Raw genomic sequence first — 138,048 nt, 5'->3', positions numbered from 1 at the left:
CCGACTGCTGTGGGAGGAGGCTTCGTAGTATCAAGAGGATGGGGTGCCCCCTGGTTCCCATGGGAGGATGTGACGGGCTTATTTGAATAATCCCACAGGTTGGCAGGAAACAGAAACACACTGCTCAAGGATAATAAGAACTCTGCCTGGTCCCTTTGATGAGAAGTGTGGTTTGGCTAGGGGACCTCATCCACAGGAGCAGAATGGGGAGGAAAATTGGAAGTTAGGCCACTCGAGACCCTCCCGGCTTCAGCAGATGTCAAGGAGAACATAACACGGGGCCTTAATCTTCGGGAGGCCTTATAGCACAGGGACACCTTTTAGTTATTTGTCTGTCTTGAAGGGTCACTTTTTCCTAATTCATGCAGAGACCCTCCCTGTGACAGCAACAGTCCAGGCTGTAAAAACTATGGGACCATTAAGGCTGACCACCTATTTTAGAGGTGAGGAAACTAAAGCCCAGAGAGGTAAAGTGACATGCTTGGAGTCACATGGTGAACCCTGGCCTGACGCCCAGTCCAGGCTCTTTCCAGAATACTAAGCTCCTCACCTTCACTTACTCCCCTCTGGGCCCCAATATTGGCAGCCCTGCCACAAAGTTATACCCTCCCCTGGAGATCCAGACCCTTTAGACAACTGCCAACTCTCCTTGGATGACTCAGGGTGAACCTCAAGCCCCAGGTAACCGAGCCCCTCTCTCACATCTGATGCACACCAACCAATCAAACACAGTTCAAGTCAAATCCCTTGTCTGCTTAAAAGCCTCTGGTGTCTCGTGATAAAAATCATACTTCCTTCGCCAGCAGGTTCCTGTGGGTCCCCAGCCTTCCTTCACATGTAATAAATTTAAGAGGATCCAAATCACACAACTATGTTCTTGGATTATCATGGAATTAAATACGAAATAAGTAACAGAGAGATATCTAGAAAATGCCTTCAAGCTAAACAACACATTTCTAAATGACCCATGGGTCAAAGAAGAAATCACAAAGAAAATTAGAAAATAGTTTGAACTGGATGAAAACAATTTTAAGTGACATAGCAAAGTCTATGGGACGAAGCTAAAGCAATGATTGGAGGAAAATTTATATCATTAAATGCCTACATTAGAAAGGAAGAAAGTCTCAAATAAAATACATCAGCTTAAGAAATTAGAACAAAAGAGTAATTTGAACCTAAAGAAGTAGAAGAGGGCCGGCCCGGTGGCTCAGGCGGTTGGAGCTCCGTGTTCCTAACCCCGAAGGCTGCTGGTTTGATTCCCATATGGGCCACTGGGCTCTCAACCACAAGGTTGCCAGCTGGTTCGATTCCCACATGGGCCAGTGGGCTCTCAACCACAAGGTTGCCAGTTCGACTCCCCGACTCCCGCAAGGGATGGTGGGCTGCACCCCCTGCAACTAACAAGGGCAACTGGACCTGGAGCTGAACTGCACCTTCCACAACTACGATTGAAAGGACAACAACTTGACTTGGAAAAAATCCTGGAAGAACACAGTGTTCCCCAATAAAGTCCTGTTCCCCTTCCCCAATAAAATCATAAAAAAAAAAAAGATTAGAAAGGAGTCTAGGATGTCCACGCTGACAAATTCTATTCAACATTGGTCCTAGTTAGTGCAATAAGGGAAGAAGAAAAAAAGAAAGACAAAACTGTCTTTATTTGCATACAACATAATTGTAGAAAATCCTAAGAAATCTACTAAAATGTTACTAGAAATAATAAATGAGTTTAGAAAGGTTGTGGGATACAAGGTCAATATACAGAAATCTATTGTATTTCTGTATGTTAGTAACAATAAGAAATTGAACAATCAGAAAGTACCACTTAACAACAGCATGGGAAAAGAGTGATACCTAGGGGTAAATTCAACAGAATAAAGGCAAGACTCATAACTGAAAAGTATAAAATATTGCTAAGAGAAATTAAAGACCTAAATAAATGGAGAGATATACCATATTCATGGATTAGAAGACTACACATATATTACCAAGATGTCAGTTCTCCACAATCAATTTATAAATTCAATGCAATCCCAGTCCAGTGCCAGCAGGTTTTTGGTATAAATTGACAAGCTTATCTTGAATTTTATATGAAAATACAAAGGACCTAGATCAGCCAAATCAATTTTGAAGAAGAAAAACAAAGTTGGACAACTTTTGTTCGATATAATAGAATCAAGAATTCAAAAATAGAGCCATACATATATGGTTAATTGATTTTCAAACAAGGTATCAAATCAATTAAGTAGGGAAAAGATAATCTTTTCAGCAAACGATGCTGGAACAATTGGATAGCCATGTGAAAGAAAAGATGGGGAAAAAAAAGGAAGGAGGGGAGAGAGAGAAGGAAGGAAGGAAGGACAGAGAAAAGAAAACCCTAACTCACACCAATACAAAAATTAACTTTAAATGTATCATAGACCTAAATGTAAAAACTAAAATTATAAAACTTTTAGGAGAAAACTTTAACAACCTTGGGTTTGGTAAAGATTACTTAAATAAGACAAAAATACAAAAGAAAATTATGTATTGAACTTTATAAAAACTAAAACCTTTTGCTTTCCAAAAGACACTGTTGCCAAAATGAAAAGGCAAGCCACAAACTTGGAGAAAATATTTGAAAATTCTGTATCTGACAAAGGACTTCTATCTAGAAAATATAAAGAACATTTACAACTCAATAATAAAAAAGACAAATTCAATTTTAAAAGCAGGCAAAAGGTTTGAACAGATGCGTCACAAAAGAAGACATATGGGTGACAGAAAAGCACATGAAAAGATGATCAACATTATTAGGAAAATACTAACTGAAATCACAACAGAATGTTGCCGCGCTCCCACGAGGGTGGCAAAAATGAAAAAGACCAAGTGTTGACAGGAACATGGTGCAACTATGGGAATGGAAAATGATACGACCACCTTGGAAAACAGTAGAGCAGGTTCTTCAAAAGTTACACCTAAGCCGACCACACCAACATCCAACACAGCCATTCTGTTTCTGTTTACCAAAAGAAATGGGAGCTGTGCCACATAAAGATTCGCACATGTGTGTTCATAGCAGCTTTATTTTCAACCCAGGAAAACTGGTAACATCCCAAATGTCAATCAACAGATGAGTGGGTAAACAAATTTTGGGATATCTATACAACTATATATAGAATTTATATAAAATTTATATAGTTATATAAAATGCTAGAAAATGCCAACTAATCTATAGCAACAGAGAGCAGGTTGTCCACAACAGAGGTTGGGGAGGGAAGGGGGGATTTCAAAGGTGTGATAGAGAATCTTTGTGGTGACGGACATGTTGGATATCTTGATTAGGGAGATAGCTTCACAGGTGTAAACATGTGTCAAACCCCATTAAGTTACACAATTAAATATGTGCAGTCAATTTTCCTCAAGACAACTGTAACCACATTTAAAAATTATAATCAAACAACACCCATGTACTTAAGAAATAGGGCCTCCCTAGTACCCGGAAGCCCCTGTGTGGGCACCCCGCCCAAGGTAACCTCTGTCTTTCATCCTCGTTTTCCTCCTAAATGGGTCTTTGACTTATACGTCCCTCACATGCTGCCTGGTAAGACCAGCGTGGAATTCATGGTCTTCTGCCACTTACTTCTTTCAACTCACTATTATGTGTTTGTGACACATCCCTGTCATTGATGATTGTGGCTGTGGTTTGTTCTTCTTCACTCCTTCATAGCAAGCCTGGAGCTATGTGTCTTTGAGGGACAGCTCCTAGCACAGTCCCCAAGGCCACCCGTGCTTGGCAGGAGGCAAGTGCAGCCCCAGGGGCAAGAGTGTGGGAGATGGGGTGGGGGTCTGAGGTCACACAAGTGGCAGGGCCGAGTCACTGGGGCCTGTGGCCATGATAAGGAATGTTGGCTGATTCCATTCTGGGTGAGAAGGGGTCGTGCAAGGTTTTGAGTGAGGGTTCATGTGATCTGACCCGGATTCTCAAAGCTGGCTGGGAGTGGAGCTGTGAGACAGCGTCAGGGGGACATTTAGGGGACTACTGCATCTGGGCAAGAGATGACTGGCTTGGCCAGGTGCCAGCCATCCCTGTGTGGAGAAGTGCTCAGAGGGAGGGTGTGAGTTGGACGAAGAGGCCCTTGGATTTGCTGAAAGGTTAGGAGTAGAAAGATGGGAAGAGCCGAGGAGACTTTGTGAGGTTTGTCTGAATGACCTCCTGGTGAGGATTTACTAAGACAAGTGACATCTTTTCCTGAAGGGAAAGTGAAGGTTTAGAACTTAAACATCTGTGGAAAGCAGGTGGGCCAAGAACCTGGTGGGGGAGGGGGCACAGTGGTCATTCAGGCCCCGCCAATGTTGCCCTGCAGTTCAAGCCCAGGGCTGCCGAATCTTCCAATTGTTTTTAAGTCAGAGGTCACAATTTTTATGTGACATCTCCAACATAGTCAACATTGGCTCAATTGTTTAAAACACAGGACTTGGGCCACACCAAATGTGTCTGGAGAAGCCAAGCCACTCTCACCTTCCAGTCGCCCAGGCCAGCAGGCCACTTGAGCACACTCTGACAGGAGCAGCTGCTTGGCCTCCAGCTACTTCCTTTACCAGGCGCCTCTGGCCAGACTTCCCCAGGCTGAGGACATCTGTGCAGCAGGTCGCAGCCTTCCCACACCCAGCCATGAGTGACCCAGCAGCCCGCTGCACTGCTTTCCTGACGCCTGGACTTCAGCATGGCCCACGCTAAAGTCTCAGCCTTCCCCCAGACCTTAGGGGGACCTATCTCTGGTCCGTGCTGAAGCCAGAAATCTAGGTGCTGTCCTTGAACCTTTCCTCTCTCACCCCACATCATCAAGTCCGGAGGCCTCCACCTCCAAAATATACCTCCCATTTATCCAGCCAGAATGTCCTCACCACGGCCACCTCCCTGATCCAAGCCATTGTCATCTCTCGCCTGGGCACCACAGGAACTCTTCACCGGTCCCTGCTCCCATCCTGTCCCCACCCTCCATATTTGAGTATACACAGCACATTCACTCACAGCAACCAGTCACTATGTATCATGTACGTTGGCTCATGTCACACCCTGCAGAAAACCCCCAGTACTTCCTACCCCACTGTGGGTTCCATCCAAAATCCTTACAAGAACCCCTGGAGCCTGTGTGACCCGGCCTCATCTCATGCCGGCTTCCTCCTTGCTCACACAGATCTGGTGTGCCCCCAGGGACTCAACACACGCTGTTCCCCTGCTGGCGCTCTGCCCTCAACACTGGCCCCCTTCCCAGCCTAGGTGGGAGGTGCCTGCTGAGTGGCCCTTCCTACCCCTCGTTACCCCACAGCCTCTTTTTTTTTTTATTAGTTTCAGGTGCACAAGACAAAGTAATACTTAGACGTTTATCATTTATATCCCTCACACTTCCCCCAGAAGTGTGAACCCCCTCCCCCAGCCACCATCCCCCTGACATCGCACACGGACATTACATTTCCACTGTCTCTGTTCCTAATGCTGTACCCCGCTTCTTATAAGTATGTACATACATATATATACATACATATATATAAAATCATAGTTGGCATTCATTATCATTCAGCTTCAGGTGCACAGCGCAGTGATCAGGCATCCACACCATCCCCGAGGTGGGCTCCCAAATGTGACACGTGTCCATCGGACACCCCACAAAATCTCCACATTATTGATTACGTTCCCCAGATTAATACCCCCTCGTCCTTTTATTTCCTTCATTACACGTGGAGACTCTGTCTCCACAAAGTCAGTGTTGTGGCCCGGTTATGCACGGCCCTCCCTCTCTTGTCCCCTCTCTATACTTTGCTTCTATCTTGTGTCCCCAGAGCTTCATTCCAGAATTCCACTCAGGGTGTCTTTTTAGTAATTGCTTGTTGGATGGATGAATGAATGAACGAATAAGAGAGGAGGCCAAAGAGAACGTTTCTTTGTTCAGTTGTGTTTCTATTCCTTTGCCTCCACCTCTGAACACTCTATCCTTCCTGAGTCCGTGGGGAACAGCCTCAAACCCCCACAGGTTAGAGTGTGGCCAAGAGTCTCCAAGGACGCCCACCTATCTAAAAATGCCCCCTTGCCTACCCCTCCTCAAGGCATAAACATTAGATCACATTACCTGCCCAGGCCCTTCCCCTCGTGGGTCCACGTTTTGTGGGTCCACGAGGCTACACGTGCCTTCACTGGGCCACCAGAGTCCTCTCCCAGGACGTTTCTAACCAATATAGGGAAAGAAAATCTGCCCCTCTCTGGGGGTGGGGCAGCAAGAATTGGCAGTTTGGGGTGCTGGCCACCATGCTCTCCTCTGTATAGAGGAAACAGGTCTGTAGCAAGAATGCAGCCAAGAGAAAAGCAGAAGCCAGGGACACAGGAAGGACGCAGCCCCAAGACCCCACGCACCCCCTCCCCAGCTCACCTAAGTTGGGCACTGTCAGTGCCAACCCAACAGGCCTGGTGATACCACACTGGGGTACTGGGTCTGGCACTGAGGGGGAGCAGGGCACCCACAGGAGCCACTCAGGTTTCCACAGGCTCAGTGGATAGCGGTGGGGGCCAGGGGGACCGCATGTCGCCTGGGTCTCTGAGGAGGTGCCTAATGGAGCCTGTGGCTTTTCCAGCTAATCATATGAGCGTATACAGTCCCAAGAGCTGAGAATGGACTTCCTCTTAGAGATACATCTGTCTTGACTTAGGAAAATGCCTTGGCCAGGCCACCTGGGGAAGGTGAGACCCTGTTTTTGCAGAAGAAACAGCAGCAAAAGACAGGACAGAAGGAGCAAACCTCTGGGGCAGGAGAAAGCAGAGGAGAGAGGGTGGGGAAGAGGCTGTCCCATGAACCCAGAGGTCGAAGGCGACGAGCAAGTAAGACTGTCTAGCTCCATCCAGGCTTGGATGTTCTCATGGCTGTGGGCAAACGCGCCCTCTGTCTCCTCCAACCTTAAGGACTTAGGCAAATGGTGCATGCGTGTGTGTGCACAAATGTGTGCATGCATGCGTGTGTGTCTGTGTAAATAAAAGTTGGAGACTGACATTTAGTTTCCAGGATATACATGCATCCAGGATAGAAACACAGAGTCACAAGCCCTGTGGCCGACAGACTCCTGTGGGACAGAGTGTTACCAGGAGCCGGGAAGCCCCACCTTCCGCCTTCTCCTCAAACCCTCCTGCATTGTGCTCAAATAGCACGGATCAGGAGTGAGCCTGAAGGACCAGTCCCCCAACACTTGCGTTACAGGTGCTCTTTCTCAAAAACTGAGCTCTTCGGGCCAACCGGATGGCTCAGATGGTTAGAGCGCAGGCTCTCAGCACCAAGATTGCTGGTTCGATTCCCGCCTGGGATGGTGGGCTGCACCCCCTGCAACTAAGACTGAACAACGGCAACTGGACTTGGAGCTGAGCGGCGCCCTCCACAACTAGATTGAAGGACAACGGCTTGGAGTTGATGGCCCCTGGAGAAACACACTGTTCCCCAATATACCCTCCCCCAAAAAAATTTTTTAAAAATGAGCTCTTCATTCAAACCACCAAGCAAACATTAGCCACATATGGAAAGGTGAATCACATTTCGACCCACATTTGCACCAGCCTCACTCCGTGGTGTACAGTTCGGTGTTTGTCCTTCAAAAGCTGCCCAATCTGACCCTGGGTCAGCGCCCCAGCTCCCATGAGCCCTTCTCAAGTCAGGCTCCAGGGGCTCCCAGGGTCTCCCACAGCGCTTGTCAAAACACGATGCTGAAAGCATTGATGCTAGGCTTTCACTGCTTGCCAGCAACGGTTCTAAGTGATCTATGTAAACTCGTTTAGTCCTCACAAGCGCTTTATAAAATCAGAACTCTTATCACCCCCATTTTACAGGAAGCCTAGGCACAGAGAGGTTGAACATCTTTCCCACGACCACACAGCTTGGACAGAGCAGGAATTCAAATCCAAACAGCCCACTCCAGAGTCTGTGTGCCTAACCCTCAGGCCACACTGTCTCTCCCTTCGGGAGAATCCTTGGGTTTGTTACAACCACTGGCTAATCTGGTCTCAGGCTGTATGCTTCTCATCCACAGAAGCAGAAAAGAAAGCTCCTGATCACCTAGTGTGTTTGCGCGCTGCCGACCAAACCCCCGCCACTGTGTTTTCCTGTGAAGTGAGAGGGATTTTGCCAGAATCCATGTCATGTCTTCCCCCAGCTTGTCCTTGCAGCCACTTAAAATTACTTCTTCTAACAATAGGCTGCAACTCACAAAATCCAAAGGAGACAGCTTTCTGTAGAGGACCAGGCGCTCCTAAGAATGCAGCTAAACCAGTATTCACCTTGTTCAGTAAAGATGCTGGGATCCTAAAGGAAAGGCCGAGAACTGTGGGGACAAGCAGCGGGGCCCAGATCCCCAGAAGAGGGGCCCTGAGGCACAGGCTCCAGGGAAATGGTGTGGGGGCAGGGGGTGGGGCAGTACTCACATTCGGCCTTGTTAAAATGTGCCAGCTGGTGGCTGCCAGCTGGAGGCAAGACCCTCACAGAGAGGGGCAAAGTTCAGCCTGCTTGAGCAGCTCGTGTTCTGACAAGCCTGTTTCCGACGGCTGGTTAACACCTCTGTGTTGAATTTTAACATGAAATATCTTTTTGACATAGCAAGGAGAGCAAAGTCCCTTTGGTGAGGGAAGGCCAGACTTGCAGGAGCCGCCAGGCACATGAAAAGGAAGGAGCCAGAGCCCAGCCGCCCAGTGCTCTCCTTGACCTACTTTGAGCAGATTTGTTCAATGGGCCAGAGGCAGCTGAGGCCAGGGGCTCCTGGGAAGCCGAAATGCACAGCAGCTGTGGGCAGGGACGCAGCAACTCACACAGGGGGCCAATTAAAGCCATGATATACTCACCCCCAAGCCTTGGCCACCTGCCCGAAATGGTGCCGAGCCAGCAGGCCGCAGCCGCCCCCTCACCACTATATGGCCTCCGCGTGGGCTGCAGGTATATGCAAGTGGCCGGGCCTCACCTGCTCCCAGGGGTCAACAGCTTTGAGACCACATTTCAACTCAGCTAAAGCCTGTGACTTCTCTGGAGTGATGCCAGGGACAGGAAGCAGGGATTCTGTTGATAAGTGCCCACTGGGTACCAGGCAGGTTCCACATACAGTGTAGCAGAGGTGGAAACAGGTGACTCTAGAAGTTAGCTTGGGGTGGGGGGAATGGCTGCTTTTCTGTCCAGGAAAACTTTTAACTGGGGCTTTTGGCTACACCAAAGTAAAGCTAGAATCTAGTCCAGAGAAAGAGGAGGCCAACTTGGCAGCCCTGGGACGTAAAGGGATCCTTGCCCTGGACACCGAGGGGCTGTGACAGACATTGATTTGGGGTGCCCTTTAAGGAGGTACTGAGCTAGGGGAAAGAGGCCCTGGGGGTCAAGGAAGACAGGACGTGAGGAAAGGGGCTGCTGATCTGAGGGAGCAGGACCCTAGTGAGAGTGAGGAGAGACCAGGTGCCTAGGCAGGGATGTCTGCCTTGCAGCTTTCAGTGGATTCCCAGCATCCCCCTTGGCTATCTGCAAGCCTTCAGCCAACCTCAGAAATTAAAAACATAGATGTGGGAGCTGCCCCAACCGGGGTTGGAGTCCTGATTCTGCCACACAGTAGCTGTGTGACCTAGATTCACCTCTCTGAGCCTCAGTTTCCACATATGTAAAAATGGGTGTAAGAATGGAATATGTCATTGGAAGGGTTGTTGGAAGGATTAATAGAGTTAATACAGGGTGAGAACGTAGGATCATGCCCAACACATAATAAAGACTCAATGATCATTAGGTATAATCATCACCATAACCATCTTTATCATCATCATCATCACCACCATCACCACCACCACCATCACCACCATCACCACCATCATCACCACCATCATCACCACCACCATCACCACCACCACCACCATCACCACCATCACCACCATCACCACCATCATCACCACCATCATCACCACCACCACCATCACCACCACCACCATCACCATCATCACCACCACCACCATCACCACCACCACCATCACCATCATCACCACCACCACCATCACCACCACCATTATCACCATCATCACCACCACCATCACCACCACCATCACCACCATCACCACCACCATCACCACCACCACCACCACCACCACCACCACCATCACCACCATCACCACCACCATCATCACCACCATCATCATCATCATCACCACCACCATCACCACCACCACCATCACCATCATCACCACCACCACCACCACCACCATCACCATCATCACCACCACCACCATCACCACCACCACCACCACCACCATCACCACCACCACCATCACCACCACCACCATCACCATCATCACCACCACCACCATCACCACCACCACCATCACCATCATCACCACCACCATCACCACCACCACCATCACCACCATCACCACCACCACCACCATCACCACCACCACCACCATCATCACCACCACCACCATCACCACCACCATCACCACCATCATCAACACCACCATCACCACCACCACCATCATCATAAGGCATTGAAGCACCCCTCCACTATTCGGTGGGGAATTCTGAGTTAAGCCTGTGGCCATATTTGGGGCATATCTGGTACTGACAAAGAGTGGGGCCACTATGTTTTTCCAGGAAGGCAGTGGCCCAGCCTTGCAGAACTGCCCAAAACCACAGTTTGGAACAAGTAACACCCAGGAGAACAGATCTTCAAAGGTCTTGAAGAAGGCGTTGGTGTTGGGGCTCTAATTATCCTTACTTTGACATTCAGGTGGCCAGAAAAGGTGAGGACCCTTAGAGAACCCTGACTTCTTGTCCTGAAAACCACATCGCTAAGGGGGAGCTACGATGCACATTTTACAGATGAGAAAATCAAGGCCCCAGGAGCCCGGCTTCGAACAGAGACCATGAAACCAGCATGGCCTTTCCCTTGCCCTGCCTGGCCCCTGGTCTGCATGCCAGATCCTGCTCTGGGCACAGTCGGGGACACGATGACTCAGACCCGGCCCTTAGGAAGGAAGGCTGCAGCCCGTTACTTGACAGAAGGAAGAGCTCCAGGCTTCTCCAGTATGGGGGGCTGTTTGGAGGTGTGCAGGGACAGGAGAGGGAGACACTTGCAGGGAGGGGTAGGTTTGGATGGTGGCAATAGCCCTCGAGCAGAAGAAAGAGCAAATAAGTTGGGGGCACAGGGCATTTCAGGAAAGAGTCAATGGTCTCTGGGACTGGGACCCAGGCCACATGAAGGAGGCAGCAAAGCGAAGACTTTGAAAATGGGCTGGAAGAGGAGGGCTGGGTGCCTCGGCCTTGTCTCTGGAGCAGTAGGGAGTCATTGGAGGCTTTGAGCAGGGGGCTGTCAGGCTCCTTCAGAGTGTCCCCCCAGGAGCACGGTCCCACCTCAAAGAATCCACACCGGAGATGAGGGACAGGAGGAGGGTGGAGGCTTGGATGCTACAGTAATTCTGTGTCCCAGGATCTGGGGACCCCAAAAGCATGAGCAAACGAAGCCGGCTATGGCTGCAGCCTCTTCCAGGCACCCGCCTGGATTCAGCCCACCCTGCTGGCCGCCCAGGGACTTGGCTGAGTCACTGACAGTAGGCGCTCCTGCCGGCCTTTCTCCTGCCTGGCCTGGGACCAGAGGCAGCTGCTGTCACCACAGGACATTGGGGGTTGGGAGAAATCATGATCCGGCCAGAGAGAGATCCACATCCAGGTCCAAAAAACCCCCAACCATGTTGACTGACAGCTTGCTTGTGCCCATTCTCGAAATGATGCCATCTCACTGTTAATAATGCCTGATAGTCACCAAGGCTGGCTCTGGGCAGGGGGCACTAAGCCTTTCCACAACCCCTTCTCCCCTCATCTCTTTTGACCCAATTGCTTCGCCTTTCTTTTCCTTGACCTTCCCAGCACCCACCACTCACTCCCACCCACTCAACACCTGACCTAGGACAATTCTATGAGACCACCCAGCTCTCAAAGGAAGTGGTCCCCCTTTCTGCGCGGTCCTCACCTACATGTCCTCACTCCCCTCTTAAGTGTCATCGCAGCCATTTCCCTGCGCTGCACAGCTCAGCTGCCCCATCCCTCTCCATCACTGTCACCTGGCCAGGCCTCCTCCCTACCAAGCCCGATGCCTTGTCCAAGGCAGCCATGCCTGTCCCCTAGCAACAGACTGTGGCTGGAGGAACACGACTGGGCCAGCTGTTCTCACTTATCTAATCTGACTCAAAGACAAGGGCACCACCTGCAATCCTACCTGCTATGTTTCCCTGAAAACAAGACTGAACCAGAGAACAAGCCCTACTGTGATTTTCCAGGAGGACATCCCTGGACATAAACCCTAATGCGTCTTTTGGAGCAAACCTTAATGTAAGACCCGGTCTTATTTTCGGGGAAACACGGTACCTCCCTGGTCCACTCTGCCTCCTCCCCACTCTCAACGGCAACCTCGCTTTTTATTTTGCTGCTCTTTCTTTACTCCCAACGTCACGTCTACGTACATGTTCTCACCTCCTGCAGCCAAAGAAGGAGGTCCTAGGGCCAAACCCTCCTCTGAGCTCTGGATCCTGTCCCCTCCCATGGTCTTAGGGACGCTGCTCCCACAAATGTCCCCTCTCCTGCCAATACCATCAGGTTTTCCCTCAGCACAGGGGATTTCCATCAGCGCCCAAACAAGGTGTAGTATCTCCCACCTTGAGAACAGGCATCAGCACAGTGAGGTGAACCCATGTAGTCAAGATGGCCATCGTCCTGCGCCCTCACTTCGCTTTCCACAGGAGAGACCCGCCGCTGCACCCCCACCCAGCCCACCTCCTAGCTCTCAGCTATGGCGCGAGTGGAAGCCATGTGGGTCACTTCCAGGCTAAGCCGTCAAAATGCAGGTGGATTCTCCACCCTCTCTTCCCCTTCCAGGCTTTATCCACACGAGCAGAGTGACCGTGTCTGACGATGCTGGACACGGTGGAGCCACGAGATGGGAAAGCCTGCGTTCCCACACCCCACTTGGTGCCGATCGGCACCACCCATTTGAGAGTTTACATCATTAAGCAACAAACGTCTATTGTGTTTGAGCCGTTATAGCCTTTGGGGCTTGCATGTTACAGCAGCTGGCATCACGCTAATGACCTCCAACTATATCCCATTCAGTTACCACTTCATCGTCATCATCTTGCCTTAGAGCGCAACCCCTTGGACAAATTGTCTGTGGCCACTATCTCCATTTCCTTACCTCCGATTCTCTGATGAACCCACTCCCACCGGATCCCTCCACGCTCCACAACAAGCCTTCCGGCCATGGTCATTGCAGCCTAGCGGTCACTTCTCGTCCTCACCTCAGGCCACCTCTCAGCAGCACTTGACGTCATCGATTGACTGACTGATACTCTCCTCTGGCTGTCAGGACACCAGTGCTGCCCTGGGTTTCCCACCTCGCTGTCTTTGCCTTGCACAGTCTCTTGCTTTGGATCCTCTTCTTCCTGAACTCTAAAAATTGCAGACAAAGGGCTCTGTCTCAAAACTCACCTCTGCTGTGAATGGCTGCTCCCTAAGTGAGCTCACCCAGTCCTGGACTTGAAATGCCTTTCAGCCCTCGTGACTCACGTCTACAACCTCTACCCAAATACCAACTCATTCACCAACACTGCCACCTGGGTGGCTAACAGCCAGGTCAATCTTATCACATCGAAAGCCAGACGATTTACTTCCCCCTCAAACTTGCTTTCCCCCCCGGCCCATGTTCTAGATCTCAGGAACTATTCCCCCCTTCACCCACCTGACCAGAGGGTCATCCTTTTTCTCCTCTCTCAGCACTCACATCCAACCCGAAGCAAATCAACATAGCTCCAGGGCAAGCACCTCTCCCCACCTGCCCTGCCGTCCTAGCCCTGATCCCTGTCACCTCTCTCATGGACCATACAACAGCCTCCTGGGACCGTCCTCCTACACTTGCCCCCTTTTAGGTGTGTTCTCCACACAGCAGCCAGGGGGGTCTCTCTGCATGTTCTGGCCCCATCGCTGCTCTCCTGACGTCTCATCCGACTCTCTCTTTCGCTCACTCCACTCCTGACTCAGTCCAGTTCCTTGAGCCCACCAGGCACACGCCCGTCCCAGGGCCTTTGCACTTGCTCTTTCTTCTGCTTGGAATGCATCTGTGCTTTGTCCCCTAGGCTACTCAGGTTTCTTCCAATGTCACCTCCACAGAGAGGTCTTCCCTGACTGCCCCATTCAAAGTGGACCCCTTACTCTACCCCTTAAGCCACCCTGTTTCTCTCCATGGCATGATCATTATGTGTCAGTATATTACATTATATTTATTTATTTATTTCAAAGATTTTATTGGGGAAGGGGAACAGGACTTTATTGGGGAACAGTGTGTACTTCCAGGACTTTTTTCCAAGTCAAGTTATTGCCCTTTCAGTCTTAGTTGTGGAGGGCGCAGCTCAGCTCCAGGTCCAGTTGCCGTCTTCTAGTTGCAGGGGGCGCAGCCCACCATCCCTTGCGGGAGTCGAGGAATCGAACTGGCAACCTTGTGGTTGAGAGGATGCACTCCAACCAACTGAACCATCCGGGAGCTCAGCGGCAGCTCAGCTCAAGGTGCTGTGTTCAATCTTAGTTGCAGGGGGCGCTGCCCACCATCTCTTGCAGGACGCGAGGAAATGAACTGGCAACCTTGTGGTTGAGAGCCCACTGGCCCATGTGGGAATTGAACTAGCAGCCTTCGGAGTTAGGAGCATGGAGCTCCAACCTCCTGAGCCACTGGGCCAACCAAAAACGAGACTTCTTAACAAAGACTTGAGGGAAGGGGCTCTCTGGGAGAACATGGAGAACATGTGCCTGCCACAAGGCACAGCAAGTACAATGGCCCTGAGGTAGAGACAGGCCTGGCACATTCAAGAGACAGTAAAGAGGCCAGAGGCGCTGGTGTGGAGAAAACGAAGCAAGGAGGACATGAGCCTAAAGCGGTGGGAGAGGGCCGCTCCTTGTAGGGCTTCAGCTTTCACTTAGTGTGAGATAAGACACCGCCAGGTACTGAGCACAGCAGTGACATGGTCTGATGGAAGTAAAATGAAATCCCTCCATCTGTGTGTGGACAATAAATTGTAAAGGTCACAGGTGGAGGCAGGGAGGCCAATGAAGAGGTCCCTGCAATGACCCAAGGGAAGCAGGACAGCGACCTGGGCCAAGGTGGCAGCAGTGGAGTCACTAAGAGGTGGACACGTCCCAGGCACGTTTTGAAGGTAGAACCAACAGGACTTTCTGGCCAATGGCACACGGGGTGTGAAAGGAAGAGAATGGTCAGAGATGACTTCAGGGCACTGTCCCGAGCAAGCCAAAAGCTGAGATGGGGAAAGCCATGAGAGACGCATGTTGAGCGGGGAGTTCAGCTCTGGCCACGGTAAGTGTGGGATGTTTATTAGGCCTGTTATAAAATGATTAAAGAAAACAACTGAGGTTTATTTGGGTCAGAGAGCTGCACGCCAGGGAGTGGAGCTCAAATCCAACAGTGACTTCCCCACAGCCTTTGGCAGTGATTTGGGGGAACCGTCAGCGCAAAGAGCGTCTCGTCCCACAGGCCGTTCGCAGTTAGCTTAGGATCCCATCCTCGTTCCCAAAACTCTTACTAAACAATTGAAGAGGACAGTGGAGATGGTACAAACAAACTTTATGACATACTTCACGAAGTGGACAGTCTCCACGGGAATAATTGCAAAATGGAGCTAAAGGCCTGACAGTTCTGTAGGAAGAACAAGGAAGAGGAGACCCTTGTTTGGGGTGAGAAGGAGCCCGGAAGTAAGCAGAGAGCCCAGAGGGGCCTTGACATTGATGATGGCTACCTGGACAGACAGCCTTCTGGTCAAGTGCAGCATGTAAAGGGACATAGAAGTCATCTAAGGGTTTGCTGACGTGGCACCCTAGGTAGGAGCGGCTCCCCTGGGGCCTGGAAGTTTATCTCAATAGGCCCCTGAGTATCGGCAGTTGGATTAAAGTTTAGCACTCCAAGAAGAGGTCCGAATCGTCCCAACGATAGAAAAGATAGAGAGAAGAGAACCAAGGCTAAGCACTTTGGCTCCCACGGCCAGAGTGTGAGGAGAAGAGAGGAAACCAGCAAAGTGACTGAGAAGCAGGTGGGGAGGGAAGGAGAACCAATGAGTCTTCTGGAGGGAGAAGGGGCAGGGGCGGTGAGGGCGCGACTCAGGTATGGATTGAAAATGCCACTGAATTCAGCAGCAGGGACATCTTTGGTAACTGTGGAGGGACAGGGCAAAACTTTATAGGAATGAATCAAAAAAGAAGGGGAAGAGAGAAACTGGAGACGAGTGTCGGTGATGCTTTCATGGAATTGTGCTATAAATGAAATCAAGAAAGGAGTGGCACTGAAGAGAGAAGATGGGTTGGAAAGGAGGAGGATTTTTTGAGGATTGGAGGAGAAACAGCATATTTGTCATTGATGGGAATTGTCCAGTAGGGAGGGAAAGATAGATGCCAGGGAGAGAGGGGGACTTGAGCCGGTGGAGGGGGTGGGCTGCAGGGCACACAGTAAGGGGCTGGCCAGGACGAGGGGGAGCACGCAGGGCATTGACGGTGGCAGGAGGGAAGGCAGACCGTGGGGGCACCAAGGCAGGCGGGCTGCCAAGAGAATCAGACGGTTAGCTTCTGACGCCTTCTGTTTTCTTAGTGAAATTAGGAGAAGGGAGACATCTTCTAATGAGAGCGAATGAAAGACAAGGGGGGAGGTTTGAAGACAGGAAATGGTATAAAATACATGGTAGCTCCTAGTTTGTGAGTTCAAATATAAAGCTAACATAAATAAAAAGTCCCATTGCCAAACCAGGATGGAAGACAAACAGAGCAAGAAAATCTGAAATTCCATAGGAAATGGGAACAAGGAAACAAAGGTGTAAAGAGAAAATACGGTAAAGAAGAAAATGTAAGTCCCAACATGCCAGTAACCACAATAATACAAATGGGTTAGAATCACTGGGGAAGTCAGAAGCTTTTCATTTGGATTTTACAAAAGGAGAATTAAGCTTAGTTTGCAGCCCAGGCTGATGAAGTAAACATACCAGGGGCTAAAGGAGAGTCTGGAAATATTTGCACCAAGGTGTTAAGGGTGGTGATCACTGGCTGGTTTAGAAGTTTAGGAGTGATCTTTGTTTTCCTTTCCATATTTTCTGAGTCTTTTGGAAGGTGTATACATTAATTTTATAATCAGGAGAAAAAAATACGAGCTGTTTTTAAAACCAGCTGAAGCAAGTCTTCACGGAACCTGTTTGTTGTCTGAGTTGGCGCTGGGTTCCACGGGTGTTCAGCAGAAGGTCCCCTGCCCTCCCAGGAACTGGAATGAGACCAGCTGGACAATAATAGAAGGGTGCCAGCAGTGTGAAGATGGGCTCATTGCGGACTTCCAGGCGAGAGGGGGGACACGGCTAAGCAAGGAGAGCCCCCTGGAGGAGGAGGCTTTTGTAGTCCATGCAGAATGTGATCCAAGGGGGAGGCTAGAGACAGTATTCCAGGCCGGAGGCACTGCCTGAAGAAGGTGTCTGGTGACATTGGAAAGTCCCATAGAGGGCTCAGGAGAGGGTGACAGCAAAGGGCGGACAGGCATCAATGATTGCAAATGAGGAGAAGTGAGGGCGGGGAGTGAGGCCACACCAGCTGGGAGGCACGGGGTTCAGATGGTGGCCGGTGACTTCACACACACACAGGTCTTCACAGTGCACGGGATGTCGCTCCAGGCTCCCGCCAGCCCAAAGATTAGGAGGCTCCCCAGTGAAGCAGGCAGGGGTGCCAGGGGGTAGCAGCAGCTGCACGCGTTCCAGGGGAAAGCCAAGGCCTCCCCCACGGCCATCAGAGACCAGGCTGCTCCTGGCCAGGCCTCCAGCCCACGCAGGGCAGGGGCTGCTCTTCTTTTGCATTTGTGCCTCCCTCAGAGCTGGGTTAAATTTTGACAGAGGAAATGATTACTAACCCCTATTCTATAAATGCCACCTGGTCACAGTTTAATTCCAGTCTGCGTGACTTCAGTCTCCACTTTTCCCCCTTCTCAAATTCAGCTTCTCCCAGAGGTCCAGGGGAAGCTGCATCTCTGGGGAGATGCCAGTGGCTACAGGGTCCCACCACACAGCCTTGGGTCCCCGTTGGAGCCACCCTGAGTGACAGCTGCTGGCCTCCGAGTCAGCGAAGCTGGGGCCGCTGCCATGCTCCAGGCTGCCTGGCTGGCGAAGCCTGTGCTGCCAGAGAGGAGGTAGGCTCCTGGCGCTGGCCGCTTGGCCCTGAGCCAGCCTCTGTGACGTGGGCACCTCCAGGGGGTCCTTGGAGGGCTCCATGGCCTTTTCTGAACTCCTGGACCAAGTGGGCAGCCTGGGCCGGTTCCAGGTCTTGCAGACGGTGGCCTTGGTGGTCCCCATCATGTGGCTTACCACTCACAACATGCTGGAGAACTTCTCGGCCGCCGTGCCCAGCCACCGCTGCTGGGTGCCCCTCCTGGACAACAGCACTGCCCAGGCCAGTGCCCCTGGTGCCCTGGGCCCTGAGGCCCTCCTGGCTGTGTCCATCCCACTGGGTCCCGACCATGAGCCCCACCAGTGCCGCCGCTTCCGCCATCCACAGTGGCAGCTCCTGGAGCCCAACACCACAGCCACCAACTGGAGTGAGGCTGCCACTGAGCCGTGTGTTGATGGCTGGGTCTACGACCACAGCACCTTCACTTCCACCATCGTGGCTGAGGTAAGGGCCTCTCCTGACAACCTCCCCGAGTCCGGCCACCTTAGAGGCCAAAGTCACTGCTCGTAGTTGGCTGGACTCCGAATGGCCCACTCCCAGGAGGGACCGCCGGTGCAGGCCGCCCCACTCTCAGGGGAGCTTCTAGCTGCATCGCCCTACAGAGGAGGGGGTGGCAGGAAACAGCCTACAGAGGCCCGGTGCTGGTAGAGGAGCAGGCGGCACCGACTAGGTGTCCTGGACACCCAGGCTGGCCCTGCTGCCGCCTGACAGCGGTGGCTCAGGCAGCCGTCTCCACGTGTGGGCTCGGTTCCACTCAGAAGATTCGTTGGATTCCTGAGGCATCAGACAAATCTGGGAAAGTAGGAAAGGCGCCCATCCCAGCAAGCGGGAAGAGCCTCTTTGTAAAGAAGCAGAGGGAGGTGGGAGGAGGTGCCAGCTTGGGGAGGGCTTGACCCTTGACCCGAGGCAAAAGGGAGCAATTAAGGGGATTAGGCAGGAGGTGACAGCCCTTGCTGTCCCACAGGGCCCTGCCCTATGACCCTAGAGGTCGAGGTCACCAGGTCAGCACCCACATTCAGCTGCCTGGGACCTTCCTCTCTAGGTCCTCTGCCCCCTCCCACCTGGGCTTTCTCATCTTCCCCCTCCAACCTCCTGAGCTCAGCTCCTCCCATCTCTCCTACCAGTGGGACCTGGTGTGTGACTCTCAGGCCCTGAAGCCCATGGCCCAGTCCATCTTCCTGGCTGGGATCTTGGTGGGAGCCGCCGTGTGCGGCCAAACCTCTGACAGGTGCGTACCCCTAGTGCAGGCAGGCCCCATTGCCTTCGCTAGATGCTTGTGTGTGAGTGCCCCTCCTGACACCCTCTGGCTGTGCTGCTGAGCAAAGTTCGTGCCCTCTTTGGGCCTTGGTTTCACCGTCTCTCCTCTGGGGTTGTAGAGGAGCATGCCCTTATCAAACACTCACTGCTGAAACCTGCTCAGCCACACGCCTGCCTGCAGCTGCTGCTTGGATGCTCCTGCTGACAGGGAACTCACTTCCTGCCCAGAGTGTCTTTGTGCACCTGCGCTCACGGGCCCTCCGTGGATGAAGGATGTGGGTCTGGCCCCAGGTGTCCCTTTAGCATCCACCTCTGCACAGCGGACAGAGGGTGGGCTCCGGTGGTCCAGAACCCCGCGGCCCACAGTGGACCTGGCCACCATCCCGGTGTGTGTCACAGGTTTGGGCGCAAGCTGGTGCTGACCTGGAGCTACCTGCAGTTGGCCGTGTGGGGCACAGCGACTGCCTTTGCCCCCACCTTCCCCGTGTACTGCCTCTTCCGTTTTCTGGCTGCCTTTGCCATCGCGGGCATCATGATGAACACCAGTACTCTCCGTAGGTCCCCCTGACCCGGGGCCATGCAGGGGAGGCTCTCAAAGGCTCCTGGAATGACCTATGTGGTCTCCTTGCAGTGGTGGAGTGGACATCAGCACAAGCCCGAGCCTTGGCAATGACTTTCAACGCCCTGGGCTTCAGCTTCGGCCAGGTCCTGTTGGCCGCAGTGGCCTATGGTGTGCGCGACTGGACGCTGCTGCAGCTGGCAGTCTCTGCCCCCTTCTTCCTCTGCTTTGTGTACTCCTGGTGGGTGCTGCCCCCATCCCCCTCAGAGGAGGAGACCCTGCCTACCCTCCACCCAGGGGAATAGGAGACTCTCCTCGCCCCAGGGGCAGCGGGCTGGGGGCGCAGGCAGCCAGGGGCACAGGGCAGCAGGGGAGTCATAGGATGGCAGAGTTGGCAGCCACAAGCCCTCGATGTTCACCTACTCCAACCCAGAGCTCAATTGTCCAGGATTTGTCTCCTTCGTCTCCTTTCCCTGCTCCTCTCAGGTGCTCCTTCTCCCTTCCTCACCCTTCTCCCTCCCTGTTCCTCCCCGTCCGTCACCCACCGTGATCCCGTGGCCATCTCTCTCCTCCCACCGTGCTTGGCCCCAGTAGCACGTGGCCAGTACCTTGTCGTGCCCTCCCCAGGCAGCCTCACCTGTGCCCACAGCTCTTCCTCCAAATGCTGCAGACCCTGAATTCCCTCTCTAGTCCTGCCTCTCCCTGGCCACCAGTCTGCTGTTTCCAAACGCCTGTGTGACATCTCCATGATTGGTGTCGCAGCACCAAAATATAACGTCTTTTTACACAGCTCCTCCCCAAGGCTCCCCCCCAGCATGGACAGCAGCCCCCACCCACCAGGTACTGGAGTCAGAGTTGCCATGACACCCTCTCCCTCACCGTCCCCTCCCCCCAGTCCAACAGGTCACTGGCTCTTGTCCACTCTACTTCTGTCAGGCACCTGGATTCCTCCCTCCATCCCCAGAGGCTCAGGGCCCCGGTGGGTGTGGAGCAGGCGCCCCATACTATGGCTGCTCTCGGAAATGGAAAGCATACCTGGCTGGGGAACTTGCACAAGCAAAGGCCTGGGGGTGGAGAGGTGGGCACTACAGGGGGTTCAGTCGGCTGGGCAGACAGTGCAGGAGGTCTGGACTTGATGCTGAGGGCCGTTAGGGTCTGGGTCCTGCCATGGGGAGGGGTCCCTGGGGGTGTGTGGCCAACTGGCACTCAAGAGGGAGCTGCTGTCATCCTGGCTTGGACAACAGGGCCAAAGTTGAGGCAAGGGCTGTGGGGCCAGTCTGGCAGAGATGCCAACTGTTGACTGAGTCGGTGCAGGTGGGGAGGGGCTGTGATGTCAGGACCCTGATGCAGGCATGAGCCCTCCAGGCAGGTGTAAAGCTGCTTGCAGGAAGGGGCACCAGGAGAGGAGCCTGCTCAGGCAGGAAGGCACAGCCATGGAGGTCAACAGTAGGGGCTGTGTGACCTCTGGGCAGTACCAGACAGTGGAGGAAGGACCCTGGTGGCAGGCTTATAGCCTGTGGTGGGCTTGCAAGACTGTGCTCCGGTAGCCACTGGCGGGGGCGGGGAGGGGTGCGCTTACTGCACCAGGCCCACCCAGACCTGGCTTCCAGGTGATGCAGGGGAAGGGCCATGGGGTCAGGAGGGGGGCAGGAAGGGGAGAACGGGGACCCCAACCCCAACCTAAGGGAGGGAGGCAGGGGGAGGGAGGAAGGGTGGCCTGCTGGGGGAGGAGGGTGGCTGAGGTGGTGTGGCTGCCACGCATCACAGCACCCTTCGTTGCCCACCCACCCATATCACCACCCTGAGCCCAGGCTCTGCGGGTACCAGTGAGGCTACCCCCTTGGGAAAGAGGTACAGTGAGGCTAATTCACCCACTGGAGCCAGGCCCTGAGGGCCACGGCAGTGTGACCGGCCTCCCACTCTCCTTCCTCCATCCCCTGCCCTAGGTGGCTGGCAGAGTCAGCACGATGGCTTCTCGTCACAGGCAGGCTGGAGCGGGGCCTGCAGGAGCTGCAGAGAGTGGCTGCCATCAACGGGAAGAGGGCAGTGGGGGACACACTGACCACCGAGGTGAGGCAGGGCTGGCTCTCCCCCCCGGGGTTGGACCCTCAGGCCCTCTCTCTGACCCTGCATGGGGCCCTTGGGAGGCCAACCAAGGGTCCTGAACCCCTAGGATAAGAGTCTTGGGGAGGAGGGCCTGCCTGTAGCCCCCAGTGCTGACAGTGTCCAATACTGCGCCCCGTCCCCCCCGCCCCAAAGGTCTTGCTCTCGGCCATGCAGGAGGAGCTGAGTGTGAAGCAGGCTCCCGCCAGCCTGGGCACCCTGTTTTATACGCCTGGACTGGGCCTCCGGACCTGTGTCTCCATTCCGTGCTGGTAGATCCCCCTTCAGCCCCCATCCCACCTGGGCCCCAGGGAACCTAGCATAGGGCACTAGCTGGCATCCAGCCAGGGGCCTCTGCTGACTCTCACTGGTCCCGCTGGGCTGGGAGTGCCTCCGGGATAAGACCTGCAGCACTGATCTCTCCGAGGAAACGGCCCAGGCCGGATGGGCTCAGGCAGCTGAGTCCACAGAAGAGATTAATAAGGAGGATACATGACAAAGGTGCTGGGAAAGCTGAAGAGCCCAGTAGAATGAGGCAGTCGGAGAGTTCAACGACAGAAAGGCACATCCACCCTCGTTTGGAGGGACCAGGGAGGAGAAAGATACATTATCAGAGCGCAGGAGCCAGGGCCACCCAGCAAAGACCAGAACCGGCGGGGCCTCGGAGGGAGGGCCTGCTCCATGGGACTTGGAGCTGTGGAGGGGACATAGCCACTGCCAGACATGGCACTCAGGGAGAGGAGGGGAGAATACCCCAGCTTCTCCCCTGGCCCCGCCTCCAGCCTCCCACCAGAGCTTCCCATGGACCAAACCCAGTGAGGAGCAGCATTGGCGAGGGAACCTGGGAAATGTAGTCTACAGAGACCACCCTCTGCCATACAGAGCCAGCAGAAGGGGGTCGGAAATGAGTCTGAGAACAAACCAGCCCAGAAGCAACCCACGCCCCAGCCTGACTCGACTTGTCCCACCCCCAGGTTTGCCTTTGGCTTCACCTTCTTCGGCCTGGCCCTGGACCTCCAGGCCCTGGGCAGCAACATCTTCCTGCTCCTGGTCCTCTTGGGGGCCTTTGACATTCCAGCCAAGATCAGCACTCTGCTGCTGCTGAGTCGTCTGGGCCGCAGGCCCATGCAGGCCTCATCGCTGGTGCTGGCCGGGCTCTGCATCCTGGCCAACACGCTGGTGCCCCTCGGTGAGCCGCAGACCTGGGCACATGGCTGGGGGAGGACGGGCTGAGCCAGGAGCAGAGACCCCCTGGCCCCGTCCTCAGAGGGTACTGGGCTGGAGCAAGGACCGTTAGGAAGGAGGCTGCAGGGGTATCTGGGAGAGATGGTGGTGGCCCTGTGGGAGAGGACCGGAGTGGAGGGGGCAGCCTTGTGAATAACTGTGGAGATAATAACGCAGTGATGGATTATGGGGGCAGGGAAATGGGCGGGGGGTGTCAAGGAGGACCCCCAGGGTCTGGTTCTAGATGTCTGAGGGCAGAGCAGATTGGGGGACAGAGAATGTGGCCATGAGGTCACTTAGGACATGGTGCATGTGGAGGGTGTGGGGATACCTGAGTGGAGGTGACTCCCAGACATTTGGAGAGAGAGCCCCGACCTGATCCTGGGGCCCCCGCCACCACCCCCGCTCAGCCAGTCTCTGTCCGCAGAGATGGTGGCCCTGCGTGCAGCCCTGGCCTTACTGGGGCTCTGTGGGGTGGGAGCTGCCTTCATCTGCATCACCATCTACACTGGTGAGCTCTTCCCCACCGTGCTCAGGTGAGGCTGTGCCTGGGCCCAAGGACGGAGGTGCCCGGGGCTGGGAGGGGGCTGGGCGTGGCCTTCCCCAGACCTGGATGTTCGTGCCTTGTGTCTCTTTTCCTGCGGTCTCAGGGCTGCCCAGGTGCGTCCCGGCCCAGCCTGACCCCCTGTGCCTCCCTGCGCAGAGCAGGGCTAGGCCGGAGTGGGCAGAGTGGCCTCTCATAGGTGCCTCTGTGCCGGCAGGATGACCGCAGTGGGGCTGGGCCAGATGTCAGCCCGAGCGGGAGGCATCCTGGGACCTCTGGTCCGGCTGCTGGGTGTACATAGCCCCTCACTGCCCCTGCTGATGTATGGGGCAGTGCCAGTCCTGAGTGGCCTGGCTGCACTGTTGCTGCCTGAGACCCAGAACCTGCCGCTGCCGGACACCATCCAAGATGTGCAGAACCAGTGAGTGGACCAGCCCTGGGACCAACATCTCCTCCCTCTAGAGAACCCTAGAACGGGGCAGGTCTGGCCACCCACTCTCATCACTGGACAGAAGGAAGAGCAGAATCCCAGAGAAGGATAGGATTGGCTGAGAGTCACACAGCACATCTTTGGGAGAGTGACCAAGGGCTGGGTCTCCCCGCTGACAGCGTAGATTTTGTCTCGTGCTCTTTCCACCACTTTCCACCAAATAACCCAGCTACCCCCAACTCCACCTTGAGAGAGGTCAAGGGGAAGGGAGTGTAGCCCTTTGTAAGGGGGAGAGCTGACAGTGTGATGGCGATTGTTGGGGGGTCCTCGCTGGCCCCAGACTCTACTAGTAAAGCCCCTAGATATCTGTCGATGCTGTCACTGCCCACCCACCCTCCATCATGTGCTCAGGGAGCTCAGTCCTGGGTCCCTGAGAGCAGCAGTATCTTCTGAGTCCTCAGGATGGACACAGGTCAGAGGTCAGGGTCACTCTGCACCTGGGAGACGCAACCCCTCCATGTCTTTCCTGAACAGGGCAGTAAAGAAGGCAACACATGGTACTCGGGAGCGCTCTGTCCTGAAATCCACGCAGTTTTAGACATCCTGGGAGCCTACAGTGGGACTGTGGCAGGAGCCTCTTGTCCTCTGCAGAAGACAGGCCAGCAGACCTCCATTTCCAGAGGGCCCGGGGGCTGCCCCTCCGGCCGAGCCCTGTCTCTCACTGTCTGAGGAGCCACCTTCAGGACAGAAGGGGCAAAGGATGGTGTGATTGGCAGGAGGCTGCCCGGTGTACCATTATCCGACCCTCCCTCATGGCTGCAAAAAGGATCAGGGACCAGCCTGTCGACCCCGTGCCCCCCTCCTCAGCTCACAGCCCCCAGGCTCAGCCCCCAGGCTCATCACCCATGGTCAAAACCTCTCCAGCCCAAGAGCTCTGCACAAGGGATGGAGTCTGCTCCTCAGCTTCACCAGAAAGGTGGCTCTGGGCCCACCCCCCTCCTCTCCACACTCCAGCCACACAGCCCGGCCCGCCAGCCATGCCTTCTGCCTGGAACCCCCCAACCACCTTCTCTACCTGACAAACTCCCATTCAGCTTCCCAGACCCAGGCCAATATCCTCATTGCAAGGACCCAGGGCCCAGCCCAAGGTTCTACCTAACCCATGGCCTCAGCCATACACTGTCTCCCACCCCCACCAGCCTGTGAGTATCCAGAGGGTTGGGGTGTCCACAGCTCCCACACAACCAAGTGGAAGGGCATCAGTGGGAGGGAGATAAGAGAGTGAATAAAGGAACAAATGACTGCCCCTCACCGACTCAGTGATGAGCCCAGGGTCTACCTGGTGAGGGCTCCTTGCCAGGGTGGCCCTTTCCCAGGCCCGCTTTCCTACCCTCAGTGCCTGCCTGCGTGGCTGCCCTTTCCAGACTGTTGTGGGGCAGGCACCATGTGGGCACCTCAGGACATCATCTCATTTCATCTTTTCTTGAACCCTTTGAGATAGATGTTGCCCCATTTTACAGATAGGAAAACTAAGGCTCAGAGAAACTGACTTCCCATGATACACAGCAAGGAAGGCGCAGAAACAGGAGTCAAATCCTGGCCTTAGGTCTCCAGAGCCCAGCTCTGGCCACAATACCTCCAGCCTACCATCAGGCCTCACCTCACAATCTGGGCGTCCAGGGATGCTTCTCAAGAGCAGAGGTCTTCCTCTCAGAACCAGCCAGAACGCTGCAGGATCCACTGGCATCACTTATGGGTGTAGGGACTCAGGCAGAAAGGGGAAGGTCCCAGAGCTCCCCTACCCTGGCTAATAAACGTGGGTGCAGGCAGAAGCCATCTGCTGCCCAGTGGGGTCCCCACCAGCTGTGCTCAGGTGGTCCCTGGGCCACCTGGGCCTGTGTCACTGTTTCCAGGCACCTCAGCAGACACAAACACACACACACCAGTGATCTGTACACACAGGTGCACGCACACAAGAAGGTTAATGGGAAAACAAAAAGTAGCTTTGTCCCTGGGAGATGGGATTACTCCCTGGTCTGATCAGCTGCAGCCCCTGGGCCTCTGGGGGTGTGTCCTTTAGTTGTCTGCCTATGGCCTCCCCCAAGACCCAAGTTGTCCCAGCCCACCCTGGACTTGTCTGCCTGCTGCCCAGCTGAGCCTTAGCTGCCTTTCCTACCCTTGCTCAGCATTCTCGGGACCCGAGGGTATCCAGAAGCTTCCAGAAACCAGAACCCAATGGTTGAAAGATGGCTCCTCCTCTCCCCTGGGGTGTCCTCCAGCTCACCAAGTGGTCAGGGCTGTCCTCCACCCATACTCAGAAGGGTCATGCTCCTGGCTCTTCCAGGTGGTCACAATCTTCCAGGACCCAGGGCCTAGCCGCTTCCCACAAGTCACCCCTTGTTTAACTCAACAGGGCCTGGAAGCTGGACGGGCCCAGAGCCCTTCCCCTCTGGGGCTGCCAGGGAGTGAGTGTCATCACAGTGGGCGCCCTGTGAAGGGAGGAGGAGCCTCCCTCTGCGGCAGCCACAGGCCTGCATTCCACCTGGGTGATGCCGCCTGACCTCAGAAGCTGCTGGAAACTGCAATGAAGGAGCCAAGGGGATTGAGCCTGGGAAAGAAGAACCCATCAGCCACCCCCGTAAGCCCATCCGCCCATGGCCTTGGGCAGCGAGGGCAGGAAAGTGGCTCGGGACCTACTCTGCCAAATCTCCCGCCTCCAGCCCAGGGGTGTAAGTGGGGAGGGGCAGTACTGGGCACCACAGGCTCCATATCCACCTCCAGGAGGGGGATAGCCCCCCAGAAGAGTCCCAGCACTGGTGTTCCCTCCCCTGGGGGCTTGCATGGCCAGGGCAAGCCTTCAAGGTCAAAGGCATCAGCCGGATTTCACTGCAATCTTCTCCAAACCCTGTCCTTGGTCGCCCCAGGGGGAATCTCCCGACACACCCCCTACAAGTACCAACTATCAAGGAGGGAGTGCCTGGAATTTCAGCCACCCCCAGGTGCTGTTTGAACGCTCCTGGGGAGGGGGGGGCGGTCACTGCCAGGCCAGCCAGACCCCAAGAGCAAAGGTGCGAAGTTCAACATCAGATGCACAGGACAAAGGAGTGAGACCAAGGTGACCATCCCTTACAGATAGGTAAACTGAATGTGGGCACAGAGCCCCAAAAAGCAGTTTCCAGGCTCTCGGCCTCACATAGAAAGGTGCTGGCTCAGGTAGTAAATGGCCATCGACTGTGATCAAATGGCCATCAGCTGTGGCTAGTTGGCCGTCAGCTGTAACCAGTGAGCCATTGGCCATGAATATAACTGCCGTGGCTAGGCTAGCAGAAAATGGGGGCTAGCAAGAGGATGGTGGCTGAGTCTGCAAGCGGCGCAGTGAGGGTTGAGAATTGTGTTGCTCCTGTTTCCTGTTTCTCCAACCCAGCCGCCAGCGAGAGTACAGTGGTGTGACTCCCCTACCTATGGCTCTGTGGGTGTTCCTTTTTGGCCTCACCATGTCCTGCGTTCTTATGTGGGGAGCTGAGACCCTGCAGGCCGCCCTGCACGACACTGAGTCAATAGCAGAGTCCAGGAATCCTTCCTCTTACAACCAAGCCTTTGAGTGACAGGAGCTCTTAGCCTCCTTATGCAGAGAAAAACACCCAGTCCCACATAGCCATGGCAGTGAGCAGGACTAGGGCCTGTCCTTCCAACTCCTGCAACTAGCCTCCTACTCTGACAGACGGTTCAGGGCCATTCTAGAAATTTCTGGAGTAAGGATGTTTCTTCCCTTCTTGACACCAAAGAACCCCTGCCTGCCTGTCTTTATTTTCTTTGGCTAGTGGGGATGGTGCAGGGAAAACCTGAGATTAGTCTCCAGCCCTTGGACAGAGAGAGCAGCAGCAGAGGACCCAGGGGCAAGGCCGTTGCCTGCACAGGGACAGGCTGTCTTGGCAAGCCTGCCCCAAGTCAGGGCCTTCGCCAGGCTTTTACAGGGCGTTAGAGCTGACCTCAGGGATGTCTCCAAGACTGTAAGCAGTGGGGAAATGGGGACCAGAGCCTCTCACAACCCGAGGTGACTAGTTCAGGAGGGCAAGGAGAGGACAAGTTCATGGAAATTCATATCCCAGGAAGCTGTCCTACCCTTGATAGGATTCTGGAGAACTCTCCCGGGCCTCTGGAGGCACACCCCGTGGGGAGTGTGGGGAGGGTCCCAAGACAAAAGTTTCATCCCAGGATGGAGGGAAGGAGGGGGAGATGGGTGGGGCTCCCGCAGGCATCAAGCCCAAGGGCCCTGGAGGTGTCCAGGCCTAAACATGGGCCAGGCTTATGACCTGGAAAATGCCATGAGAATGACCTGGCCAGCAGCAGAGCCCCTGTGGACAGAAGCTCAGGAAGCTGAATTGGGCAGCGAAGGGTGATGGAAAGCCGAAGGCATGAAAAAGCACAGCCTGGGGGGAGGCAAGCGCCAAAGAGAAGGCGGAGATCTGAGTGACAGAAGCATGGCTGAGTCACATCTCCTATGTCCAGTGATGTTGCCATACACCACTGCCACCTGGGAAATGCAGAGTCACCCCCACTCTGCTCTCTCGAGGATGCCCACACACTTAGCTCCTCGCCTACAAACCCCACCTTGCAAATTCTGCTCCTGGCGACTGAGACTTAAAACATATGGAGCCGTCTCTCAGTGTGCCTGGACCCATGAGCCTGGTTAGTGTCTCCATAAAGGATGAATTTGTCACGTGACTGTGGGACTGGGTGTTTTCCTAGGGATAAGGTATGCTGGCTGTACTTCTACCTGTAGCCCCAGAAACTGCCATGGTCAGCAAGAGTAAACCAGGAGGTGGTGGCGGGGGCAGGGTCCAAACCGAACTGGGGGTAAATTCAGACTCAGCCTGACTCCCCTTGGGACCTTGGACCCGCCACTGAAGCTCTTGCCACCCAAGAATAACACTGCCAACACCAAGAGCTGTGGCAACCACTAGAGGGCAAACCGGTGCTCCTGCTTCTGGGGATCTGTCCTCATTCAGAGACGCTAAGGCCCCTCCCAGTGCTGGGTGACCCAACCAGGGCCAGAGACCAGCCTTCACCCACAAGCCTGGGGGCTGCTTCCTGTCCTCCTCCTCGGCTGGGTGGCACAAAGACAAGTTGCCCCAGGAACCCAAAGCCCAAAAGCCATGCTCCACCCGAAAGTCTGGGGGCTACTTTCCAGCTCTCATGGGCCCTAATTTGGGCCCAGACCCCAACCCAGAGCCAGGACCAATGTCCCAGCAGCCCCCACCCTGAACAAACTGCACAGGACCTTTGGGTTTGGAAAGTTTTTGTTTTCTTTTCCCACACATTTCCGGGGTTGGGGTGTTTTCCAAGACTCAGACACATTTGTTAACAAAGAGAGAAAAAAAACTGGGGGAGCAGGGAACCCTTGGGCAGAGAAGTGACCTCAGCAGTCTGCCGCCCTCCCTGCTGCCCGCGCCCAACGGGTGCCCCAGGCTGCTGCTTGCGGTATCTAGGTTATTTGTCTTTAATATATATCTGCATTTGCCTTTCCCCTCCCACCCGCCCCCCACCCCTGCTCCTCCAGCAGCTTCCCCAGCAATGCACGTCGCCCGGCGGCACAAAACCCAACTGGCCTAGACAGGCAGGCACCTCCCCATGGTGGGCGGAGCCGGGACACTCCAGAGGGCGGGAGGGCGGGGCCACCCGCCGCCCCGCCCCCGCGCTAGGCCGCTCGCCCACCCTCCCACCCTTCTCCCACTGACTGTGGAAACCCAAAGGGAGAAAAGGATGGGGGAAACTAGACACACAAAAAAAGAAGTGGGAAGGAGGGTGGGTACAGAGACACAGCAAGCCTGGAGTGGGGACTGGAGGGCTTGGAAGAGAAGGAAGGCAGGAGGAACAGAGGGAGGAAAAAGAAAACTTGAGGAAAATAAACAAGACGAGTAGTGGACACTTTACAAAACCCCCAGCCTTCCTTCCCACCCAACCCCACCAAAATAAAACTACCCCCCTTAAAAAAATAAATCAACCCAGGGCCGTGAGCACGTGCCCTGCCCGGGGGAGCAGAGCTGTGAGGGCCAGCAAGCCCCAGAACTGACGGGTGCCGCCGCCCGGGGCGGCAGGAGGAAGGGGACGAGCACGGGGTTTTCCTTTTCTTCCCTTTTTTTTTTTCTTTTTTTCTTTTTTTTTTTTTGCGTTTCCTCTTCGTGGGAGAAGTCTGAGGCAGCCAGGGAGTGGGTCCCCAGGGCCCAGGCAGGAAGAGGGCCGCACTCTCCTCCCGGGAGGGGCAGCTGGCAGTGGGGCGCGGTGCCGGAGGCTCAGACGTAATACTCCTTGTCTTTGTTCTTCTTGGCCTTGCTGGGCGTTTTGGGGGCCGCCGGGGCCTTCTCTTTCACCACCGCCCCATTGCTCTGGGCCGAGTTACTGATGTAGTTCCGGCTCTGGTCCACCTGGTAGGAGCCCTCATCGCGGTTGCGATACTTGTACATGGCATAGAGGAGGATGAGGATGCAGAGTGCCGCCGCAGCCACGATGCCCACCACCATGCCCGTGGTGCTGCTGGACTCCCGGATCACCTCCACTGCGCCCGGCGGGCCCCGCTCCCCAGGCCCCGTAGGGTTGGCTGTGGGCAGATGGGGGAAGCCAGGGGCGAAGGTCACACCGGGGCGCAGGGGAGGGGGCCTCCGCGGCTCAAAGGACGTGGGGGCCCCAGGCCCCAGGGGTGGGTTCTCCAGCAGGGGCTGCAGCGGGTCTCGGTGGTTCATTTTGCCCGCCGGCAGGTTGGGGGCTGGGGCAGAGGGGGCTAGCAGCACCCCAGGGGCTCCCGTAGCCCCATCTGTCCTGAGGTTGGGCCGTGGGGCGGGTTTGCGGGGTGAGAGGAGGGTGGTGCGGTCCGTGACCAGGGGAAAGGTCGTGTAAAAGTCCTCGTCGTCCGTGGGGGGGAGGCTGGAGTCAAAGACCTCCCCGGACGCAAAGCCCGAGGCCTCGATGGGCTCCTCGCAGTCGCTGTCATCCTGCTCCGCCTGGCAGGGGCCCCCAGCAGACGGGCGGCGGGCCGCGGGAGGGGGCAGGGTGTCTTGGGTGGCGCCCACACCAGTGAGGAAGGGGTAGAAGGTGGGGGGTGGGGGCACGAAGGGGGATCGAGTGGCCACGGGAGGGGGGTCTAAGGAGTCCTCTGTGATAATGGGCAATATTAACTCTCCTCCTAGAACAAGAGAGAGAAGAGAAAAGAGAGGGCGTCAGCGAGGGCCGGGGCGCAGGAGGCCGCCACAGAGAGAGAAACAACAGCCTCACACACCCAAATCGGTTCCAATTGGCTTTGGCGGAGACTAGAGCGGGCTGTGCCCACCCGCCAGCCGGCCGGAGCACTGCGCTTTAAGCGGGCAGCGGCTGGATGCCCTGGGCACCCCACGCACGGGCTCTGTGGCTCTCTGGGTTTTGTCTTTTGTTTGTCTTAAGAAACCAAAAGGAACAGAAAGGAAAGGAAATAGAAAAGAAACGGAAAAAAACTACTGGTTTAAGGCTTTAAAAAACAAACAAGAGCAGCATTTAAACAAACCTAACAACAGTATCTTAGGGTTTTTTCTAGATATTTCTCTTTTTTTGCTTTTGTTTTTTTTCTTTTGTTTTTAAAAAAGAAGATAGCATACCACGGAATTCAGGCAACTTACATCAACAAATAGGCCGTGTGATTTTAGCATGAAGAAAAAAATTACAAACAGAGCTGTGTAAGCGGGTTCTCCCGGAAAAAAATAAGAAAAAACAACTTTTCCGTACAACGTTTTCTATCTGTTTGGTATCTCCCTCCCTCACTCTTCTCTCCCTGGACATCTTGCTTCCTCCTGAATACTCTGTCTCCTCCCTTGCTTGTGCCCTCTCCCCCTCATTAAATTAACAAAACTGAAATCTGCACAGTCCAGGCCGGCATTGAGGAACTATTACCTCCATTTGGTGTCAGCGTGTGGGGGAGGGAGGGGTCAGTGGGAAGGAGGGCTTGAGGAAGAGGTACACGACAGGCAGCTATGTAGGAACTGCTACGTGGGTGAGGGGACTTGGGAGGGGACGGTCATGGGAAGGAGTTTTGAAGACTAATTGCAGGTTGGCCATGTGGGGAGAAATTAAAGGTGGGAGGTGACAAAGTCCATGAGGAAGAGTGGGCAAAGAGGAAACAGACACAGTGGAGGAGGGTCTTGTCCTATAGGATTTTGGGAAGGGTGGTGAGAAGCCATGTAGAGGCAGGGAGGTGGGGAGGGGCAGGGGGTGAGTGAGGGTAGTGAGCAGGGACACACGATTCCTGAGCTATCCCTAACTCCCCAACTTTCTCTCTCTTCACCCTCCACCTCTGTCCCCCACTGGCGTCCCCCCTCCCTCCTCCCCAGAACCCCCATGGGCCGCCAGGACCTGGCCAGGTCTTCAGTGCCTCTGGCCCTCTTATTATTGTTAAAACAATAATAAAACAACGGAAAGAAGAAGAAAGCAAAAAAAGAAAAAAAATACAAACACAGCCATCTAGGAAGGAAACACTTGCTAATATAGGGCCCAGGGGAACTAGCAGGGAGGGTTTTGGGGGACTAGGTCTCTTCCCTCCTTAGGCCTGATAACTGAGGTCCCCTGGGCAGAAACTGCAATTCCCCTCGGCCCCAATGGATGAGAACTACAACTCCCATTAGCCCTTGGAGGGTTATGGACCACAATTCCCATCAGCCCCTGAGTCAACAACTACAACTCCCATCAGAGCCCACTCTCAAGGTAAAGTACTGCAACCCAATGGTCTAGGGTAGAAGGAAACTGGAGCCTACTTCTAGGAGGCTTCCTCCTCTTGGAGGGGTGCCTCTGGGCCTGGTGGGGGCAGGAGGTGTACTCTGTGGCTCTCCCTCCAGCACAGTCCAAGCCCTGCCCCCATCTGAGTGCTTCTTCCTGGTCCCTGCAGGGTGTGGTCTTCACAGATCACACCACAAGCCCTCCACTCCCTCTACAAGCAGCATCCCAGGGTTCTACTTCCAGTGCCCTCCCGGACCCACGGCAGCCAGGTCAGCTGCTGTGCTGCTGTTTCAAACACCTCTGCTGATCCTTCAGATCACAAGCTCCAGCAATCTGGCAGATCCTTCCTTGGCCACACTAGCCAACCTCAGCCAAGATCTTGCCATTGAACTTGCAGCATTGCTGGGCTCCTCAGACTGCTCTTCCTCAAGCTCCAATCTCCCCCTGGGCAGGGGCTCACCTGCACCCCAGATCGTGAAGCCCAGGGCACCTGACCCTCCAGGGGCTCAGCCACACTGAAAAACAGCCAAGAGCAGAGAAGCATGTTTTGTGGAGCTGGGGCCTTCCAACCCGGCTTTCTATGGAGGATGCTGAGGGGACGGAGGGGGCAGGGCTTCCCAAGGTCACCAGGTGTCAGTGTCAGGCTAGGTGAATGGACTGTCCAGTCCCTCCTGTGGTTCTCGGAGGCTGGGGAAGGGCCAGTCCCACTAGGAGCCTGGGAAGGCCTGACTCATCCTCCCCAGGTCTGCAGTAACCTACCAGGTGGCTTAACTTGTGCCTTAACCTGGGAGGCCAAAGACCTGTTCAGCCGTTAATTCCTGTGTGACTATAGGCAAATTTCTTTCACTTTCTGGGCCTCAATTTCCTCATCTATAAATTAGGGTATTGGGCTCCAGGCCCAGGGTGAGGCCAAGGCCTGGCTCCCATGGACCTCCAGCCAACGGATGAATGTAATTTGTCCTTCCATCCCCATCTAGGCCCAGACCCACCAAGGATGGCCCAGCACCCTGGTCCCTGGGTAAGGGGCAAACTCAGCTCTCAGCAATCAGGTGAAGGCTGGCAGCCTTTCAAGTGATGGCATTTTGAGCCCAATCATGGCAGAGCTCTCCTCCCTGCATGGACCCTACACACATCTGGGGTCCTCATTGCTGGCCACACCACCTGCCCCTTCCCAACCTTTGCCTTCTGTTTAGAACACCTTCCTCTGCTGATATCTCACTTATCCTACTAATCCAGCCAAACACCTCCTCTTCCAGGAAGACTTCAGTTTTGGACTCACTGCCAGGAAAGGCCCAAGGCCCATCTGTCTGTCTCCTAGCTCCCAGCATTGGGCCTGTCACAGAGCAGAGGCTCACTGTGTTTTGACTGGAAGGGAAAACATATTCACCATTTCCTCTGAGCCAGGCCAGGCTAGATATCTGGGGAAGGGGGTGATAGCCCCTCTCACGGACCAAAGCAGCTGGGCTCTGAACACCCTTCCTCCCTACCCCGCACCAGGCAGCAGGCACTGCTGAGTTCAGCCTGGCAGGACCTGGCTTTGTGGGCCCATCTCACCCATAGCCACCTCTACCTTCAGTCTTAGACTGGGCCACCAGTTACTCTTGGAAACTTCAGGATCAAGGCTTGTTGTAGGAAGGCTTGTGGCCCTTGACCAGCTGGCCATGGCTAGGGCCCCAGTGGAATGCCAGGCCCAGGGCACAGGACCAGGAGGTCCTTGCTGGGAACACATCAGGGCACAGACCTTGGCTCCCCACCCTCTTTCTCACCCTGGGCCAGACTATGGTGTGTGGGGGCTTCAGGCCTTGGACCACAGACAAATTCTGCCTGGCCTGAGCTCCCCACAATCATGTGCCTGAACTTGCAGGTTTTAGGTCCTTGGGACTCACAGGTTCCCCCTGTGCAGTCTCTTCCAGCCTCCAGAGCCCTCCCAGGCCTGGTCATATTGACCTCTTGCCCCTGCCCTTCAACCCAGCGGCTTCCTGGCCTCCATATCTGGGTCTCAGCCCTGTCCCTGCTCTTCTGGGGCCTTTCCCTGGGCCTTTATCTGACCAATGTTTGCCAGCAGCTCCTGAGGGTGTCTTGCCCACCCCACAACCCCCCACACTGCCACAACTGCCCCTTGGTGCTCCCTTCTTGTGTCCCTGCATGTCAGCCTCCAACTCCCACACCACTTCTTCCCTGCGTCCCACACCCTTCATCAAGATGTCTCCACAAGATAACGTACTGCCAAGACCCCACATTGCCTTCCTTTCCTGACACACACTCAAGCTGGCCTGGGCTCCGTGGCTGTCAAGTCACACACAACAGGGGGCACTGGGTTTCCTGGGGTCATACACTGGTCCAGGGTCAGGCAAGCTTGCCCTGGTGAGGATCCAGCATGGCCTGGAGTGGGGGTGGGACCCCTCAGAGACTCCTCACTGTGACAGTACAACCAGGGGCTCCCAGGCCACCCCTCCTACTGGGCATCTGGGGATGCAGTCACAAAGATGCTGGTACTTAGGACCCTGGTTCCAGCTCCATACCAAAGGTGCACGTTGGGATGGGGCGCCCCTGGGAGTCTGATAAAGGCAGCCTCTCCCCTCCCCCACTTTCGGCAGCTGAAGCATTTGGGAACTACTCACAGGTGCATTTATCGCAGATGCCACCCACCCTCTGCTCTGAAACTGAATTGCAGTGTATGTCAACCCCACTTTCTAGCGACAATTCCATTCTGGCCAAGGGCACCACCAGCCATTCCTGAGTATCCCTCCTCCCCGAGGTAGGTCCCTTCCCCCGGGGGCTGCTGGCCCTGCAAGCTGAGCCCTTTCTCCCTTTAGGGAACAGAAGACTACTAATTGGAAATCTACCCAAGAACCCCATTCCCACCCAAAGGGGTGTCTAGAACTGAGGTTAAGTTTCAGAGACAAAGCAATCAGCTGGCTGAGGCTTCGACCGCCAGCCCTGGGTGCCCTGCCCAGGCTGTTGAGGGCAAGAAGGCTACTAGCTCACAGGGCGTTTCATGTAGATTAGAAAAAAGGCAGCCCCCTGACACGGTCACGGCTCAGCAGGAGAACTTCGCAGACAGCATCTCTGTGCACAACTGGAAAAGGTATTCTGTCTTCCTGGTGGACATAGCCCCACTCCAGGGCCCAGGACACATTGCTTGGCAGGCAGGGCACTGGCTAGATTTCAGCCCTTACTCACCTGTTCCAGCAGAGAACAACCTGTGCCACTGTATGCAGTGACCTGAAGGATGGTGCCCCTCCCTGCCCAGAAACACCCACACAGCAAGAGTGGAGTCAAGGTCAGAGACGGAGGTACTCGCGTGTGCACATGCAGGAGCACACCCCTGAGGGGCTGCTTCTGTGCACCTGGCCATGTCTCTAAGTAAGTGTGTGTGTGCACGAACCTCGATGCATCTGAGCACGTGAGTGCATGGCAGCTAATCTGAACTGACAAGTGTACGCGTAAGGGAACCTCTGGCTTTGGGCCTGTGTCTGAGCTTGTGTGTGCAGGTGTGCATGCATTAGTATGCCGAGAACATGTGAGCATGCCACCATGGGTCTGAGCACACGTGGGGTGCTCCTGGAAACACCTCCTTCCCCAACCTCATTTTCTCCTTCCCCTGGGCAGTGAGCCTGCATTTCCCAGAATCCCTTGCAATTAGGTGTGGCCATATGACTGAGCAGTGGGCAGCACTGGTCCATGAAAGCCTCCTGTGTACAATACTCTATGCTCTTTCTCCTCCTTCCAGCGACCTGGTAAACGACATGTTGAAAATGGAGGAGCCCCAACATGAAGGAGTCTGGACTCGCGAAGCACCCCTTGGGGCACAGCCACCTGCTGCTGATCAGGAGGTAGGGCTTCACCTGAGTGAGAAACTCCCACTGAGATTCGGGGCTTATCTCTTACAGAAGCAAACACTGCCCTACCTAATACAGACACTACACCAGAAGTGGGTGTCACAAACACCTGTGGCACTCATGTGACAATCCAAGGAAACGGACTTGGCGGCTGGACAGATGAAGAACCGTATCGGTGGCAGGACTTCTGGTACCACCCACTGCTTGTGATGACCCAGCGGGTAGCTCATGATGAGGCTGAGGCACTAAGGGAAAGTGCCAGGAAAGTCAGGATGCCAGTGCTGGCTTTTACTTTCTGCTTTCAGTAACACAGTACAAGAAAGAGACCAAGATAGGCGAGAATTGGTGGGTCTGCAAACAGATGAAGGGAATAGAGAGCCCAGAAATGTGGGGGCTGCAAGTATCCAAAGAGCCACTGCTTCCAAACCCCAAATTGTAAGAGATCGAGAACGGCTTTGAGGGACAACGGCCCAGTGAAACTTCCACCTGAACAAGGGTGCTCAGCCTTGCCACAAGGGTCAGATTAAGGGTGTGGCTCCGCACCAACTGTTTCAAATGCCCTCAAGATAGTCACCACCAAATTAAGAGACAGGCCTGGGGGCAGGAAAACAAGGAAATAGCTGGCCTGAGAATTATGTCTACGAAAGATCTGAGTATGGTTCCGTTGATTGTTTGAGCCTTAAAACCGCCTTTGGGCCCCCAAATATGCATGAGCAGGAAGTGAGCTGTCAAGGCTATAGGGACCCCAATGAGGGCATTTTCCCAATACTGACTCAGAGATGGCCATGGAGGCTAAGGACCAGGAAAATCCTTCCAGAGGGCAGCGCCAGGACGCCAGACAAAGGAGAGGGAGTTTCTCCCAGATGGCAGAGGCGGGGTTTAAGGAAGGAACTTCCCGCTACAGGGCAGAGCCTCACACACTGTACATGCTGGCTGGTTTCTTCCCCGCTAGGAACTGGGAGCCGCTGTGTGCCTTCCGTCCTTCCCTTTTTTGAATGCGAGAATTATTGTGGTGGTTGTCTCTGCCCTACCATTGTATTCTGGGTGTGTATTGGGCTGTGTGGGCAGTGACATCAATTATCCTTTTCTTAATAGTTCATGGGTACCCAAGAACCACGTCTGGACCCGACGGAGTGGGCCGCCATCTCCCAGACACGCTCACCTTTGAGATCACTGCCCTAATGGGGTGGGACTTTGGGGTGTCTTCCTTGGGGAGGGGCGGGTGTGCTCTGTGGGTGGGAGAAAGAGTGGACTGGATCATTGGTGACCTAAAGACCAGGCTGCAGCAAATAGATCGGTAGCTGGTCACCAAATCTGTCTCTGCTTCCTCCTGGGGGCACGGCAAGGCCAGGCCTCCAGGCCTTCCTGGGAGCTAGCTGGTAGCCACGTGACTGAACTCCAGGGGCAGAATCAACAGGAGCAAGATGCACCTCTTCCCCCAGGCCTGACCCGTCAGACCCTCCCCTCCGTGACCCTCCCTGCTCATTCTCTCCCACAACTCAGACGGTCACCCTGTAGAGGTGGTGCAGCTTCAAGGTGGAAGAAGGCCGAGCCCTGAATCAGCGGTTGGGGAAGAGCGGCCCACCAATCAGGAACAGCTGTTTCTAACTTTACGTGAAGGAAAAATAAATTCCTGCGTGTTAAACCATGGATGTTGTGGAGTTCATCTGTTATAGCAACTAGTGTTACCTTAAGACATTCTGGAATCTGAACACATTTGTATCTCTGAGAATCTGAGCTAAATGTATCTGAGAAATGTGTCCGTGTGTCTGTGGAATTAAGCTTGTGTGTGCCTCTGAGGGTCTCATGTACGTGTGCGTGGGGACGATGCCTCAGGAAGGATGTACACATATGGGAAGTGTATGAGGCTGCTTCTGTGGGTCTGAACCCACGTGGGCTTATGCGAATCTGTGTGCATGCGTGCCCTTGTGCGTCTTAGCAGCTGTGTGTTCTCAGCTGTGTGTGGACACCGAGCACGGATTTTACTGGGTCTGAACGCATGTGTATGGCTTGTGGATCTGAGGATGTGTGCCCTTCCGTAGGCAGCTGCATGGGTACCGCTGAGCCTATGCGTAAGAGCGTCTGCAGCTGTGCGCGCCATTGTGGGCCCGTGCAGACCTGAGTGTGTGTGCGTGCCTTGAGGAGTCTGAGCATGTGTCTCTGTGCACATGGGTAGACATGGAAGAACGAGCCGCTGTAGGTCTGAGCGAAGGTGGGCCTGTCTGCTCGTGGGCCAGTGTGGGAGGGGTGCAGGTCTGTGAGTCCGAACGAACGTGTGCATGTGCGCAGTCTGGGCACACATGGCCTACCTCTGAAAGCGTGCACACAAGTGCCCTGTGGGTCTCAGCACACGTGCCTCTGTGGGAATGGGAACATACGCTGGTACCGAGGACATCCCTTTGAGGATGTGTGTACGTCTGGTGAATGTGGGTCTGAGTACGAGTGGATACTCGGATGGAGTCGTGACACACGCACTTCGTGAGCCTGGGCACAAATGTATACTTCCCGGAATTCACACACGTGTGTGTGCGTGTGCACCTGTGCCTCGGTGAGTCTGGGCACATTGTGAACGTGACCGCTCTGAACATGCACACATGCATCTGTGACTCTAAAACATCTGTGAGCAGCTGTAAGTCTGAGCATATGCATAGGATCCTATGGTTTCAGCACGTGAGTGTGTCTTATGCAGGTGGATCTATACACATGTGTGTGCTGTGAGCCGAGCGTGGATGTAGAATTGTGTCTGAGGACATGTATGTACATGTGCTTCCATGGCTCTGGCACATGTGTACGTGCTCAGGCCTGAACATACATGTGTATCATGAGTGTTTGAAATACATCAGTGCTTCTACAGGTCTGAGTGTGTGTGATTCTGAACATCTGGTGTGTGCCTCAATACATGTGTGTGCAAATGTGCCTCAGCAGGTTTGCACGTGCATGAATGTGCAACTCTGAGCACACACCAGTGCCTTGGTGCATTTAAGACAGTGCTGTGCGTGCACTGTTAGGTGGCCAAGCATATGTGTAAGTATGAAACTCGTGGGTCCGAGCAGGTGGGCACCTGTGATCCACATCTGTGTGGGTCTATTTGGAGCTCTAGGCACACATGTGCAAGACTGGCTCTGAGTACACGTGTGAGACTGAGTACACGTGTGTGAGACTGTGCACGTGTGTACGGGTTTGTGCTGCTTGGGTCTCAACAGCTGTTTTGGGTGTATGGACTTCTGGGGCTCTGAGGACATGTGTGCTTAAGGTCTAAACATGTATGAGCCTCTGTTGGTCTGGGCACAAATGGCATGTGCACTTCTAGGTTTGAACATGTATATGTATGTACCTGTGGTGGTGGACACACGAGAGCTTGCTGGTAGGTCCGTAAACGTGTGCATGGATATAGGTGTGTGTGCCTCTGGTCAGACACACGTGCATATAGATGCGTGTGTGCACAGCTGTGTGCCTCTGTGGGTCTGAGCCTGTGTGCACTTCCTACGTCTCAGCAGGTGCAAACTCAGATCCCTACGTGGGTCAGGCCAGCTGAGAAAGCGAGGGGTGGTGGGTCACACTACCCACCATACAGTGCATGGCCCCCTTAACGGCACTCCCATTGCAAAGAATTGAAACGCTGTGTCCATCAGACTATACCCTTTTTGGCTGGGTTGCCAACCTCAGGTAAAATAACCATGTTAGATGATGGTCTCACCAAGCTGCGGGGAGAGGGTATGGGACCTGGGGCGTGTGGAGCGGCCTAGATCGTGGAGAAGGGTGGAAAGGTGAACAGGGATGATCCCAGGCTTCACACCTGGACCCAGGGAGGAGGATCTGGAAGATGGGAGGGAGGCAAACACCCTGGGCTCAGGCCCTGGGCAGCCGCTGTCTCTAGCCAGGTTGCCTCCACTTCTAATGCTGACCTTGGAGACCAAGGAGGCCTGGCCCTTTGCTAGAGAAAAAGCCTTTGTGCACTGGGGGGAAAGGAGGGGCCCAGGTGGGGGAGACATGGTCTAGATCAGCCTGGGGAACCCTGGGGTCATCTTGGTCCTTGCCTGGCCTCCCATCAGGATGACAAGAATCCAACTTTAAGCATTTCAAGGGGTGCGAGTGTGAAAGTGCAAACGTGTGGTGCTTGTCTGGGGGACAGCTGTGGCTGCCATCAGTTTCCTCCGGGAGCTCAAGCGTGCGCTCTGCCTTCCCTCCCCCCTTATTTGTAAAGTCGAGTGCCAGGCTGGCCCCCCAACCTCTCCCTACCCCCACCTTGTATTCCTCTTCCATCCTCAATCATCCCATCCCGTACTTGGCCCTTTTCCCAGGAAGATGAGCCCAGCGATAGGTACAGCTCTCTTCTCCCAAAACAGCCTAAACGAGCTCGGCCCACCTGTGCACACACTCAGTCACACCCCGGCCCCGAACAAGACTCAGGCCTGGGGAAACCAGAACCTGGGCAGACAGTGAGTGGAGCTGGTGTGGCCCAGTGTGCGCTGCATGTCTCTGCATGGTGGCCATCTGGCCCAACGCGCCTCTCTGCCTAGGGCCCAGGGAGAGCCGAGACTCCTCTCACCCTGGCAGTTCCCACCCGAGAGTGTGCAAACACTCCGGCACATGTATGCAAGCGTGTGGTGGGACCAAGCAACACGCTTTCCTTATGGCCCACACAGCCCTTTGTCCCCAGAGCCCTGTCCCAGGGCTCTCATAGGCCAGCCATCACAGCTGCTCTGGAAAGCCTGGGCTAGAGGCGCTGTGTGCACCCGCAGGAAACCCCAGGAAGCGACTAGTCAGAGAGGATAAAGCAGAGTCGAGGGGGGTTCCGTGTGGAAGCTGTCAGATGCCCAGAGCCTCCCAAAGCGAGGGTGGAGTGTGAGGGTGCATCCCTGAGCCAAGGTCGCCCCATGAGATGAAGGGAACAGCCCCCAACAGAGGGGCTTCCCCACAGTGGAGGGCGTCTGCTCCAGAAAGCACAGGCCTTTGCGGTGGACAGGGAGGCTTTCCCGGCCCAGCAGCCCGAGGCTCCCCTAAGTGCCTCAGGGTCCAGGACTGCTGGAAAGACCCCCCTCAGCTTTGATCTACGGGGCAGCCAGCTTTCAGCCTCTGGATCTGGAGGCCTGTACCCTAGAAATGCCCCTGCCCTTGGTCTCTGGAACCTGAGCGTCAGCCCCAAGGCTCCACAGTCCTGTTCCACCCACATCCCTTCCATGGTTACAGCACACCCTCAGCTTGAGCGTCTCCTCTGGGGCCGGCAGATCCCCTAAGCCCACCCCCAGGTCAGCTTCACAGGATGTACCCAGGTCACACTGCCCACCTCAGCTGACGACATCACTTCCCCAACCCTGCAGGTACCTGCCCCAACCTCCAGCCTTCTGGTAACAGCAGCCCAGGTGTCACCCACAGCAAAGTAACAAGGAGAAGTCTCTGGGAACCCAAGCAAGGGATGTATGCTCCCACGGGCTCATCCAAACTGCCACCAAGGCCTGGACTGCCCTGCTGGGAAAGCTGGCCACCGCCAGCCCTTCCTCCTTCCCCACCGCCAACCTCAAACACCTGGACTCCAGCTCCTCTCAGCCACCTCCCACCAGCTCAGCAGAGCAAGCCTCGCACCGCTTGCCGCTCCACCCCCCACGCTTCTCAGTCGGCACTCCAGGCCCACCCCTGCTGTGCCAGTCTGATCTCTCTCTGGGGCTGCACCATGGACTCCAGCTGGAAGGAGCAAGCCTGGAATGCCACCTCTCAGGAAGCCTGCCCTCCCAGCCCTGCTCTCTTCCTATAACAGCTCTCCCAGTAGAAATCTGGGCCGGACCTCAGGTCCCAATCTCCCTAGGAGACCGAGCACATGTCTGGCCAAGGGGCACCTCCAACCCAGTTCACTGCTGGCATAGAACTGCTATGAAGTAACTGCCCCAGCTTGGCCTGGCAGCCCCGGCAGAATGTCCAGCCACCTCCCTGAGACTGGGGATGAGGAGGGTTCAGGATCTAGCAGAGACCTCTACTAGTGACCAAGAAAACACCAGGCTCAGGAGCTCATGGGAGTTGCAGTTCTGGACCCAAGAGCTGCTGGGAGTTGTAGTTCTGGACCCAAGAGCTGATGGGAGTTGTAGTTCATAAACCTGTATTCCCCCACTCCTTCCCCCAGGACTCATGGTAGCTGTAGTTAACTTATCTTTCTAGGGAAAAGTCTCCCTTTTTCCCTCCCAGCATCCCTTGGCCCTCAACCCCAGGACCCCAACCTATGGACCTCACTACTTCTAAGGGCCAGGGCACTAAAAGGCCAGAAACTGCCTCGCCAGAGGGCACTTGAGGGACCTTGGGGGTGGGGAAATGGTAGGAAGGGAGAGGAGCTATCAGGAAAAGCTAAGGCCTGGCAGTAGGCCCTTTGGGCTTGGGCCAGGTGGCAAGGACAGTCGCCCCCCTCCCATCAGCGTCGCAGTGGGCCCCGGGGCAGGGGAGGGGGGAAAGGTACTCACCAGTACTGGGCTCACACTCCTCCAGGTCCTCGTCATCGCTCGGACACTCAGCCGAGGCCACCAGGAGGTCATCTGTGTTCTGGGGGTGAAAGGAGGGGTGGGGAAAGAAGAGGGTTCCAGGGTGGGTCAGTAGATCCCCGCAGCCACCTCTTGAGGTATGGGATGGCACACAGGATGGGGCCCCGGGCTGAGACACACACCCTGGTCCGTGCCCCAGCTCTCTCATCGTTTGGTGGGTCACCGTGGGCCTCCATTTCCCCCGCCCTGCCGTGGCTCCCCACGGCTCCTGGGGAGCAATGAGACAGCGGCATGTCCAGACAGTTGAGGAGACTGGACACCAGCCCTGGAGCCTTAGGGCTGGAGCAAGGGGACCCAAGACATCAGGCAGACAAGGCACAGGGGCATCTGGAGGCCGGCAAGGACAGAGGGGGAGCGGGACCAGGGCGTTTCCTGGCTCCAGCCTCACTACCCCATCACTCTCGTCTCGCTTCCAACCCTCTTCCCCGAGCCCAGAAACCAGGCTGCACACAAGGAGGGCTGTGGTTGTCATGACAATGGGAGTCGAGTTTGTCAGCATTTTCTCTCCTCCTGATTGCAAAGAAAGAGAATCCCCAAGATGAGTGAGTATAAGGGGTGGGGGTGCTCAAGGGGTGTTAGGGAACAGACCCAAGGAGGGAAACCCAGAGTGCAGGCAGGCAGGGAGCCTGAGAGACCACAGGGTGTAAGGAGAGGGTCAGGCTAAATGTCAAGGATAGAAGCTGGGGAGGGGAAGGGGTGAGAAGTCATCCTGCCTCTGCCCTGCCTCCTTATAGTTCAGACACTGCTGCCTTCACCCGAGGGCCGTATCCTTGCCCCGCGGGGGATTCTCCTGCACAGCCATGATCCCTAGGGTTCCCACCCTTCTCTTCCACCTGGATGGTTTGCCCGTCACCCTCCCACTGAACCTGGATGGCCCTTCTGCCTGTTTGGAGGGCACTGGGTGTGGTAGGCAGCCTGTCTTGGGTACAGCCAGGCCTCTGTCCCAGGGCTCCCCACCCCTTGGAGCAAGGCCTGGCATTCGAATCCCCCGTTTTCTTGGCAGTGAAGACAAGAGGGGAAGTGGGCTCAGGCTTGTCTCTCTTGCCCGGTGAGCCTGTCAGCCAGTCGCAAGCTCCCGGAAGCACGGACTGGTAGAGATGAGGGCACCTGGAGCTCATCGGGCCCAGCCCTCGTGTGCAGAGGCTGAAGGCTGGCTGATGGTGGAGGCAGGACACATCCCCATGGCGGCCCCAGGCTCCTCCCTCACCCTGGGAGGACAGCGGTCCCTTGGGGCCCAGAAGCTCAACAGCCATGGAGATGGGGGACAGAAGGAGCTTGGGTAGAGGGGGCAGGGTGACTAAGCAAGGTCCGATATGCCAGGTATGAGCCCTCCTGGACCAACAATCTTTCGAGGCAACCACTAGAAAACTCGGCTGGGCCCCCAGGCTGCCTCAATAAGTCACACATGCTGATGGCTTTGGCCAGCAGGAAATCCAGGCCTGTCCTGCCCCAAGGGAGACTCATTGCCCAGGTGAGGCTCCTTCCAGGGCTGGCCTAGGTACAAGAGAAGATAAACGCCAACCACCTGGGCTTGACCTGACCCAGGGAGAGTACCTGAGCAGGTGGGCCTGGCACTGGGGAGGGTAAAGCTCCAGGGGACTGTCTGTACCAACACCCCCTCAGGCCCAGACTGAGGACACAGAGGCCAGCTACGTGGTGACACCTGCTCGAGGGCACACAGAGAGGACTCGTGAAGGTAACAGACTGGACTTGCAGTCCCACTGCAGGGGCTCCAGCAATCAGGGAGAGGCTGCTCCGGCCTCCGCCAGCCTCCAGAGGGCGGCTGCCACTGCCAGGTAAGCCTCTAGTCCCTCCAGGGCTGCCACCTCTGTGCCTGCCCAGAGTGGTGCCATCCTGCTTCCATTTATCTCCCACTCACTGCCCACACAGCACTGGGTATGGCTTTCATTATGGGGTGGGCAGAGGGGGTCATTTCACCCTCACACCGTCCTGACTTCCTCCCTCTTAGGTGGGGTAGTCTTCTCTGGTCTAGCTGAGGTACCAAACTGCCCCTCATCTCTGGGAATGGTCCCCTGGCGGCCACCTCCACTTCTATGACATCCCTGGTTACCAGGGCGAAGGGCACTTGGTAAAAGGAGACTTGCCTATGTCGCCCAAACCATCAGAACAAGGACAGCAACTTCCAGGATCCCACCAGATCCCTGGATGCCACAGCTGCTATGCGGACATCCACCCGAAGCTCCACCACTCGTCCGCCAGCCGGAGGGGCCCTCACCTGGGTGGTGCTGTCCCTCAGCGTAGGGGAGCGGCCCCGGCGTGTGGTGGTGGTGGCCATGGTAGTGGTGGTCTCCATGATGGTGGTGGCCATGTCGGCCAGCAGGGTGGTAGCCGTGGTCTCCGCACTGAGTAGCACGGACGGCCCCTCCCCTACCAGGCGCAGGTGGCCCTCGGTCCGCACATTGGGGTCGCTCTCGGCGGCCAGCGCCAGCACCTTGAGCCCATTGTAGTAGAGGCCGGACACCTGGCCCTGGAAGGGGCGGCCCTGATCCCGGCCCCCGATCTTGATGGCAGCCTGGCTGTTGAAGATGGTCAGCTGGCGGCCTGGGGGGAGGGCAATGGGCGAGGGTGACAGACACAGGAGGGACGGGCAGTGGGGGAAGACCAGAAAGGGACGGGGGTGGGGGTGGGGGGGAATAGAGGGGTGCCAGGGGAGGAAAGAGGAGTCAAGGTGGAAACCAGCGGGGGGTGGGGGGCGAGGGAGAAAGAGGAAGGGCAGACACCAGAGGGAAAGTCCTCGTCAGCCACAATTCCAGCCCAGCCAGGTAGGGACCCCGGGGGAAGGGGACCCAGGGCACACAGGGGCTGGGAAGGGAGCCAGCTCCCCACTCTCCCCACCATGCTCATGCCTCTGACCTTCCCATCCCCCTCTCGTCTCCTGCTCCGGGGCATCATACCCCCCTTCTTTCCCTTCCCTCAGTTTGATCCCCCATCCTCTCCTTCTGCTTCCCCAAGCATCCCACACCCCGTGTCCAGCCCCAAGCCATGGAGCCCTCGGAAGCAGCAGATAGAGGAGACAAAGAGGCAGAGATCAAGAAGGCGACTGCCAGGCCAAGTGGTCCGTGTGTGTCAGGGCAGAGAGGGAGGCGAGAGCAAGGGGCGGACAGGACAGTGCATGGGAGGAGGAGGCGTGTGTGAGGCTGGGAGCAGCCGCTGGGACCTCACTTCGCGCCCCCAGCCACCACCAGGCCCTCTGACCTTTGGCCAGGCTCCCCTCTCTCCTCCGCCCCTCCAGGCCCAGCCACTGCCCTGGGGTCTGGCCCTGGAGAGCAGAGGCCTTCTTCCCCGACAGGATGTGCAAGCACAGAGATGGAAAATGTTAAAGGGACCTTTCTTCGCTCGCTGACAGCCAAAAAAAACCCCACTCCAGCTCCAATCTCGCTCCTCACTCAGCAGTTACACCTCCGAATTCCCACCTGGGTGGGGTTTGGCTGTTCTGTTTGGTTTTAATGCTTCTGGGGGTCGGTTTAACCCTCTGAGTTTGTTGCTTTGGTTTGGTTTTTAGAAAAGATATTTATTATGTTTAAGTTTAGATTTAACTTTGGTTTTGGTGTTGCTTATTTTGGGGAAGGAGGGAGGCAGAGGACTTGCTACATTGCCCCTTGCTCCTGGGACCTGCAGCTGCTGGCGCTGGGGGTGGGGTTTAAGATCTGGCTTAGCCCTTGTTAGCCTCTGGTTAGTGCCTCGTTAAAGATGTGGTTTACAGTTAGGTGCCTGTGAGCCCTGCCCCCAAAACCTGGGCTGAGGACAGTCCAACTTGTGAAACCCACACTCTCTTTGGAAACACAGGTTCCCTGGGACACCCACCCTTCTGTCGGCCTCTGGCCAATGACTGGCCACGGGTGTGTCTGCTCCACCCCTCTGCTCAGTCTCTTCCTCCTGCACCCGCCCGCTGCCCAGCCCCTCACTCAGCTCTGGAGCAGTAGCTCCATCTTACAAGTGGGGGACCTGGAGCCCACAGAGGCTGAGAACCCATGAGTAGCAGCTGGAACACCAGACCCAGAGAGGCCCTTGAGGACCACCAGGCATAAGAACTATGAGAAAAACGAAGGGGAGAAGGTTCACAGCCGTCAAGCAAGTTTCGGAAGCAAACATTTCACAATTAAACAACAGGTTTCTTTCTCGCGGGTCTTCTCAGAGCCTTTATTAAACCAATGTCCCTGTGCATCTCCAAGAGGAAGAAGAAACGGGAGGAAGAAGAAACGGGACTCAGCATTTCCCGAGCTCAATGGACAAGTCTCTCTATTGTGAAGCATCTCATGGGACTTATGCTTCACGGGACATGTTTTAGAACTGGAAAACGGATTCATTCGGAAACTATTTATTGAGCAGCTACCACATACCAGGTGCTGAACGTAAAATAATCTCTCCAAGGATGCCCAGATCTGGTTCTCCAATATTTTCCTGCTCCTTATTTCGTCTCATCCTCACAGCACCCCTTGTGAGGTAGGCTGAGCAGGGATCATTGTCCCTGTTTTCCCCAGAAGGGAACTGAGGCTTGGGAAACAGAAGTCTTGACCAAGGCCACCCAACAGGTGAGTTCCTCCTTCCATAGTGGGGAAAATACTAGAATACTTAACCCAATCCTTCACTTTCTAGAAGAGGAAATAGAGGCCTCAAGAGGTGTGACGACAAAGCTAGTGAAGGGCAGCTGGGGGGACCACAAGTCCTGCCCCCCCTCCCAGGGCCTGTTCTTTTCTCCCTACCTGTGGGGTCACAAGTTGTCCCAGCCTCAGCCCAAGCTGCTCCCTTGGCCTCTCTGATTCCGGGAGAGGGAGTGGGTAATGGACAGGAGACTACAGAGGTTAGCAAACTTGGCCCCTGGGGCCCCACCCGCCATGAACTCCTCAAAGGGTTAAAGTTCGCCCCGCTGGAGAGAGCCACCCAGTGTGGCTGGGGGCTGTAGGTTTTGGCGATGTCTGTTACAGTCCCTTTAACTTTTTGTCCTGTTATGGATTTATCACATCTGGTTATCAGCATGTTTAGTCCCCGCTGGCTGTGGGGGCTGGAAGTGACATTTGGGGATTTTAGTTGGGGAAGGCCCCAGTGGACATTTAAAAGCACAGTTATCAGCTGGTTAGGTGGAGGTTTAACAGTTCTACTGCCCCCCTAGAGTTTAGCCTTAGAGGTACAGAGCTCGCCCCCTCTCCAAAGGGAATGGGATGGTTTTGCCCTTGGCCCCAACTTCCCTTGGTGACAAGTGGCCTTCTCCCTCACACCCAGCAGCGCCTCACCACCAGCCTGTTCTATCTTCTTCATCAGCTCAGGAGGCACAGAAGCCCTCGAGGGATGGCCACCTCTTCCCCTTCCTCCCGGTCTCCCCCAACTCCACTACTTCTAAGGGGCTTCTGACCACGCTGGGCTCATTCCAGAGATGGTGGCCCCACTGCCACTCTCTTGGGGGGGTCTTTGCAGTAGGACCTGAGGCCTCCACTCTCCTTTTCTCCTCAGATGATCCCGGTGCAGCCTTCCTACCCTCCTCTGGGTCCTGGGATCAGCTCCTGTTTCCCAAAGCTTTCCTGCTTCTCACGCACTGTAGCCCTCAACTGGCCCTGTACACAACCTCTGAGCTGACCACCTCCCTCCCAGCCTGCTTTCCGGCCGGCTTTACCCGAGTGGGTCAGGAATCTCATGGGTTATCCTAGTCCCATCAGAAGTTTCAACAGAGAGGAGGACTCTTCTAGGAAAAACCCTGGCCAGAAACATCACCCTAAAAAACACAGACGCTCAACTACAGAGAGAAAGGGGGCAACCTGGCGGGACAATCGTCCCTTCACTGGGGGGCAGGTGATGGGGAAGGCACGGATGGGGAAAGAGAGAGCTCTGCACCTTTAAGATAGTGTTTTTAAAGTTAATTAATTCATTAATTAATTAATTCTGGTTAATTACCTTTGTCGAGCAGCCACTCATCTACTACTCGACCAAGCCGGTAGGGGATTCTCTGTCTAGCAATCGCCAGGCGCTCGTTATCAAAGTTTCCTTGGAAAAGTTTAGAAAGACAGTAGGTTTCTCAGGCGGCGAAGTCCAAAGGAGTTAGAAAAGTAATTATGCATTTCTCAGGAGACTCAGAGTAAGCAGCAACATCCAACGGCAAGGGGGGAAGGTCCACCCAAGGCAGGAGAAGAAACGCTGGGTCCCCTGTCCTCCCATCCCCTCCCTAGGCTCCCATCCAGAGCCAGCCCCACCCTGGGGGCAGGAGCGACCCAAAGAAAAAGAGAGGGACAAAGAAGAAAAGGAAAGGGGAATGAAAGAAAAGGCAGCTGGAAGGTCAAATGTCAGAGGTTAAACAGGTTTATCGGTGCTCAAGCTGTCGCCCAGCTTCCTTCCCCATCCCAGAGTGGGGCAGCGGGCGGGCGGGAGGGGCATTTAGCAGGTTTAAGTTAGGGGGTGGGAGGCCTCAGTGGCCCAGCTGGTTACTGCGTTTAGAGGGCGGTTTAGAAGTAGGAGGGATGGGTTAAGCGAGGGGTTTATGCAGCATTTAGGGGGGTGGCCCGGCACACGCATTGAACAGTGAGACTTAAACCACTTCTCCAAGCTGTCTCGGCTCCCTTCACCTTCCATGCTCCACCCCCAGCTTTCCCTTCATCTCCCACTCCACCCCACTGCCAGCTTCCACCTTAATCCCCCACCCCTGCAGGCCCCCAAGCCCACCACTGCTCTCATGGCAGGCGCTTCCGGTCTCCCACCCCGGTCACTCACTGCCCCCTGTCTGGGCACCACTGCAGGTGACCTCACCAGTGTGCCTAGTGTGGCAGCTGGATCATCCCCCACAGCCCCACCCACCCCTCTTCCCTTCCCTCCAGTCTCTCAGGTGCCATCTCACCACCTCACCTCCTCTGCCACCCCCCTTTGCCACCCAGGGTTCCCTCCCTACAGCCACCCCCAGCCCTATCTCTGCCTGGTGACACCTCCTCTCCTCCCCCATCTCAGCTCCATTCCAAGACCCTCAGACTCCTCTCTGCTCAGGTCCCATCTCCTTTCTGCCCTGTTAACCCAGCCCAGCTCCTGACTCCCTCTCACTCACAAGCTTTTCTCCTTCAGGCTCTCCCCCCACAATTCCTAACGCCCACCTTCTTCTCAATCCTCGGCTGGCCATCTGGATGCACCTGTTCCTTTCTCCACTCACCATTCTGCAGGCCCTGGAGACAGGGAAGGAGGACGTGTGTGCGCGTGTGTGTCTGTCTGTGGACAGGGCTTTGTCCGTGTGCCTGGAAGCTCTGTGTGCTCTTCTCAGACCCTGGCTGTGGGTTATCCCAGTCAGCAGCCATGGAAATGGACATGATTTCCTTTGGGAGTCTGGCCACTCTTCCCACTGAAACCACTTGCATACTGTTCAATAACAAGCATGCTGCTTTCGGGGGCGGGGAGGCACTTTCCCTCTCATCTCCCCCTGCACAGCTGTGCTCACCTGCCCAGCGAAACATGGGCCTGGGCCTGGGTCTGCCTACACCTCCCATGAACGAGCACTCCCCATGTCCACGTGTGCATGGTGGTGCCCTCCTAGGTGCTTAGGAGGCAATGAGACCTGCCTTCCCTACACGTCACTCGTGTTTAAGTCGAAAATGGATCATTTATTCATTTAGTCACTCAGCAAACATTTCTTGACTACCTGCTCTGTTTCTGGTGCTGGGTACTGGAGATGGGAAGCTGAAGGCCTGGCCCTTGCCCACCGGGATTCCCAGCCACGCGAGGAAGCCTGGCAAGTGACCAACAGTATTCTGTGTTCTGGCAGAGGTAGCACAGGGCACCCCATCCTGGGAATGGGGGTGGGAGGGGCCAAAGAAGACAATGTAGGAGGAGAGGTGGAGTGGCCGGAAAGGGGTCAGGTGGGGAACGGGAGGGCAGGGGAGCGCACATGCAGAGGCAGACGGGGACCTGCCTGTGCTGGGGTCCTTGTATGTGTGTGTCCTGAGAGGGAAGGAAGAAAGTACATCTGCCTTATTGGAACACAAGACAATTCTAAGAAAAGTTCTGTGTGCTGGGCCCGTCTTCTATGCCATGTCATTCTAGCGTTCCTTAGGTTGTCTCAGGAATTCTCACAGTATGGCTGTGAGGTAGGTGTTATTCCCACTTCTCAGAGGTGGAAACTGAGACTCAGAGAGGCTAGATGACTTGTCCAAGGCTACACGGTTTGTCAGTAGGAGATCCAGGATTAAAAGCCAGGCCCTGCTGACTCAAGGTCCCTGAGCTGTGTCTCTGCTCCCTAAGCGGCGGGGCCCCAGGCTCCCCTCCAGCGCACACTGCTAACCTGACCTGCTGGTACAGCTGAGGACACCCAACTTGTGTAGACGATTTGCTCTCACCATGCACATAGGCAGGCAGCCACCAGGCCCTCAGGTTACTCCACTCTGCAGGTGAGGGGCACCCAGCCGGCCATCTGCCCCACCCCCAGCCAGGAGTCCCTGAGCAGGCAGGACTCCTCTGACCTAGTCTCTAGCCTGCTGGGCTCCAAGGGGAGCAGCTCTGGACCCGAGCCGTGGCTTGTTGTGGTCAGGCTTTCATGCCCCAACCCCCCATCCAGCCCTGTCCAGCACAGACTGATGTCTTCACTACTACACAGATTGTTCTGATGTGTGTGTGGCTGAGAGAGAGAGCAGTCTGATGCCCACAGGGCAATCACGCACACAGCCTGGCCAATGTGTGGAACTTAGCACAGGGGCCCTTGTGTGTCTCGGTGACCCCACACGTGCCCAGAGCCTTGGTGTAGGCTGCCAGCCCTCTGCAGCGATGTGTCTGTTGGCCAGATGAATATTTGCAGTCATCCATGTGTCTGGGGTTGGCCTGTGTGTCCATCAGCCTCTGTGTTTATTAGCAGCATGTGGTTCTCTATGTCCAGGGGCCGCCCGAGAATGTCTGGGTACAAGCCCACACGAACATGAGATGGGAGCCTACACTGGCATCTTTCTTCCAGCATAAGTGGGCCCATGAGATTTGCACACCTGCACTTTTCACTGTCTTTCTGCCCAGGCCTCTCTTGGTCAACATGGGGCGGCTTCTTTGCCTCTGCCTTGGTTGTCACTTCTGCCTGAGAGAGGAGCCGAGGCCACACATGGCCTGCTTCTCGGTCGCCTCGCGTATATGACTGCAGTGTCACTCAGCCCGTAGCTCTGAGTTTCTGTGTCTCTGCGGTTCTCCCCTGCAGTGGCTCGATTCCCCCCCATCCCCCTTATCTCCCGCACTGAGGCTCTCTTCCTCTCCTCCCGAGGCTCTGTCCACCTCTCCTCTCCCTGGCTGGGTCTGCGTGACGGCGGCTCCATATATCTCTGCATCACTCCAGGAGCCGCCTCCGTCTTTGCTTATGTCTCAGGGACAATTTCCGTATCTCTCCATCGCTCCTGGTTTCCTCGTGCTCTGAGGCTCTGTCTCTGCCTCCCTCGGCGTCTCGCAGTCTCTGCCGCCTCACTCCTTTCATGTCCTCATCCCTGTCTCTCCCCTGTACTCCTCAGACCTGGGCTCGTCCTCGGCCACCATAGCTGTCACACTGTTGAACTGGGTCTCTTTGCATTCCTATGCTTGCTTCCCCTCCCACCAAGACTGCGACCCCCTGCAAGCAGGGGCTGTGGCCCACTCACCTCTGCGTCCCCAGGGCCTAGCACAGGACCTGCCTGGTGTCTAGTAGGTTGTCAATAAAGGTTTGTTGAATGCACTTGACCCTATTTTTCACTCTTGTCATTTCTCTCTCTCTCTCCCTTTCACCATGTCCCTTACTCCCTGAGAAACTGGGGTTCCTTTTCTCTGAGTCTCCATGGTTACTTCTCTTCCTTTACCTAAGATCTCCTAATATGGATCTTTACTTGCTCTTTGTAAAGACCTTGGTTCCTTCCTTAGTTTTGTCCTTGGGAACCGCCCTGTCTCCTCACCAAGATATGTTCTGGGTTATTTCCGGATCTTCTCTACCTTTTTCTGCGTCTGCCCCCACCCCCTTTCCACCTGGCCCTCAATTCTGAACTCATCCTTTCCTCAATTGCATCAGACTCTCTCTACCTCTACCTTCCCTCCTCTTCTCTTCTCCCTCATCCCCAAACTGGACCTGGCCTTGCAGCCTTCCCTGCTTAGCTTTGCTCTCTCCCTCCCAGCTGCCAAACTCCCAGGAGCGCAGTCTTGGTCCGTCCTACAAATCTCCCCCAGGGTTCTCTTTAGCCACACCCATCCTGGTCCCGCCTCCCAGTCAGCCGTCTCATCGTTTGCCACGCCCACATCCAGACGCCTCTCCGCTTAGCCCCGCCCCAGGTGCAGGCAGTGCTCCTATCAGAGGCCTCCCTGCCCTGCCCGGCCACTCCCGCCACACCTCTGTGCACCCAGGTGGCCTACCTGCCGGGTACCGCTCGTTGACCGGCCAGCTGTCCACCTGCAGGGTGGCGTTGCCACCGCTTCGAGTGAAGCGCACCACATGGTATTTGCCGTCACTCACGATGGCATTGGGCTCGTCAATGGTAATGTCGTCTGTGCCCACGTTAAAGATCACCCCCACAGTGCCCTGGTCCTGAGGACAGGAAGGTAGAGGTCAGCAACCAGGAAGGAGCAACCATTCACTCCTTCTAGACCTCTACCTGTGACCACCACCGGCCCAGCTCCACACCACTTCATAGCTTTACCGCGTACTTCTCCCAGCCATGCCTTTATTGGACCCTCTCACCTGCCCAAAGAGGGGGGCAGGCTCGTCCCTTCCCCATATACTGGCAAGGGAGTAAATTGCGGCTCAGAGAGATCGGGGAAGCCACCGTGGGCTGCAGAGCCTGGGCCTGCAGCACTTCCACTGACCACTCCTGCCTCGTGCCTTTCGGTTCATTCAGAACATTCACAGATGTTTCCAGGGCACCTATTCTGTCCAAGGGCCCCTGAACCCAGGCCTCAGACAAGATAACCAGGGCCCTGCTGGGGACCAGCAGGAGCACAGAGGGCGGAGGCTGCCCTAAAACACAACCAACAGAGAAGTCCATGGGAGCTGCCCCTGTCTGGGGAAGGTCTGACCGCCCCACCCCCACCCCCCAGCCTCAAGCCTCCCATCCCTTGTGCTCAGCACTGAGCTGGCCCCCCAGGGCTCCCGCACCAGGGCACCCGCGTGCCTCTCCTGGCAGCCCATCCGGTCCCATGTAGGCCAGGCCTGAGTGTGCGGGCAGAGGTGGGGGTGTGAACTGCACGCTTTGGAAGGTGACAGGTATGGAAAGAGATCAGGGAGACAAACCATGTGGGACTTACCAAGGAAAGGTGAGCATGGGAGTGTAGGTTAGAGGATAGGGCTGGGAGCTGGGGAGGGACAGGCAGAGGACAGACAGGGACGAGGCCTAGACAGGGGAGTAAGGAGTCCCTCCCTCTGAGCCATCTCAGGGACCCAGGCCCCCGGCTCCGGGAAGGACCTCCATGGGGAATCCTGCAGAGGCCACCCAGGATACAGAACAAGAAGAGTTATGTCAATGGTGCCCGAGTGAGAGGGTGAGCTTCACTGAACCCCAAAATCGTGCCGGTCCTCTGGGTACAGTACACACACGTTCTCTTCATCCCCATAGCAATCCTCTGGAACCCCAGATTTGAAGCCCATTTGGTCTGACTCCAAAGCCAATGCTCTCTCCCCCTTGTCCACTAGTCTGAGGAGACACTGCCTCAAATTGCTGGGGGTGGGGGGGGTGATTTGAGAGGCTAGAGGCCAGAGAAAAGGCCCCTAGGCCCTCAAACCAGGCCCCTATCCCATTCCCCTGCACTTCCCAGCGGCACTTCCCAGCGGCACTCCTGAGCTCAGCCTCCTGCGGTCCCACACAGCACAGACACTGGCACGGGTTCCCTCAGGCCCCCTGGATCACACACAGTCACGGGGACCCAGGTCATCACTGCACACACTACACTCTTGGGGTCTTCCTGAAAGTCTGCTCCCGTCAGCCCGGGCACAAAGAACCACTCAGCCCGGGCACAAGGAACCACTCAGCCCGGGCACAAGGAACTACTCTGCTGCCACCTCCTACAGCCAGTGGAGCCAAGCGGCTTGGTGTCTCTGGAGGTGGGGATAGGGTGGCTCACAGATGCGGCAGGGATTGGGGTTCTGAGAGTTGGGGGGCACATGTGCAGGTGTGGCTCACTTGGAAACCCACGCCCTATCCCTTTCCCACTGTGGTTCCAGTTCCCCTCCTCCTAGAACCTGAGAAGCACCCCCACACACACACAGTCATACACGTATGCAGCACCTTCCTTGTCAGATGCAGTAAAGCAAGGAAACTGAGGCTGGCCTTGCCTAACAAAGAGTACTAGCGAGCCCCACCCACCTACCACCCACACTGACAACATCCCAGGGAGCTCACCTGCTCCCACACGCGTGAGGGGAGCAGCCATGCTCCCCAGTACTATTGTTAGCAACAGCATTGCCCAGAATAGCACCGGTCTTTGGACGCCTCCGAGGGTTCCTCCCTACGGGGCTCAGCTGGGCGGTGAAGCCGGTCAAGGGGCAGTCACAGCCTGGGGCCGGCCGGGCAGAGGGCCAGCCCGGGCAGCTGGAAGGCAGGACACCTGGGTTTCCCAGGAGGCAGCGGAGCTCAGAGCCGTGCACTCCGGGGGAGAGGCAGCTCCCCAGAGCTGCTCCCGACGTGAAGTCAGTTGTCACTTCTGTTAAAGTCATTAATTCCTAATTCCCCAATTACCTCATTAGGCAGCGGTGGGGAGAACGCGGCCGCTCCTACAGCAAATAATTATGGGAGTCAAAATTAATTTGGCAAAGTGGAGCGACGCTTTATTAGAAACGTCAAATTGCTTTTCTCTTATTTTGCTGCCGCCTCCCCGCTCTCTGAGAGCTGCTAATGACGCTGTGGTGGGAGCTGCTGTGACACCAAGGTAGGAGGGGGCTTGGGGGCTGCCCTTAAGGGGCTGCAGCCCATCTGGTGCCCAACTCTCCCCTGAGAACTGGCCTCTCTCATGGCTCCCACGCTTCCTCCAGGGCCCCCCACCTTCGCCAGGCACCCCCTGTCCCCTGCCCCGTGCAGCACCAGGCACCAAGCCTTGTTCCTCCACAAGCCTTCACCTGGCAAGGTCTGTGGGCAACTGCTGGGAGGGAAAGGAGACAGATCCCTTCTCCCTGCACCCTGATACCCCCATCCTTTCTCCTTTGCGCTAGGGAGCCCTGTCCCCTAAACCTACAGCAGACACACCGATGCTGTCAAAGAGACACACAGAACACGCGCAGACCGGCTCGTCCAGGTGGACGAGCACTGACGACACTAAGTAACACGGGTATTCGCTGCAGGGTGCTTTCTAAGGGCTGGGCGATGTCCTAAGTGCTTTACATACACGATGTCGTCCACACCTCTGGCCGCCTATCGTGCCACCACACAGATGAGGACACTGACGCTAGAGAGGTGGGGTGACCGCACCAAGAGCAAGGAAGTGGCAGAGTTGGGACTCAAACCCAGGTCCCCTGCTCCCAAGCCACGCATTGCCTCTCATGACTGGGGGACGAGTATAGGAGCCCTTGGTCACAGGGAGGGACCCAGAAACACAGTCCCACCAGCCACACATGGTCAGGCGACTGCAACAACAGCAACCACCACTCAGCCAGGAAGCACAAATCCAGAGCGCCACACCTGACCAGAGGCCACAAGACACAGCGGCTCTCATCACCCCCACAGTCCCCCAATGTCACACAGTCACGTGCGCTCACACAGGCCGAGACGCTGTCTATCTTGCTCTCATGGACACGGAACTCCCAGGCCTTCTCCCCAGGTCACTCTGCGCTCTATACGCCTTTCCTCCACGCTCCCTGTCCATTCTCCGCTGCCCAGCACCCCACTTCCACTCCAGCTCCGCTCTGCCCACAGAACACCTCTCCTCACACCTCCTCCCTTCACCCTCTGGTGTTGAGGGAAGGGTGCACAGCCATGGGACTCTAAAAAGCTGTAGTGTAAGGAAGGGCCAGTAGCCATGGTCCCAATCAGATGGGGAGGGGCCAGAGCCCAAACAAGCCTTCTCCCCTGGCTTCCTTGCTCCCCTGAAAGCCCAGGGACCCCCCACCCAGACCTTTCCAGCACACAGAGCCTGGCCAGCCTGCTCAACTCTCCCAGTTCAGGGGTTCTGGCCAGACTCAGCATGTGGGGTACTGGGAGGGAATGGAGGCGGCTGTATAGGTGAGGTCCAGGGGTTAAAACCATGGGGAGGGGCCAGGGGAAAGGCTAAGAGCAGAAATGAAATGTAGCAAGGCCAGAGGCCATAGAGAAAGGGTGTGGACAGGACCGGAGATGGAGAAAGGCTCGAGGAAGAAAAGGGGCTGCCTGCAGAACAGATTTGGGATGCAAACTGTGGGGAGAGGAGCTGCAGGTAGGGCAGCAGGCTCAGAGGGAGGCGCTGGGAGGGAGCAGAGCTTGAGGAAGGAAGATTGAGGCCCAGGGAAGAGCTGGGCAGAGAAGGCAGAGCTGGGGGCGACCAGAGGTTGGGGCGGGGGGCAGGCATGGGGCTGGGCCTAGCGGTCACAGAATAGTGAGCACAGCCAGAGAGGCTATGGCTGGAGGGTGGCTGGGAGCGCAAAGGTCACAGAAACAGAGGTCAAGGGCAGGGCAGTCAGGAGCAGGATTTGAAGACAAGGTGAAGAAGCAAAGGTGGGCTGCCCTGGGGCAGGGGGGTTTGAAGGAGGGGGGCAGGAACAGGGGCAGGCACAGTGGGCTGCCCTAGGCAGTCTAGGAGGGAGCGGGCAGCAGCCCAGGGCAGTCACTAATGTGGGGACATTTCTGAAAGCTGCAGAATGGCCTGGAAGACTCCCAGAAGCCCTTGACTGCATTTGGAAAGGTCAGAAGACACAGATGGTCTCAAGGAATGGGGAACGGGGGAGCTTCACGTCAGCGGGGTGACGCTGGGAGTCTCATGCATAATCAGGAGGGGACTCCAGGAGTCAGGGAACAGAGGTTCTGAGGGCTCCACAAGGAGAGATTGGAGGTACTGACCCCGCAGCAATGAAGGGCCTGACTGGATTTGGGGTGAAAAGGTTGGGGGGCCTTACGATGTGCAGCTGCAGGTAGTCGCCGAGGCCGGAGGCGCTGTCCACCCTCACCAGCACAGCGCTCCGCTGGTGCGTGCTGAAGCCCACGGCCAGGCGGTCCATCCTCGTGCTGGGCCGGTCATTGGGGGGCCACGTGTAGGTGATGAGCGCTCCCCCCTTCCCAAAGATGTATGTGGTTCCGGCTGCAGAGAGAAGGAAAGGGAGAGGGAGATATGAATCAGGAGCGCAAGATCAGCAGGTCCACGGGACTGTGACCTGATCACTGGGACACCAGGTCTCGGGTACAGGGCTTCAGCTGGGATGCCCACAGCAGCCACCAGGCCCTGCAGTCCTAGGGAACAGTTGGCAGGAGGGTGCCCGGGTGAGAGCCTGTGCATGCGCACAGACAGATGTAGCTGCCTCATCAAAAATTCTGGTTTTAATTACAGCAAAACAGAGAAGTAACAGAGACAGTGACACAGAGAAAGAGCCCAGAAAGAGGCTGCAAGGGGACCAAGAGGAGTGCGGGGGGCAGGCAGGACCCAAGGGTCCTAGGCCTGGCCAGATGGACTTCTCTCAGGGCTGGCAGAGGTGACAGATCCAAGGTGTGTGCTTCTGTGGGGCCAGCGCTAAGCAGGCACCAAGGCAAAAGGAGCCCCAGGCAATGGCAGGAGGAAGATCCAGGGCTATGTTCAGCTCTGACTCATAGCCCACAGGCTGGCATCCCTCCAACACCTGCCCCCCCACCCCCTCCTGGTCCCAGTTTGCCCAAGACTCTCTGCTTCCATTCCCAGCTAGGGGGCTGCCTGAGACCCAAAACAGGGGGTCCTGGATCCCTGCCAGAAGAGAAACACACAGGGGATGGAGGGGGGGAGGGGCGGGTGGAGACTGACAGCCAGGGGAGGAAAGAGGCAGAGAGACAGATGGACAGAGAGGGACAGAGAGGGGTGTAGCTGAGAGAAAGCAGGAGAGTGGGAGCTAGAGATGAAGGCTCCCTCTCCCTGCCCTCCCCCACCCCACCCTCTCTCCCCCTTGGTCTCCTCTTCTCCATCTTCTCCATCCGGCTTCCGGGGGCGGGTGTGAGGTCCCTAACGATCTCAGCCCCAAAATAAACCCCATTAGTCTCCATGTTCCCTCCTGCGGCTGACTGGGCTCCCTGGGGGTGGGGGCAGACTGATGGCTTGGCTGGGGGTAGGAATGGGGGGCCGGTCACCCGGTTTCCTGAAGGGAGCCTTTTCTGGGAGGCCTAGAGGCCTAGTACTCTGGGGCCTTCGGAGAAGGGAAGAGAACAATCTTGCATTCTTTAGAACATAAATGGAGCAGATGAGATTCATAAAATACTTAATTAAATAATTAGCCACTAACGACTCCTCTCAAAGCACTTCTTGGGGGGAGAGGGGTTCAGAGGAGGACTTACCCAGAGAGGAAGAAAGAGAGGCAGATGGGGTCTCAGGGCAAAAGCCTGGTGTAGGCTGGGAGGAAAGTGAGGCCTTGGGGTGGGACAGCTCTGGGAGGGATGGAACACCTAGGGTCATGGAGCTGGGAGCCTGGGGGAGGGGTGGGCCTGGCTGCTGGGGGGCCTGAGACACTGCCAAGGAGCAGACCTGCTCTGCCAAGAGGGTAGCTCAGTTGGTAACACTAATGCTGGGCCCCTCCAAAAACCTCGGGGTCTCTCCCCTCAGGGACTCAAGAGCCCGGTTGTACTTCCAGCAGTACAGTTCGGGGATAGGGGGCTCTACCCCAGGAAGTTCCCAGGCCCCAAAAGAGAGGGGACTCCTGAGAGCCTTGGAGCGAGGCACCACCTGCAGGCCCAGGGAGGAGCTAAGGAGGAGCTGAGGAGAGAAGGAGGTGCCTGGACGCCTGAGAAGCAGCGACGCCAGCAGGGTCTGGGCTTGGGGGAACAGGGGCTATTCCCCAGGGCACTTGTGTTCGATGCCCTCCATCTTCCCAGGAAGGGCCGGAGAGGAGAGATACCCCGCACCCCGGGGCAGGACAGGTGTGAAAGAACAGCCTTGATGTCTAATAACTGACATCTCGCCATAGGCGGTCACTGGGGAAAGCGCCTCCAGCACATGGGGAGCTTGGCTCTGCCCCCTCCAGACCCAAGTGTCCTTTCTACTTAGGGGCCCTGAAGGCCCAGAGCTGGGGGGGGGGGCTGAACCAAGAGTAGAGTGGAGACTTGGATGGGGGCAGGGTACACTGAGCCGCACCCCTACACAGGGGTCAGGGTGGAAGGCCAGGGCCTGAAGGCCAGGAACAGGGTAGGCCTTAGCCGCCAGTAACAGTCTCTCCACTTCCAACACTGCAGCACTCTGGAAAAATCCGCTGTCTCCATGGCAACCTTAATATCCAGGGTCCTCCCTTCCCCCTCCACTCACTAACTACACGGCCAAACTTGGGGGTGGGGAGGGTCAAGGGAGCTAAGATGCTGACCTTCCTCCACACACACCATCCCACCCCTCCCTGACCAGGGGCTGCTGTGTCTTCACCCCCTAGGCTTCCGGGGCCTCCCAGTTAGACAGAGGAGGGGCTTATTGGGTTTCTTGGTCCCTCAGAGCAGTGAAGGAAACACCATCCACCTGAGGCCTGCTCCCAAATCTCCCAGGTCTAGGAAAATTGAGGCCCTTTCTCCTCCCTTTCCCACCCAGGAACCCAGACTGCACGTCACCCTGGAGAGAATCCTGCCTGGGCCGGGAGAGGGCCTGAGGTGCCCACAGGCAGGACGATGCCCCATTGGGCAGTGAGGCCCAAGGGCTGAGAGGCTGCATTGCATCCCACACCCCAAACCCCAACGGCACACATGTCCCCAGTGAGGTACCCGCAGGCCCCACACCAACACAGAGGAGACGACGCACCCAGCTGCACACAAAGACCCGGGGTGCAGAGGCAGCCCCCCAAGAGGAGACGCGGAGGTTGGGGAACAGGGCGGTAAGTGCACAAAGGCGGGCCATGGCAGGCGGCGAGGGCAGGGCGAGCGCGGCGCATTCGTCCCCGCCCCCAGCCGAGGACGCTCGGGCAGCCTGCCCCCGGCCTCCTCTCGCGTCCCAGCCCCCGGCCCTGCTCGGCCAGGCCTCCCCCGGGATTTATCACCCAGCTGTTCTCACACTGCGGCCAGTTTATTACGCGGGGCGGGCCTGGAAAAGCCTAAGGGCGTTTATTAGACTGTGTGCCGATCGGGCGGAGGGACACTTCTTGGGCCAAAGGGGTGAAGGATGAAACGTTTATTAGACTGGGGCGGGAGTAATTACCCTGGGGAGACATTTCTCTCCCCAGCACCGCAATCCCGCCAGAGGGCGCAGAGGGCTGGGTAGGGAGGACGGCGGGCAGGGGGCGGGGCTCCACCAAGTCCCTCCGGGGTTGGTCCCTCTCCGGCAGGCGCCACGCGCCTCTCACCCCTCAGGCTCTCCTCGGCCCTGGCCACCCGACTCCCGGGGGAAGGCACAGAGACAGGAGCCAGGGCTCCGCACAACATCTAGGGCCTCTGAAAGGTTCCAGAAAGGGCTCCGGAGTGGAAACTGGCCTAAGCCAAGGACCACAGTGTTGCCCTAAGGTGGTCCAGACCCACTGTTTTTGACATCCCCACGAAAACTGCTAGTGAGCTACACTGCAGAACAAATGGGGGGGGGGGGGGTCGCACATCCCTGAAGCCCCAGACGAGAGCTCTGGCCCACCACTCAAAGGTCCAGAGCTAGCACCTTCTGCCCACCTCCAAAGAGTCTCCTCACTGCCTCCCAGACCCAAAAATTCACTGATCCAGTAACACACTCAATGATCAAGAATCCTCCATATAGTTCCTACACACCTGCATTCTACAAAAAAACCAGCCAACCATCAATAATGGTTAGCTAACCCAGACCCCAACAACATAATCATCCCAAGTGAACACCCCATGTGGGGATGCCCCTGTGGTTAAAACTACATGTGCAGACAGACCCTCCTCCATCTGCCCATCTCCCTGCAGCATCAGAAGCCATGACAAAAATCTGGTGGATCCAGAATCACGGAAGAGAAAATGTCCTACACAATCTAGACAGGCCATGCTCCTAGGTGCCCACAGCCCAGCCCAGTTCTTGTATGTGGTTCCTCACAACCTAGGAGGATCTCCACAGATCCACCGCCTGGGCTCTGGTCTCCTGATCTAGAATTCCAGAACAATGTCTCCTCAATTCATGAGTCCCCTTGATTCATCCCCTCAATTCGTGGCCGTAAACCATCCAGTTAGAAGTCTAAGTTAACACACCCACACGCCAGCGCCCTTGGTAAGCTGGAGCAATGAATCCAGGGCCCTGGAAGCTGCTGACCCAGAACTGGCTTCAGAGGGTACCACAAATGCAAGTTAGGGGCTGAGAAGCTCCTCAAGGACTCCGAAACCAACATCGGGGTCAAGGACCAGGAGCGTGCCACCCTCTCGGGCCATTTCTAGGAGTCAGGTGTGCTGGTCCCCTCACGCCTATATCAACATCAGCTGCAGGAGCATCATGGGTATCTGGTGAGTCTGTAGAGATATTATGTAACAGGAGGGGCTGGGGGACGGAAGGGTAAATAGAGGAAAGAGTGAAGAGAAGGAGGGAAGGAAGGCAAGGAGAAATGCAGTGAGATCCCAAGAGAAGGGAGACAGAAAGATGGGTGCAGAAAGAGAGGCTCCCTTACCCTGAGGGATGCTGGGGAGACGCTGGCAGAAAGGAAAGGTCTCCCCTGGCCCAGAAAGGCCTCCCCAGCTGGCTTCTTCCTTTAGCCAAGCGTGAAAACCCAAGACAAGCCTTTTCACCTCCCCCCAGGGCTAAGCTGAGCGGAGGCAGGGTTCAGCCATGACACATGGTCTCCTCCCTGCTCTTGTCTGTCCTCTGACCTTTTTCCTTCCTTTCACCTACCTGACCCTTAGGGGCTCCTCCACTCAGGCTCCCACCACTTTCCATCACTTCTCTGGGCGCCCTCCAGCTCGTCCTCTGCTTCCATGTGGCACTGGGCAGCCATTGGCCCTCTTGGGGCTGTTTTTCTCCTCTTCCCAGCAAGGATGGGGCTGTCTCTGAGGCAACCCCAACACAAACTTTCCATAGGCACTCCCCCCCGCCCCATGCTCTTTCCTCCATTTCCTCTCCCTCTCGCCCAGCTCTTCACGTCCCAACTCCAGGTCCTCCATTGAGCCTTCCTCTGGCCTCAGTGCCCAGGCCCCTCCTTCCAATCTGCTCATCTCCCTGGGCCAGCATCTCTCTCCTTTCCCTTTCTCTTTCACCAACTCTCCTCTTCACCCCACAATGCTCTCCCCCAATACCCCTGACTGCCCTTTCCTGTCTCATCCTTTCATGTCTCTCCTCATTGCCCAGAAAGACCATGTCTTATCTGGACCCCTTTGGGAGCAACACTGGGCCTCAAGGCAGCCAGAGGGGACAATGAAGAGGAGGGAGGAAGGCACAGAGGGCCAGAGAGCTGTGGGGAGAAACAGAGTTAAGATCAGCAGCAAGGTGTCGGGTGGGCAAATGGAAGAAGAGAAAGAGACGGGAGAGAGCGCTGCATGGAGAAGACTCCAGCTGGGACAGAGATCCGACAAGACAAGACTATGCTGAGAAGAGAGAAGCAAGCAATGAAGGGAAGAGTGGGAAGGGCCACTCCTGGGAAATGGATGAGGAGAGAGGAGAGGCGACAAAAATTAGATAAAGACGAAGTAGGAGAAAAGCAAAGGATAGAAAAGGGGTGGAAAGATGGGAAGTGATAGAAGGGAACAAAGACTGGGAAGCAAAGATAAACAGATGGAGAACAATAATGGGGAGGCAGAGATGAGTGCAGAAATGGGAGGCGCTGAGGGGCCTAGAAGTCAAGTGATGACGATACAGGCATGGAAGGTGAGGGAGAAACAAAAATGAAATGAAAAAATGATAGGTGATGGAGGAACAGAAATGGGAAGTGATGGAAGTGCAGAAATAGGAGGCAACAAGGGCACAGAGTGAGAACTGGTGAGGACACAGTGATGGGAGATGATGGGAGTTGATATAAAAGGTGAGGAGAGCATGGAAATGTCAGAGAACCAAGATGGAAGGTGATGGGGCTACAGAAGTGGGAAGTGACGAGAGGACAGGTATAGGAGGTGATGAGAAGTGATGGAGGTACAGACATGGGAGGTGACGGAGGGCTGGGGTGGGGGCCAAAGACGAAAGGTGACAAAGTATAAAAATGGGAGGTGATAGAGGGTTGATATGGGAGGTTTTAAGTGGTACCATATGGGAGGGGAGAGAGGTGCAGAGATGGAGGTAATGGGGGTACAGAGCGGGGAAGTGATGAGTGGACTAAAATGGAAGCTGATAGGGTCTCTGGGATGGGAGGTGACAGGAGCTCTGAGACGGAATGTGAAGGAGGGACTGAAATGGGAAGTTATGAAGTCTGACATGGAAATAAAATAAAATGTGAAGAGGGACAGCTATGGGAGGTAATGGGGAGTACACAGGTAGGAAATTCTGGGGGTGCCGTGCCTGGAAGTGATGGGAGCAGGGAGAATATGGGGGACAGAGATAGAAGGTGGCAGGTACAGAGATGGGAAGAGATGGCACGCAGAGAATCGTAAGGGTCTAAGATATGGAGAGATGAGCGGCCTGAGATGGGAGGTGATGAGGGCACAAGCGAGAAGCGACAGAGGTCAGAAAGGGAAGGTGACGGGGTCTGAGGGGAAAGTGAGGCAGGTCTTGAAATGGAAGGTTAAGAGGGGCTGAGATGAGGTGCCAGCAGTGGAGAGCGACAGAGGACCGACAGGAGGTGATGGAGACTGGAATGGGGGAAGTCAAGTCCAAGTAACAGGGCTACAGAGGTGAGAAGTGCTGGAGATCAGAGGTGGAGGCAGGGCAGCGATGAGGGGTGTGGAAAGGAGACAGTGGAGATGTTTGGGAGGTGGTGGTGGAAGGACAGTAACGAGGAAGGGAAGGGAAGGTTGCTGGAGGGACAGAGGTGAAATAGAGACTGATATGAAGAGGTTGAGAGAGAAGAGATGGGACATTTCAGAGGCAGAGGTGACAGATGGGACAGAGGTGGGATGGTGGTTATGGGGGGCCAAAGACAAGAAGATAACGGGGTGCAGAGATGCAAGACCAGCAATGCAAAGGTGAGTTTGAGGAAGAGGTGGAGGTGAGCCAGACGGAGAAATAAGGGGCAGAAATGGAGGAGGTGAAGAGGAAGCGACTGGGGAAGGGAGAGCTGGACAGAGAATGAAAGAACAGAGATAGGGAGGTGACAGGGGGACCCAAACACGAAGGTGATAACAAACCAGCGATCAGGATAAGGACGCGAAGGTGAGGCAAGGAAGAAAGTGGTGAAGACAGAGATGAGGTGATAAAGGGATGGGGGTGGTGATGGAGAAGCGAGGGTGGGGCTGAGAAGATGGGAGCCGGAGATGGGAGGTGAGGGGGTGCGGGCCGAAAAGCAGAGAGGCTGGGCCTCAGCGCACAGGCTGGGGTGCGGCCCGCGGGGGCCAGGGCCGCGGACACCGGAGGCGGAGGCCGGGGGAGGGGGGGCAGCCGGCCGATCGGCCTCGGCAGCGCCACTTACCGTGCCCGCCGCGGGTGAGGAAGGGCATGCGGTTGATGGCGATGGGCACGGTGCCGTGCTTGCTGTGGAAGTGGTGGACGTGGTGGGTGGTGCTGAGGCTGGAGGAGACCCGGGCCCCCTCGGCCGCCCCCAGCAGCAGCAACAGCAGCAGGAGCGGCAGCAGAGGTGGCGGCGGCGGCGGTGGCAAGGGCCCGGCCAGGGCGGGGGGGCGGCGCGGGCACCCCCCCGGCCCGCTCCCCCCGGGGGGCATCTCGGCCCGGGGGCGGCCGCCTCACAGCCCCATGGCCGGGGGCGGGGACGCGGGGCTGCGCAGCCCCGCGAAGCCCCCCTCCGGCTCCGAGCCCCGGGAGGGGGGATAGGGGTGAAGAGAAGGAAAAGGAGAGCCCAAGCCTCGGTCCGAAGCCAACGAAATCAACTGGACCCCGCCGGGGAATCCGGGGTCCGCGGAGCGGCCACACCAAGGTCCAGGACGCCTGGGTCCATCGCGGAGCTAAGGGTCGGAGCGGCGCACAGGGCCGTCAGAAACCCGGGGGAGCGCCCGAGGGAGGGGGCATAGTGCCGGGTGGAGGGGTAGGGGAAGCGCGGGGGCCAGGCAGGGAGGGGAGAGCTGGGAAATCCTGCGGAAAAACCGAGCCGGGGAGGAGGACCGGAGGGGAGAAACAGGAGCCCGACGGAGACTAGGGCCGACCGCGCGGCTGCCGCCGCTGCCGCCCGACGGAGGCCCGGGGAAAGGAGGGAGCGGCCGGGGGGAGGGGGGCGGGAGAAGGGGGAAGGGAAGCAAATCCGGGTGAGGGGGAATGGAGGGAGGGGAGAGGTGGGGAGAGGAGAGGAGGGGAGCGGGGCTGAGCAGAGGCAAGGCGCGAGCCTGAGAGATTCCGGCGGAGAGATGGAGGCAGCGGAGTGTTGCTGCAGAGGCAGAGAGGCTGGAAGGGAGAGGGAGGAGGGAGACAAGGGGGAGGAAAGAAGGGGAGTGGAGAGGGGAGGGGAGAGGGAGCGCGGGAAGAGGAGGGGGCAGGGCGGAGGGACCGGAGCGGCTCCGGGTCTGCGGGCGGCGCTGGGCAGCTCTGGCGCGCGGCACCTGGCTAGCCCGCTCGGCGCTCGCCTCTCCTCGGCGCGCGCCCCGCCCCTCCCCTGCGCCCGGGCGCGCGCTCCTCTCCCGCCCCCTCCGGAGAAGGGGCCCTGCTGAATAATTGAACAGGACTGAGGCTAGCAAAAGAGGCCGATCTCTTCCTCCTCCTCCCCCCCGCCGCCCCGCACCTGGACGAACCCCAATAGGGCTCGCTGGTCCAGCGCGCAGAGATGTGGCCACTGGCACCTCTGCACGCATCCCTTGGAACACACGTGTACGCTAGGATGTGAACGGGCTTAGGGATGGAGACACCCACGTGTCCATACAGGCACCAGTGAGAGCGCATGCACACATAGGCTCAGACATACATGCATACATGTACTCACAGAGACTGGCACATGAACTCACTCAGTCCAGCATGTACACATGCCCACAGGCATACATGCGCACACATACATGTTTGGTCACAGGCAAGGAATGGCCAACTACCCACAGACACCAACCCTCAGCTCACCCTCCCCAAACAGGGTCACCCATATGCATACAAACAATGCACCCAGAGCTCAGAGGTCCTCGTAATACACGTCACAGGCACGCAGTCTCCTCACCACCTCCCACAAGGGTGCCCCCCTCCCCGGCTCACCCCTCCCGGACTCCTCCAATCCTTCCTCTTCACTCCCTTCCCCCAGCTTCACCCTCTCCCTCCACAGGGTTTCCAGGACACCTCTCGGCTGAGTGTCCCACTTGGGACAAAATCCTTCCTGAGCCATTTATGTCCAGCCGAGGAAGCCATTTCTCCTTCTAGGTGTCCCTCCACTGGGATCTGGTCCCCAGACTTTCGGGGATCTCTTCAAGGCACTTGTCATAACCCAAGAAATAAGTGCAGGGAGGCTCCCTTCCCTTTATCTGGATGCCACCTCCACACCCACATCAACCTTGGTTCTGCCCAGACGAAGCTCTGCTAGGAAAGGGGGGGAGGGCAAAGGGTAGAGGAGGAGGAAAAGAGGGAGGGAGGTGGAGACAATCTGAAAGGAGTCAAAGAAATAGTGTAGTGGAGTGAGGAGAGGTGGTGAAGAAGGGGCAAAAGGAAGGGATGTGAGAAAGAGGAGGGAGATTGGTGGGGGGAGAAGCTGACTCCTGCTTATTAATCCTGAATTCCATTTTGGAGTAAAAACTTATCACCAGGAGCCCCACACTTGCTGTGCCCAGCTCCTGGATGCAGTCAGCACTCAGGACAGCTCCTCCATGGCTGCAGTCACCTCCCCACCTTTACTAGATGCCCAGGCCCCTTTTGACCCCAGCACCTCAGAAGTGAAAAAAGGGGTCCCCAGAGGCACCCAAGAGGAGGCTTTGAGGTGGTACATGACCCCAGGAGGGAGGAGAGACTGCATGAGGGCTGGGGAACAGGGCTGGGCCCCCCGAAGCCTGTCCTGCCTTCTCCATCCCATGCTTGTGACCCTGGCTCTGAAATACAGACTGACACAGCTCTGAGCAGGCAGGAAATTTATGGTCCCAGAGGGAGGGAGGGAGGAGCCGGTAGCGAGAGGAGAGGAAGGGAAACCGCCTAGAGGCCAATCAATATCAGTGAGTGGGAAGTGGAGAGAGTTGGAGGGGGTGACTCTGGAGAGCGAGGGGGGAGACAGGGTAAAAAAGAAGGGAGAGACAGAGGTGTGCAAGAGATCAATAGAGGCTGCAGATGAACAAAGCAAGTGGAGAGATGAGAAACGGGGCACAGAGATGGCAAAGAATGGATTGCCTGGGGGAGGCCCAAGACAGGCTTTGAAAGACAGAGCAGCAAGCAGGCCCAAGGGGAGCGCCTTGGTCCTGAACCTCAGCTGCATATCAGGAAGTGTCCCTCCTTTTAGCTTCCTTCCTCTCTCATTTCATATTCTTTTTCATTCTCTCTCCTCTTTCCTGTCTCTCATGGAAGAGATGGGTTCTCTCCCTTTGATCTCCTCCTACATTCCCAGAGCAGACGCTTCAGCTTTAAAGAGACACAGAGATCCCTTCACCCCCACCCCCACCCCAGGGGTAGTCCCCGTGTAACAGATAGAGAAACTAAGGCCACAAGTGGAAAAGGCTGTTCTGCATGGCAGACCTCTTTTCATCCCAGTCTCTCCCCACCCCAGACAGCAGCACAGCCCAACCCCAACCCTCTGAGGACAGTCCAGCTCCCTCCGCCCTGGACATTCCCACCCACCTTCCTCTCTTCAGGTGAAGGGCCCTTTGGTGCCCAGGACTGCCCCCGAGAACCTTCAAACTCAGGGGCAGGATGAACTGAATGGGCCTCAGCCAGGTTCCTGCTTGACCTGGTGCATCTGCGGGGCCCCAAGTGGACCAGGTACAGAGAGAGAAAGCGTGAACACGAAACAGTGCCAAGCATAGAGACCTGGGAAGAGGAGCAACTCCCAGAGAACAGGGGGCTGTGGCTTGGAAAGCCCTGGCAGAGCCCCGATCCCCAGATTCCTGCCCTGCCCTGCAGGGCAGAGGTCCCCAGGGCCTGCGTTTGGAGGCTCCCAGGTTGCACCCACCTTTTCTTTACCTCTACAGCTCTGCCGCCAGACCGTAGACCAATGCTCTTGTATGGTGACATTTGCCAAGATGTGCCCTGCTTCCCAGCCCCAACTCTCCCTGCCTCCCACTTGCCCGGAACCAGGAAAGTCCCGGCCTCTTTTTCCACCTCTGCTGAAAGATGCATGACTCTCTAAACTCCCATCCATCTCTATGCTCCCTTCCAGAAGGTTCCACCACGTGGGAGTATAGTAGTGACAATGGACAGCAGCGCTTCTTCATCCTGATCCCCTGCACCCCCAGCAAGCAAGGCCCACCTTCGGCACCACCACCAACCTGGGGCTAAGTGAGCTGCAGCGAGTGACAGAATCAGGATCGCTTAGGTTCTAGCTGCGCTGCACCACCGCGCTCTGACTTAGAGCAAGGAGCTGCCTCCTTGAGGCCTCAGTTTCCTCATCCGGGAAACAGGGCGGTTGGTTTCTGCTTGCTGCCTTCTCTGAGGAGCAATCTGTGGGGACTGTTACTAGTAGGCCGCAGTTACCGTCATCTTCAGATCGCCTGTGAGGACTGAGCTGGAGAGGGAAGAGGCCCAGCCCAGCCCCCCTTCTTCCCAGAGCCAGGGCTGGAGTGCCCCTGAGAGGACCATTGTCTGGGGGCTTTGGAAGGTCGAGAGCCGCAGGTTAGACAAGGAAAACCCTGGAGGACAGGGTAGGACGTGGGGGTACCCAAGGGTGGGCCCTGCCTGAGAGCATGGGGAAAGCGCTGAGGGCGATGGACTGGGCCATTTTCCAAGGGAGGAGAAAAAACCATGACCCACCCAAGAGCCCATTCGGGAACCAGCAGGTTTATCCCGAAAGACACTCAGCACTCTGCCCAGATGACTAAGGCAATCTGGAGGCAAAGGCAGTGACCCCGGTTCTCAGCCCAGATCTCCTACTTTCTCCAGAAATCCACTGACCCCTCCAGGCCTCGGTTTCCATGTTTGTAAAACGGAGAAGCGCTGTCCTCCTGTGTGTGTGCGCGTGCGTGTGCATGCATGCCTGCGTGCGTGCGGGCGTGCGGGTTCCCACGCAGCTGAGTGGTCACATCCCTGGTGTCTCAGCAGGGCTACCCCAGGGACAACAATTTAAGTGATACCTGAGGGGGCTGCACTCTCCCCAACCACTGCGGCCAGCCCGATCCTTTGAGAGAAACTAAACACCCCGTCGAGCAGGAGGTTGCCTCTCCCCCCTGCCTGCCCAGCTGCCTACCCTCTGCCATGCTCTAACCAGCTGCTGGCCACCAACCACCAGGAACTGGAAACTGCTGCTGAAGTGGCTCTCTGGGCCGAGGCTCGAACAATATGCAGGTTGGCAGGCAGATGCCCAGCCAGGGAGGAGAAGAAGCAGGCAAGGACACCAGGGAGTGTCCTTGTAGCTCCAAGGGACAACCCACAGCTGGGCTTCTTGGGGGGAAGGCAAGAAGTGCCTGGCCAGTGTCCAGGGAAGCCAGCTGTCCAACAGCCTGGCCTCCTGGGAGGCCTCCTGAGCCTGCCCTCTGGGGCGTGGACGTCTCCGGGCAGGAGATAACAGGCTTCCACTGCACAATTCTGAGGATGACAGAGGAAAGCGGGTGCAGGCCCACACCAGCGCCCACCCCTTGCCCTGTGCAATAATAGTGTGTGTGTATGTGTGAGCTACAAGTAACACGTGTAAGACCATGGCCAAAATCGCACAGGGAGAGCAACAGAGGCTGACACCTTTGGTTATGGGTGAAGGGAGCAGTGTCCCACCAGCTCAGAATGAAGAGGAGAGGCCATCTATCAATGGGTTGCGCCAGAGATTCAGGCAGCAGCACAGACCTAAGAAGACTCCGGGAGGGGACAGTAGCCAGCAGCTCCCCTTGGGTCCTCACGACAAGAAAGGATGAGAAAGAAGCAAACATCATGGCTCTCCGAGACCCTCCCTCCTCCCCAGAAGTCCAGGGAATGGGCCAGGGTCTCCCCCTAGTACCCCTAACCCTCCCGGACACTCACGGTCATTGCAGACAGGGCCTCCATAGGAAGTCATGGTGCAGTCACAGGTGAAGCCATCCCACTGCTGCAAGCAGACGCCCTGGTTGGCACAAGACTCTTCGGTGCAGGTGGTGCTGGGGCCTGAAGAGGCAGGAGGAACACCCGAGGCTCAGCCAAACCCCTCCCTCCCCAGGAGGTACGGAAGCTTCAGGGCCAGGCTGAGACTCTGCTGTCGGCTCTGCCAGGCTGAAAGGGGGGAGAAGGGATTGGGGGGGGGGGGCTCAAGGACTTCTAGGCTTGGCCTTGAACTATGGTAAGGGGCCAGGATGGGAGGCAATAGGGAGAGTAAGTGACCCATCACACCCCTGTACCCTGCCCCAGAGCTGGTGGGGGGAACAGGCTCGTACAAGATCTGAGAATGCCACTTTACTGCCCGGGTCTGCATCTGCAGCTGGCCCTCCTGCAGCCTGCAGGGTCACATCTAACTCCTCCACCTTCCACTCACCGTCACAGCCCCTCTCCACCTGCCCGATGCGGTGCAGGGCATCTGCGATGAGGTCCGGGAGGCGCCCGTTGAGGTCCACTGAGGCCAGGCAGCCCTGAAAGCCATCCCGGGAGGCCACCAGCTTGGGCAGGTTGCTGAACATACTCTTGCTCAGACCACCAATGTACAACTCCCCTGCAAAGGGAGTGGGGTCAACACCTCCGCTTCCCCGTCCCCACTCCCCTCCCAGGACTCTGAATCTAGCTGTCAGATCCTCCTGGCCGTGCAGTGTCCCATCCCAGACTCCAGTTGCCTTACAGAGATCCAGCGTCCTGCAAATTCCCGCCCCCCACCTCTTCCTTCTTCCTTCTCCACTTTGCCATCTGTCTGCTCCTCTCCCAGAGAAGCCCAGATGCAGGGGGCAGGGGGAGGTTGGGGATCTGGGGGGTTGCAGCTGGAGGAAACTGCTCCATGCTCTCTCCCACACATCTGATTCCAGTTCCGGCTTGTAATCAGGGCCTTTCATAGATGTGCAGCCCCAAATCCCTCCACCCCCGCCCCCCCTTCTGAAGTCTCCCATTCCCAGAACTCCTTCAGGCCTCTCCCTCCTCTGAGCTCTCTCCTGGGGCAGGTTCTAAGCCCAGCTCCCTTCCTCCGACAACGAAGGCTTGGCCTGGGAACTCTTGCTGACATCGGGAAGTTCTCAGGGACACCCGATCCCCACATCACAGCCTGGCCACGTGGAACCTAACTTCTTGAAACCTTGGCCAGCCCGTAGCAGAGTTTCAGCAAGACAGATCCACCTGGATGCCCTGGCCAGGGGCTCAATGCAACACAAGACTGGCCCAGCCCACCCCTGGGTTTGCTGCCACTGGGGGTTGTCTGTGACATATCGCCCCCTTCTGGGAGCAGGGAGAATTGGCAGCACTATGCCGCACAATCCGGCCCAGGATTTGACCAAGCCTTCCAGTGCCAGCCGGGCTTCCTGCTCACTGTGACTTCAGGCAAACCATCTAGCTTCCGGAAGCTTGCTTCCACCTCTCCAAGAGGGGGATGAATTCAATGGCCTCTGAGAATCCTCCCCAAGCTGGAACAGTCTGAGTCACTGACACCCAGCGGTCCCTGTGGAGCTGAGAGCTGCGTTGGGTGGTGCAGTCGCCCACGTTGCCCCAGTGGGCTCCGCAAAAGCCACAGGCCTCGCCCTCACGCCTGTTACAACACCCCAGTGTGTAGGCTTATCCTCCCCTTTCCCGCTCTCTAAACCAGCCCTTCTGGGGGCAGGCGATGACTGCTCACCAGCTACTAAAGACACCCTAGGGAAGGTGGGACCCTGGTGTGATGCTGAGCCCACCACGGAAGCCTGGGTCCAGAAAAGTCCCCAGAGCCGGCCCAGCTGATGCCCAAAGCATAGGACCAGGGCAGCATTCGGGGACCCGGCAACTGCTACTCCCTCCTCCCCTCGTCAACTGCCCCCGCACCCCACCCAGAAGCGGCATCTGCCAGGATGCTAAGCTCCCCATTCTGTCCCCATCCCTCGGCCAAGGCAGGCTTCTCAACCTCAGAGGACGGACAGGACCAAACAGAAGGCCTGGGCTACCTACTCCTGGCTCTAGAGTAAGGCCACCAAGCTCCCCATGACACACATCCTGTGACCAGGCTTCCAGTGCTGAGAGGGCAGCCTCGCAGAGGAGCTGAGCAGATCTTTGACAAGAAAATGTCAGGGTGGACTCAGTGGGGAATGGGAAAGAGGCAGAAAGAACGGGGAGGGAAGAGGGAGAGCCGTGAGTGGAAGCGCCAGGGCAGGGGTGATTTTGCTGGGGCTGAGGGGTGTCAGCGCTAGGGCCAGGCCTGCTCCAGAGGCCCCAGGCCCCACCTTTGAGATCGAGGTTTCGGGCGCCATTGGAGTGCTGCGTGACAGTGCGGGAGTCAATCTTGAGCGTGTGCACGTTGCCTGGGTCCCTGGACACCACCACGTTGTGCCACTGGTTGTCATTGACTGGTTTGTCTGAGTTCCCCTTCATCAAGGACGGGCCATTCCCCAGGTCAAACACGTAGTGGATGTACCTGCCCCACAGTAGGGAGGAGACACTGGGTCAAGGCGAGGGGCAATACTGGGAAGACAGGGGAAAGAGGAGCTACAGCGGTCAGGGGTCCTCGGTGCCACAGGAGGACGGGGTAGGCAGGGAGCCCCCACAATGGAGGGACCCAGACCAGTGGCACAAAAACTGGTCATGGGGCGAATGTGGGGAGGGAGGGCCATGGAGGAGACGGCCCCTGTGACAGGCTCAGAAGAGGAGCTGGTAGCAGGAGGGCTTTGGGGGGGCAGCAGGGGCCCCTGGGATCAGGGACAGAGCTGCTCAGGCAAGAGGTCACAAGGACACGGCCTTGTCTTCTGCCTGTAGAGAGCGCTCGAGGGCCTGGGCAGGTCAGTGAACGGAGAACAGATAGAACTGGAAAACCCCTGGCAAGGAAGTAACTGGGGAGTGGCCAGGGCAGAAGGGGGTCCTGCTTCGCCCTCTTGGCTGGTGGCTGGGGACCTGAATCTTGACCTGTGGTTTGGGGGGATGAGACCACTCAGCCAGTGGCGGGGAGGCCGTGTCTCGGCCAGCAGGGAGCGGGGACCACTTCCTGACAGTGGTGCACTCCTAGCACCTCACCCCTTGACCAGCTCGATGACGATGAAGTCGTTGCCGTTGCCTGAGTTGAACAGGAGAAGCCCATCGGGGGCTGTGGTCTTAAACTGGAAGAAGAGGTGCATGGAGGCGTAAGCTTGGAGTGTGGCGAGCGCCAGGTAGCTGCTCCGGCTCTTGAAGGTGACCGGATCGGCCACGATGGCACGCAGACCAAAGCGCGCATTGAGCTCGCAGTAGGTGATGTCACCGTCCTTGCACTGGTCCATGTAGGGCTGGCCGTTGAACACCAGCCCGCTCAGGTGCCCGATGAAGTTGGAGGGCACCACAGAGATGAAGCGCCGCTCCGTCATGATACCCGTCTCAATGTTGTGGAACTCCAGCCGCGTGTGGGCTCCTGCCATCTGTCCTGCTCGGGACGGGAGACAGAGGTGAGGGGCGGCTTTGGGGCACGGACCGTAGGATCGTTCCTCGAGTGGGGCTGTGGGTCCCCAGAAGCCTCCCCTCCACACAAAGGCCACATGGGAGAGACATCAGCGAACACCCTCAGGTCGGTGCTGGCAGCAAGACGGCTCCTGGGTCCAGGAGTAGGACTCGTCAGTCCTGGGATGACAGGCTTCCGGGGACATGCTGCCTGCAAGGTATTGAAATGGCCCCTGGGGCCCAGGACCCCACCACAGACCACCCTGAAGGAGCAATGACAGTGGTGGCTTGAAGGAATGCTACCTTTGCAGTGGTCACCCCGAATGGGGCCAAGCAGAGGTCAGTAGAGATGTGCCCACCCCTGGCCCCAGACACCTACCCTCCACGGTCACGTTGTCCACAGACAGCTGCAGGCTCTTGCCACGCCGCACCACCCTCACCGTGTGCCACTCGTTGTCATTGAGCTTGTGCCCCGCAAAGAGCATCTCGGGGCCTTTACCTGCGGCACCAAGGGGGGAGTGAGCATGGCACCTGTACACGCCCGCGAATGGCTTCATGTACCAGCCCAGGCACGGCGCCTCACCACCCACTCGTGTGCACGCAGGTTCACACACAACTGACCGCACACACTTGGCCATGCCATGCACACAGGTGCACACACTCACACGAACAGCTTTCTACATCCCCCGTCATAAACCCACACACTTAGAACCACCACTTGGTACAATACCCGAAGGTGCCATTTGAACAGAATCGGTGTGAATCGTGCGTCTTGAGTTGTGCCCTAAGACCCTACACACAGATACTCCTGTCCTAACAACCAATGTACTTGTCCCCCAGCCTCCTAAAAGGACCTTCAGGGGCAACGTGTGTAGCCAGCAGCTAAATTCCCAGCATACATGCAGACCTCACACTTTCAAAAAGCCCCACTAAGCTCCCAAGCTTCACTGCTGGTAGCAGAACCTCCACACACCCCCACAGCTCCCCCATCTACACAGGGACCCAGTGTGGCCTTTCTGCACAAACCAGTTAACTCCACACACCCCACACGCAACCACACACAGCTCGTCCAGCATGGCCAGAGACGGGAATGTTTCTTAGGGATTACGACCATTTAGTCAAGACCAGGATTATCTGCTCCCAAGTCTACAACCCTATTTACCTTTAGGATGATGCTGAACTTTGCAGCGCTCCCAGGTCACCCCTGGGGCCCTCAGGACTCACACCAGCAGGGCACAGGATTCACCAGGGGTACGCACACAAATACCACACACACACAGAGATGTGCTGAACACAGTCCCTCTGCCTGTGCCTGCCACGTTCCTGTGCTCTTCTGCGTGACCTCAGGGCACACCATGCGGAAACACGCAGAGACAGCATTGAGGCAGCACACGGGGGTGTCCAGAAATGTCCACACTCATTCTCCATCTCACCCCTGCTGAGAGCCACTGTCACCTGGAGAAGCACCCCCATCTGGCGGAAACTCAGCCCCCACCCAACAAAGGAGTTGTGGAGGGCTGAATTTTGAGGCCCTGTGACGTTTGCCTCCACTGGCCTCAAGCCCTCATCTCCTTTCCAGTGGGCCTCGCCCGCCCCCTTGTGGCCACCCCTGGAGATGCAGCAGATTATCCCTGCCCCTCTCCAGCTCCTTTCCTGCCCATAAAGGGTGGTGGGCCGTCCTGCTGCCAGCAAGTCTTTGCCCCATTCTCTTGAGAATTTGAGGTGACGAGGTTTCCCGGCCTCCCTTTTCCCAGACCCGGTGAGCATGCTGACCTCGGACCATCCACCAACTCTCCCCGGTTTCGCTTCCTTTGGCCCATTCTGCCCTCCACAACCACACTCCCCAGCAGCCCCACTCCAGCTCCCCTCCCCACACCCATGCCCAATACCCACGCCAGCCAGGAATAAAGGCTTCTCCTCCCTCCTCCACCCCTCCCCAGATCCCAGTGTCCAGCGTCCCAAGCCCCTTGGGGCTCTGCAGAAGAAGGGAAGCCACTTACTGGGTGCGCAGCCGACGCGCAGGCAGTCTGGGGGGGCCATGGGGCGGGCAGAGGGGAGGGGAGACAAAAAGGCAGAACAAGTTTTTTTTTTTTTTTTACATCCTTCATAGGGAGGGGTGTCTGCGGGTGGGGGTTCCCCCAAGGGCCACTTTCCGGGGACCACGCGTGCCCAGGTGCCCTCTCCCCTCCCTCCTGCCCCCAAGAGGGCTCCAACCCTCCCCAGGGCTAGGAGGCAGGGTAGTCAGGTGATAGGAAGAGGGCTTGCTTTTCCCTTCTCAGAAGGGCCCAGGCCTCTCCTGTCTGAGGGAGAGGGGCACCTTGGGAATCTCAGCGTACAGGGGATTTTTGGGGGGCTCAGGGCTTGGCCAACCCAACATCTCCCCATCTCTGGGAGGGAGATGGGTGGGGAAGGCCAGAGTCCCTGCATCCCCTGCTCTGGGACAACTCCCTGCTCAGAGCCCAGGTTGTGACATGTCACTCTCCACGACCCCTGGGCTCTGAGCTAAATGGAGGGGTCTGCCCCAGCGTCCCCTTCCCGTACCCAAATGTCCCCCCAAAGTCCCAGGGGGCTGGCACCACCCCTACAGGAACCTTCCTTCTACACCTTCCTAAGCTGGGGGATGCCAGGCTATCACTGGGGACCCGGTGGTCCCAAACCCTAAAGAGGAACTAGTATTAATCTGTTTTCCTAGGGAGGGGACCAAAGCCTCACAGAAGGGGACACTGAGACCCCCAAAGTATGACTTCTGAGGACACAGCAGTTCAGGGACTAGCAGGCACCATAAGCAAAGTCTCCTGCCCCTGCGATGCTAGCCTCCAGCTCCAGGTCCCACGTGGTCAGAAAGCACACTGTACACAGAGCTACAGCCAGGGGCCCTAGGGCCTCTGGCCGACCCCCTGGTGGGGACACGTTACCCACACATGCCAGCCGGCCAGCCTTGCAGAGGGCACAGAGCACCAGAGTCCTGTGAAGTTGGGTCTTAGGGCCCTGGACGTCTGCATCGCTCCTTCAGACCGGACGGCAGGGGCCTGCAGAAAGTGCTGCACCAGGAGGCAGAAAGGCTGGGTCCTAATCTCATTATGTGACCGGGTGAATCTCTTCTCTCTGAGCTTCAGCTTCCCTCCCTGTGAGCAGAGGGACTTGAACAAGAGGATTCTGAGCTGGGAGCAAGAAACAGGTATTCACCAGGCTGGCCCTTGACTTCCAGCCCTTGGTTAACAGCAATACCCTGGCTTCCTGGGGCTCCACCCAGAAGAGGCTCAGCAGAGAACCCCAGGGCCCAGGAAGTAAAGGGAGTGGGGGCACCCTGGCTTCCCCTGGGCCCCTGAAGGTTCCTGCAGTGGAGGTAAACAGATTCCCCTGTGGCTCTGGGGGGCATGGGCCCCTCGGGCAGTACAGCTGAGCTCCACACGCGTTGTCAACCGCAGCAGAAGAGTGGGGGGGAGCAGCCAGGACCCTGAGCCACAGCCTGGCATCAAGGGAGGGCAGAGGCCGAGGAAGGTCAAGGGGCAGACACAGTGGGAAGTAAGAAGTCCCAGTAAGAGGAAGGAGGCAGAGAGGGAGCCCAGAGAAAAGAGGAAGGGGGAACAGAGGGAAGAGGCTGGACAGAGGGGGAGGAGAGGAACGTCAGGGTGAGGGAGGGAGGGTGCCAGGCCTGGCTTCAGGTCACGGGGGCTCTCTCCGGGCCAGCAGAGTCTTCACCAATGAAGGGTCCAAAAAAGAAAAAAGGGGACTGAAAGGGAGGGCCAATTACCTTGAGCGGGGGGGAAAAGGCCCAGGAAAGAGCTCAATTCTTTCCCCACCCCAACAGGGGAGTACCATGAATGGGCGCCATCTGTCCAGAGAAGAGGTGTCAGCTCCAGGCCCACCCTCTGTAGTGACCACACCCTCAGGAGCCCCCACTCCCGTGGGGTTTGAGGAAAGCAAGCACTCGTGGAAGATGGGCACTCCAGGAGGGAGCCAGCACCATCCCAGAGGAAAGCGAGGTACTGCGATGAGTGGGAGAAGCAGCCCTGCGGTGTACACACCCACCCAGAGCGCAGCTCAGGGAGCATTAGCTGGTAACCTATCAGCTAGTAACCTGCGCCTCCAGTTCGGGGAATGGACAGAACTGACGGGTCTGTGCAGACTCAAGGCACTGGGTGTACCTAGAGACCAGGGTGAGAGTACAAATGTGTGATGAGACAGGTGGAAAGAAGTCCTCTGCATGGCTAGGAACTCAGGGCATGAACTCGGGCTTCCCGTGCCCCATCTAGTCCACCCCTGTCATCCGCAACCTGGCCCCACAGATTGGAGGGGGCGGGGGCAAGGCTTCTACGCAAGGAGCCTCGGGAGCACACTGGCCAGAGTGTCATCTTGGAAGTGACATCGCAGAGTGGCAGCGTGCACGCTTGGTGCAGCTCTCAGTCCGAACTGTCTCCCCAGGAGCCCAGCCTACAGGAGCCCCACACGTGCCCTCCCACGGCCCCAGGGATTAAAGGGCTTTGGGATCTAATGTGTATTGAGCCTGGCTTACAATGTGAATGAGAGCTGGCCTTGCTCTGTGAGGCTGAAGAGGACATAACTAGGTCCATGACTGGGAAGTTCAGAAGGGGAGGTGTCCACCTAGGAAGAATGACCCAGGGATTAGAGTGGCCGTCCCATAGGTGGGGAGCTCCTGACACAGCAGGCATCTGAGCACAAGGGAAGGGCAGGCCCACGTGTGAGTGGGGACGGGCTGAAGGGGTGACTTCTAAGGGCCCCTCCAGTTCTAAGATTCCTTCATACAACGCGCCCTCCACGTGGTCTCACTGGCACATCTGGGGGAGGGCAACTCCAGGGAAGGTGAGGAGAGGTAGGCGGCCAGACTGGGCACTGGCCGCAGGGGCCACAGCCAAGGCACCAGGCACCCAGGAACAGTCTCACTGGAACGGGGTGCGGAATCCAGGACACTCTACGGTCCTATAGGGACAGAACAGCTGCTCTGTTCAGGGGCTGCCGACTGCAGAGCTCTGAAAACTTGCAGTGTCTACAGATGTGCTGAAGGCCAGGGGCGGGGCAGGAGGCACAGTCCGGTTTCTCGGAAATCCTCGGCCTGGAAGGAGGCAGCAGGGCCTCTTTGGCCCACTCTGGCCTAGCAGACACCCGTCTCCTGAGGCAGGCACTCACTCAGCGCCTCCTCCCCACCAACAGGTCCCTGGCAGACAGCTGGGTCAGGACCCAGCACGGAGTCTGCGTCATTCCTCTGACACCTGACAAGCTGCCTGCGTAAGTCTGACTTTCCCTCCTATAGGATGAGACCGCAAGACCAGGGTCCAAGCCCTGCCAGGCTTCTCTCCGTGCCCCAGGGGCGTCAGTGGTGCTGCGTGTCTGTGAGGTCCCCCAGGCCCTGTGTAGCAAGCGGGATGGGGAACAGAACAGAGTTCCTCAGCTGGAGGCCAGCCTGGGTCATGAGAAGTGGAAGGAAGCGAGCCCCCAGGCCTGACTAAGCTTATGTCCCTATCCCAGGACAGCTTTCTCTCAAGAAGGCTGGAGAGTCTCCACCCATGTGTCTTGCATCCGTATAATGTCTTCACTCCCATTATTCCATTTGAGCCTCAAAACCATCACAGAAAGTAGGCAGAACAAGGATTCTTATCCCCATTTTACAGAGAAGAAAACAGAGGCTCAGAGAGGGAAAATGACTTACCCAGCAGTCAAGGTCACCAGGGCTAGAACCCAGATCTTCTGGCCCCAGGCCCAGTGCTCTTCCCTTCGCAGCCTGAGGCTGGGTGGGGGGTGTGGACAGCCTGTGTGTCTGTGTGATCACACAGCGGCCACACGCCTCCCTGTACACGCATCTCTCAGTACTTGTGGACACATGCGTCTGCGCCCAGCATTTGGTCACAGCGTGTCGTGAGCTGTGTTAGAGATGACATGTCTGCACGGGGCCAGGCACAGCCAAGGGTGAGAGGCAAGGGAGAGGACTGTCCTGCTGGCTATCATCCTGAGAGCCACCTTTTCTCTAACTTCTAAGTATTTATGTGGCACAGACAAAAAAACGCGTCCATGGGAAGGAGGAAGTAGAACCTAAGGGTGAAAGTCCTGCGGGCCCACCAGAGTACTTTTTTCTGGCCAAGGACACCGGCTCCTGTCTAATCAAAAGGAACCCAAGCTTCTTCACAGGGGAACCTAAGGCAGTCCAAGTGAGGAAGCAGCACCTGCCCTCCCTGCAAATAGAAGCCCCCAGTTTCCCTGCTGTGTCCCCACCATGCACACAGAGCCACGTGCACAGCTGCACAGAGAACACACACATGACGGGGGAGGGGGCATTGCATGCTGGGTACGCAGACCTGGCAGGTCTGAGAAGCACAGGGCCAATTGTGGGGTTGTGGGCTGGTGCCTTCCTCTTGTGACTGTTTCCGGGGTGCCAGGGGTGCTATACAGACCCGAGGAGTGCTGGCCAAAGGCTGCTTCCCATCCTGCTTTCCCCGGCAGCACTGCCACCCGCCACCCATTCTGTGGGCTGCTATCACAGTTAGAAGCAGAACTTCAGGGAACCCTAAAGCCACTCTGAGGCCCTGGCCACCTGCGCACCTCCCCCGCAGCCCCTGCCTCGCTCAGCGGATCCTGGTACCAGGAGTACAAGGCCAGGTGGCCAAAAGGGGAAAGGAAAAGATACATATATGTTGATTAACAAGGTAATGGGCCCCCAAAAGGCCACAGTCTGTCCCAGAGATGCCTGGAGACCAGTGTTAGCATGAGACTCCACGGAAATCTGTAAAAGCTCAAAGCTCTGTGTCGTCTCCAGTGGAGGACTCTAATCCACTCGGAGGAGCCCCACTTCTCCTCCAGGCCCAGGAAACAAGGAGCCCCGTGGCCTTGGGTACTACACGCCTATACGCTCAGAGAGGCTGGTCTGAAATGGACAGACGTGAGCCCAGCCTGGACAGCTTAGGACCTCTAACTTCTAGCGACACTCTGGCTGAAAGCTCCATGACGGGAGGGACCTCATCTTATTCACTACTGTCGTGTCCCAGGTTTGGAACACACCTGGCACTTACGAGGTGTCCCATAAATATTAGCTGAATGAGTGAACTTGAGGTTTTTTTGCCCCAATAGGCCTTATGGTCCTGCCCGCAGGACAGCCCGAGGGCTGCCCCTGAAGTGGAGCCATGGCCTGCTCTGGGCAGGGGCAGAGACACAAGCCCTCTGACAGCAAGGGCCCCTGACAGCCCCGCACCCCCAGCTGTGTTAGAGACAATGAGAGGCGCCCTGCACTTTAGGTCTGAGCCTGGGCTCTTCCCCCCACTCCCTCCCCCACCCCCGTCACCAGCTTCGTGATGCTGGATAAGTCAGTAAATGAATTTAACAATCTATAAAACAGGGAGCAACACCTAGCTGGTGATCGGGCGTCTTCCATTCAGATGTGAAAGCAGACAAAGGGAGACGACATGTCCCAATGCCTCCAGTGTCACACGTGCAGCTACGCGCACAGACACTCAGACGCAGACACCGCCCTTCCAGCGCAGAGCGATGAGAGCGCTGAGCGCGGGCGGGTGCTCCTGAGCTCTGGATCCGCCGCTGCACTGAGCGCGGGCTCAGCAGCAGTGGGCCTCTCCCGTGCTCCCCAAGTGAATGAACCCATGAATGAGCACGTGGATAAGCTGACAACCGAGAGTGAGCTATGTCATTCCATGTGTGCACGCAGGACAGACACGCCAAAAGCCACGCGAGTACCCTGGGAGGGCAGCTGTCATACCCCAAACACTCGGAAAGATGGCCTGGCTGCACTCGGGGTCCCCCCCACACAGGGCTGCCGAGCACACAGCACCGCCCTACACGATGCATCCTCGCTGGGAATGAGCTCTGGGGGCTCCCACCCTCCCCACCCGCAAACTCTCGCTGGCGCCCCCACCGGCTTCTCCAGACAGAGTGGGTGTGAGTCAGAGGGAAGGGCAGGGAAGGGGCCAGGAGCGCGGGGTGGGGTGGTTACCGAGGTTGACAGTGAGCTTCATCTGGCCCCCGTCCAGCTCGAGGCGAAGGGTGTCGGCCGACTCCCTGGAGGTGGTGGCCATCATGAGCCCATAGGCCCGCTGGGACATGAAGCGCAGAGACACGTCCTCCGCCTCCGTGTGCATGGCATTCGGCAGCATGATCTTCATGTACATGGAGCCATCGTAGCTCAGGACCGTGGCCTCTGCCCCAGGAGTGGGGGGGGAAGAGGGGCCGGGGACAGGCAACAGCCGTGCAGGGAGAGAGAAGACCGAGAGAATCATTACGAGCAGGCCAGGCCCAGGGCTGGTCTATGAGGGGCACGCTGAGCAGGAGGGGACACTGGGGCGGCAGCGAGGACGCCTGGGATGGTGACTAGCCTCACCTCTCTCACAGACCTGCCCCAGAAAGCCGGTCCCGATGCAGTCACAGACGAAGCGGTTCCAGCCCTCGCGACAGAGGCCCCCATTGCGACACGGGGCAGACGCGCACTGCTTCAGCGTCTCCCGGGAGCAGAAGGGGGCGACGCCCGCAGCCCCCTGTGCCTCGGCCAGGCCCCGAAGGTCTCGGCTACGCCCGTCTATGAACAGGTCCCTCACACAGCCCACGTAGCCAGCCCGAAGCGCCGCCGTCCACACCTCGGGGGGCAGGGGCAGGTCCACCCGCCCCCCCTCAGGCAGACCGCCCAGGTACAGCTCGCTCTCCAGGTCCAGAATCTCACTCTCCCCGGTGGCCAAGAATGGGGTGCTGCGGCTGTTCACCGAGATGGAGCCTGGGGATCAAGAAAGAGTGAGCCTTTCTTTGAGGAAGGGAGAGAAAAAAATAGAAAGCCCATGAGACGCTGACACTCCCGGGAGCCGTGGCAGCGCCCGTCCCCACTGTGTGTCGGGGAATGATCATTCCACCCAGACTCGAAGGCCCAGCGCGGTGACAATTGGGGGAGCACAAAAATTTAGCTGACAGTGGTAAGTGCTTAAATTGGATAATGTGTCAGTTCTCATTTATATCCGTTCTCTCCGTCTCAGATAATTCTCCTGTGTTTCACAAGATGAACTGGGCAGGAAACAACAGGAGGGTGGGAAAAGGAGGTGGAGAAGGCAGCGTGGAGGACGGGGTGGCTAGAAGCAACAGAAGGTTCAAGAAAGAGCGCCTGCCTGACCTTGGCACTCTGCTCTGCTGCTTTAGGGTGCTGGAGTCCTCACGAGGCGGCCACCATCAGTGTCCTCCCCCCCACACACACTCCACAACAGGAGCTCTGTGACAGCAAAGACTATGGAGTTCACTGCTGTTCCTACCCCAGCACCTGGGACAGCACCTGGCATAGTGGGGGCTCAGTACATAACCTCTCAAGTGAGTTTAATCAAAGAAAATTGAATGGATCTAGACAGAAGGGAGGCGTGCTTGGAAGATTTTTTCCTTTTTAGGAGGCTGGGATGTCTACTCTGTGGGAAGCACTGTGCTAATGCTTTTACAGTGTCCTCTTGTTTTCTCCTCTTGATGACCCGGATGCAATGACTCCTTTTATAGATTAGGAAGCTGAGACGGGCCCCAAGTTACACGCACAGTAAGCAGGGAAGCTGAGGGGTGAACGCAGGTCTGACTGACTGCGAACACTAGGCTCCTCCTGCCCAGGCACCATGACAGTAGTGACACCTGAGGGGCTGGGGGGCCAGAGAGGAGCGGAGGAGATGGCACGAAGGGTACAGGAAACTGTAAGACAGAAGAGACGTGGAGAGGAGGTCGGGGCGGGGGACGGGGCGACCAGGGTGAGAGGAGAAGAGACCAGAGGCCTCCTGACCTTTGCGCCCGTCCCTCTGGAAGTCCACGTGGCACCACTCGCCGTCATTGACCTTGCGGCTGGATGCCCGCAGCTTGATGCCCCCAGAGCCCATGTCCAGCAAGAGGTAGAGGTAGCCGTCCAACAGCTCCATGGCGAAGTAGTCGGCCCGCTGGGAAGAGCTGGGGCTACCGGCCCCGGGCCCGGCCCGCCGGCCCTGGCTGAAGAGCAGCAGCCCGTTGGGCTCAGTGGTGCGGAAGTCCAGGGAGATGGACCCGGTGCGCTTGGCGCTCCAGCGGGGCAGGGCCACAAAGGCCTCGGGGCTCTCAAAAGTCACAGGGTCCAGGGCAGCCACATCTTCACAGCGGAATGACAGGTCCCCCTGCAGCTTCATCTTGGGGTCCCCTTCCTTTGCCAGGCGGGACAACTCCAATTTGAAGTCATTATTCTTATAGACCACCTGCAGGGAGCGGGGAATGAAGCAGCAGAAGCAGCTTAGCGCCTGGCGGGCCTGCCCAGCAGCCGCCAGCACCATGGGACCCTGCCACCCCGCCCCGGGAGGTGCCTGCTCAGCACTACCCACCCCTGGCTTGGCCTCTGTTCTAGAACTTCATGCACCAAGGCTGTGAACGAGCACCCCGTACCCCACTTTTTTCTCTGTGCTGTGCCCCTGTCCAGCACTGGCATGGTGGCCCGTGATAATGACAACCACCACCAACAAACATGTCGTTGACATTTCCCAACTGACAGTATTTTCATTTATACTCTCATCCGCGTGTCATACCCATGTTAAGAAGTAGATACTGACCACTCATTTTATAGATGAGGAAACTAAGACTTAGACAGATCAGGGGACTGGGCCAGGGTCACAGAGCTAGTGACTGGAAGAGCCGCGACTGAAACACAGGTGTTCAGTCGTCATGGCCAGCAGCTGCCAGCCGCAGGGTCCTCGGAGAGGACGGGGGCCTTCGGAGGCTCAAGAAGTGAGAGAAGGGCAGCCCCTTGATGGAGTCCATGGCCTTGGGTTTTAGAGAGGGAAGGTCCGCCACCATGAACTTGGGAGGCACAGAGGCCCCGGCGCCTGGCCAGGTCAGACTAAATCACCCTGAGCACAGGGGCGGGGCCCGGGCTGAGCCAGTCCCTGCCGAGCCCCACTCACATCCTTGAGGCAGCCCATGAAGTTGTTGCTGACAGGTGAGCCCGGCAGGTCAGCCGTGTTGGGGCTGCCCCCGATGTAGAAGAAGTCGTCCGAACCCAGCATGGTGTAGTCCTCCTGCGTGTAGCCTGTGGTGGTCAGGATCCCGTCCACCGAGATGGTCACCTGCCCGGCCCGGGGTTGGCGGGGAGACAAGGAGACAACCGGCATCAACTCCCTGGGAAGAGCCTCGGGCTGGGCAAGGGAGGGGCCGGGGGCAATGGGAGAGGGGGCCCCCCATTTTTATGTCTGCTTGTCTCGGAGGAGGAACAGTGGGGGCAGAAAGGGAAGGGGACAAAGGAGGCAGCACAAGATTTGATGGTTTCAGGATAGGCTAAGGCCTGCCCCGCGGCCCCCAGCCCAGCAGGCAGGGTACTTAAAAGCGCTCACCAAGAACCAGTTCCCGGAAGTGGCTCCGGGCCCCAGAATGGAGGGTGCCGATGGCACCGCCGCTCCCCTCCTCTTGAAGGTGCTCTCTGGACCCTCATGTGATTTCAGAGCATCTTTCATAAACAAGGCAGAGACCACCAATTCTCCTCGGACCGTGGTGGCTGCGACTCACCTGTAGCTCTCCCCTCAGGGCGCTGAGTCCTCTCAGTCTTAGCCCACTAGGGAGATGGCAGAGAGCCAGGGCGTGAGCAACAAGAACTCAGATATTCCTGGGGAGTCTTGCAACTTCCTGGGGGACGCGGGAGGCCCTTCACGGCTGATCCCCACCATACGCCCCTTTCCTGAGTCTGTCTCTTTATTCCCAGGTCCCTCTATTCAGGTCGCTCTCCTGTGTCCCAAGAGGGCAGCACTTCACCTATTCAGCAGCCTGTTTTTCTTTCTTTGTCTTCCCTACTGATGCCACCATCATACTCTAGGGAGTCAGGGCCTGGTTAGGGAACAGAGGGGGACAGGACTAACCTCAGGATACCTTGACTCGGGGTTGAAAAGCCAGGTAAGGAAGCAAGATGAGTAAGGGTGGGAGACTCCCCAGTGTTCCAAGGAGGTGAGAGGGGCTCAGTAGCGGCCTGGGGAAGGCAGAAGTCACCTTGTGGGAAGTGACACGGGCAGGAAACTCTCGGACTACCCCCTCCCCAGGCAAATGCCCACCTGGCCCTTGAAAAGTCCATCGTTGTAGCCCACAAGGGATCGGGACCCCCAGCAAGGTTGTGGGAGAAGAATCACGGGCCAGGGGACCATGAGCCCCCACTCTGGGAAGGCTGTCGTTTAGGACGATCATCTGGGAAAGCAGGCAGGTTCCTGCAGGGGCCTCCAGGAAGCTGGCTCACGGGGAACCCACCACCGTGCTTCCCACTCCCCACTCCCCTAACGTGCTTCAGCACCCCCTTTTCAGGCAAAGTCTGGAGACGGGCCTTCCAGCCACAGCCCGTGATGCCCCTACCCACACCAGCCCGTTTGCATCTGCCACCAGCCATCTCCCAGCAACTGGTCCCCAGGGTTCCATGGTCACGGGGCAGCTGTGGGTGCTATGAACTCCTAAGGGACATGAGCAAAACAGGAACGGGGGAGCCTCCACCACAGGAACCTTGAGTCCCCCTTGTGCTGGGCTGGCACTGGCACCTCCCAGGGATGTGGGGGCGGGCACTGAGCAAAGCCAGGGCAGACGAGCCCCCTCCTGGGAACCATCAAACCTTGTGCTGGGGCGACTAGGGTCAAGGACAGATGGGGAAGGGGGTGTCTTCATGGGAAGGGGCAGTTTGAAAGCTTCTGAGTCTTGTTCTGAGGGCAGGGCTGGTCATGATTGTTTATTTCTTCTTCCCTCCACCCTACCCGAGGCTGGGAAGTGGGGATCTGGGTGGAAAAGGGAAGGGTCGAAGTATTAGTCACAAAAACATGCAGACAAGATTAGACCGGGCAGAAGGGGGTTGGAGAAAGGGAAGAAGGGGGCTGGGCTGAAGGGGTGTGGACAAGATAGGGAGGGGTGGCGGGGAGAAGGGGGTCTCCCTGTGACAAATTCCACTCCATCCCCCCCCACCTCCACTCCTGATGCTACACTGAGATCAGGAATTGGGCCACCAATTAGTTCCTGAGCCTACATCTGGTCACTCCAAATACAGTCAGCTCCTTGAAGGGTAGGCACCCGGCCTGACGTGTCCCACTAATGCCAGCCTGGTCCAGGGACGCATAGTCATTAAAGGGGAGCATTAAGTCACCTCCAGGCTCAAGGCCACACTTGGCTCTCGCTGCCTGTGTCCCATCTACAAACCCTACGCCTCGGTCCTTTGAGACTGCCCTAACCAGGTACCCCTGCTTCTGTGCAGCCCCAAAGCTCCCCAGGAAGAGGCTCTTCGGGCCCCATCAGTACATCGGCCTTCCAGCCCACAGGAGCCATTCGGCTGTCCCTCTTCCCGGCCCCAGAGGCCGGGGCACCGGCTATTGGCACCTTCCTTGACCTATGGGTTCTCTTCGACCCAGTCCTTTCAGCCAACTCACCTGCCTTTGCCCTCTCAGAGTTAGAAGGACCTGACCTGGGGGAGGGGGAGGGTGCCCTCCTCAACTACTCTCCAGACTCGGTACAAAAATGACCTTGCCCCCATGGCTTTATGCAAATCACTGCCACATGGAACACCCTAGAAAAGGGCTGCCTTAATTACCCTACCTGTCCCCCAAATTCACAAGTTCTTTTTTAGAGCAGCCGTAGCCCAGGGAGTGGGGGAGAGGGTAGCAGGAGGCAGGGAACATCAGGAGGTGCACAGAGGAAGGGGGGTCAGCCTGGGGTGGAGGAAGTAGAGAAAGTGGGGGGATGGGCACTGGGTGGAAAGGAAGCCAGGGGCAGGGGAGTGGAGGAAGGTCTCTGGGGAAGGCAAGGAGGGAGATGACAGATTAGTAAACCCGACTGTTCCCTCAGACAAATCAAAGTCCAGACACAAAAATGGCGGGTTCGTTAGTAAAAGCAGGAAACAGGAGAATAATTCCCCTGTCCCCCTCCACCCTGGGGATTCATGATGCCCCAGCCCCCCAGCCCCCCCGCGCAGCTTCTGGAAGGGGGAGGGCCGGCAGGAGAGGAGGGTAGGGTGCCATGCAACACAGAACAGCCACTGCAGCGAGGACACAAGCAGGTTAGAGGGCCGGGGGGCGGGGGGCCGGGCCCAGCAGAAAAGGCAGGAGAAAGCAGCCACAGGTGAGAAGGCATGCGGACCAGGCCGGGGGCATAGGGAAGAGTAGAGATGGAGGCAAAAGAGCTGTGCGGGTGCAAGAAGGAGAAGCTTCCTTCCAGTGGAGGAGGGGAGAGGAGCCCCCACTAGGACAGAGACATCTCTGGGATGCGAAAGAAAAGGAGGGGACGTTAGACTCAGACTTTCCTCCCAGAGGGCGGCCCAGGCGCTCATCGCCACCACCCATTCGCCACTGATCACGGACCCCAGCCACACGTGCTCACACACCACATCCCATTGAAGGCAGTGGGAGAAGTCTTGACAGGCTCATTTCCAACCAGCATCCTTTTCACCTTCAGGACCACGGCTAGGGCCCCAAGATACTGCAGAGACTGCACGGAACCCACACCAGTCCACTCCACACAGACAGGTGGGCCTGAGTGGGGACCCAGTAGCCAGGAGGAAGGAGACACAGCTCTGCCCCGGAAGAGCCAGGCCCAGCCAGGGAGGAGGACAGGGAGTGCGTAAGATGCAGAAGCCCAGCACCTAGCACCCAGCCTCGGCTCCACTCCCCAGGAGCGGGGAGGGTGGCCAGCGGTGCTGCAAGGGGCAGCATGCCACCTGCGAGGGCTCTCAACCTTCCCCACTGGCCCACTCTGCTTGGCTCCCCTCAGACAGGCAGGTAGGACGTGTGACCAGGCCCTGGCCACAAATATCCCCACAGGGGTACTCCTTGCCCACCATGCCCCAGGAAGAAAGGCTGAGGAAGAGGAGATGCCCCTCTGGCATCGTCCAGAGCCTTTCCCGGTTCCCTGCGATGATCACAGAGTCACCAGCGTCCTTGGGAGGGGGGCTTGTTTGGGGCAGAATAAGATTGAAGGCAGGTGTTTTTAACTTGCGGGTGGGCTGGATGGGCTTTGAAGCCCCTTGACACTGTATGCAAAACTGCAGCCATGGGTGTTTTGCTTTCCGATGAGATGCCACTGCTGTGTCATCAAACTCTCAAAGGGATCCACCAGCCAAAGGTGGTTAAAAACAACTTGGTTAGGAAAAAGGTCCAGGCCTCCCCTTAGGACTGACTGGGGTGGGAGTGGAGGAGGAAGACGGGCGAAGGACAGCTGAGGGAGCGGGCAACCATGCTACATGTTTACGTTTCGCCATCTATTTGGGGTGGGGGAGAAACTAAAGAGAGAAACTGGTGGGAAAGACACACCGGGAAGATGATCTAGGCAGCAATTATATAGCCCACGGGCATCCTGACATCTAGATTTGATCAAGTTTGGGAATGGGAGCTTCAGGTCAGAAATCCTAAGGTCTTTAGCCTTTACCATTTTCTTTTTAAAAAATGAATTAATTACTTAGTTAATTAATTAACTTAACTTTTAGCTTTTACCATTTTCCAGAACAATCGCAGTTTACCTCTCTGACCCTCACCTGCAATCGGCGTTTAACCACTTGCACCATTCTCACTTCGCCCAGCCTTACTATGAGGATCGAACGAGACAAACGGAGTGAAACCACAGGAGTGGCTGTGTGACCCCAAGCTTTCTCTGGACAACAGGTTCCCCATCTGTTAACTGAGAATAACTTCTGCCTGTTGCTTGCAGTCTAGGCATGAGAGTTTAAATGATATCCAAAAGATGGGAGCTATTTAGGGGAACCGAAGCCCTCAGTGCATGTACAAAGAACTATTACTATTTTTACAAGCAACTTCCACCAGCCTGACTACACCGAACTCGAACCTCTCCACCGGGTTGGCCTTTGTGGTCTGTATCCACCCTCTCCCCCAAGGAGAAATGCTCCAACAACAAGAAAAGAGTCCGTATAAATGAGTTAGTACAAATAAATACAAAGCCAGCCGGAACCCGGCTGAGGAATGCCCAGAATTAGAACAGGTTGAGTTCCGTCTCTTTCTGTGCCCCGTTCTTTGACTCCAGTCGTGGCCTAAGAGCGCTGACCCCTGGGACAGGTTCCTAAGGGTTTTGAGGCCACTCAGGCCACCCCAAGGCAACCAGCTCTGACAATAAGCACTGAAGCTCACGCCAGAGAGCACGGACCTCCGAGATGCAGAATTTAACAGCACTTTTCATTGCCAGGGCTGAAATCAGACGGGCTGGTTTGTTCTTACTAGCTTCCCCAGGTCACTCCATCTCTCCTCCTCCTCCCCAGGCCCAATTCCTGAGGCAATCTGGGGTTTCGTGCAGTTATTTTAGGACTGATTCCTAAGAAGGGACAGTAATAGGGTCTCTAGTGGGGCCAGAGATGCTGTATTCTCCAGGGTTTGCTCTGGGAAGGGAATCGCATCTTTACAAAACATCCCTGCCCTGGAAACACTGAGCTAATCAGTTAACATTTTATAAAGCTTAATAAAATTATAATTCCCTTTACAGAGTACAGATGCTTTCACTTCCATTACCCATTTGACCTTCACTCTGGCCCCACGAAATAGGCATTGCAGGTGTATTATCAGCCTGTTTGGTAACTGAGTTTTCGCCCAAGGTTAACATGGTCCACTTTTAACTACATTGAGACTGGAAGGAAGGTCTGTGTGGTCCTAATTCTCGGTATTCGCTGAGTGCTTGGGGTGTACTACATGGACTTAGCTTGTTCCCTTCTGTCCCCAAAGTCAGAGTGAAGCTCTGGAAAGAATTCCCAGTGCCCAGCTCCTCACGGGTACTCAATGGCCTGGACTGAGACGCGGGCAGCAGCTGACACCTAGAAGCCACAACTGGAGAAGCGAGTCTGTGGAGGCTGGTGCTGGGACCACCGAAGGCTCCATTTGAACCAGGGGATACCTGGGAGTGGCAGGTGAGGCCTACCATGGGGCTGGGCTAGGATGGCGATGCCCAGGGGCACTAGCTCGGGGCAGGGGGCAGGGGTAGCGTGGGTCTGTGGGTGCAGGAACACAGAGCTGCAAAAGCTTCAGGACAAGCCACACAGCGCCTCAGAGGTAACGCGTCCTGGGGCGTTGGGGAGCCACTCCAACTGGAAGCCTGGCTGTCGTGCTTCCCTCCTCATCACCAGCCAGGCAGCCACGCAGATCTGGGAGGCTGGGAAGGCCAGACAGCTGCCCCAAGCAGCTCGGGCCTCATGGGAGCAGACAGGGTCCCCAGCCTGGTGCTCAATCACGCTGCATTATTAATAGGCGATGACTAACCGCCTGCTGCGGCAGAGCCAGGACCGCGCAGGCATGAGGGAATCCCAGGGGATGGCGCACGCAGGGCCTGCAGGCACACACACCCGGGCGAGGCGAGGCGAGGCGGGCGCAAAGGGCCAGCCTCAGCCCCTGCCTGCTCCTGCCCCGACAACCACCTCCACACAGATCCCTCACCAGACTCCACAGCACAGCCCCTAGCTCACACTAGCGTTTATACACGCACACTCACCAGCAGTCTCACAAACACAGTGCAGTCTCCCACTAACACCCCCTAAATGTCACACCAACATTTACACACAGTCGCACCCACACACCAACACACACCAGCTGCGTTTACACAGACTCCCACACCGACACTCACGGGACTGAGCCCAACCCAAACAGAGGAGCTTGGCCCCAACTACCTCAACTTCGTCCCTGCCGGGCCTCCTCCTCTCACCCCCTCAGTGGGGAAGGAAACCAACCCGGGTCAGAGGCCATGCTGGACAGGCAGGGGGCAGAGAGGGGAGGGGAAATGGAGGGGAAGGAAGACAGTGTGAAACACAGTGTTAGTCAGAGCAGCAGAGCTGGGGGGGGAACTGGACGCTGTCCCTGGTGGGGAAAGACCATTCGTGCCATGCAAAATGTGGGGGGAGACGGAACCAGGAACCCTCAAGGTTGAGAAGTGAGGGAGGGGATGTCACCTCCTCCCTGGCAGCCAGCATGAAACAGCCCCAAAACTGGCATGAACTGGTGATTTGAAGGGGCTCTGTGTATCCCCCAAGGCCATTTCCAACCACCTCTGGGGGAATATGCCTGAGCTGGCAGCCACTGGAGGTCTCACCCCAGCCCCCTCCCCCAACCCGAGGGGCCTGTCCGGAAGCTGACAGTGAGCAGAGCGTAGCATGTCATGGGATGGTGTTTTCCATGGATTTTCAGGAGACCAAGAAAGAAACTAAATCAAAAAGAAAAAACGAGGGAGAAGGGGGCAAAGGAATAAAATAAAGCAATAGAAATAAGCAGCCTGGCATCGGGGCTGGTCTAACCAGAGCCAACGAACATGGGCCCTGCCCCCAGGTCCCTCTGGCCAGGAATCCGAATTCAGGAGTCAGGGGTTAGGGCAGGGACAGGCCAAATTCCTCCATTTCCATTTGTCGTTTGGATTTGAGTTTGGACCAAAAAAGAAAGAAAAGGGAAAAGAGGAAAACTAAAAGAGAGAGAAGCAAAATCTAAAGATTGTCCAGGACGCAAAAAAACAACTGGAAGAGCAAAACAACCAAAACCAAACAGGGAAAGGAAACAAAAGAGGGAGAATCGAACAGTTAAAAAAACCCACGGCAAACCAAACGGTAAGACAATTAGAGTGATATCTACCAGATAATGCAGTTTGTTTACCATAGCGTGTCCAATCCCTGCGTGCTTCACCGGAGATATGGGGGAGGGGTGGAGGGGTCAAAAAAAACAACAACAAAGACAACAAAAGAACAGAACGAAAGAAAAGAAAAATAAAATGACCAACTGTGAAACTCAAGGAAGGAGGAAAAATATATACCCATATGTATTTGTCTGTCTGTTCAGACCCTCCCACTTCAGGTTCAACTAAAGTATTTTGTTTAAAGAAAATTAAATTATGATGGGAGGGAGAAATAAGACACACACACAAAAATTAAATCCCTTCTTCTCCCAATCCCTCCCCGACCCCTCCACTGGATTCCTCTTCCCCCATCCCCTCCCGGAGGAAGAGCCAGCTGCAGAGAAGGGGAAACAGTTAAAGACCTTGGTTAGTAGAGAAGAAAACAACAAAAGAACTGGACCAAGAAAGCAAAGACTTAGGAAGATGGCCGACATTCCGCAGATGAGACAGAAAGGTTAGTTCGGTCTTTCACTCATACCTTGCCCCACCTGTCCCTGCCCGTTGTTTGGTCCCCTGGGTTATAAGCGTGTTAGTAACACAAACAGAGTTGGCAACGGGGTTTTCCAACAGAGGGTGAGAGAGGGAAGGTAGGGGGTTAAGAAGCAGACCCAATTATGCAGTATTAGTAAGTCCTATTGGCTGAAATGTTAGGGAGCTGAGGGGAAGGAAGGGAGGGGAGCAAGGGGTGTAAGAAAGGGATGGGCTATTGACTCGGGTAATGGGGAGGTGGGTTTGTTGGCTAACTGGTCAATCAGATGGCTTTCCAGAGAACTGGCTAAAGAGCAAGTTGGTGCTGGCCGACTGGTTGACCAATGACCATGTTGAGTTAATGGGTTAACTGGTTGGTGATGGGCCAGCTGGCCGTCAGGCTGGGAGAAGAGTCACCAACACCCCTAGAGAATCACAGGAGTGGCTAGAATGAGAGGCAATTTCATTTGGAGGTAAAGGGAGGGGGTTCCCAAGGAGTAGGAAGGGATATATATGGGTGTCTGCTTTTCCTGAGGATGGAGGATAGGCAAAAAGATCCAGGGAGTCATGAGGGGAGGGGCAGCTCCTCTTTTTCTTTCTTTCTCCCCCCCCCCCCCCCGTTTCTCTTCCTTGAGAAAGGCAGAAAGAGCGAGTTGCCACCAGAACGAGGAAAAGGAAACATTGCCCTGCATGGGCTGGCAGAGGGCTCACTGTCATATCATATCTAATCACCCAAAGCCCTCCTCCCTCTCCTTCCTCTCTCCCATCCATAGCTGACTCCTCCTTCCTGCCTAGCTTGACTTTTCAGAGCCCACATTTCCCAGAAAGTTCCCCAGGTTCTTCAATCACCCCACGTCCATTCTCTTATGCTCCTCTGGGCAACCACCCCTCCAAGAATTAAGTACCCACTACCACCACCCCTGCCAGTCTCTGGAAATGGTAAGGCTTTCCCGGCCACACAGCCTCTTTCCAGGCACAGCTATAGACCCCTGAGCCTCCACTCCCCACAGCCAGCACCAGAAATTCACCCCCCAACATACCATACCATAAAAAGGAACACAGAGGCTCACCTACCTCTAAACTCTTTTACTCCTCCCTACGCTATAAGCCAGCTTCTTCTATCCCAGTCTCTAGAATTCCCAGCCCCATATGGCTCTGTTCATTTTCTCTTCTCATGGCCAAAGACACAGCAACAACCGCCTTCAAAACTACCCTGGTGTTTGGGGAGGAGATATCAAAGGGACTGAGGCAGCTTCACTTAAAAGTATCAGAGATGGACGGACACAATTGCTTGAGGCCCATTAAATACTAAACTGCACACCCGAGAGAGTGATTGTGAGAAGGAAAGGTATTCTAAGGACAGATCCATTAGTTAGACAGTTATTATAACCAGTAGGCACAGGGCTAATTCAGTAACACAATTAATAAGGGCCTCGTATAATTAAAAATAACAGAAGCCAATATTTAGCAGCTAGAAGTGCTGAATAACCAATATTAATTATTAGTGATGCAAAAGCAGTTTGCATAGCAGGAGGACGAGAGTCTAACTACGGGACCGATGGCTGGAGCAAGGGGATGACGGGTGATTTGAGGACTAGTACTACCGGACAGTAGGTCTGTCGCGAAATGAAGAGGCCAACTGGTCAGGACGAGGAACACTTAGCTCCCAGGCAGCTACATAAAAAAGGTAACAGCTGCCTGATGTCACGGCGCTAGTCGAACAAGGCAGAAAAAACAAAAAGACTTTGGAGGGAAATCCAGATACTATTCTTTTTTAATTAGAACTGGTTGTGGGGACTAAAATAAGAAAAAAACCAGTTTTAGTTTTCATGGATGACTTCTTGTTTAACAAGCAGAAGAACAAACTCAGAAACAAGATTGAGAGGGAAGAGAGATGTGAATTTAAAGCCTGGGCCTTCCCCTAAGGCATCCAGAGGTCCAGGCTTCCTCTGAAAATCAGCAAGGTGGGAGTGGGTGAGACAGGGCCCCTCCAGACCGAGGGAGTGTGGATCCAGAACCCAGTCCACGGGGATTGCGCCCAAGGGGGCAACTGTGGCCCAATACTAGAGTGGAGCTTCCACTGGAACCCAGTCCTGGTGGCCAGTGACACGGCAGCCTGTGCCTTCCCAAATGACGGGATCTGGAGAGCCGAGTCTTCAGACTCACGAATGAGCAGTGAAGGCTTTTCCCCACTCACAGCAACAGCCCGGGAGCACCAGAATGACATGCCTGATGCGGGAGGACGGCATCGAGTCAAAGAGGGGAGAAGTCAGTCATTATAGCAAGTGGTAACTTCCCCTGGCCTGTGAACAACCCCATTTCCACCTCGAACTCTGGGAGTAGCTCCAGCCCCTCAAGAAAGCCAAGAGAGGGTTACACACAAAAAGAACGAATGCAGGCCATCCCTGTGGAGCTCAAGCAAGAGAAGCTCAAGACAAAAAAATGGAGGCAGCCACTCCACTCAGAGGTAAGAGGAGCCTGTTTTCCAAGACAAGCAGAACATTTGGATAGTTTCAGGATTTGGGAGGGAAGGTCCAAGAATGGCAGAACCACAAGACGAACTATACCGCCTTTGCACGCTGCACCGACGACAACAACCGGCCTTCCCTGGGAGGCAGAGAAATGGAGTGGCTTCCAAGTCGGACAGACCTCCAGTTCTACCACTTCCTAACCGGATAACCTCGGGCAAGTTCTTTAACCTGCTGAGTCTCCATTTCCTCGTTGGTGAAAGGGGACTGTCTCCCACTTCACAGGATGGCTATAAAAATGAGTGAGATACAAAAGAGAAATGAGACCCTTGAGCTCGGGCTGGTGGAGGAGAGATGTGACAGTACCATCTGAGACATGCGGTAAAAGAGGGACAACAGGCCTGTGGAAATTCAGAGGAGGGGGTGGGAGAGGCTTTCCCCTGTAAAGCGAATAGGGGTCTTTTCCTGAGGACAAAAGATGGTTCTAGGCTCGTATGGAATAGATCTGCTGGGTCCTCATGTCCAAAACTCACCAATGCGCTTCAAGACAGAGCCCAAAGGAACCAGAAAAAAACCACTGGAAAAACAACTAGTTGCTGGTATTAAGCCCTCAAGTTTACCACCTAGAAGTAGAGAGAAGAAATGAACACAAATATTGACCACAGAGGCGGGATGCGACGATAAAGCTAGAACATAGGAAAGAAGGGAGACTGACGGGTGAGCACCAAAGAAGGCTTTATGACGAAGGTGGCATTTGGCTAATAATGGATTGAAAACAACGCACCGCTGACGATACCGGCAGTGAGCCCTTCAGCGCTCACGTGCTTTATGGGATCAGCTCAGTCAGTGAGCGAAGGCTCGTTCTCGCTTTGTGGGTGAGGAGCTAAGCACAGAGAGGTTACATAAGTTGCCTCAAGTCACTCAAACTAGTGGCAGAGCTGGGATCTGAACCCAGTCTGTCCGATTCAAACCCCAGCTCTAGGATGTCCACGGGCAGAAAGGTGTCGGTGGGAGAACTGTGGGAATAAGGCGGGAGCCCGGGAAGCTGGCACAGGCCTAGTATGCAGAGGAACACAGTTAGGCCCTAGGGCAGGACACATGAGCTGCCAGGGAGGAAGAGTGGCCTGGTCCAGAGGGTGGGGGAGGGATTCCCACATGCCTGGTGGACCCCATTTCGGGGGGACTCCCTCCTTGGGGCCCAGGGGCGCTCCTGAAAATTTCCATACTGAGAAGCAGTGTCATGGGAGCTGGGCAGGAGGGAGCACCCCGTGATACTTTGGTCGCCAGCTCATCTTCCAAATTTGGTTCTGGCTAACGATGAAATGGGTTTGCACTTGGCTTGCATGGTGGTGGGAAGCATACTGCGTCTGGGAGAAGAGTGGGCCGAGGATTAAAATACGCCTCAGGGAATCCGCAAAGGTAATCATTCCTGCAAAGATTCCCCAAGAGACACCTCCAGTCACAGTGGCCTCAGGCTGAATTCGAAGGGAAAGGAAGGTGACAGCAAGGTGCCATTTCAGTCAGGCCTCCTCCAGCCCGAATTGTTGTGTTCTGAGCCTCCGGATGATTTCTGGGATAATTATCTAGTTCCAGGGAAGGGGGACGGGGGCGGAATTCTGCCTCCTTCCAGTCTTTGGCGCTGGCCTCTTGACCCATGCCCGCAGCTGCAGAACCAAGGGGAAGGGAGAACCCCTCTGTGCTCGTTCTAGAGCAGGTCCTCCGGACGCCAGCCGTTCTAATCACTTGGGGAAAACAACGTGGAGCCCGGTGTGTTCTCAGACCCTGCCATCTACCCTGTAAGGGAGGCAGAAGGCGTTTCTTATATTAGCTCTGCTTCTTGCTCCTGGGGAAACAGGACACTGGTTCGAAACACCCGCCCCACCCCAACATCACCCCTCAGATCACAAAAGGATCTTTCCGATCTGAGGACGTCGTCTGGACACTGTAAACTTGTCTGAACAGCATTTCTGCACCTCGGCTCTACCGTCCTTTGGGGCCAGATCACTTTTGCTATGGGATGTTTAGCAGCTTCCTGGCCTCTACCCACTAGATGCCAGTGGCAGCCTCCCCCGACCTGTGACAACCCAAAATGTCTCTAGACATTGTCAAACGTCTCCTGGGTAGGGAAGAGGGGCACACCACTCTTGGTTGAGCGAGAACCACTACTCAGGGACAACAGGACCCAATGACTTATTCGTGGAAGCCCTGAAAGATAGGCATTCAAAGGGCCTGGTGAGGATGGACTCGCCACAGGCTAGGCCTTGGGTGACAGCAGTGAGTCCAGAGCACAGCCCAGAGGCTAACCTTTCCCCAATGGCCGCAGTGACCCAAAAAAGGGCTGTACCTCACTTTGTGGTGAGTCCAAAAATCTCCCCAAAAACCATTTTTCAAAAGGGCTCTCGATCAAAGTCTGTAAGCAGACACCGCCTCTGGCCCTGAAAGCTGTGTTCAGGCCAACCTGACCTGACTCTGCGTTGCCCCACTGGGTACAACAGGCCGGGAACAGGAAGTGGTTTCCATCAGTTTCCAGCGTGGGCCCATGACTCTGGGAGGCCTGAGAAGAGACTACCACGGGCCACTGTCTACACTCGGTGCCGCTAAGGCCAGGCCGCATCCCCTCTGTGGCTTTCCAACTCCCTTAGCCAACAGACCGCCCCTTCCTCTCGGTGTCTCTCGAGCTCCTAGAACATTTAAAGTGTCTGCCACTCAGGTGGTACTTGCATGGCTTTGCTCTGCTCACTTTTAACAGACTTATCCTGTCTCCTTAAAAGCTGAAGGGTTGGGAGGGCAGGAACCAGGCCTTTAACCCCTCCGTGCCCAACAGGGACGCACGATACATGTGTTGGCCAAATGACGCACAGGCAGGGTTTGCAGCATCTTGCCAAAGGCAGTACCGGCTGACAGCACTGGTCCTGGGGAGGGAAAGCAAGCAAGAAGCCCCAAAGGCAAGTCCTCCCACACAGCCCCCCACAGTAAAATGTGTGTGGCACACCAAGCTATGAGCAATGCACCTGACGCACTCAGGTTGCCTCAGACAGAAGTGACAACACAGGACAGCCCTCCAGCCCAGTCAGGCAATGATGTGACACGAAGAGGGGCACTGCCCCGAGGAGGAGTGCCCCCACCAACAACGCCACTCTTCAGAGCATGAGGGGCACTAAGAATAGGCACCCGGGTAAGGGCGCAACTACAGGAGGTAACAGCAGGCGCGGAAGAAACAGCAGGATTCCTCACAGGGACCCCACAGCGACAGGGAGGGAGGGGGGCACGACAGGAGGGGGCTCCTGATCAGATCATAGCTCAGTGGTGTTGAAGAGGAACAGGTAAGAAGAGTGCGAGGTCAGCCAGAATCCCGACCCCCGAGGAAGAGCCTTTCAGTGGGAGAAAATGGGGAGGAGGACGGTGATAAAGAGGTGACAAGGGAAGGTTAGCCACCACACAGCCAGAACCAGGAAGTACTAAGACGATCACCAGCAGGAGGGGCTGCACAGCAGCAGACAGCGCCTCCCAGGGTAGGGGTGCTCTGTGCTCCTGGTGGCACTTAGATTGCTGGAAACAGAGCCGGAAGAGCTTCCCTGCCATCAGAGAAAGCGGTGGACCCGCGAGGGAAGGACCAGCAAAGGCCTGCGCACCTGGGTGCGGGCTCTGAGTGAACAGGGCAAGGAGTTGGGGAGAGGGGGACAGGAGCCACCATGGAGGCAGTGGCCTCTCTTGCTTTGGAAGAAGGGTCCGGCTGGGACCCTGCTAGAGGCGGGAATATCTCAAGGCTGGAAACAAGCTGTGGGGGCTGCTGTCAAGCAGAAGCCTGGCCAGAGAGATGGCCTCACCTGCCGTAGCCACCCTGGGCCTTGTGAGAGGCAAAAAGGCCACTACTAAGAGGACAGAGCTGATGCCCAGGAATCTGGGAGCAGGAGCTGAGGGGACACTGCAGAGAAGAGCCCTGTCCTGCCTGCAGGGGCCAATCCAAGAGTCTCCTCTGAGCTCCTGCATGGGCTGGCCTGGGAGCCGTGGAAAGGCAGCCACGGACTGCTGCGAGAGCCTGGGCTCCTTTGGGGGTGCTGCCCAGAGGAGAGACGGGACCAAGCCCCTCTCCGGTCCTGCTCTCCCTCAGGCACCTGCTGCCCCTCCACCTTGCTCTGACCCCATCTCTGCCTCGGTCCTCAGATGGCACCGCCTGGGGGCAGGCCACATGCTGGCCCCACATAGACCTCAGGCTCTCGTTTGTGCTTTTCTGTCCTGGAGTCCGGACACACATAGCTGCTCCTCCAGGCCAGTCTCCCCACCCGGCAGCACGCCAGGGCCCACCCATCCCGTCCAGGCTCTAGCTCACTCATCGCATCTCCCGAGCCGCCTTTCTGCCAGATCACCTGATTTCTTAGACCCAGCCCTTGAAACCCCAGTGACTGCCACCATCTGAGCCTGCCCTTCCCCGTCCCTCAGGCTCTAGCCCTGGGCAGCTCTTCAGCCTCCTCCCTAGCTCGGCTCCCTGGTCCTTGAAACCTGCCAGCTACTGCTGCACCCCTGGACCCCACAGCCCCCCTCGATCTTCTCCAGAATCATGCCTCCACGCCCAGCCCTGACGCCTTGCACCCACACCCCCATTCTGCCCCCGACGCAGCTGGCCCCTGGCCTTCTTCTTGCTCCCCCTACCTGGCGCAGGTTTCTGGTGACCCGGACGTCGTGCCAGGCATTGTCGTTGAACTTGCCGTTGACGGGTTCCACGAGGGCCTCGAAGGCTCCCGAGCCCAGGTTGATGACCAGCCAGACGGCCCCGGACTTGAGGGACAGGTTGACGTAGTCGGCGGACTTGCCCGTGTGCAGCATGAGCCCGTTGCGCTGCAGCGTGCGGAACGCCAGCGTGATCTCGTCCGTGCTGCTCTGGATGGGGTTGTGTGACAGGTCATAGCAGAAGAACTCGTTGCCTTTGAAGGTCGCCACGAACTCCTCCTTGCCTGGACGCCGTGGTGTAGGGAGAGGGGAGACGGCTGAGTGGGACACGGTACGTCAGACCTCCCTCTGCCCCTGCAGCAGCCCAGGCGCAGTCTGGGCAGGAGCCTCGCGGCCCCCACTGCAAGCTTCAGGCCCTCTCCCGTCCCCCCGCCTGTCCACCCTCCTCTCTGGACCCTGCCATCTCTGCTGTCAGAAGTCAACTTCCCTGTGTCCATTTCCAAAGCAGGAGGCTGCTAAGTGGTTCTCACACTGACAGCTGACAATTAAGCTGCCACAGGGCCAGGCAAAGCAGACGTTCTCACTGCCTCCTCCCCCACCAGCCCCCCTCAGCCACGCCCCTTAACAAAGGGATGTGGAAGAGACACAAGAGGCTCCACCTGACTCACCCCTGGGAGAGCCTCCCCTATGGCTGGGGCACCAAGCTCTCCTGAGTGCAGCCCACCTCCCACTCCCGCCTCCTCTCGGTGACAACCAGTCTCAGCCCAGGGACAGTTTCAGGCCTCACCATTGGGGATGGCACTTTTCGGCCTGCTGTGTAGCAGAGAGCAGATGAGAAGAATGGGGAAGTGGAGGGGTGGGGGAGGCCGGGGTAAGACACATGGGAAGGCAATGCAGGTGACAGGGATGGATGTGTACAGGTAGCAGCGGGCCACTCAGCAGGGCTTACACAGGTGCCCGTCAGGCACCCTACCACCCCACCCCCAGCTCCAAGCTGAGGCCAGCACAGGTGGGCCTTAGATGCAGAGCCTCTGAGGGGCCCCAGAGGGTGGGTGTGAGACCCCGCGTGCCAGGCAGGTGGCTAGGGGTGAGACTGTAAGGGCAGGCCTGGCTCTCCTGCATGCACGTGTGCGTGTGTGTGCACACGCGCACGTGTGTGTAAGCACCCACCGGCAGTTTTTAAGCAGAAGCAAAAATAACTGGGAGAGCCTTAGGGCCATTTAATGTTCTGTAAGTCGGTGACAAGTGAGAGGCCAACGGCTCGATGGAGGGAAGTTGGGGTGCCAGCCCCCCAGCTTCACAAGCCAGAGCCCACGCAGAGGAAAACAGGACATGGAGGCAAGGGAGAGCAGAGAACCTGGCCTCTGACAGTGACTCGCTTCTCCTCCCCAGCACATGGCTTGTCCAGCCCACCTCATAGAACGAGACAGCAGGGGCAAGGCCTTTATGGGGTGGGGGGCAGGGGGGCTCTTAGCAGAGGCCTCAGGTCCAGGAAGGAGCAAGGCACAGTGCCACGCGCATGCACAGCCCTCAGAAGGCACCTGCCCTCCTGTGGGCCCGGCCACAGCGGCGGGCGTGTGGAAGCAGGGGCTCTCTGGGTACATTTTCTGCAGATGCCCCTCCCCTGCACACAACAGCCCCGCTTCTTCTCTCCATCCGGGCAGGCTGCCCAGAGACTCTGTCCTCACTGCCTCCGGATGCCAAGGCACCAGCTGCTGCCCCAGAGCCTGGCACCACACTTGCTGCAGCTGGCAAGACCCAGTTTCCTGAGGCCACAGGGCAGCAAGGCTGATGGGGACACAGGCAACGTGGGGACAGTCTGAAGCCCTGCTCTACCTACCTCAGGGCTCCAGTGGGGAGTGCCAGGGAATAAAAGGGAGGAGTCAAAAAGGAGAAGGTGCGGAGGGAGGCCACGGTGGGAGGGGGAACGATGGACTATCAGGGACAAAAAGGAAATGATGATGGGTCAGAGCAGTGAAGGAGCAAGAGGTGATGGAGTGAAGCAGTCTACATAAAGACAAGGGGCAAGCTGGGGGGGGGGTGGGGGGGTGCAGGGGGGCAGGTAAGGGTGATGGGAAGGGGGCCAGCAGGAAAGGGGGACAGCGACCTCTAGGGAATGGAAGCCAACGCTTTCTCAGTATCTTACTGTTTCCATAGCAACCAGGCCTGCTGCCCAGGCAGTGGCGAAGCTGAGGGCTCAAGGACCAGAAAAGGAACGTGTTTGACCTTGGGCTTGCCACACGTACTAGTCCCTCCCAGAAGCCAGGCCTTCCCTCCCACTCCCTCACCTTCACTGCAGTCAAAGAAAATACCATTAAAGGGAGAGTCGAACAGAAAGAAAGAAAAGAATAAGGCAACCACGTGAAAAAGTGATTGGGACAGAACAAAAGAGGCCAGTAAAAAGGAGAGAGGCAGGCCTGGGACTGGACCACAGCTACCAAGGCAAGATGGAGAAAGGAGATATTCCTCCATTCCTCTGGGCTCTGCCTCAGGTCTCCTAGGAGAGGAGGCAAAGCCAGCCACTCCGAGCCTGGGTCTCCATGTTCTCCAATTCCCAGCCAGAGCCCCAGAAGGCCCAGAGATGGAAAGAGGCTTGGAGCAGCCAGAGGGAGCCTGAAAGAATTTGAGGAGAAGGACAAAAAAGATGAGTAAATGTGGAAAAGAAACCCGAGGATGGTGAGAAGGACAGAGACAGACCCTGAGTGGGGAGGAGGGCAGCAGGATCTCAAGGGATTTGGGGGGGCTCTTTCCAGGTAAAGCTGTGGAGGGCTGCCAGAGCGCAAACCGCTTCTGGGAGAAGACCTGAAGCACCAGGGGGCGCTCTCCCCGTCTCGCAGCCCAGACGATCAGGGAACTACAACTCCCAGCCGCCCTTGAACAACGATCAGAGCTCCTAATAGCCCCTGCCACAGGAAGGTGGGTAGTCGCTGACACTTTATCTCCCAGGTCGGGAGGGCGGAGCCCCACAAGTCTCCCCAGTCAAGCTGAATGTGGCTAGCGACTGGTTGCTGTGGTCCTGGATTTCTGAGCCCCGGGGAGGGACAGAGCAGCTGCCTCCTTTCCAGGCCCAGCTCAGAGCCCTCCTCTGGGAAGGTCTCCAGTCCCCCTCCGCCCCTCCCTATTCTCAAGCACGACAGCTGTCTGTTCTGCTCATTTGGCACTTACCACCCAGTAACATCTTGTACTGCTCCCTGGAGAGGAAGTGTGAGGTGAGAAAGACCTGGGCACTCATGCTGGCTCTTCCACCAGCTTTGTGACCTTGGCCATGCGGCAACATCTCTAAGCCCCAGCTTTCTACCTCACAGTTTGCTGCAGGCATCTAGAAAGAGCTAGACAGGTGCAACTTCCTACACTGTGAACCATTCCACAAATAAATGCCTCCCGTACTGCTCTGTCAGTTTGTGTGTGTGTGCTGCCCTCTCTCTAGATCTAAATGAACTCCTCTGGACAAAGTCTGCACTTTTCATATACTTTGAATGTACCACGCTTTATTGTACTTATTTGTTAGAATGTCAATGAGCCCCTTGAAAACAAAGACCAGTCACCCATTTAAAATAAACTTGCTGAGCACACGCCTACTTATGGGCAAAGCACAAATGAAAACACCCAAGCGCTGTCCTCAGGGAGCTCAGTCTAGTGAGGGAGGCAAACAGGTAAAGTGACAGTTCTGATGCCATGTGACAAGCCGTGTAATGGATGTGTAGACAAGGGGAACACCGAGTGTCTGGATTTGTCTGGGGAGTAGGGGCGACTTCCAGTGTGGATGGCCTGGCTGCTTTTTCAAGAGTCAGCTGAAATAGACACCAAATAGCTGGGGAGGAGAACAGGGTGGCGGCAATCCAGGCGACAGAACAGCACGTACTAGAAGAATGCAGACAGGACTCGAGCCCCGGTGCTTGGCACCCACTGGTGTTCCTTGAGGGGTTACAAAAGTGCCCTGTAAACTTCTTAGGAAAGAAGCTTTTAAGAGAGGCAGCCTCAGTGCTTAAAACCTACAGCCCTGAGACAGACTCAAAGGCTCCATGCTGGCCTCAGGGGGCTTTGGCAAGTATCAGTTTCCTCATCTGTAAACCCAGGGCAATGAGCCCTTCCACAAAGGGTCCCCGAGGCTCATTTAGGTGATGCGTCTAATACATGCGTATTATAAATGCCACATCTGCCAACTAGCATTTGATGGTTAGACTGGGGGGAGGGGGGTGCAGGGAAGTTACCCTGCTGCCTGGCCGCTCTACCAGAGAAACATACTTTCTAGGGATGGGTCTGAACTGCCACCAAAAGACATCAGTGTTCTAGACAGAGGTCACCAGGACAACTGAACTTTGGGAAACACATGGAGGCTTGTGGCACTTCAGACCAGGGCAGATCCTGGGCGTGCAGGCCCACCAGTCCCCGGGGGTTCAGAGAGGGTACACCTTTATTGACTCAGCTTCCCCTGGGGGTGGGGCTGGGCTCTCTGGGGACCGTGGGGTCACTGACCTTTTGTTGGCTGGTGCACATCGCTGGCTCCTCCTCTCCCGGCCCCCCCCTCGGAGAACAGTAAGGACCCTACTGGAGAAGCAGAATTGGGGAGTCAGGCAGGGGGTGGGGGCGGGGGGCTACCCAGCCAGTCCCACCCCAGCCTTGAGGTGATGGAGGGCCCTCTCCAAAGCAGAGGTCCTCTTACTTGGGGGTGCAGGCTTGGGGCAGAGGGGAGCTGTTCTGGGGACTCGCTTGCTTCGGGGCCTCTAAGGAAAGAGCCAGTTGACAAACCAAGGACCACTGGCCCGAGACCCCATCAGACTCATGGCCGCCAACTTCTGACCTTCGCCCAAGGATGGGGAGACTGGGCCAGAGCAGCAGGCGCCTCTGCCGGTTCAGGAGCCCCTGAGGCCCAAGAGCACGCGCACAGGCCAGCCCTCAGGAGGCCCCGAGCCCCCACTGCCACTTCCTGGCTGGCTCTCCTCCCCACTCTGTATCTTTGCTCACAGCCCCTCTGCTGGGTCAGAGCTCCTGCTCTTCAAAAGGCTGACACAGGCACACTTCCTCCAAAACGCCAGGAGTCACACACCACACCCCTCCTCGGATCTTTGCCTATCCTCGGGGCAAACCTGGTTCTCCGTCTCCGCCTGGCTCATTTACCACAATGAGTGCTCTTAATGTCACCTCTGTCCTCGTCTTTGTCAGCTGGTTTCTGTTTGTTCTCTGGCCCTCCACTGTGCCTTCAGAGGGCTGTGCACAGCAAGGGAGGGCCTGCCTGGCTGGAGCTCCTTGTATTCATGGGGAAGCCCTTTCTCAGGGATGACTGCCCACTCCACACCACCCCCAGGCCTCCAATCCAAAGGCCCCCGCAGGCACCTGGGACCACATCTGGGTCCCAGCTCAGCTCAAGCTCTCCATCTGCCCTGCCAGTGACCTGTGCGCTCAGCGCCTGGCTCCCAGGCACCCACACCTTTTGCCAGACCCGATGGGATGGCTTCAGGACGAGGGAAATTGAAGAATGGATTTCAAAAGTTCCTATGCGGGCCCTTACTCCCACCCCAATCCCAAATCCCCAGAACTGAAGTTGGAATAACACCTGAGCTATGGACCTTTCCAGGGAGGAAAGGGGGGGGATCCTTTGGGCTTTCATCTATGACAAAGGGGAACCACAGCCAGCACCCCAGAACCAAGCGCTGATAGGCAAGAAGAATGTGAGTGAACCAACCAGGTCCTGACTCTCCACTTGGGACTTCGTCTTTCCCCACACATCTTGCCATAATTGGACATCCCGACAAGAATCACACGCCCTTATCTCTCCAGACCGAAATCCATCCCAAATTCCAGATCGGAGCCTCGCCCACAGCCCAGTCTTCATCCCGTGGGCCTCTCCTGCCTACAGGCTAAGGACACGACCCCATCCCAAAGGAAGAGGAGCCCCTGGGGCCGGCCCTGGGCAGGGGAGCAGTGCCCACGGGTCTAGAAGGCCAAATACCTGAGCTCAAGAGACTCAGCGACAGGCAGCCTGGGGGGAATCACAGGCAGGACTCCGGGGCTCTGTCTCGAGCTGCTTAACACCAGGGCTTTTAAAGATGGTCGGGATTTGGTGGAAGGGAAGCTTAGAACAGATGAGCAGTCCCAAGAGTCCCACTAATTAAAGGCTGCGTAATCACTAGCAAGTCACCTCATCTCTCGGGGCCTAAATGTCCTCATCTGTTAAACAGTCAAGAGACGTTCAGAAGATCAAGGGTGAGGGTGTGCAGTGGGACCGCTGTGGCAAGGGGGTCTCCCCCATTTTCCCCCACTTACTCCCATGTAGATATAGGGGGCATCCCATAGCGGCAGGGTGGGGGAATGGGGCTGCCTGCAATTCTTTCTCCAGCCCTTGCTTTTCTCTTTTTATTTGGGTTCATAGAGAAGAAAGAATGATCAGAATGAGTGGAAGGAAATAAAACACCACCATGAGAAAGAAACAAAGCAAGATACACTACCAGGAAAACGCAAAAAGGTGACTGGGGACAACGGCAGGAGTTCAAACATCTCTTGATGTCAGAAACCAAGGTGAGATGAGGGTGGATGGAGCGTGTTGGGGAGATGGGGAGAGGGGAGAGCACAGACAGGGACCAACCCGCCACTCCCACCCCAGCACCCCCAACAAGAACATGGCAGAGGAAGGGATAGGAAGGGAAGGAAGGCGGGGACAGGTGGGGGAGGGGAAGGGGAACCAGGAGAGGAACAGAAAATCCAGGCGCGGGGTGGGGGCAATCCAGTCCAATCCAAAGCAAAGCAGAACTTCAAACCATACCTTCGCTGTTTAACGTCAGGTGAGCCGGACCTTGGAAAGGGGAAGGAGAGAAAGAAAGAAAGGGGAAAAAAGAAGAAAAAGAAAGAAAAGGGGAAAGAAACAAAGAAAACACGAGTCATCAAAATCAGCCGGAGAGAGGGGAGAAAAAAGTTTTTGCTGCCACAATTTAAAAACCCTTTTTAACTTGTGACAGACATCGGAAGGCCCCCAGCCCAGAAGCTGAGGAAAGGGGCCCGATGCCGAAACAGAGGGTGGAGGGCAGGAGAAGGGAAGAGAGAGAGAGAGAGAGAGAGAGAGAAGAGGGGCACAAGAGAGGGTGAGGGGTACAGGCAGAACCAGAGGAAGGAGGGGGCAGGGAGTCTCTGCAGGGGGAGAGGAGATTTTGGTTTCTTTTTTTTTTCTTGCCGGAAAAAAAAAAGGAAAAGGAGGAGAAGCATGAGGCTGGGAGGGCTGCTTTTTCCTTTTTCTTTTTTTCTTTTTTTTTTTCTTCCGGGAGACGGAGAGAAAAAAAAAACGGTCAACGAGAAAAACGATTCGGATGGAGGAGAAAATAAAACACGACACAAAAATCAAAGCCACCTGGAGAGAGAGAGAGTGTCCTGTTAGCGTGGGATTGAGGGGGTAAGGGGGCCCTCCAACCCCCCACGCCCCATCCCTGTTACCCTACGACCCTGGCAGAGAAGAAGGGAGTAGGAGGAGCCTGGGCCTAGCAGGAATCCCCCACCAAAGCGAGATTTGGGAAGGTGTCTGTCCAGTTCCAATCCTCCCAGCTGCCCCTCACACAGCCTCTGTATGGAGAGCAGGCGCCCTGCACACCTGGGTCCTACAAGGAAACTGGGGTTCAAGAGGACAAGGTGAGTAGGAAAGCAGACAGGAGAAGGCAGACTCTAGGGGGACACCGGAGCAAGGATGGGGGGGCTTGGATTTCTCCACAGGGAGGATGGAGGGAGGAGGGCCAGCAGGCTCAGACAGCAAGGAGCAAAGAGGACAACCAGGACCCCTGGGCAGAAGGCCTGATCTCTGAGAGGTCAAATACCTTGTTCACAAACTGTCCTGCGGACCCCCTTTCTCTGGCCAGGCTCTCTGAGATGACCCAAACGCTGAACTTTGAAAATGGACCACAGAAGCCCCATATCCAAGACTGAGAGCAGGAGCAGCTGGGATTTTCCCAGCGTTCCCTCGGCCCCTTAAGACGGTATGGTCAGCCCTGACCCAGGGTACCCCTCAGCCTCAGGGGGAGAGACTCTGACCCACTGGATCAGGAGCCCACTCCCCAGAGGGCACCAGCCAAGGAAACCTCTCTCCAGAGAAGCTGGCAGCACCAGCCCACCGCTGGGCTGCGGCCCCAGGGCCCGAGATGACCGGTGAGCACACTGCAGTCAGCCCTCCCGCTTCCTCCAACCCTGCACCAGTGGAATCTGGCCAAGAGGATCCCTCCTCGCCTTTGGAAACCATCCCAGCTGCTGTGGCAATGAGAGGTGGGTCCTGGGGGTAGAAACGGACCGGGACGGAAATCTGAGGGAAAGAGCTCCAGGTATCCCTGGGACGAAGCTGAGGACCGAGATGCCTGGGTTCAGGAGGGAGGCAGCGAGGGGGCCAGGGAGGCATGGCCAGGGGCCACGGCCTGCATCCCGTGGGAGATGTGGACAGATGGTTCGCGTGGCCCCCTTCTCCTCTCTCAGAGACATTGGTCTCTGCCCACTGCTGGGTCTGAGGCCATTGCGGGAGGGGCCACAGCTGCCAAGGGCTTCCTCAGAACAGACAGCTCTTGGGAAGACACAGGTTTTAGCCACCAAACAGGGAGGACCCAAACACTTGGACTGTCTTATTCCTTGCTCTGAACGCCTCCCACCAACTCTTCCCCCAAGAACTCCCAGCATCTTCTTGCAAACCCCCTAAATCCAGGACCCACATGCAGACCCTGACCCCTCATCCATGTCTTCTTGGCAAAAAATAGCCTTGCCCGCAGGCTCCCACCCTTAGAAGTCCAGGCCTGGGAGCCAGTGCCCCGTGGACCCGCCCTCTGTCCTCCTCAGGCCGGTACTACTGGGGGGAGTGGCACCACTCCCCTCACAGACCCTTCCACTGCCCAGCTCCCAGCCAGCCTCATTAGCATGCGGCACTCTCCCTCTGTCACCACGGCAACCAGCTGCTCAGCTCCCTCAGGCGTGACAGCACCAGCCATCTTGGTGAAGGGGAGGCCAGTTCCCTGCCCTGTCTCCTGCGGCTCAGCCCAGCCTGGCCTGAGGGTTCTCTCCCTAACGCCTGCCTCTCCACCTGGCCCTGAAATCTCTGCTCCCTCCTCATGCCCAGCTCCCCCTCGGTATGTGTGCCCTTCCCCACGTCCACCTGTGGCACCAGCCCCCCCACTACCACTAGAGAGGAGGCTGGCAGTGATGGATGGCATTACCCAGGGTCCTTTCCGAGGGCTCTTTATGGGGCTGCTTCTGGGTCTTCTCTCCCTGATACAAGAGGCTGGGGGGGGGATGGAGGCAGGGCAGCTGGGATCCCCAAAAGGAGATGCTCAGCAGGCGGCTGGGCTCCTGGGAGACAGCTAAGCCTGAGACACAACATGGAGGGACGAGAACAGAGGCTGCAGGCACAGGGGTCTCAGGTCCGAAGGGGAAACTGCGGAGTCCAGAGCATAGTACCACCAAGGAGGGCCCAGCCCACCCCCCTGAAACTACCATGTGCCAAACCCACCCCCCACTCTCAATCTCACTCCCTTCAGCTCCTGCCCAAATCCCAAGACGACCAGCATCAAAAGAAGGAAGCCGGTGATAGGGGACAAGATGGAGAGACACACAGCACACACGTCACAGAGACACACAGAGGCATCACTTCCCTAGGTGTGCACACACACTCACACTCAGCCTTAGACACACACCCCTACACAGCCACTGACATGTGGGCGCACACAGGCCCACCTCCAGACACACCACCCACAAGAAATGGCTAGGTGGCGGCGTCAGGGGTCTCATTCCTCACTTGTCCCCCAAGCCCAGCTTCCCTTCATGTCCCTGCCTAGCCTACTTGCTTGGAAAAGAACTGTTCCCTTTTCTACCCGCCCCCTTCTCCCGCCAGCAGCCCTCCTGCTCTCTTGGCCTGGCTGTTTCCCTCCCCATCTCTCTCCTCCCTCCTCTCCCTGCACACGTGTCCTTCTTCTCCCCACCTCTACTTATCCCTCTCCTTCCTCCAGTCTATCTGTCCCCTTCTCCCTCCCCCCAAGCCTCTCTCCTCCACACTTTTTCCCCTCTCTTCCTCCCTTCATCTCTCCCTTTGTTCCGGAGGAGACATGACATCAAGAGCAAGTAAAAGTCACATCAGCACTAAATCTTATCTCCAGCCGTCAGCAGGCTGCGTCCACCCAGACATGCAGACTCTTTCTCTCACATGCACAGAGGTAAACACTGACACACGGAGATGCAGACACAGATGCAGACACTCCTACGGGGGCACAGCGATGTGGGCCACGCACAGAGGGCATGGCGACGGAGGCGCACACACCTTCACACACAGTCAGGTGCATGTAAACAGCCTACTTGTTCAGATGTGCACAGAGGCACACAACACGGAGAGCAGCAGAGCCGTATGCGTGCGTGCGCGCGCACACACACACACACACACACACACACACACACACCTGGGTGCCTGCATGCCAGGACCAGGGGACCTGAGGACATCTACAGAGAAGAGACCAACCAAACCGTGGACACAAGGAAAAATGGATTCCAGCCCCACACTCAGGCCAAGGGCCCCTCTCTTATTTGATTCCCAGGCCTCCTGCATCTTGAGTGCTCTCCCCCGCTCCTCCTGGGGCAGAGCCCAGGCCCAGGCAGCTGCCAGCCCAGGGCTACCTCTGTCCCTTCCTCTCTCACTTGCTGCTGCAGGAAGAGAACGCGGGCAGGTTTGACTGGGTCTCCCGCCCACCCTGTTGCCTGCCTTCTCCAAGGTGCCCCTGTGAGAAGGTGCCCCCGCCTCCAAGTCTGGACCATCCGACTGTCTTCTCCTCTCCCTGATCTAGTCTGTCCCAGAGGAGGAAAGAAACAGGGTAAACCAAACCGAGGGGGAAGGTTCAGAGAATGACAGGAGCCCAGACAGAGCCTGGGGAAGGACAGAAACAAGACAGAAAAAGAGGTCTGGGGACAAAGCCCTGCAGAAAACCCAGCACGGGAGAAAAGGCAAAAGAAGAGAAGGCAGGGAAAGACGAACAGAGAGACCCCAAGAGAGGCATGTCCCCCCCCCCTTGCCCTTGTCCTGAGCTGAAGGAAGAAATGGACCACCCCTACCTACCGGCCCGTGGGCCAGCGGCCAGGCGCCTGCTGCAACTGTCAGTCAGAGCGGGGAAGCTGCCACTTACCCACAGCCCCTGAGCAGGGCACTGGCCCCCACCCTCTGCCTGCTCTCCAGACCCCAGAGGGGCTTCCACCCAAGCACCAACCCCGAGCCCCGCCCCAGCCCGGCAGCATGGCTTTCTAGGCTTCCTCAGCTGGGCCAAACTTGTTCTCCTCACTCACTTCTGGGCATTTCAGAACCACTCCCACTCCCCATCTCCGCCCTACGGAAGAAGAAAGGCCAGTGGGCAGGCTGGCACTGTAGACGTGCAAGTGGAAGGGGCTGCCCTCTGCCTGGCAGTTCTCCCCTGGAAACCAGAAGAAGGAATAGGCCAGAGGTGGGGCCAAGGCCACCAAGAGGACACCCAGACATCCTTCCCTGGGCCATGGGCAGGGGAGGGAGCCCGCAGGTGGCCAACGACACCCCCCTCACATAAGACCCCACAGTGACTGATCCGCCACCCAGTGACCAAGAGGCATCACTCACCTTCCATGGGGTGCTCCTCTACAGGCCAGCGAGGTTCAAAAAGGGGTGAGGCAGAGAGAAGGAGAAAAAAGGAAAGCAATTAGCGAAGGTACCAAGGACAGGGCTCCCAGGGGCGTGATGGGTTCAGGGTCCCCGAGCGGAGCCCACCCAGGCCTTGACACGAGTCACCCCGTCTGGACAGCTCTGCGGGGACAAGGCAGAGAGCGAGGCATTTCCTGAGTCAGTGCCTCACAGACTGGGTCACACAGTCCGAGAGGACCCAAGCCTCGTGTTACATTTCAGGAAACTGAGGCCCAGGGGAGGGAAGTGAGCACTCCAGGTCACATGGAGAATCGGAGGCAGAGCCAGGAGCGGCAGTCAGGCATCCTGACTCTCCCAGGCATGCTCCTCCCCTGCATTCCAGTGCGTCTCTGAGACAGATGGGGACACGCTCACCCGGGGCTTACCCGAGACACACTCATGCTCAGTGACACACTGACACACATAGGCACTTATCGATCCAGAGACACTTTTAATCTCACACAACTCACATCCGAAGCCTTTGTACACAGGACCCAACCACGCCCCACCCCCCCACCCACTCAGGGCAGAAAAGTCATGAGTGTACAAATCAGAAAACACAGTTCTGCCTCAAGGTGCTGTGTGACTCCCATCCCAGTCACTTAACCTCTCTGAGCCCCCAGTCCGTCTTCCGCAAAAGTGAGAGGGGTAGACTAGATCGTTTCCGAGGCCCCTCTGGCTCTGGTTCTGTGATTCTATGATAAATGCCTTCTTCACAGTTGAGTGAGGCCAGGGGCCCCCAGGCTGGATGGGCCACTTCAGTGGTGGCAGGGGGTCAAAATTCAGTGGGCCAGACTGGGCCCAAGTTGCAGCCTTTGGGCAGTTAGCCCTCACCTAGTGGGGCCAGCCTGGGCCTAGGCCTGGGGCTCGCCAAAGGGGTCAAGAGAGAGACGGAAGGAAGACAGGATGGAGGCAGTTTCTTCAAGTAAGCTACGGCTCCGGGAGCAGGCTGGGCTCTGGCCTGCTTTGTGAGGGCACCAAGTCACCCCTCTCCAAACGTTTCCGACACGCCTACCTACTGGGAGCCTTTAGAGAAACAACAGGCGGGAAGAGAAACAGCACATCCTACAAACATACAGACCCAGTGGGGAAACACACACACACACACACGTGGGCCCCACGATACGCATGCGCACACACCAGCAGCTGTTCATACTCACTCAGGCCTGCAAGCACACGCCCTGTCCTCCTACCTCCAACCTCGTTTTGTTATTTGCGCAATCACTCTTCGGGGTTAGCATTAGTCCAGAAACACACACTGTGATTTATCATACTTTATGCCTCCCCATGATACACACACACTCAGGCTAAATGCAGGATCAATACCTGCAGTGATCTAATACAGAGCGTAAGATGCACGCACCGCCGCCACCATCACCACACACGTCCTCCGGTGGCGAAGACACACACCCTGAGATGAACACAGCTCTCTTCTTTCCTATCTGTCTGTCTCTCTCCCATTTCTAAACCTACACACACAAGCCTCTACACATCTACATGTGTTACAAACCACACATTTATACAACACAGAGTTTCTTTACCTGAGAGCTGCATCCCCCCAAAAGCTGTGTATACAATGATTTTCTGAAATTGAATCACATTCCATTTGGGGGGCCTGGCTAGTGGAAGAGGGCCCTCGGGAAAACCCTGGGGCTCTCATGAGGAGCCTACGTCAGATTTCTTTGGCCCCAGTGTGCGAAGCTCCCCGCTCAACACAACCATCTCTCCAGCACCTGTACAACTAGGAAGCACAGTGACCTCTAGACAATGGAATATGGGGGTATTTCAAAAGGCATTCCCCCTGCCACCAACCTGGGTTCTGCTATGCTCAGGAAGGTGAAACTATCAAGTTTGGTTTGCTGCCTGCACAAGTTTCCCTCTCCTGGCTTCGGAGAGGTGGTACCTAGGGACTCATTCCCCGCTGTTCTTGGCTTCCTGCTGACTCACCTGTGCCCCTCACCTGCCATCACGGCCCCTCCAGGCTCAGTCCCGTGCCCTCCCTACTCCTCTGTCTTGTCCCCCCCTCAGTGAGAACTCACTTTTGTGGCTTAGGGACTTCCACACTTGTGTGTATGTGCAGCCCCAGCCTCTTTCCTGGGTGCCGGTCCTGCATGCTCACCTGGCCGCAGCAATTACCGGCGCAGCTCTCCGCCATCCAAACTCCACCACTACCGCCACACTCTGGACATCTCTACGCCCGCAACTAAGTGCCTTTCCTGCATTTAGCAACAGCACTGCTTTCAACCAACACTCCCTGAGCACTCACTATGCGACCCACACTGGCCAGGCCCCAGAGATTCCCTTAGAGAGCCGGGGTACCGTCCAGACCCTCGACACGCATCGCACGAGCTCCGTGGGTTTATCTATCTCCTTTAGACAGCAAAGGACACTGGCCCAGGAGCCAGAACCACCTTGGCCTTTGTCCACTGCACTCCTAGGTCATCACAGCCCCCACCCTCACCTTTCACCCCTGCATTAGACTCCTGCTGGTTGATCTCCCTGCCCATCCCCAGCCGGGCTCTCCTGACACAGGTACCAGACACACCTGACTAAATACTGCTCTGATCAACACGCACACACACACACCTGCACACACTCTCAGAGCTTTTCAGTGGCTCTGGAACAAACCTCTCTTCTGTGCTCTCGACCTTTATATCCACGCACCTCCAGAAAAGCTCTCCCTGAGTGCCTCACGGGCTCCTCACCCTCCACAGGCCCAAGAGGGGCCTCCGAACCCCTCCCCGACAAACCCCCTCCCCCTGCCTGCGTTCCCTGATGGGCTTAGGCGCCCAGAAACCAGCCTTGCTCTGTTTTCATACCAATCACCAGGTCCATCAGTTCCACTTTCTGAACCCTGAAACTAAACTAAACTCCTACTGTGTTTCCCCGGAAATAAGACCAGGTCTTATACGTACTAATTTTTGCTCCAAAGACGCATTAGGGCATATTTTCAGGGGATGTCTTATTTTTCACGTATTACAATCTACATTTATTCAAATATAGAGTCATGTCATCTTCTTCTGGAACGTTGTCATAATGTACTAAATACGTCATCTGGCTGACGATCTTAACTGGGGCTGATTTTCGGGGTAGGTCTTACTTTCGGGGAAACGCGGTAGAAACCCCTCCATCCCTCCATTACCATCAGCACAGCCCCAAGGCCAGACCCTCATCAGATTCTCTCCCTGGCACATTGATAAGCCTCTCAAATGATCCCCTACAGCCAGTCCGTCCACCCTGCAACTCATAGTCCACCCACCGCCAAAGTGGTCGAACCAAGTCACCGCCCTGCCTAAAACGCTCCACGGCTTCCCAGTGCCTACAGGATAAAGTCCAAACTTCTCAGGAAAGTCCATTCGAAGCCTGACCATGCTTCCCTCCAACCTCCTTTCCCGCAACAACTCAGGCCCCAGTCACACCCAATTTCTTCTCATTTCCCTAATATGCCACGTTTCTGTACATACTGTTCCCTCGGTTTGAAATGCCTTTCCCCATCCTCATTCCTCTCACCCTCAGCAGCCTGAGAAAGTCCACTTTTGCCTTAAGACCTGGTCGATATAGCTTCATCTGTGTTCTGAAGTGACCTGCCAGGAAGAGCAAGCCATCCCTCTTTTGTTCCCGCTCTCGATATGTACATTGGGTTATTATTTCAGTTATCGGATCTGCCTTGCGATTGTGTTTCCATCTCTGCTTCCTGACTGGGCTGTGAGACATCCAAGAGCAAGGACAATGTCTCATTCATCTCTCTCTATCCAGCTGCTTGGACAATTCCTGGCTCAGAAAAAGGCATGACTATGTTTGTTGAATGAATAATAAAAAACACTTCTCACGTAATGAGTACTTGAAGTATGCCTGGCCTCTTTCCATGCACTGGCTCTTTCCATGCAGTTTCATTTCTTCACCACTACCCCCTCCTCGATGGGTACTGCTATTAAACTCTTGTAGAGAGGGGAAATCAAGGCTCAGGAAGTGGAAGAAACTTGTCCAAGTCAATACTGCTGGTGAGGGGCAGAGTCAAAATCTGAAACCAAATTTGTCTGGCTTTAAAACTTCCAATGGGCTACATTCTTGGCCTGGACGTGGAGACTTCTAGAAGTTGCCTTTAATCCACAGTTCTGATTTTGTTGCCCGGGAAGCACAGCTATCTTGGTCTCCTCACCCGCCCGATACACTTGACTCACATCCCTTAATACGCTAGGCTCCTAATTGAGGCTGTTTTCCTGGTGGAAAAGCCCTGTCTTTCCTTTCCACCTCCACAAATCTCTCTCAGTCATCCTTTAAGATCCAGCCAACTCTCACCTCCTCCTTGAAGCTCTCCCTGACCACTCTGACAAATAATCACGGTAGCACTTACGGATCATTTAGAATAGTACCTGGCACATGGTAAAGGATTTCCATTTGTTAACTCATTTAGTCCGTAAACAACATTATAACCTCCATTTTACAGCGTAGGACATTGAAGAACAGTGTGATTAATTGCCCAAGTTCACACAGCTAGCAAGTAGCAAAGCTGTGATTGAAACCCGGGCAGCCCATGCTCGGAGCCATTCTGCCACGTGGGGCACCTACCTCGTCTCTGGGGCCTTAACAGCAGTCGTTCCCTGCACCGCTCTCTTGAGCAGTTGGTCCCATTCTGCTGGGAGCCATTTCCAACCTCAGAAACTGTCAGGACCACAGGGATTAGATGTTAGATTCACATACATGACCCCATTTACTCAACTTTCACACACGTAGGTTTTGACTGCCCAACCAGAGGGCATCGATGGTACTGTCTCGCTTAACGTAAATACGGGGTTCCCGCAGATTCGTTCTTGAGGACAGCGATAAAGACCAGAATGAAAGAAAAGAAAAAGTTCTGAGCAGCCAAAACTGACGACGTAACAGTTACACAATAAAAACTGTTATTTTCTCACGGGAGAACCTCTCAGACCCTACCCACACTCCACTCACGGTCAGTGAAAACACAATTCCAACATGCTTGGGAATGCCCCTTTCCAAGTTCACAAACAGAGAGAGCGAGCACTGGATATGGGTTGCTACCTGACGACTCCGCCCAAGGGTGGAGGTGGGAGAACTAGTAAAAGCTAATAGAAGAACTCAAACATCCAGCAGTCAAGCATCATTTCAAGCTGGGACAAACCTCCGCGAAGGAACCACGCACTGGGTGCAAGTCCAGTGAAGTACCTGAGGGGAATCACGACATCCTGAGTCATCCGGAAAAGGTGGAATCACATTCCAAATATTACGCTTAGGGAGGCGCAGGGGTGTGCAACATGTAGGAAGATTTCCATCGCATGTTTTCAATGTTGGGGAGCTGTGCGTTTCAATAGGGAACAGCCTGCTTTCCAGAGTGAGTTCCTCCCCGAGCGCTCAGAAGACTGAGACTTCACTGATGGATTTCCATGGCCTCTCTCGGGGCTGGACCAACACACACAGCAGCACTTATGGATCATTTAGAATCGTACCCGGCACATGGTAAAGGATTCAGGAACACCCTTCTCACATAGTGGCGTGAGGGAGAAGCTGTGGCCCGAGGAATTCGGGGTAGTTACTGGTTTCTGATGAAACACTGTCCCCAAACACCCCAATAAACCAAATGCAGGGAATCCACGGACACAGCTCTCCTGTTTGGAGGCAGCACGGAGAAAGCGGGGGGGCAACAGGCGCTGGGGTCAGCTCAGGGTTCAGGTCCCAGCTCTTACATCTCACGTGGTGGCCAGGAGGATGACACGAGATAAAACGTTCACGCACCAAGCAAATGCTCACTAGCTGCCGGGCCCCAGGCTTTGCTCCCTCGGCTACATGATCTGATTCTCTCTTTCTTCCAACTGCTTCTTCGCCACGTCGGCAGCCGCTCCTCTCCCTCCTGCTCCCCTGGATGTTGCTCCGAAGTCTCTCACCTTCTCCTGGCCACCTCATCCCAGCCCAGAGCTTCAAATACTCTCTCTCCAGCGTGTGGCTCCCAGGTCGCCATTGGCAGCCCCACCTTCAACGCAAAGCTCTGGACTCACATTGCCACCTGCCTGGACACCTCTGTCTAGGGGACACCACGACACAACACGGGCACGATCTGTGGCCCAAGCCAGCTCCCCCCGCCCCCCGAGGACCCCCTTCCTTTCACCCGTCCACCGTCCTTCCAACTGTGCACGCCTGACACCTCGTCCTCTCTGACCCCTCCTCGCCCACCCCCACATGCGAGAGGCAGAGTCCTACAGCTCCAGTCTCAGCGGTGGCTCTCAGCCAGTGCTGCCACCACCCTTCCCTTGCTGCTCCCCAAGACGACCGAACTTCAAGACCTCAATAACTCTTTCCTGAACTATCTCCCAACTGATTTTTCCTCCGCATAATTCTGCTCCCTCTGATCCACTCTACACCTCACTCCCAGCTTCCGAAACAGCTCTTCTTATTCACATACCTGCTCCAAGTTCTTTTGTGGCTCCATCTGCCAACACTCTGTACACAGTCAGCATCCAATAAATGTTGGCTGAATGATGTAAGTCAAAATTCCATGACCTGGCCTCAACCTGCTTCTCCTGCTTTAGATTCCACTATTTGCCCTGCACGATCTGGTGCCCCTGTGTGGATAGGGCATTTCCCCCATTCCATGTCTTTGTTCTTCCTGGTTCTTTGGCTTGGAGTCACCTCCCCCAAACCAAGCTTGCTAATCAATGCTCAAGGCCAATCTTAAATAGCATGCCTTGTGTCACCCATCCCCTCAACTTATAAACGCTCCCCTTCTTCAAAACCCCGAGAGCACTCTGCTTGTAAGAGTAACTACCATTTACTCACTAGACACTCACTTAATTCCCACAACAAACCTGTGAGATAGGCGTGCTTATCCCCATGTAGGAAAAATTGGCCTGGACAGTAGATGCTCATCTGATGTCACAGGCCTAGTCGTGAGAAGTCAGATCGAAACCTGGATCTGAGCCTCAGGAGTCTGCGGTGTAATCACCACGCCACACGGCCTCACTGCGTCGCTTTGGGCATATACCGTGCGCTTTTGTGATGTTCTTTTGCTATTATTTACTGAGCATTTTCTATGTGCTGGGCACTATTCTAAGCACTTTACAAGAATTAGCTAATATCATTCTCACAACAAATCTATAACGTAGGTACTATTATTTTCCCAATTTTACAGATAAGGAAACCAGGGCAGAGAGAGCTTAAGTCCAAGGTCACTGCTGAGAATCTATGTTCTTAACTACACACTGGATTGTTTTTAATCTGCTTCCCCAACTAAACAACCAACTCCCAGAGCAGCGCCCTATTCATCGCTGACTCTCCCCTTCAGACCCTAACATGACATCTATCCCACAGGAAGCTAACTACCTGTTGAATGAAATCACCAACGAACTTACAAAACACACACGAGACACCTGTGTCCACCTCCTGGCCAACATATACTTTACCACTAGTTTCGTATTTCTCTCCTAAGCAAGGTCCATGCCTGACACTCTGTCCTGTACCTCGGAGTCCCCACTCCACTGGACGTCTCCCACACACCTGCCACCCTTCTTGCTTGATCACTTGTCAGCCCTTTCTCTATACATGTGAGTGACATGAGGAGGAGTTCACATGCAAACCACTACAAAATCCCAATCTACTCTACCCCAGCTTTGGCAGATACTCAGCAGTGGATACACATGCTCAGTTACTCATACTTAGCTCTGTCTCAATCACCTATGGCCAGACGTCCCAGAGGAAAAAAAGCAAATTTCCTAACATGGAGATTCTCAGCCAATGGGTAGGCCCCGACTTGGGAAGGCGGGGGGCCTCCAAGGGATCCACAAATCCATATGCACACCAAAGATCTGAAGGCGGATCGGTAAGTCTTGCATATAAAGCTAAAATTATTTTTTCTAATGCAATTTGAGCAACCACAATGGCAAATATAACATCAAAGTCATCTAAAAGCTTTCCTGAATTCATAGTAGCTTTGAGTCATCTACTTTCACAACAAACAGATATAAAAATAGCTACTATTTGGAAGGGGTACTGTGAGTTCCTGACTTTTAAAAATGTCCTCAAGCTCAGAAAAAGTTGAGAACCACTCGAAGCAAATAATAATAATGAAGTGCCTGTAACTTCCAAGGAAGTTGGGGGCCTCTGGCCCCCGAGATCTGTCTCAGAGATCCAGAGCCTGGCCTGCTCCCCTGAAAGTCTTCCTCCCCCAACCCCAATCCCCAAGGGCAGGAGCCCATTCCTTTCCTCCTTGGCTGGATGAAAACGTACTAGAAAAAGTGTAATGAACACAGGATATTACAAAAGATTCCCAGAAAATAAGGCACAAAAATATAAGGAGAGGTAATGGGGTCACGGGGTAGGGAGGGGAAGCTGAGCTGTCACTTGCCTGTCATCTCCAAATGCAATCAATGTTTACAACCCGCATGCCCACCCACACATGTGTCTGAAAATATACATATGCATACTTTCATATGCATATGCAGCTTTACTCCAAGCCTTTATTCTCTCAGATACGTATTAATATTTCTTCTTTCCACAAATCTTTATCAAACACCCACTAAGTGTCTATTTCCATATTAGGTACAGGGAATACAGAGATGAATATCCCTGCCCTTTTATCACAGACAAAGCACCACTCCCTCCATAGATATTACACACACACGTGCGCGCACACACACAGAGTCACGCCTGCCCCTACCAGCTGTCTGACACCCACCTCATATGTCCCTTTCCCTTTTCTTCATGAATCTCACATACACATATACATACATACATACACACAATGGGTCAGACACATAGCCACCTCTCACAGCTCCAACAGAGCTGACACAAATATTTATCCGGTACATATCCGGCACATAGACGTCTGATACACAAAACAGTCCCTCTCAACACAGGTACTTGAACTCATCTCAGACACACAGCCCTCATTCGGAAGCACATGCTTTGCTCTGCTTGATGAATCTTTTCAGGGAATGTATACAAGGGCTCTGCTTGACCAGAGTGTCTCCGGCTGCATTTTTCATATACCCAGGCCCAATGCTGCACAGGGAGACTACAGACCAGTTACTATGACCTCTCTGCAGTTTGAATTTCCCTTCCATCAAGTTAGAAGAGTGGTTCGTCCTATTTTCTTAGGAAGGCTTGGAGGAGACGGGTCATAGGGACCAGAGAATCAAGTTAAAGGTCTTGGAAAGAAAGATTCCTCGTAGAGTCCAGGCATCTTACTGAGCTCTCCATTAAAACACATGCACATGGGTGCCCTGCACATGTGCACACACTTTTACACTTGAGGACTGCTCATGGCACTAGGCACCGGACTTCAGTCTGTAAACACTATGCTATTCAAACAGTCCCATTCATATATACAGACTGCCAGACTCTGCATGCAGGCAAACACACACAGACACACAATTTCACCGTTTAGGGAGCGCCTGAGCTCCTTGGGGAAAAGTCGAGAAGGCGTCAGATTCATCTAATACACCCAGTTCCTAATGACATATCCCACAAACTTGTACAAATAACCCGACAAAAATAATCCAAAAACCTTCCTTATGCATTCCTCGACCCCAACTATAGATGCAAAATCAAAATACAGTGCAGAGTACAGACTTTCCCAAACCATGGGCCAACCTGCCAACCTCACTGCTCCCAGAGCTGTCCACATGCTGGCAGCCATGAGGACACCCGTCCCCAGTGCAGTCCCAGGGCCACACTAGATTGTGGGCACACGCATGCATATGTACACATTACCCCAAACACTCTCTCGGGGGAAGACACACACACAACTACTAAGTGGCCCACAGCTTTGACGGGTACTGAGGGAGAGGAAAGCTCGTCTGTCTGCCCATATCTGCGGAACACAGCGGCCACTGATCGGGGATGAAGGAAATGAGGAAACTCTCCCCACTCCCCAGCCAGACCAAAGTACAACAGGTGCCTTAGAATCCCCCTTCCTCCTTCCCCACTAAAACCACAGCCCGCCCCAGGCCTGGTGCAACCCGTGACCTAGTCCCCTCATCATCACCCATCTCTGCCCGTTGCAGCTGGGGAGCTGGCAGAATCGCCCCTTCCCTTAAACCTCTCTTTCAAGCCCCTATTCCACACTGGATTCCATATTCCATAGCCCTACCAACACCTCTCCAGCCCACTAGTCTCCCCCAAATCCCAGGCTGGTAAGGGCTGGATGTTTAAAACAGAAGCCTCCATCCCCTGTCTCTCACCCAGAAGAAACTAACAGCCATTTTTTTTGCCCCTCACCACATCTGTCAACTTCTACTCAGGAGCCTGAGTGGCCTCAGCCACCTTCTCATTTTTATTTCACTCTTGAAGAGGCTCTGCAGAGTCTGTGATGAAAAAGAAACACTGGGTTCCCGCCCCCCTGGCGTACTCACGCGCCTTGGTACCCTCTTCCCCACTCCCACCACCCTCACGACCAGGCCTTCCCTCCTCCGGTCGCGTCCGGGCCCCAGAAGTCATACTTCCAGCCCTTCACCCGCGGACCCTCCCAGTCTGCGTCCCGCAGCACCGGTCCCATCTTTCTAGGCCGCCCACGGCCCCCGGCCCTCACAGGCCCCGCCCACGCTTATCCAACCCAGTCCCTCATAGACTCTCACAGGCCCCGCCCCCGGCCCCCAGCTGACCATTCGCCCTCCGCCCTACCCACCGCCTAGCCACACAGGTCTCGCTCCCAGACCCCCGACCCTACGCCCCAAAGTCCCCGCCCACAAGGCCCCACCCACTGCCTATCATAGGTCCCGCCCAATCCCACAGGCCCGCAAGCGCCGGACCTTCACCTTGCCAGACCCTCACAGGATAGGACAGCACAGGCCTGTCTCTCTACAGGTCGCTACAGAACCCTCCGGGAGGGGTAACGGGCGCTCACGGTCCACGCCCACACTGGCCACACCCACACCAAGTTGCCGCATCCAGAGGCTCCGCGGCTCACTAGCCATTCACACGCGCTCTCTTCCGGGCTGGCGTCCTCACACGGGAAAAGCTCACAACCCTCGCGTGCTGGTACACCCTCACAGGCCTCGACACCCCGGGCACCCCCATCTTCTCCCTCCCGCGCCCAGGCGCCCCGCGGCGGCTCCCCGGCTCACCTTCGCTGCAGAACTTGCCGCCGAAGCCCGTTTGGCTGCAGTCGCAGCCCACCTCGCCGGGGGCCAGCACCGTGCAAAGGCCGCCGTTGGCGCAGGGGTTGCGCGCAGGCGCACACAGCGGGTCCGCGGCAGCGCCGCGCAGGCCTTGGCTGCCCAGCAGCGCTGGGGGCCGCTCGCCCAACTTCAGGTTGGCCAGGAGGCCGCGGAAGGGCGGCTCGTACTTGACGGTGCTGAGCGTGAGCGCCGAGAGGCGCACGTCGGGCGGGATGCCGCCCACAAACAGGTCGCTGGCCACCTGCATCTCGCGGCGTTTCGAGCGCACCTCGGCAGCGCGGGCCTCGCCGTCCACCGCCAACGCAGTGCGGCGCGCGTCGCGGGTCAGCAGCACCATGTGCCAGCGGTCGTCGGCCACCGGCGTGTCCAGCTGCAGCGTGGCGGGCTCGGCGCACGAGAGCGTGAAGCGCAGCCGCAGGCGCCCGTCCACCAGCAGCAGCTCCAGGAAGTCGCAGTCGCCGCCGTCGTCCAGGTAGAGCAGCAGCGCGCGCGTCGCGTTGGTGCGCAGGCTGAAGCTGAGCTCGCCGCTGCTTGCCGCGCCCGCCCAGCGAGCGTAGCGAGCCCACTGCCCGGGGCCGCCGCCGAACTCCAGGCCGCCCGCGCCCGCCGCCAGCGTCAGCAGCAGCAGCAACAGCGACGGCGACGGCGGCCGCCACGGGCTCCCTGGCGCCATGCCTCCGGCGGCCCCGGCCCCGCCCGCCCCCCGGCCCCGCTCAGGCTTCAGAGCCGCGGGCGCATGGGGCGGGGAGGGGGCCGGGCGCCCCCCGCGCCAAGCGGGGCTCCCTCGCCGGCTCACAATGCCATGGGCCCGGCCGCGGGGCGAGACGCGCAGAGGCTCAGGTGCCGGCTTCCCTCCGCCGCGGCAGAGGCGCCCCTCCCCTGCTGCGGGCTCCGACGGAAGATGGGGGAGGGATGCCTGCGGGAGAAGAGAGAGGAAAGAGTTAATGAGAGGCTCGGAGGAGGGGAGGCCGTTGGTGTCTAGCTTACCCCTTCACACCAGTAAGCACCCAGATGTTTCCCTGTAGGACTTGAGGAGCCGCCCTGACCTGGAGAGGGTCCCGGAGCAAAAGACACCACCATGGGTGGGAATACTGGGGGCCCAACACTTGGGGGGAGGTGGCACTCGCCAGGGGCATTATTGGTTTGAGATGTGGGCAGGTGGACAGGCATCACCTTAGAGTCCAGTAGTAGCCCGACACAGATGCCCTCACCCTCGCCTCCTGTCAGCACCAGGGCCAGCTCCTCCAGCTGGTGAACCCAGCCCCTTCTCTGAGCCACCCAACCTCCGTGCACAGCTCCCACCACCAACCACGAAACTCTCATCAGCTCCTGATAATGAAGTTGCTAAATAATTCATTGGGATTAATTAAATGCCAATTCGTCAATAGTATCACAGGGTAACCAGGCTGGGAAGGGGACAGGGAGAGAAGCCAGCCAGGCCCCGGGCATCCAGGCTGGAAGCCGTCTCCACCCACGCAAGGACACCGGCATCTGATTCCATGTACCCGATTCCCCCTCAACCACACTCACCCCTTCCTGGGCCCTAACCCCACTGGTCACCAGCCCAGATGCTTCCTAAACCTGAATGTCTATCACCCTCAACCTCCAGCTCCCAGTATTCAGCCTCAGATCTGGCCTGATACCTGCGTTCTCTTCATCCCTCAGTTTCACCATCACCACCACCACCCCCAGGGCTGGGGGGAGGCACCAGGAGGCAAGCAAGCTTATTTGCATAAAATTGCCTTTCTGAAATGATTACCCTTGTAACGGGCTGTCAGAGAGCAATTTATACCCCATGCCAGGGAGGGGAATTTGCATCTCGTTAAACTCAAAGTTGTAATTATTTATATCCAACAACCCTCTTGAATATTGCATTGATTTTATTTTGGGGAGGGAGGAAGGGAAGGAGGTGGGGAGAAGTCTGGGAGAGAAGCAGGGAGGGGCCAGAGTTTAGGAAGAGACAGGGAAAAATTGAAGGGGGGGGAGTGGGAGGAGAGGAATTGCATGAAAAGTGACAGAGCCAGAAGAGTAATGGAGGAGAAAGGTGGCTGGATGGGGAGAAAAGGAAAAAGAAGGTAGAGAAAATTAAATTCCAAATTCAAACAGCATTTGTCAAGGCCCTGGATGCTGGGCATTTTTACAGATGTCATTTTACTTCATCAATCTGAGAAGTCCCATTATTCCTATTAACCACTGGGGAAGTCCACACAGAGGTCTAGGGACTCGCCCAAGGTCACACCACCAGTTAGCAGAGACCTGGCGCATAGATCCACATCTCTCTCCAGCATCTCCACGAAGGAGACAAAAGGCAGGGCAGCCATAGGCATAGCTCAGAGACGTGAGAACCAGCAGAAAAGGAGAAGGGTGACTTGGAGAGGGAGGAGGTTGGAGAGGTGTGGTAAGGAGTCAAAGAACTATGTGGGGGGGGGCCGGCCCCGTGGCTCAGGCGGTCGAGCTCCGAGTTCCTAACGCCGAAGGCTGCCGGTTCGATTCCCACATGGGCCAGTGGGCTCTCAACCACAAGGTTACCAGTTCGACTCGACTCCTGCAAGGGACGGTGGACTCTGCCCCCTCAAACTAAGATTGAACACGGCACCTTGGGCTGAGCTGCCGCTGAGCTCCCGGATGGCTCGGTTGGAGTGCGTCCTCTCAACCACAAGGTTGCCAGTTTGAGTCCTCGACTCCCGCAAGGGATGGTGGGCTGCGCCCCCTGCAACTAACAACGGCAACTGGACCTGGGGCAGAGCTACACCGTCCACAACCAAGATTGAAAGGACAACTTGACTTGGAAAAAGTCCTGGAAGCACACACTGTTCCCCAATAAAATCCTGTTCCCCTTCCCCAATAAAATATTTCAAAAAAAAAAAAGAGCTATGTGGGAGGAAGCTGGAGTATGATGGGAAAGAGAAAAAGCTAGGAGCCCCCTAAAATAACCATAGCAAGAGGGCGAGCAGACACTCACAGAAGGGCAGGGATCGTTGGAGTGACAGGTGTGCAGAAGGAAGATGGGGCAGAGTCCTCGGGAAGCTGGTGATAGTGTTTAGGAAGCCATCTCTAAGAGACCCTCAAATCCTTCCAGCTCTCAGATCCTTCCAACTGCTGCCCTGCCAATCCTGTAGGCTCCAACAGGGACTCAAGTGCTCCTCCAAGGGCTGCCCCTTCTCAGGCAGGGGCAGAGACAATCCAGGCAGGGGCAGAAGCAATGCAGACAGGCAGCCCCCTCTCCCTCCAAATACCATCAGGGTTATACATAGCTTTGCCACTGCCTCTCCTCATTGGGTAATGGAGATAATTAACATGTGCGGGCTAATTAGCCAATCAAATTAAATGCAGCACCTGCTCCCCGCCTGATTGACGCCTTTACCCGACACATGTGCACCCCCACTCCAGCCCAGGGCAGGGGAGGGGGAACCTCAGGCGTGGGGGAGGGAAAGGCCACACTCTCCCCCTTCTCCAGAAGGGGCAGTCAGCAACCCCTGCAGGTGCACAGCCCAGATGGCCAGTGGCCTCCCTCCCTTCCCCCCCACCGCCCCCCCCCCCCGCAGGGGTCTCAGTCTGTCTGGCCTAGCCTCTCTCAGCCTCTCTCCTGGCCCCCACCCCAACCTCCGGACACTATTTTGGGGAGGGAATTAATTAGCTATTGATTTCCGCTGGCAGAGGGAATAGGATTTCATGCTGCCATCCACTCACCCCTGGGCTCCGGAGAGGGAGGGGATGAGTTCCCTTGGCCCATCCCCCAACCCAGTCCCTCTCTCATATATCCCCCATCCTCCAGGGAGATGGCAGAGGGGTTCTTCCTGAACGCCTACAGGCAGGGTCTCCCTCATTCAGGAAGTTGGCAGAGGACAGAGTGAAGGATTGTGGGGAGGCCTCCAGAGGCTGGGAAGCAGAGGCCTGGGTCCTGGGAGCCAGAAATGTTCCCTGACTGGGCAGGGCGGGGAGTGTGTGGCAGCAAACTGAGTGAGAGTCTAGGAGGGAGTCAGGCCAAGATGTGGAGGGAGAGTGTAGGAAGGAAGGGGGTGCCGTGAGCAGGCACATGTCGGGGAGCTGGCTGTGGGGGCAGAGGCTGAACTTATGGGTGCCTCTTGGGAAGGGTGAGCCCAGGCTCTGAGCCTGCAGCCCCTCCGTGCTCATTACTTATTCTCCCCACAGCCTGCAGCTCTGCAGCACAGGCCAGCTTGGCTCAGTGCCATGGGCACAGGGGCTGCTGGGCTGGCCAGGAGGAAGCCCTTGCCCTCCCTGGGTCCTCTCTCCAGTGACCCAGAGACCGTTGGGCCTGCCAGGCAGAGATAGCCCCAAGAGGCATGTGAGCTAAGCAGACACCTGGGTCCTTTCCACCCCACCCCACCCTACAGTTCCCAGGAAACCTGCGTCTCTTCATGGCTCCTTTCTCCTCCCCTCAGCCTCCCCCATCCTAGGACCAAGCTTCTGCCCACCCAGCCTCCAAACCACCCAGGACCAGGGGGTTCCTTCTAACTAGGATGTTCCATCCTTCCCACTCCTGCCTGGTATGCACACAGCTCTCCGGCCTCAGATTTCCTCCCCACGGGCCAGAGCCATTGGCCTTACACTACATCCAGCAGACGGTGTCCCCTGGAGTTGTGCAAGGAAATGGCCACTGCCCCAGGCTCGTGCAGTGCAGCGGAAACCCCCCGCGCGCAGAGTTCCAGTGCCCACTGCCAGTGCATGGACACTTGGCCAGAGCAGCCTCGGGATATCCTGCCTGCTGACTGACGTCACTGCCATGCACACCGCAACCCCTGCTGGCCTGGAGCCACGGCTCCTCTAGGGAACTGACCTCTAGTGTAATCTGGGATTCTGCACCCAGTCAACTCCCAGCACCCCCTACCCACAGATGTACTCGGCAACCTGGAACCAGTGGTGATGGGAGCCGGGCAGGTTAGGGTGGGGTGACTCAGCCGCTCTCAGGACCTCATCCTACTCTCTTCCCCACCGAATCTCTCCCACGGACTATTTCTGGGTCCTCCTAGGCTGACAACCTCCTTCTCGTCTTCCCACAGCCAGGCCAGTGCTACCATGGCACCTGGGCTGCAACTTCTAGACTCCACACTGTGTGTCACGCGCCAGGCTGGACCACCCTGTGCATTGTCTTATTTAATCCTCTAGCTCCAGCAGGTATTTGTGTCACCCCAGACTTGTCAGCAGGAACCTGCACTTAGAACGATGAATTCATTTGCCCAAGTGCGAGTGCAGGTAAGGGGTTGCTGGCTTCCATGTCTGTGGCCTTTCTCCTGCCCTGGACTGGCCACGGGCCCCAGGGCAATGTGGGGCTCAGAGCGCACCCTTCTCTGATCTGGCCTTTGCAGGGGCCATTGTCTATGTAGACCCCGCAGACGCTGAGTTCGCCCCTAGGACTGAAAGACGCAGACCCCGAGCTCATAAAGTTCATTCCTCGCATTTTTTCTGAGGTAGAAACTGAGTCCCAGAGAGGAGCAGGGACTGACCCAGGGCCACACAGCAGAGCAAGACTAAAACTAAGGTCACTGGCCGTCCATTCTAGATGCTTTCCACTGTACCTACTATTCCAGACCTGGACCTGCCCATCTGGCCAAAAGCCTCGGCCCCCGTAATGCCAGTGCAAACTGAGAAATGGATGCAGGGTGAGGTAGTCCATACTCACCTGGCAGAGCCCCTGGTCAGGGCCTGCTCCCAGCATCCACTCAGCCCCTCTGTGGCCACATCTACACACACACACACACACACACACACACACACACACAGCCATGGGAATGCCAGCCTCCCTCTGACTCCTCACGTCAGCTCCCTCTCATGCCAGCTGGGAGTGTGACAGCAGGGCCTCCCCCAGGCGCCAGGGAGGAAGAGCTGGGTTTACACACATTCTGGTGGCCCCAGAAGGCAGCCCGTGGACAGGTGGGAGAAGTGCGTGTTATGAGGAGGGAGATTTTGGCTCAAGATAGAGAGAAACTTGCTGGCATTCCAAAGCATCCACCAGTGGAGTAGGCTGCCTCTGGGGGGTGGTGAGCTCCCTGTCTGTGGAGGTGTGTGAGCTGAGGCCAAGACAACTACTGCTCAGAGGTGCTCGGGAGGGGGCTCTGGAATCATATGGAAGGGGACAACAAACACTTGAGTCCTGCGGTCCCTCCCAGTCATAGAATGTGTTCTTGGAAGGGTCCCCTGTTGTCTCCAAAACATCTTAGGCAGGGTTGGTGGGCTGCAAACCATTCTCACCTCCCCCTCCTGCTCCCTCCTGCCAGCCCTGATGACCTAGAAGAGAAAGGGACGCCCTCGGCATGTCCATGTCCAGTCCCACCTCAGCAGTGGGCAAAAACAAGACAGTGCAGTCATTAGAGGCACTGACCTGGAGACTGGCTTCAAGTAACAGCTCCACCCCTTTCTATTAGGTTGGTGCAGAAGTGATTGCGGTTTAAAAGGTTAATAATTGCAAAAACCGCAATTACTTTTGCACCAACTTAATAGCTGTGTGACCTCGGGCAAGTTACTTAGCTTCTATGGGCCGCAGTTTCCTTATGTGTAAAATAGGGGTAATAGTGGTGTTGTCCAAATTAAGAGTTAATATATATAAAGCACATAGAGCAGTGTCTAGCATAGACTGAAGTGGAAAAGTATGTGTTGTATTCGTGATTACTTTTTAAATTCCTCATCTTAGCATTTGACAGCCTGCAAAACTCCATGGATCTCATGTATCCTTTGATTCTCACCAGGGCCCGGTGAGGGACATAAGCCAGGTAGGTTTTATCACTGCCCCTTTTTGCAGATGGGGAAACTGACACTAAGAGAGGAGAAAGGACTCCCCACCCCAAGGTCACACAGCTTGTAAGTAGCAGACCTGGGACTCAGATTTCTCCCCCTGGCCCCTTCTCCAGTCTGCTGGACTCCTCCCCTTGCCGAAGAAGATGGGAGAAGGGACAGGGACGAAAGGGTCTGAAGGCTCGTGGGCTGGGCTCACGGCTCCCCCCGCCCCAAGCACGACTTTGTGTCCACGGAGAGAAGCACGAAGGAGGCTGGGCACAAGAGATGGCAGCTCAAAGTGTGCATGCTGAGGCTGTGCCAAATGTGTGGGGCTGAGGAGGTGGGTGGGTTGGGGACTGCGGTGCAAGTGAATGACACGGCGGAGAGGGGGCTGGAGCACAGGTGCCTAGGGGCTGGGAGGGAGGCAGTGGGAGTGGTGAGCTCACCCCATGCCCACGCCTGTGCTGTGCACACTGGGGGATGCCGACCTAGGGGGTACACCCCAGCCATGCAGAGGGGACAGATGGCTCCCAGGGGCGGCCTTGTGAGTAATCGTGAGGTGCCCGGGAATGTGCTATCCATGACAGGTGTGCGCATGTGTGTGTGGAAGGTAATGAGAACAATGATGGACAGAGCTGTCATTTACTAGGGGCTTCCTATGTGCCTGACAAATATATATCGGACAAAGTAAAGTTCACAGAGGGCTGAGCACAGAGCCGGGCTCACAGCAGGTCTACGATAAATGCAGTTGTTACCATCATTATTGTCAAACCACCTCATCTAGTCCTCAAAAGAACCCATGATGTAGGTATGAGGACCCCCATTTCACAGATGAGGAAACTGAGGCCCACTGAGGGGCAGAGCTGAGCCCATGAAGCCTCACTCTCACCCCATCCCACCACATTAAACAGTGGCAGTAGCAGTGGCAGAGACTGCTTTGTAAGTGACAAGATGCCATACACACATGGGATTATTTGAATGAGTCTCAGAGCCCATGGGCCTGCCTGTGTGGACAGAGCCAGGCAGGGAGCGCCCCGACAGATGGAGCAGCAGGGTTAGTGGCATGTGAGACACATGGTCAGGGCGTCCCCACGGGGGCTGGGCTTAGGAGCTGGGAATGAATGGACAGCATGATGTCAGCAACAGGCAAGGGTGGGGACCTGCTCATGAGGGTGAGTCCTGGGGTAGAGGCCCCTAGAAACAGGAAGGTTCTGAGGTAGGCCAGGTGTAGCTGAGTGCTGGGCTAGACCAGAGGGGATTGTGGTCATGGTCAGGACGAGTAGGCAGGCTTGGAGCGGGGGCGCTTTCTGAGGATCCAGAGACATGAGAGCAAGTGAGAGAGAGTGTGAAAGTGAGAGAGAAGCTGAGGGGATTAGCCAAGGCATAAAAGAGCTGCTCTAGCATGTGTGTGTGTGCCGGTATGCACACATGTCTACCCACACAAAGGCCTGGGGCAGCGTGCTTAAGACCGAGATGAGAACATGTTACTTACTAATGTGCACTGGGGACATGGAGTGTGGGAGATGGTGTGTCTGGGAGGGAAGGGTGTGTCTCAGGGAGTGAAGGCGTGTCCAGAAGAGTACAGGTGTACCTGAGATGGCTGTGGGAACCTGGAGAGGTGAATGGTTGGATGGGGGGCTGTGTGTGTCTGATGGTGAGGGCTAACAGTGCCATGCTGGGCCTCTAGGGGTATGTAGGGGCCATCTGTGTAGCATGTACATGAGAGCAGGCGCTTGGGGGAGGTCTCTAGGCAGGAGGTGGCAGTCTCTCTGGGCGGGGAGTGTAGGTGGCGTGCTGCCGGGAGGTGTATTGTGTACGCAGGTGTGTGTGCCTGTGTAGGTGTCTGTCTGGGTGGGTGCTACAGAGCGTATGTATCAGTGTCAGATTGTCTGTGTCACTGGTAAAGGCGGATGGGTGGATCTGGGTAGAGACTGAGAGTCTGCAGGGGAAAGAGGTCCCAAATAACCCCTCTAGAACCCATCCCCCTCCTCTAAGGAACCCAAAGTGTGAATTTAGCCCAGGCCAAGAAGCCAGGAAAGGCCTGGGCTCCTGGAGAGAGCTCCCCAGCCACCCCATGACAGTGACTGCAGGCCTCTTGCCAGTCGGTCGGTCCCACCCACCCGTGTGGATCTAAGGACAGAGTGGGTCTGAGAACACCTCCTCTAGCAGGAATGAAGGAAACCCCAGCCCCCAGAAAGATCCAGCCCAGCCTTGGATGCCAGCATCCCTGGAGGCAGGAATTAGAGACCTGAGTGGCCGAAGCACCCACGAAACAGAAGGCCTCTCAGCTAGCAGACCAGCAGACCTCCCTCCTCTCTTTCTTCTTTCTGTCTCCTTTCTCTCTTACTACTTCTCTGGCAGAAGATAGAGAATGCAAAGCCCTAAAGTCCACCCTCCCCCAAAAGGAATCCCAGACACTAGGAAGATGGACAAGAGGGAGGGGCAAAAATACATGGGAGGTCCTCAGCCACTCACCCACCCCCCAACACATACACAACCAGAGGTGTACAGAAGCCCCCAAGGCTGTCAAGACCCACCCCCTAAGACTGATTTCATCACTCCAGGTCTGGACAGCTTCCCCCTTAATCTCCAGGCACCAAAAAACAGATCCCTCCCAGCCCTTGCTGGTTCAATGAAGCACCAAATGCCCTCACCCAGGACTCAGGTGGGGGTTGAGAGTAAAGAAAGCAACAGCCCCGCCCCCGCCACCACCTGCCCCACCGGCAGGGAAAGCCAATTTTGCCTCCAAGGGTCCATCAAGGATTTAAGGGCTCATACCCTAGTCCAAAGCACCCAGGGCAGATGTCTCCTTCATCTGGGGGAGGTGTCTGGGACTTGAGAAAAGGTCCCCTCCTCTTCGGGGGTAGGGAGCAAGCCCAGGGCCCGGCAGCTTCTTCTCCCTGCAGCACTCTCTGACCATAACCCTGTCGCCGCCCGCCCAGCGCTTTCCCACCCCAGCATAGCCCCCTCCTGATTTCCCAGTCTCCCTCTCTCATCGCCCCAACCTTCCCCCGCAAGCTTCCACTCCTCTCCCTCAGGCCCCCCATCTTTCCCAGCTCTCTCCCAACATAGACCCATCACTGCCTCAAGCACCTTGGCACCTTCCCCTCTGCTCCCTCCCAATAACCTCCTCTCCTTGGCTACCATCCCCCAGTAAAGCCTGGTCCTCAGTGGTGCCCCCAGTGTGAAGCCCTGCTCCCTGCCTCTCCACTACTCTTTTTCCCCTCGCCAGCCCCCTCTCCTCCTTCCATGAAGCCCAGTTCCTCGCTGGTTTCTGCCCTGCAGACCCTTCAGAGCACAACAGCTCCCCAAACCCCTCTGGCCAGAGCAATGCTTCCAGCCCTTGGGGCTAGAACTGATTGGGGAGCCCCTCTTCAGAGCCTCCCTCATAGCCCTCCTTCTCGCCCCATCCCTTCCCCCCTCCATTCACCCCAGCTCAGGGCCAATGCCCCATCCACAGGGAGGCTCCGACCCCCAACCCCTCAGCCATTTAGCCTCCTCTGTCACCCAGCCAGTCCTCTCAACGCCGTAGCTCCCCCGTCCCCCAATCCATCCTTCCTGCCTCCCCCGCCCCTTCGATCGCTCCCCTCCCCCGATCTGCTCCCGCCCCCCGCCCATCTCCGCCGCAGCCCCCCCCTACCTGGTTCTGGGGGGTCCAGGAGCTGGAGGGTGGGGATCAGAGCCCCGGGGCCGCCGCGTCTCTGGCGGGTGGCAGAGCCGGTGCCAGTGGTGTCGGCTGCCTCGCGCCTCTCTCGCTCCCCGCCGCGTCCCGGCCCGCCCCGCCGCGGTGCCGCTCGGAGGAGGATGCTCCGCGAGTCAGGGCGGCTGCTCCCGCCGCCGCATCCCTGCAACACCGACTGACGGCAGCATCAGCACCAGTGCCCGCCCCCCAGACGCGCGCATTGGACCATGCTGCGCTAACGGACGAGCGGCACAGCCAATGCAAAGGCACAGAAGCCGCCAGTCCCGCGGCTCCACAGGCCCACCTGCCTCCCCCGCGAAGGACCCAGGCGTCCGGGCCCCAGGGCTTCCTAGTTCTTCCCCTCCTCTCGCGGTCTTTAGCCCTGGTGCCCGGGCCCCCAACCAGGCAAATTCCCAACCTAGCCCCAATGCCTTTTCCGGGAACCCAGGCGCCCTAGCCTCTCGCCCATTGGGTTGGATCCTCGGGTCCCGCATTCCCGGGCTGGCGGGCCCATGTGGCAGCGCCCAGGACTGGAAGGAGCTGAAGGGGAGACTGTGGGCCCCGACTTGGGGCACTAAGGAAACAGGAGCGGTGCAGAGCCCCGGGCCGCAACGCCCTCTCCTGGCTACGCCCAGGGCAGGGCCCCGGCTTCCAAGGAGCCTAGGGAAGGGGGACCCCGCCCGCAGCTGCTGGGGGTTTTTTCCAGCCCCTAGGCTGGCCTCCGCCTTCCACCGCCGGAGCGCCCCCTGCTGCCCCTAGAACTGGGGAGGGAGTGTCTTTGCTGGGTAAGGACGGAGGCGGTGGGGGACAGGTAGGCAGAGAGGCGGGCGGGGTAGACCTAGGGACTTGGGGTTTCCTAGCCTTCCTCCTGGGAATCCCAGAGCTTAATGCCTGATTCCCAGTTCTGCCTGGAACCCTGGACTGGAGTAGGAGTAGGTTTGGCGGCAGAGACAAGACTGCACATTGCCCAGACCTCTGAAGGGAAGCGGACAGCAGCCGCCTGCACTGTTCTCTGTTCTCCTCACAAGCATGAGTTTCAGAGTGAGTGTGGTGCTGAGGTGAAGTCCCTCCCTGTGAGGGCGTCTGCATCACTCTGTGTGTGCTCGTGTGGGAGGACGGGGCACCCCTTCACTCACTCAGCCAATGAAAGGTGGACCTGGCACCTAGTGTGTGTAACATTAAGTTGGACACGGGCTTCTGAATGAAGCAGTGTCTGTGTATGTGTGTGTGAGAGAAAGAGAGAGAGAGCGAGCGAGAGAGAGAGAGAGAGAGAGAGGTGTCAGACCATTGTGCCAGCTCCCTCCAGGACCCTGATTTCTGTTGCGGGGTCTGATCTGCACAGCCATAGCCAATGGTAGTTGGTACTTCCTTAGCCAGAGGAACTTGCAAGAACACACATCCGACCACTAATGCATGCATGGGCGTGAAGGGCACACTCACAGCCATGCACACCTATCTATGTGCACACAGACACTCCCAAAGGGACACAGAGAAGCTGCAGAAATGCCCACCATGGTCAAACACCCACCGGAAGCACATGCTTGTTGAAGAACATACACAAACTTGTGCATTCACGTGCCTACACACTCAGGGGCAGATGCATGCCCAGGGGAACAGGTGCACACAGAGGACCTGCCCACAGGGTCATCCCATTCCGTTGAAGCACTTTGCACAGAGTGGTCAATTACTAAGAAGAGTGGGGACCCCATCCACAGAGATCCCCCTTCCTACCCTGTGTGGGGGTGGGGGGACCCAGACTGCAGGGAGTGTTTCCTAGGGACCAAAAAGAGAGATCCCTGAGCTAGATCCCAGACCAGGGGCCGACTCTGACCTTGGAGAGACCCTCAGGCTGGCCCTACCAAGGCCGCCAAAGGAGCCAGAGAATGGGAACTGCTGAGTCAGGGCCCGTGGATATGAAATTGCCTCTCTGACCCCACAGCCTACTGCCCCACCCATCCCCCATGGCTCCTTTCCCTGCAGACTACACACACGTGCATACACACACACACACACACACACACACACACACAGACACACACACACTTGTCCAGCCAGGCACCAAAGCACAGATGGACAGACAGACCAGGTGCAGTGACTTACAGACTATCTCTCAGACCCTTATAGATGGAGGTAGGGAGGCGTGGGGGGAGGGCAGGGGCAGGAAAGAATGTAAGAGTGAGCATTTGTCTCCTGTCCCCACCCCTAGCTCCCTGGACTACCTTTACCCATCAAGGGCAGGAAAGGTCACCTGGCAGCTGCTGTACCTCCCTGCCCCTCCCCCAGCTACAAGGATGTCTCCCCCCAAGGTCCAAGGTTCAGATAACCGGATGCAGTTGGGACCCACAACCTCAAGACACCCTCCCCAACAGACCGCCACCCAATGTGGTCCTTCTCTGGTGCCAAGTCCAGTGGGGACACACTGTGGAGGGGAAATGCAGCAACTACAGCATGCGTGTCTGCACACACACATGCACAGTCACGCACGCAATGTGAATCACACACCGATTCACACATGCGACCACGAAAAGATAGTCCCACGTCCCACTGCCTGGCAGGGCAGCCCTGGGCACATTTATACACACACACACTAGAAAGAAGCCGGGCTGAGGCTGGGGGCAGCGGGGAGGGAAGCCGGCCAGGCTGCAGGGATGGAGGCAGCACGGGAGGCGGGCAGCTCAGGGAGCGAGCTGCTCTTCACAACACAATCGCAGTCTGTTGTTATAGCAACTCAGCCCCCAAATCGTGAAACGGATATTACGGCCTCAAGAGGAGGAAGGGCTGGAGGGGCCTGAGGATGGGAAGGAGGGGCAGAGGTGGGGGGTCCCCATGGAGGTCAGGGCTGGGGGGACCAACATGGGTCTGAACAGTGACAGGGTGGGAGGAGACCCCAAGTGAGAAGTAGGCCAGGGGGAGTGGGGCCTCAAAGGAGAAGATGGGCATGAAGTCAGGGAACCCTGAGGGAGGGGGTTGAGGCTATTGCCAGGTCCACAGATATTGTGCTTTGCAGGTAGGAGTCAGGGTGCTCAGGCCTCCACCCCCAGGACAACCCACAGCTGCTGTAGGACAGGCCCCAGCTTGGGGACACTGGGGAGGTGGCTCCCACTCCTGGGGCTGCTGTGTGGAGTCTGCTGATCCCAGGGGCAGCCTGCCAGCTTTAGAACCTTTAAAAGACCTCCATTCACCCTCCTCACCCAGGCAAGCCTTAGAAGTGGCTTCAGCCTTCCTCGGGTACTGGTGACCCCCCCAAAACCTCATGCTGCAAACTCAGGAGGGAGGATCTGGGTTGGGAGAGGCCACAGGAGGCTGAAAGCAGGATCAATATGCATTTCCTCTGGAAGTCACTGTCCTTCCGGCTGGCAGCAGCACTAGGCCAGGAGGCTGGAAGCCCAAAGAGTGCAGCCCCACCCTGAGGCAGGAAAGCTGCCCAGGCCCCTATCCCTCTTCCCCCACAGCCGGCACTCTGGGCTGCCGGCTCTCTCCCATGATTCTCTGCAGTGAGCTCCCCATAGCTGGAAGTATTCAAGCAGGAGCTGAAAGGCCACCTGTGAAGCAAGGGAATTTTGGCTGTGGGCTGAAGGCTATGGTTACACATGA

The 138,048-nt window shown here is 56.5% G+C and overlaps 2 protein-coding genes across 39 annotated transcripts; one reads left to right on the top strand and one right to left on the bottom strand.

Annotated features, from left to right (window-relative positions):
* Positions 1-18,146: 18,146 nt before the first annotated feature.
* SLC22A12 (solute carrier family 22 member 12) lies at positions 18,147-25,676 on the top strand. Of its 3 annotated transcripts, none has more exons than XM_033121632.1 (10): positions 18,147-18,710; positions 19,391-19,494; positions 19,923-19,975; positions 20,155-20,323; positions 22,029-22,152; positions 22,342-22,457; positions 23,160-23,374; positions 23,837-23,945; positions 24,171-24,374; positions 24,918-25,676. In XM_033121632.1, exons 1-10 carry the CDS (start codon positions 18,309-18,311, stop codon positions 24,979-24,981), a joined length of 1,560 nt encoding a protein of 519 aa, XP_032977523.1. In that variant the 5' UTR covers positions 18,147-18,308; the 3' UTR covers positions 24,982-25,676. The 3 variants fall into 3 exon arrangements, with proteins under 3 accessions (XP_032977523.1, XP_032977522.1, XP_032977524.1); XM_033121631.1 differs by having other exon boundaries at positions 19,923-20,077; XM_033121633.1 differs by lacking the exons at positions 19,923-19,975; positions 20,155-20,323.
* Positions 25,677-29,671: 3,995 nt separating this feature from the next.
* Positions 29,672-134,633, bottom strand: NRXN2 (neurexin 2). 36 transcript variants are annotated; one of them, XM_033119613.1, is made up of 22 exons: positions 123,987-124,740; positions 112,855-112,872; positions 108,034-108,063; positions 105,750-105,821; positions 101,256-101,557; positions 93,630-93,674; positions 85,980-86,141; positions 84,842-85,280; positions 83,429-83,815; positions 83,045-83,248; positions 77,091-77,117; positions 75,470-75,598; positions 74,695-75,076; positions 73,911-74,101; positions 72,059-72,232; positions 71,575-71,694; positions 58,472-58,653; positions 53,815-53,986; positions 49,393-49,482; positions 45,722-46,047; positions 43,408-43,486; positions 29,672-31,563 (listed from the first exon to the last, which is right to left on the bottom strand). In XM_033119613.1, the coding sequence occupies exons 1-22, from the start codon at positions 124,711-124,713 to the stop codon at positions 30,677-30,679; spliced, it is 5,145 nt and encodes a 1,714-aa protein (XP_032975504.1). In that variant the 5' UTR covers positions 124,714-124,740; the 3' UTR covers positions 29,672-30,676. The 36 variants fall into 36 exon arrangements, with proteins under 36 accessions (XP_032975504.1, XP_032975507.1, XP_032975505.1 ...); XM_033119616.1 differs by having other exon boundaries at positions 93,651-93,674; XM_033119614.1 differs by having other exon boundaries at positions 105,750-105,818.
* Between the last annotated feature and the right edge of the window lie 3,415 nt (positions 134,634-138,048).

The sequence above is a fragment of the Rhinolophus ferrumequinum genome, chromosome 11, assembly GCF_004115265.2.
Source record: "Rhinolophus ferrumequinum isolate MPI-CBG mRhiFer1 chromosome 11, mRhiFer1_v1.p, whole genome shotgun sequence".
Classification (NCBI taxonomy): Eukaryota; Metazoa; Chordata; class Mammalia; order Chiroptera; family Rhinolophidae; genus Rhinolophus; species Rhinolophus ferrumequinum.
Note: the sequence above shows the minus strand (reverse complement) of the source record. Positions and strands in the feature narration are given on the sequence as shown.

What these genes read in the sequence shown, in the direction of transcription:
- SLC22A12 (XM_033121631.1), top strand. Translation starts at nt 18,309, where the DNA reads ATGGCCTTTTCTGAACTCCTGGACCAAGTGGGCAGCCTGGGCCGGTTC. An exon ending in GGGACACACTGACCACCGAG is followed by an intron (nt 22,153 to 22,341) that starts GTGAGGCAGGGC and finishes CCCGCCCCAAAG; the next exon opens with GTCTTGCTCTCGGCCATGCA. An exon ending in TGTGTCTCCATTCCGTGCTG is followed by an intron (nt 22,458 to 23,159) that starts GTAGATCCCCCT and finishes TCCCACCCCCAG; the next exon opens with GTTTGCCTTTGGCTTCACCT.
- NRXN2 (XM_033119613.1), bottom strand. Translation starts at nt 124,713, where the DNA reads ATGGCGCCAGGGAGCCCGTGGCGGCCGCCGTCGCCGTCGCTGTTGCTG. An exon ending in TCATGGGCTGCCTCAAGGAT is followed by an intron (nt 85,281 to 85,979) that starts GTGAGTGGGGCT and finishes CGCTCCCTGCAG; the next exon opens with GTGGTCTATAAGAATAATGA. An exon ending in ACTACCTGCAGCTGCACATC is followed by an intron (nt 53,987 to 58,471) that starts GTAAGGCCCCCC and finishes TCCTGTCCTCAG; the next exon opens with GACCAGGGCACTGTGGGGGT.